General features: G+C 43.0%; 2 protein-coding genes across 2 annotated transcripts; both read right to left on the bottom strand.

The window, feature by feature from the left end:
* Positions 1–45,792: 45,792 nt before the first annotated feature.
* On the bottom strand, positions 45,793–103,467 carry LOC308240314 (inhibitor of growth protein 1-like; the record flags this gene model as incomplete). The annotated part of the gene is made up of 2 exons (XM_080653202.1): positions 45,793–46,546; positions 103,379–103,467. 2 exons carry the CDS (start codon positions 103,465–103,467, stop codon positions 45,793–45,795), a joined length of 843 nt encoding a protein of 280 aa, XP_080509328.1.
* Positions 103,468–116,782: 13,315 nt separating this feature from the next.
* Positions 116,783–118,783, bottom strand: LOC308240313 (PWWP domain-containing DNA repair factor 3B-like; the record flags this gene model as incomplete). The annotated part of the gene is made up of 1 exon (XM_080653201.1): positions 116,783–118,783. One exon carries the CDS (start codon positions 118,781–118,783, stop codon positions 116,783–116,785), a length of 2,001 nt encoding a protein of 666 aa, XP_080509327.1.
* Positions 118,784–144,179: the final 25,396 nt, after the last annotated feature.

Below are 144,179 nucleotides of genomic sequence, written 5' to 3'. Positions count from 1 at the left end.
TGTGAGAGAGACACATTGATCGGGTGCCTCCTGCAAGCACTCGGCCTAGGGCCAGATATCTAGCCTATGACCAAGATATGTGTCCTTGACCAGAATCAAACCCAGGACCAGAATCAAACCCGGGACCTTTCAGTCTACACACCGACGCTCTATCCTCTGAGCCAAATCTGCAAGGGAAACCACAGCTTTTCTCATCCACTTCTCTACTGATGGGCACTTTGGCTGCTTCCAAATCTTGGCTATTGTAAATAACGCTGCAATAAACATAGAGGTGGATATCGTCTTTTCAGTTAGCATTGCGGGTTTCTTCAGACATATTCCCAGAAGTGAAATGGCTGGGTCATAAGGCAATTCTATTTTTAATTTTTTGAAGAAACTCCATACTGTTTTCCCCAGTGGCTGCACCAATCTGCATCCTCACCAACACTTGTTGTTTGTTGATATATTAATGACAGCCATTCTGACAGGTGTGAGGTGATATCTTGTCGTTATATTTTGCATCTCTCTGATGATGAGTGACCTTGAGCAATTTTTCGTATGTTTATTGGGCATCCGTATATCTTCTTTGGGGATGTGCCTATTCAGGTCCTTTGCCCATATTTTTAAATCAAAACCACACTTGCAATATTTTTTAATTTCAAAAATAGAGTGATTTTTTTTCCTAAAGCCTATTTATATGTAAGGAACAATGGGCTCAATGTTATTTTTAATGAATGCGTTAAAATTAAAAGGTTATTTTTTATCATAACACTTGAGTATTATATTACAGTGAGCTAAAAAGTGTTATTTATAGAGTTGAAATTGTTCTGAATTGAAACACACATTGTAAAATTAAACACACATTGTAAAGTATTCCATTCAGTAGCATTAAGTAAACTCACAGTACTGTGAAACCATCACGTCTATCTTCCTACAAAACGCTTTGCCAAGTTCTGAAGGAAATCGTATAGCCAGTAGGAAGTCAGTCACTCCTCATTCCTCCTGCCCCCAGCCCCTGGCAACCACTAGACAACTTTTGGTCTTTATGGATTAGCTTATTCCGAACACTTGATATATATTGAGTCATACGATATGTGACGTTTGCTGTCTGGCTTCTTTTACTTAGAATAATGACTTCAAAGTTCATCCTCATTATAACACTCTTTTTATGGCTGCCTGACGTTCCATTGCATGGACAGTCCGTGTTATGTCTAAGCATTTGTCAGTCCGTGGGCATTTGGGTTGCTTCCATCTTTGGCTCTTTTGGTTTGTGCTACTATGAACATGCACATTCATGTATTTTTTAATGCTTGTTTTTATTTGGGGGGTATCTCTAGCAGTGGAATTACTGCATCATATACTTATTAAATATTTAAACTTGAGGACCGCCAAACCATTTTCATCAGTTATTGTACCATTTAAAAATCCCACCAACAATGTCTAACGTTTCTGATTTCTCTGCTTTCCCCACAATACTTGTTATTTTCCTTTTCCTCAGTTTTAGACATCCTAGTGGGTGTTACAGCTATTACTCTAGTTTTGATTTGCTTTTGCTAAGGAATGCTGATATGTCATCATGTGATTGTTGGCCATTTGTGTATCCTCTTTGGGAATTGCTCTTTCAGGTCATCTACTGATCTGTATGGTTGGTCTTTTGTCATTTGTTTGGAGTTGTTAAGCCTTTTCTCTCTTCTGGATACTATTCTATCACTAGAGGTATGATTTGCCAAAGTTCTCTCCCGTTATGGAGGATATCTTTTTCCTCTCTTGATAGTCTTTTAATGCAAACAAATGTTCATTTTGATGGAGACCATTTATCTATCATTTTCCTTTGTTGCTTTTGCTTTGGATCTAATATTTAAGAAATCAATGCCAAATTCAAGGTCATGAAAGTTTACTCATATGTTTTCATCCGAGGGTTGTATAACGTTAGCTCTTATATTTACATGGTGGGTCCATTATGAGTGAGTGACTTTTTGTTTATGGCATACCTTATGTGTCCAACTTTATTTTTTTGCATGTGGATACAGTTGCCCTAGGGCCATTTGTTGAAGAAAGTATTCGTACCCGCATTGACTGATCATCATCAGTTGTCCCTTACCCAATTCACTGCTGTGCTTCCAAGAGCCAGTTAAATGATAAGCATTATAAGGAAGAGAATTAGAAGTCAAATATAAGCTATTGACTTAGTGATAACGTTACTTAAGGATGTAGGCAGTATGAAAATGTGATCAGACTGAAAATAATAATGACGCTTTGCTTCCAAATCTTAGATGAAAGAAGTAAAATCTATAAACCAAAAAAAATTTACAGAGCTGGCCCAAAGATCAGGCAGGTACAAAAAAGTGAAATCCTATATAATAAAGAGGGAATATGCAAATTCACCATCACTCAGTCACAAATATGGCAGCGTCCACAGTGGAGGCGGGCGGTTTCTGTCAGAGAAGATGGCTGCGCCCACAGTGGAGGTGGGGTTTCCATAACATAAAATGGCTGCACCCACAGTGGAGGCGGAGGAAGCTGAGGCTGCGCTTCACCCCCCCAACCCCCGCCATGGAGCTTGACAGGGGACCTCAGGCCATGCCCCCCACCCCGGTACCAGTCCAGTGGACCTCAGGCTGCGCTCCCTGCCCTATCACCAGGCCGGGGGACTTCAGGCTGCACCCCACCCACAGTGCTTGACGGGGGACATCAGGCTATGCCCCCTGCCCCATTGCCAGGCCGGGGGACCTCAGGTCATGCCCCCGCCCTGGCACCAGGCCTGGGGACTTGAGGCTGTGCCCCCCCATACCAGGCCGGGTTTACCTCAGGCCGCGCCCCCCACCCTGGCACCAGGGGACCTGAGGCTGCAACCCCTGCCCAGCACTGGGCTGTGGAACCTGAGGCTGCACCCCCTGGCCAGAGGGGATTGACGGGGGACCTGAGGCTGCACCCCCCTTCCAGCACCAGGCCGGGGACCTGAGCTGCACCCCTTGCCTGGTGGTGCTTGATGGGGGCTCTCAGACCACACCCCATGCCCGATGGGGCTTGATGGGGGAATCTCAGGCCATGCCCCCCACCCTGGCGCCAGGCCAGAGGACCTCAGGCCATGCCCCCGCCCTGGCACCTGGCCAGGGGACCTGAGGCTGCGCTCCCCCACCCTGGCGCCAGGCTGGGGGGCCTGAGGCTGTGCCCCCTGTATCCTTTATGTGTTGTATTGTGTGTTCACACCCAAACTCATGTCTTCTTCCCTCATCATTTATCTGCCATTTACCCTCTTCTGCCTCCCCCACCCCACCCCTTTCCTTCTTGTAATCACTATACTGTTGACAGGGTATCTCAGACCGCACCCCATGCTCAGCGGGGCTTGATGGGGGATCTCAGGCCTCTGGGGCTTTATGGGGGACCTCAAGGCACGACCACCACCCAGCGGGGCTTGCCCAGGGACCTCAGGCCATGCCCCCTGCCACAGCGCCTGGCCAGGGGACTTCAGGCTGTGCCCCCCGCCCCAGCGCCAGGCCAGGGTACCTCAGGCTGGGCCCTCCGCTCAGTGGGGCTTGACAGGGGACCTCAGGCCACGCCCCGCACCCCGGGTCCAGGCCAGGGGACCTCAGGCCATGACACCCACCCAGTGCCAGGCCAGGGGACCTCAGGCTATGCCCCCCACCCCGGCACCAGGCTGGGGGACCTGAGGCTGTGCCCCCTGCCTGATGGTGCTTTACGGGGGATCTCAGACCATGCCCCATGCCCGGCAGGGCCTGATGGGGGATCTCAGGCCGCGCCCCCTGCACGGCGGAGCTTGATGGGGGACCTCAAGGTGCGCCTCCCGCCTGGCAGGTCTTGACAGGGGACCTCAGGCCACGCCCCCTGCGCTGGCACCAGGCCAGGGGACCTCAGGCTGCACCCCCTGCTCTGGGCCAGGAATCTCAGGCCATGCCCCCCACCCCAGCGCCAGGAGACCTGAGGCTGCGCATCCCGCCAGACACTGGGCCGGGGATGTGAGGCTGCCCCCCCACCCAGTGGGGCTTGATAGGGAACCCGAGGCTGTGCCCCCCTCCAGGCTGGGCTTGACGGGGACCTGAGGCTGCGGCCCCCCTCCTGGAGCCGGGCCGGGAGACCTGAGGCTGTGACCCTCACTCGATGGGGCTTGACAGGGGACCTCAGGCCATGCCCCCTGCCCTGGCACCAGGCCAGAGGACCTCAGGCTGCTCCCCCTGCTCTAGGCCGGGAACCTCAGGCCATGCCCCTCACCCCGGTGCCAGGGGACCTGAAGCTGTGCTCCCCGCCCGACCCTGGGCCGGGGGACGTGAGGCTGCCCCCCTGCCCAGCGGGGCTTTTTAGGGAACCTGATACTGCGCCCCCTCCTGGTGTTGGGCCAAGGGACCTGAGGCTGTGCCTCCGCCAGGTGGGGCTTGATGGGGGATCTCAGACCGTGCCCCCTGCCCGGCGAGGCTTGATGGGAGAATCTCAGGCCATGTCCCCTGCTTGGCGGGGCTTGAGGGGGACCTCAAGGCATGCCCCCACCCAGTGGGGCTTGACGGGGGACCTCAGGCCGCGCCCCCCACCCCGGCGCCTGGCCAGGGGACCTCAGGCCATACCCCCGCCCTGGTGCCGGGCCAGGAGACCTCAGGCCATGCTCTGCACCTGGCGTGGCTTGATGGGGGACCTCAGGCTGCACCCCTGACCAGAGCTGGGCCAGGGGACCTGAGGCTGTGCCTCCAGCCTGGCGGGGCTTGACAAGGGTGGGACCGGCTGGGTCTGGATCTATCCTAATGGGGTGGGGCCAGATGTGTCTGGGTCTTGCCAATTTCGAGGCGCACGTGGGTGGGTGGGGACTTGACTCTGGGTCCCATGGTGCTCCCTAGACTCTGACAGGAGGAAGATTTTCATATACATTTTACTAATTTTCTTTCATCTCTGACACTTGTATGATAGAGAAAGGGCAAATAGCAATATTAAAATATTTCCTCTAATTGATCCCCTTTTAATGTGCATGTATTTCATGCACCGGACCACTAGTATTTTATAAACAACAATGTAAGGGGAAGAGAGAGAGAGAGGGATGGTGAAAGTAAATAAGAAGTAAAATTCATAAACCAACAAAAATTTATGGAGCTGGCCCAAAGTTCAGGCAGGTACAAAAAAGTGAAAAATTTTATAAAAAACAATGTAGGGGGAAGAGAGAGAGAGGGAGGGTGAAAGTAAGTAAGATCCCCCCATAGCAACATTGTATAGCACGTCTAGCTAGTGGAATGAAGCATGAATTTCATTCCCTTCATAAATTTTATATTTTATTAAAAATTTACAGGGAATAGTTATTATTTTTATAAATAGAATAAAAACTTGAAAGTGGAATGTACGTTAATTAAGAGTGCTCCATATGAAATTGTTTTTGGAAAGTTGAGTGCTCTTTATTATGTAACTTCAGGAAAGATAACCTGGAAATAAATTAAAGTTTTCTTGGCACTACTGTAAGAAATGAGAACATGGTGTAATCCTCTACAGGTTGATGTGATTTGATACCTGTGTTTTCATGTAGTTGGATGAGAATTAAAAGGAATCCTTTTGATTTCCCCTTAAAAGTTCAATACAGACAAGTTTAATGTGGGTGTTGGAAAAGTCAAAAGGTGTTATAACTCAGTCTTGGTTACTCATGGAGCAAATACTCCATTAATGTCCTTTGTTCCTGTATCTTTCTTGTTTTGCAGATGTTGAATAGTTTCAGAACCAGCATGGTTCTGAAACTGCATTTGCAAAAGGAAGGCAAGGGTGTGAGAAAGCCACCAGATGGCGATGTTGAGCTGCCATCCTTAAGGTCAGCCAGGCCATCTTTGACACAGACAGTGGGGCTGGGACCAACCAGAAGGATTTATTGAAAATACAGATTCCAGGGTCCACTCAAGAATCATTTGGGTAGGCCTGGGATTGAGCCAAGGAACCTGGATTTTCACACTCCCTTCCTGTGATTCTGATGTAGACGGCCCCATGTCCTCCACACTTTGAGAAACTGACACAAATATTAATTGAAACCATAGGCCTATATGGGCGCATTTAGGGGCAGGGTATAAATTGAGGAAAGAACTGAGTAAACCGAGTCCTGAGGAGAACACCATCATGTGAGGGCTCACTTGAGGAGAAAGAGCTGGCAATGGCAATGAGAAGTTGTTAGAATGAAAGAGGACAGCAGGAGAGAACTCACAGCTATGAAAGCCCAAGGAAGGCGGAGGGAGTGGAAAGAGAAAAGGAGAGAGAGTGCTCAAACAGGCTTCACACAGTGTTTCCCTTTATTCAAATATCTGTCATCGTCTTTATTTTCTGGAGAAATATTGCCTCAAAGAATGAGAATGCCCTGTAACGTTTGACATAATCTAAATAACTCTTCTTTTGCAATAATTGTTATATTGTCCATCTAAAAGCCACACTTGTTAATAAATGTTATATTGAATCCTAATGATTAAAATATTAATTCTCTTTCCTTTGAAATATAATGTAGGTAATAGTTCGCATTCCATGTTTGATATTCAGGAAATTATATACCATTGGCTCAAAAAGTGGTCATAATAAAGGCAAGACCGAATTATTACAGTGTAATTATGGTTATCAACAATAATGCAGTTACACTATAATTAATATTTGAGTGCTTGTTTTATACTAGTGAACACCTATAAGAGATCTTATGCATTATTTCACTTAATTTCATCCAAATTTTATGAGACAAATGCTATTATTATTATGCCTTTAAGAGAGTAACAAAGTCACTGAGGTTTAGAAGAGTCATGAAGTTAGCTCAGCCCTAGCCAGTTTGGCTCAGTGGACAGAGCATCGGCCTGTAGACTGAAGGTTCCCAGGTTCGATTCTGATCAAGGGCACATGCCAGGGTTGCAGGTTCAGTCCCCAGTAGGGGGTGTGCAGGAGGCAGCCAATCAATGATTCTCATCACTGATGTTTCTATCTCTTTCTTCCTCTCAGAAATCAATAAAAAAATATATATGTATATTTTTTAAAAATTAGCTCAATGTCTCAGAGTTCATAAGGGGCAAAGCATCATCTCATTTTCGTGCTGGATTTTCAGTTCATGCTTAGAGCATTTTTGTGAGTTTCTCCTTAAAACAACCCAATATAGTCAAGTTTTTATTAATTTTAGAAAGGTGTAGATTGCAGGGGTTCATAGCTCTCCACCTAAAATTCTCCTTCTCTTCTTCTTCCTGGATCCTTAGCAAGGTCCCATTTCCCAGGCTCCCTAGCTGTTAGGTGTGACCATGGGACTGAGATCTGGGCAATGGGATGTCAGTGGAAATGATGTGTGCCCCTGCTAGGCCGAGCTCATAAGAACCTCGTTCTGGGTGCACCTCCCTGTGCTTGTTCTCTTTGAGCAAACTGCAAAGGAGGCCACCTACAGGACAATGGACAGGAGCCCCATGGTGAAGGTGGCAGAGTTCCCAACAGCCTGAGTCCCTTGTGCAAGTGCATGGATAAAGCCCACAGGAGGACCTTTTTGCTCTCCCAGGAATGTTCCAGGAGAAATAAGTGAACTACTTTTCAGTCATTATACAAGTTTGGGTTCAAATGTTACAAGAGGAAGTGTTTACCATAACTAAGGCAAGTTGGGTAAAATAAGTTATGCACTGCTCTATCATCATGAACTGCATGTGATTGCACTTTGAATAGTGGCTTAGATAAATGGGGGTTCCTTTATTCCAGGTGCCATGCAGGAAGAACAGACAGTTCAGGGCTGTTACTATAGCTCAAGGAATCAGGTTCTTCTCTCTCCTTCCCCTCCATCCTACAATATGGCTTCTGTCTCCAAGGTCACAAGCATCTGTATTCCTGGCATGATAAAGGGGAAAAGGCAAAGGGAGAAGCTAGCTGCGTCTGTCCAATTCAAGAATGCCTCCTGGAAATGCTGCCAGAGTCACCTGGGATATCACCTTTGTAAAGTCTCCAAACCCTTGTGAGAGGGAGCTTGTCACCCTGCTCCCCTGCCAGACTTAAAGAAGCAGACTGCTCCTGAAAATTCCCAGGCACATGACTTTCCCGTTGGTAAACTGCTGATCTATTCTCTATGGAGGGTGGCCTCTTTGTCTTTTCATCTGGCCTGGTCGGCATGAAGCTTCCATGGGTTTATTGTTTCACAACTATTAGGGACGCCCTAAAACGTCAAAGGCAGTACCTCTTTTGATTAATTTATTTTGAAATTTACAAGGAAAATAACAACTTTACAAAGGACCTCCAGGTCTACAGTCCACTCCACAGAGCATTTTCTGTATATTGGCAGATGCACACACTGCTAGGGACCATGTATCACAGCTGAAGACACAGCTTATTTCCAGAGGAACAAAGGTAGACAGAACAGTGACAGGTGAGGGTCTGCGGAGAGCAATGGATCAAAATACCAAAGGTCTGGTCCTAGCACTTCAGTGAAGCTCTGTGGACGTGGGTAACCAGTTGTTCTCTTTGATGCCCAGTCTCTTAAATTATAAAGTGGGGTTACATGAATTACTCTCCCAGAGGGTTATCAAGATAAGTGAATGAATCATGGGTTTGTATACTTTCAAGGGGCAAAAATGCTTACAGAAGTGTGCTTTTTATTTATTTACTAGTGGCCTGGTGCATGAAATTCATGCACATTAAAAGGGGATCAATTAGAGGAAATATTTTAATATTGCTATTTGTCCTTTCTCTATAATAGAAGTGTCAGAGATGAAAGAAAATTAGTAAAATGTATATGAAAATCTTACTCCTGTCAGAGTCTGGGGTGCACCATGGGACCCAGAGTCAAGTCCTCACCCACCCACGTGTGCCTCAAAATTGGCACAAGACCCAGATACAGCTGGCCCCACCCCACTGGGATAGATCCAGACCTAGCCGGTCCCACTCTTGTCAAGCCCCACCGGGCGGGAGGCATGGCCTCAGGTCCCCTGGCCCGGCACTGGGCTGTGGGTGCAGCCTGAGGTTCCTCATCAAGCCCCCCCAGGCAGGGAGCGTGGCCTGAGGTCCTCAGCCTGGTGCCAGGTTGGGGGACGCGACCTGAGGCCCCCTGGCCCGGCACCAGGGTGGGGGGCATGGCCTGAGGTCCCCTGGACAGGTGCCAGGGTGGGGGGGCGCCGCCTGAGGTCCCCCGTCAAGCCCTGCTGGGAGGGGGACGCGGCCTGAGATCCCCTGTCAAACCCTGCTGGGTGGGGGGCATGCCCTGAGGTCCCCCATCAAGCTCTGCTGGGCAGGGGGCACGGTCTGAGATCCCCCGTCAAGCTCCACTGGGCAGGGGGCACAGCCTCAGTCCCCCAGCCCGGCGCTGGGTGGGGTACGCAGCCTCAGGTCCCCTGGCGCTGGGGCGGGGGGCGTGGCCTCAGGTCCCTCAGCCCCACGCCAGGGCGGGGTGTACCACCTGAGGTCCCCTGGCCTGGCCCCGGGGCGGGGGGCATGGCTTGAGGTCCCTGTCAAGCCCTGCTGGGTGGGGGGGCATGGCCTTATGTCCCCCGTCAAGCCCTGCTGAGTGGAGGGTGCGGCCTGAGGTCCCCCAGCCTGGCGCCTGGGTGGTGGGCATGGCCTGATATCCCTGGCCCAGAGCAGGGGGAGCAGCCTGAGGTCCCCTGTCCCAGCACCAGGGTTGGGGGCATACCTTGAGGTCCCCCATCAAGCCACGCTGGGCGGGGAGCACAGCCTCAAGTCCCCCGGCCCGACACTGGGGCGGGGGGCACGACCTGATGTCCCCCAGCCTGGTGCCGGGGTAGGGGGTGCAGCCTGAGGTCCCCTGGCCAGGTGCCAGGGTGGGGGGCACGGCCTGAGGTCCCCTGTCAAGCCCTGCCAGGCAGGGGGGCACCCTGAGGTCCCCCATGAAGCCCCACTGGGGATGGGGTGCGGTCTGAGATCCCCCGTCAAGCACCACTGGGCAGGGGGCACAGCCTCAGGTCCCCCTTCAAGCCCTGCGGGTGGGGAGTGTGGCCTGAGGTCCCCTGTCAAGCCCCATGGGAGAGGGGGCATGCAGCCTCAGGTTCCTGCTGATTGCTCCTTAAGGCTCATTATGGGAACTTGGCCTCCACTGTGGGTGCAGCCATCTTGTGTTATGGAAACGCTGCCTGTGCTGTGGGCGCAGCTATCTTGTGTTACAGGAACCCCCCTTCACTGTGGGCGCTGCCATTTTTGTGATGGAGTGATGGTCAATTTGAATATTCCCTCTTTATTATATAGGATGGCTGAATGGTGATAAATTTGAATGATTCATTCTGAAGCTGCTTGGGAGAATTATTCAGATTATTCAGATTTCCAGCATGGTCAAAGCGAGGCAAAATACTAGTCTCATTAGCATGCAGAGCGATTGGGTGACATTGTAGTGAGAGAAGCAAGGTCGCAAAAGTCACAGTGGGAGGCAAAGGAAGAAGTGTCCACCAGGACTAAATAAGAAGTCAGCTGAGCTTGTCCAAATGCCCAGGGACACAAACAGCAATGCTCTGCATGTGCCAAAAGCTCAGGATGGAGAGGGTAAGAGGGGAGGGAAACAAGGTAAGAAGCTCAGGGTCCTCATAGTTAGTGCAGATCCGCTTGTGGAAGCTCTGAGCAATCACTGAAGGACCTTAGGCATCCTAGTGTAGGCTAATATTGGAGGATACACACGTAGACAGATCTGACTTGGATTCTTCATTCTATTACAAGCTGTCTTTTAGGCACAGGGTAAATAAACTGACTGATGCAACAAGGTAGAGAAGGAGAATCAGGGACATACAGACACCTGGCAGAACTGACAGTGGGGAAAGTGTACACCATTTGATAAATGAGGATGGTACAATGAGTTTTCCATGGGAAGAAAAAGGCAATGGCATCTCTACCTGATAGCAACCACACAAATCCGTTCTACGTGAACAGAGACTTAAAAATTCAAAATGACACCTTAAAACAGGGGAAAACTTTTATGGCCTGAGGGTTAAGGTGATTTTATTTTAAGGGGCCAAGGAGGCAAGAAATAAAAGATAGATAAGTTGGACTCCATCAAAGTAGAATACTTTGGGCATCAAAGACCATGATGAGCATAGAGAATAGGCAACACATGGAATGGAAAAAAGTAATTACAAATAATATATCTGATGAGAGATGAAAATCCTACACATATGAAGAGCTCTTACAACTCAACCCCTACCACTGCCACAACCACCACCAGTACCACCAACAACACTACAATCACAACAGCAGAAAATCCTGATTAAACATTGAATGGCCATTTCTCCAGAGAGAGTATGTGGAAGAACAATAAGCACATGAAAAGATGCTCAGGGAAATACACTTTAAAGCCACAGGGAGATGCCGCTTCACATTCATTGGTGCCTGTAATTGTTTAAAAACCAGGTACACAGGAGTTGACATGCGTGTGGAGAAGCTGTAAATTTGGTGCATTACCAGGGGATGGTTAATGCGGTGCCGTCGTTATGGTAGACAGCATGCAGTTACTCAAAAATTGAAAAAATAGTTAACCTATGACCCAGCAACTCCACTTTTGGCTATATACATAGAAGTGAAAGGAGAATCAAACAGATACTTATACACCTGTGTTATTAAAAACACATAGAAGGTAGAAGCAGCCTAAGTGTCCATCAACAAAGGAATGGGGGAAAAAGTGGCATATACCTACAATGAATTTTTTTCCATTACAGTTAAAATTCAACATTATTTTATATTAGTTTCAGGTGTATAGCATAGTGATTAGACGTTTATGTGACATACCAGGTGATCCTCCTCCCCATCATTCTAATACCCACCTGGCACCATACATAGCTATTACATAGCTATAGTTATGGACTATATTCCCTAGGCTGTGTTTTACATCCCCTTGATCATACTGCAATCACCAATTTGTACTTCTTGATCCCTTTTCACTCAGCTACCAACACCCTCCCATCTGGAAACCATCAGTTTGTTCTCTGTTATCTATGAGTCTGTTTCTGTTTTGTTTGTTCATTTTCTTTGTTCTGTAGATTCCACATATAAGTGAAATCTTATGGTATTTACCTTTCTCTGTCTGACATTTGTCACTTAGCATAATACCCTTATGGTCCATCCATGTAGTCACAAATGATAATATGTCATTCAGATGGATTATTTTTTGCCCTTAATATGGAACAAAATCCTGACACTTGCTACCAGATCGATGAATCCTGAAGACATTATGCTCAGTGAAATATGCTAGTCACAAAGGAGCAATAGTGTATATAGAAGGTACCCAGAGATGTCCAGTTCATAGAAACTGAGAGTGAAAATGTGGGTACTGCGGTTTGGGAGGAGGAAGGAATGGGAGAAAAGTGTTAAATGGGTATTGAGTTTTAGTTTGGAAAGATGAAAAATGACCAAAGGTGGATGGCAGTGATGGTTGTACAACAATGGGAAGGTACTCAATGCCACTGAATTGTATACCTAAAAATGGTTAAATTTCCCGTATTTATTAAACACACACACTGTTACAAGGATTGATATCTGGGATGAAGTGCTTCCACCAGACTGCAAGAATGTCATCCTTACCCAATGGAAAAATGTCATGACATCCTGGTAGATACGTAATGAAAAAGGAGATTAAAATGGCCAATTAGCATTTTTCAAAGGTCCCATCATATTCGTGATTGCAGGAGTGCAAAAGAAGACCCTAGACCAAATCTAAATCTGACTATCCCATGTATTGGTGGGTATATGGCCCAATCAGAAATAAAAAAAATGATGGGACCTTTGAAAAATGCTAATTGGCCATTTTAATCTCCTTTTTCATTACGTATCTACCATTGCCCCCCCCCCCCCGCCCCTCCGAGCAGGCTCAGCCCCTTCCCAAGCCTAAAGCCTCTGCCAGGAAGGGGCCCAGCCTGTGATCAGAGGTGTGTGTGTGTGGGGGGGGGGGCGGGGAACCCCTGCCCAAGCCTAAAGCCTCTGATCCAGGCTTTAGGCTTGGGAAGGGGCTGAGCCTGCGATTGGAGGGACGGGGGGGGGGGAACCCTTTCCCATGCCTAAAGCCTGGGGCGGAGGCTTTAGGCTTGGGCAGGGGTCGAGCCTGGGATCAGCGGGAAGGGGAAAAAATCAATGGAAACATATCCTCAGGTGAGGATAAAAAGAAAAATAAAGAAATGTCATATCCTAGGAAAGACACATCTTGAAAATGCTTAAAGAAAGTTGTCATTTTTTTATGGTGAAGGGACTGGAGTCCATGTTGATGAAAATACCTTGGGGGCTGTGGTGACTGGCAGTGGCTGCAGCAGCGGGGTGATGGGGCTGGCGCCTTCCCCTGATCAGCCTGGTCGCCTCCCGCAAAGGGAGGCCAGACTGCAGCTTAGGTCCGCTCCCAATGGGGAGCGGGCCTAAGCCATCAGTATGACATCCCCTGAGGGCTCCCAGTCTGTGAGAGGGGGCAGGCTGGGCTGAGGGACCCCTCCCCAGTGCATGAATTTCGTGCAGCGGGCCCCTAGTGACATATATAATACGATATAATTTATTGTAATAGACACATACAACAGTCAGCAACAATATTTAAGGACACATACACGTATTTTTTAAATTAATGAGTGTATTGTTGAAGGTATTACAAATAGTAGTACATATGTCTCCTTTTTTTCCCCCATCCCCCCCCCCGCCTCTCCTGCCATATTTTTTTTAAATGGGGAGGAGGGAGGAGGGAGGAGGGAGGAGGGAGGAGGGAGGAGGGAGCCGGCCCTTGGCCCCCCTGAGAAAGGGGCCCCATCCGCTGCCACCCACCCCCATTTCCCTGTCCCAGCCAGGGCCCAGAGGCCCCAGCGGGGTCTTGAGAGGAGGCGATGGTTGCTGTGCCCTGGCGCCAAAGGGAGGAAGGAACAGACTTCTCCTGGGCACTCAAACATGATTGGAAAGGCATTAGCTAACAGCTGCCTGCATATGACCTCTGCTTGTATTTGCAGGTGACAGAGGCCCGCCAATGCCTCCCTGGGCTCCGCGTGCGGGGGTTCCTCCCACCGCCCCCCGCCGTGGGCGTGGCTAGGCAGAGGCCCCACCTCCTACATGTGCACTGTGCAGCCAATTAGTGAAGCTCCCGCACAGGCAGCTTCTAGTGAGAAGCCCTCAGAGGACCTGGCTGAGGTCACAGCGTGGAAGTCAGAGGTCGAGGTGAACCCTGAGGGCTCAAACGTGAGCCGGGGACCCCGGGAATGGGTTGGATGGGTTGGGGGGCACCTCGGACGGGCTCTTAGGGAGGTGCGGCGTCGCGGCCTGGCCCTCAGATTCTCCTCAGACATGAGCGGAAGCCTGTGTGAAGGGCCGTGGGAGGGGCGGGGGTGGCCGTGGACTGGCCAGGGGTGACATTAGTGAGGTGCCCCTGAGGCCCCCACAGGGACAGAAGCAGGCCCTGTAGGGCAGGGCCACAGCGCGGGGAGTGGGGAGCGGGTGTGAAGGTCCCGCAAGTCCTGGGAGGATCCAAAGTGTGCAGGAGGGGAGCGAGGAGGCCAGGCGGGCGGGGGGTATGCCAATCTGTCCCTGTGGCCCAGCGGCCTGGCAGGGCAGCTCAGCCCTCTGAGGGGTCATGGGGTTCAGGCAGGGCGTTGGGACTCCCAGAGACCTGACTGCCCGGGCCTGAACAGAAAGCCTTATTCCCAGTCCACAGGGAAGGCCCTTACCTTAGTCAGGCCCAGGAGCGGGCCGCCCCTGGTGGGCGCCCCTTGGGACCGAGGGGCAGGCATGGCCTCCCTCCCAGCAGAGGGGCTGACACTCAGATGTCCCTGCGCAGGTGCCGCCCTCCATGGCCGCCCTGGGTGGGAGGCTCTGCTGCCCCGAACTGCTCTGTCCCCTCCTGGGGGGCAGGAGGCCAGGGCACAGGCACACTCTGGTGGTCAGCGTAGAGGGCCCTGGCCCCGCCTCCCTCCCTGCCCTTGTCCCTGCCCATTAACCTGCATTGGCGCTCACAGGCACAGGAGATCCGTGACCACCCAGGACACAGCACGAAGGCACAGCCTCAGAAGGAGGCCAGGAACAAAGAGTTGAAGGCCCAGTTGAAAGATCAGGCTAAGAAAAACGATGACTCTGGGGGCAAAGAAACACGTGAGGCCGAGGAACTTCCACCAGGTATCTTCTGTCTGACCCCTTTGCAGATCCAGTGCATGGACTGGGCTGTGTCCTTGATGTTTAAACAGTAAACTCCAGGTGCTGGCACACAGGTGTATGTCCTGGAGGGGGGCCCCCTGAAGCCTCAGACCCCCGGAGGGATGACAGGAGCTGGCCCAGCAGCTCCTTGGAAGTTGGCAGCCTGGCCACACCCTCTGATGTGTGTCCCAGGGTCGGCTCTCACCTTCCCCCTGAAAGGCCTGCAGCAGTGTCTTCACAGCACAGCCCTGGCTCCTGACCTCTTCCCATCTGCCTGCACCTCCACGGCTCCTCTCATAGGTCTGCCTGCAACACTTGTGGCGGCAGAAAGCTTAACACTCCCCAGTGAGGAGCTTTCTCCCTGGACAATTCCCCAAAATAAATTATTAAACTCATTTAGTAACTTTTCTATTTCCATTCCGATGCAGGACACAGTCCAGTAATCGATAACAATGGTGGAGACCGTCCTCCTTCAGACCTACATGACAGAGAAATGGGGTAATGTGTTTCCAGTCAGTTTTGCTTGCTCGATAGGAAACTAAAGGTCTGCTCAGGTAACAAGTACCACGTGTAAAACACTTGGCGTGGCATTTCCCTCCAAAGAAGCATGCATTTAAGATGCCCTTCACTAACACTGAATGCACTTTCTTTACAGGGAGGAATTACGGAAAATTGCGGAGAAATGTAAAGGTATGATTTAGGAGACAGTGTCATGGAAATAAATGGTTTCAAATCCTATCCCATGGACCATGGGGAATGCTCATCAGTGGCATGCATGGCTGTCCTTTACAGCCGTGTGAGGGCTTTTCTGTGGCAACTTTGAATCTCCCTCACTGAATGGAGCCAGCAGTTTCTCTATATGACTCATGCGTTTCCTTTAGCTCCCAGTGGGTCTGACGTCGCCTTCCCCACCGCAACCAGGTAGAAAGAAGTAATTGTACGCTGGCGCCCAGCCTCCGTTTTTCTGCAGACATGGACAGAGCATGACAGAATGCTAGATACATGATAGTCTGTGGCCCCTCAGTTCTATGTCATAGATAACTTGTGGGCCAAGCAACAATATGTGCCAAAGCAGGGTTCTCCTTGTGTGGGTGTTAGACATGGAGAGAAGGGCCTTTGCTTCTTCTAACTCACATTCACATCACAGCACCAGACTTCCCATAGTGCTGTCACACGACCCCTTATATAACCTACAGATGCCTTTACATAGGCAGGTGCATGACAGCGACCAGGACCATCACAGCACTCAGTGCTTACTAGGTGCCAGGCACTGTTTGAAACTTTATTTTGTGTTAATTCAGTGGTTCCCACTTTTTAGAAGCAAACGACTGTAAGGAATACATTTTACATAAGGACAGATGTATATACACCACGGATAGAACAGAAACAAAATCTTTGTAAAATGGTACTTGTCCTTTACTACATGCAAAACTGTATATGAGGGTAATTAAAAACAATAAAGCCTTGTTCTCAGATACAGTATTTGTGTGATTTGGTTTCATAGATTTCCTTAGTTTTTCTTTCTTGAGTGTGTGGAGAGAACGGTGCTACCAATGCTGATGTAAAAGTGATGCTTTTATCTTATACGCGGGTACACTGGATGGCTGTGCAATACTAGAAGAGTTTGCATGAAATGATCTCTATTCCACTTGGTGTGGCAGAGTGAATGACATACCCGGATTTTATCTCAGTTTTAAGTTTTCCCATTGCAGCTATTGTCTGTGACTTTCCCAGTTCTTTTCTTTGGTGCCAGAAGCTTACATTGAAGCCTGTAGAACAAGTCTTTATTGCCATCTTTACATAATCAGCTCTGCAGTGCAGAACTAGAGCCACGTGTGCTGGCTGCTGGGGATGTAGGGTCAGAACTATAAGCCTGAAAGTGTAAATTGTTCTGTCAGATATCAGTTACATCAGCTGGGTTACAGGGCAGGGTTGTTTCAGGGTCTGAGTCCATGTGTGAGTCCTTTATGTGGGTCATTCATGAAAGTAGGGGTTTTCTTAAACCTTTGTTCTATGTGGTGGTGACAAGGTGCTATCTGGTCAGTTGGTTATCACACGCGGTCAGCTAAGTGGATAAATATTTGTGTTATCGTGCAGCCCCTTTCAGATTACTGAACACAATCATTGATGGATCCATAGCATACAATCATGTGCTTATGAAAGCATGATTTCAAGGTTTAAAAGATGGTTACACAATGGAACACTTTTTCTTGAAAATTACATAAAATCTCCATGAAGGTGTTTAGAAAGTGTTCTTGAGTAACTTATTGATTTCCTCAAACCATGCATGGTCTTTCCCTTTAAGTCAAATATATTTAAAAGCTTCTCTGACTAATTTTTAAAAATAACTTTCTCATTTTCAAAATTATTTTTGATTTCTTTTGAAGACTTTTCAAATGAAGTATTTCTGTGTGTTTTATATAACAAGATCTAACAGTGTTCCTCTAATTGACTCCTTGGAGTTGGGGGATATGTTATAAATTTATCAGAAATTAGCCTGTATGACTTTTTCCTCCTGAGGAGGGAATAGACCAGGGGTGGGCAAACTTTTTGACTCGAGGGCCACAGTGGGTTCTTAAACTGGACCGGAGGGCCGGAACAAAAGCATGGATGGAGTGTTTGTGTGAACTAATATAAATTCAAAGTAAAGGAGCGGAGGGGAGAGCAAGAGAACCGGATAGAACAGCCGGATCCGGCCCGCGGGTCGTAGTTTGCCCAAGGCTGGAATAGACTGTCTTTGAGACCTTTCCTATATATTTTGGAAAATAGAAGCATTTTCCCCTTGGTTCTTTTGCACCTAGAAAAGTTGCCCAGTTACACAGTTAATGGTGGTGCGCGTAACTAGAAGTTTCCACAGCACAGAAAGGAACCCCTAATCTTGGTTGTTCAACTGATGCCTATTTTTAAAAAAATACTGTCTTTCTAGAAATGCTGAATGAGCATTGCTCATACTGTCTTCAACAAACAGGAAAAACTAACTTCACCATTACATGTTAATATGTATGTTTCATGTAGTTGACATGGAAAGGTCTCTTCTTGCAAAGAGAAGAAAACTTGTCAAGGAAGCCGTGCTCCGATGAAATCCATTCGCCAGAAGTTTGGAGATGGCTACAGGAAGCGGCAGGAGCAAAGGTAGGCTGCTGGTCTTCAGGGGCAGGACCTGTGCGTCACTTCTTAGTGTTTGTGGGGACACATCACTTAAGAGCATCACTATCATTTTGTGTCTGGTGAAGTCTCTATTGAAATGTGTATTTGGCTCGATTTTTTTTTTCAAAGCAAAAATCTCCATTATTTCTGTAAAATCACCTTAATTGAATGGAGAGGCATTATCTAGAGGTCAATAAAGATGAACCTTTCTGCCTTTCAAATGACAATTGTGATTTTTTACTATTAAAGAAAAACACGCCCGATGCACGAAATTTGTGCAAGAGCAGGCCTTCCTTCCCCAGACTGCCGGCACCAGCTTCCCTCTGGCACCTGGGACCCGGGCTTCCCTTGCAGCCCCAGCTTCGTCTGGAAGGACGTGTGGTCTAATTAGCATATTACACTTTTATTATTATAGATACATAACATGCTAACTGAACAAAAGATAAATGTAGCATACTATTTAGCTATATTCACTTATGTAGAGAAAGTTAATCTTAGATTGTAAATAACTTCTAAATTTCCTGAACTGGGTTTTATTCTTCATATGCATAAGATATCTGTTGTGCTAAAGTGAGTAAAAAGTAAACTGTTCCCGTTTAGAAATGTTATATGATAAATGGGTATGCTGTGTCCAATGATTCCATTTGTCTATAGCTCAAACTATAGGTTATTTTGTAAGAAAAAATTACCAAGACCTTTTGTAGATACAATGCAGTTTTCAGAAAAATTCATATTATAAATACATCTTCCTTAGTTTTCAAGAGCCGAGGCATGTGAGACAGCCTCCCTCTTAGCCAGTTAGGGAGAAACAATCTTGAATGAGAGTAACGCATTTCATTTTCCTGTTTCCCATCCAAAGACTTCAGTTCCTCTTATTTCCTTCTCTTCTTCCCTCTATGGTATGATTGTGTCCCATGAAGTTTGTCTTGAATGTGCTGACTTTTATCTTAGCGACAAGTGTGACATGCTCCTTATTATGTTTTACAGGGAGAAGCTTCATTGTGAATATGCTGAGCACGTTCACCCTTTGTTTGATGAGTGGGATGGAGCTGAGGAGAACACCGAGGTAGAACAGCCAGAACTGCATGTTGGTATCGGGCTTAGTTTCATGATCAGTTTGTTGTAAGCAAGTCTCCAGCAGGATAGAGAGCCTGTTAACGTCTTGGCCCCATAGACCAGAGCCAGGGTCCCATTCCCATTGCTGTCTATGTGGTTGGGCCCTGATCACAGAAAAGCAGAGCAGCACAGGCATCCACCAGACTCGGAAAAACCCTTTGTCTCTATTTCCTCTCGTGTTTGTGATTCTTGCAATTTGAAGGAACAGAAATTTGCCAACTTGCAAAAGAGGAATGTCTTGGTTTATCTAAGGAAGACCAGAGGGGTGCGCGGTTAGCTCCAGGTACAGATGCATGTGCCTGGGCTCAGGTTGCTCCATTGGTATCTTCTGGGCTCTGCCTCCCTGTCCTTTCAGGCTCTCTCCATGGGGTCCGAATCTAGGCTTCCCATCCTAGATTCCCCACCAGGTTGGGACCCCAGTGGATGGAGACAAACCTTCCCAGGAAACCATCTTTGTTGGGCACCTGAAGCAGAAAAGCCTCTGAAGGAGGAGGACTCATCCAGCCTGGATGCTTTGTTCATTGCTGGGCCAGTCACTGTGGTCAGGGCGTGGTCCACTCTTGATGGACTGACCTGATCACCCTGGGGAGGGAGGACAGTGGAGGGGGTGCTGCTTTCTCAGGGCAGAGGGCAGTGAGTGGAAACGTCTCCTGAGAGGGGGCCAGTGAATGGACTTGGGAAGGCTTGTTGCCAAGCCTCATTACGGGCCTGACTTAGGTTAGTGTCTTAGTGGTTATGAATCCATCCGGAGACTAGGATGCAATGCTAAGTAAGGCGGAGCAGCTGGAGGGCTGGATTTTTCAGGGTGGGCTTTGGGCACGCACATGGACAGAGTGAGTAGGGGACGAGGTAATATATACAAGGGTGTAGGTATTATGATGGACCGTGGAATTCATCCCGGAGGGAGGAAAGTGAAGACATAAGACGCTGGGATGTGTTTGGTGCAATGGTTGTTAAGTTTTGATAGAATACTTAGCCATCATACGAAAGGAGTGACATACAGACAGAGAAAGGTAGAGGGGGAATGTTGGGGAACATGGATAAACAGCCTATAGTATAGAGTGGTCACGACCCTGGGCTCTGGAACCATAATGTTTGGGATCCAGTTCTGATGGACTAATTAGTAGCCATGAGGCCATGGGCAGATTGTGTATCACTGTGTCTCAGGGTCCTCATCTATGAAGGGGACATAAGAAGAGCACCTTCATCATAGGTTTCTTTTGAGGATAAATGACATCCTATGTAAAATAAGTTCATTTAAAACTTTTCTGGACAAAACCTGGCATATAGTTCCTATATACGGCTGCTCTCCTTCATATTGTATACATGTTACAATTGTTGGGATGAGAGAATGTAGGGTACAAACCTGTCAGTAAATGGCTAAACTAGGGGAGAAGACAAAATTGTTTCTGGAGATTAGATCAAAGAACACAAAGGCCTACATTATTGGAAAGTGCATCTGTGTGGAAGCCGAATGACTAATAATTATTACATGTTTTGAATATTGTTAGGAAAGAGTTTTTCCTACTTAATCATCTATGTTTTGAATATGGATAAGAAAGGAAATATTTTTCTCAAAGACTGATGTATACCATTATTGTGGTTCTTGTATTTTACTGGTGAGTACAAATGTCTGCAATGCGTTATACAAGGGAACACAGAAACTGTTAAACATACTGACTTAAAAGAATCCTTTTAACTTAATGCAGAATTATGTTTTGCTAAATATTAAGTTAACCATGTTTTATCTCCGCTTTTTTTTCTTTGATACTTGTAGGCGTCGTTTCTCAAGCAACAAGAGCTTTATCAAAACATGAAAGCTGCACATGACCAGTTCATACAGGTATGTTGTATTTGGTAACACAGTGCATTCTTATAAAACATCATGTCTGTTTTGAAGTAGGAATTAAATTGTTTCATAATATATGGGGACAATATTTGGGTTCCACAAAAGTTCTTAGCTATTTTCCATTTGGACTTATAGACCTTGGTGTATCATAAATGCTAAATTTATTTTTATTTTTAGGCTTTCTTAAGAGTGTTGGGATATTAAACAAGAAATGATAAAAGGGGACTATTACCTAGAAATAGACACATTGTGATTGAAATTGATGCATTAATCGTAATTTTATATTCAACCATCAGTTTTCAGATGAGCAATGACTATATTATAGATCATAAAAAGCCTATGATGAGGTTCCAATGTCTTTGACTTCTGTTGTTTCACCAGTTTATGCAAACTAGGAAGTAGCAATTGTAATTATTGAATATCTCTGTTATTTTCAAATACATTCTATGAGTGTCTTATGGCCCATCTGCTGTTAGAATTATTACAGCGACTAAAAATGGCCCCGGATGCATGACAGTTTGGAAAAGCCATAGGAGAGCAAAAAGCTTATGAATTCAGAATCATGTACTGTCCCACTCTCACCCTAGCAGATGGTCCTCGTAACATTGGCCTCTGCTCCACACAGATATGTAGGAGGTGATAGAATCCTGGAAAAACCTCTTCTTCTGTAGATGGGATGTTCTTCTTATTAATCTTGTTCAAATACATGTTACTATGTCACTCTTCAAAACTAATCGAAATGGGTTAAGTAGTAAAAGAGTTTTAAAAATAAACATTCTTTAAAAACTTCAGAATCATACCTATGCAATAGCTGTTTTACAGTTGTTTCCAAGTAGACAACATGTTTACCCTAATGCTCTCTGGGAACCAGTTACTGATTGGTATGAAGATTTGATAAAGTGCTAAGGAAGATTTCTTCTGAAGTTTATTACTAAATGTCAGCACTGCGGGTAGGAACTGGAGTATTGTCTGTGACTCCTGCAGAGTCCCTCATCCTTCCCATCCAGTTATTAGGAAGCCCTGCCATTGTTACCTCTGCACTTGGACTTTAATTTCTGTCTTTGAATTCCCACTGCTGCTGCCCTAGTGCAGGACCCATCATTCCTAGTTGTACTAGTGAGTGCTTCCCTGATTTCTCTCTTCTCCAGTCCATCCTCGGCAGCTCTGCAGAATCACGGTCCAAACCTATTCCTTCCTCCTGAGAGCCTGCCATTAGCTCCCATTTTACATTCTTGGGGATTCAGCGTCTGCCCCATCACTAGCCTCCCTGTGTATCTCATGCTTCCATTCTTTCTTCCCTCCTGCCCTCCATATGAGTCACTTTCTCTGAAGGAATTCACCATTACTTCCTGCGCTCATATTCCTCCTCTGGAATACTTGCCATTCCTTCTCTTCTTTACCTAGTGAAATCTTATTCTTTTTCTCAACTAAATAATAATCAATCTTATTTGTCACTACATAGTCATGACAAGATGTGTTTCCTTAATTGTTGTATAAGACAATTTTAAGTTGTGCTGTTATTTTTATTGACATGTCTCCTTTGCTCACGAATATAGTGGAGAGAGAGTGTAATTCATTCCTAGGTCCCTCCACAGCAGTTAGCAGAGTCCATCTGATAGGATGCACTAGGTGACTGTTGAATGAAGAGGAAAGATTTAGACTCGCAGGCGTCCTCAAACTATGGCCCGCAGGCCACATGCGGCCTGCTGAGGACATTTATCCGGTGCCGCTGCCTGTCCTGCTTAGCAGCCGACTCGTCCCGGGCCCGCAGTGCGCATAGGAATTTGTTCATAGTTTTTTTTTTTAAACTATAGTCCGGCCCTCCAACGGTCTGAGGGACAGTGAACTGGCCCCCTGTTTAAAAAGTTTGAGGACCCCTGATTTAGAGCATATGTTTGTTTTTCATAACTTTCAGAGGTCCTATTACAGATCATTTTATTCCCTCCAATGGAATCGTGTTACATTGATTTTCAGTCACTTTAGAACATTGTTAACTGTTGTCTAGAAAGCTTGTTATAGAGTTTTTAAATTATGGTATTTCATAATATGGGACTTGTCAGGCTTTTTCTTGTTTCTTTCCTTTTCTTTTTCTGTTCCAGCTTGACTTTAACTGTTCATTAACCCATTGTGTTCAGTAAAGCGTTTTACTGTTGCACTTCTACAACGATAATATTTGACTCAACTATAACATTAAAAACATTCTTAAGTGAATATTTTGACTTTCATGCATTCATTATCGTATTTTTATTTGGAATAAATAATGAGCAACCTGTAAATATTAACAGTTGTTACTTTTGAAATTTAATTGCACATGTTTAGAATGTGGGATGAAAATTAGTGGTTTATAATTCAGCTATGCTCTTTGTTTTAGGATATGGCATGCATACAGAAGGATGAAGAACAGCATGTTGCCAATGAAACAAAAGAATTTAGATCTGAATTGGCCAAATTGTTCGTGAAGGATGCTGTAAGTAGTGTACACTTAATTTTAAGAACTAAGGAGGAAGTCAGCATTGGGGTATTTTGCTTCTCAAAATGTATATAACAATCGCCCAAATAATATTTCCTTTCCTGAAACAGCAAATGCAAGATCTGGACAATATTGAAAAATATTTTGACTGATTGCATAATGTCCTGCAATTTGAGGACTCTGAAGAAAAAACTTGAACTTAAGTTACATGATAAAAGTATACCATTAGCTATGTTACAGTGGTTTAAAATTTTCCAGTTGAAATCAGTACATGTTATTTGCCATCAGCTTGTTTGTTAAGTGCAAGAATCCTTGTCTGTTAAGCACCAAATGAATCTTAAACAGTTATGTGGGTAGCAGCAGTTCCACAGTTAGATGTATGAAGCTTTCAACCCTTTGGTAGCAATGGAAGTTTTTTTGTTCCTAACACTGTCAATTAACCTTCAGCAATAAGTTGACATAATGTTAGGTTTTGGCCTCAGCAAATCTGTATCAATCCCCAAAGGTAGAAAGAGGGAGTATGAAATGTTGCATTGTTCTTACTTAAGCAAAAATAAAAATAAAGCATACATCTGCTTTCTTTTCTTTTTTTAATGTGAAATATTTTAATCTTTTTAAAAAATTTAATAAATCTTTATTGTTCAGATTATTACAATTGTTGCTCTTTTTTCCCCCCATAGCTCCCCTCCACCTGGTTCCCACCCCAACCTCTGCCCTTACTTCCCCCCCACTTCCTCATCCATAGGTGTACGATTTTTTGTCCAGTCTCTTCCCGCACCCCCCACACCCCTTTCCCCCCAAGAATTGTCAGTGCACTCCTTTTCTATGCCCCGATTCTATTATATTCACCAGTTTATTCTGTTCATCAGATTTTTTATTCACTTGATTTTTATTTTTTTTTATTTTTTTTTAATATATTTTATTGATATTTTACAGAGAGGAAGGGAGAGGGATAGAGAGCTAGAAACATCGATGAGAGAGAAACATCGATCAGCTGCCTCCTGCACACCTCCCACTGGGGATGTGCCCGCAACTAAGGTACATGCCCTTGACTGGAATCGAACCCGGGACCCTTCAGTCCGCAAGCCGACGCTCTATCCACTGAGCCAAACCGGTTTCGGCTTCACTTGATTTTTAGATTCACTTGTTGATAGACATGTATTTGTTGTTCATAATTTTTATCTTTACCTTTTTCTTCTTCTTCCTCTTCTTAAAGAATACCTTTCAGCCCTGGCTGGTTTGGCTCAGTGGATAGAGCATCGGCCTGTGGACTGAGGGGTCCCAGGTTCGATTCCAGTCAAGGGCATGTACCTTGGTTGTGGGCACATCCCCGGTGGGGGGTGTGCAGGAGGCAGCTGATTGATGTTTCTCTCTCATCGATGTTTCTAACTCTCTATCGCTCTCCCTTCCTCTCTGTAAAAAATCTATAAAATATATCTTAAAAAAATATAAAAAAAAATAAATCTAGGCTCCTTTGACTTTGCAGTCACACTTAAAAAAAAAAAAAAGAATACCTTTCAGCATTTCATATAATACTGGTTTGGTGGTGATGAACTCCTTTAGCTTTTTCTTATCTGTGAAGCTCTTTATCTGACCTTCAATTCTGAATGATAGCTTTGCTGGGTAGAGTAATCTCGGTTGTAGGTTCTTGCTATTCATCACTTTGAATATTTCTTGCCACTCCTGTCTGGCCTGCATAGTTTCTGTTGAGAAATCAGCTGACAATCGTATGGGTGCTCCCTTGTAGGTAACTAACTGTTTTTCTCTTGCTGCTTTTAATATTCTCTCGTTGTCTTTTGCTCTTGGCATTTTATTTTTATTATTTTTTTTAAATTTCTTTATTGATTAAGGTATTACATATGTGTCCTCATCCCTCCATTAACCTCCCCACCCCACCCCCACTCATGCCTTCACCCCCCTGGTGTTCATGTCCATTGGTTAGACTTATATTCATGCATACAAGTCTTTTGGTTGATCTCTCCTCCTTTCCCCCACTCTCCCCTACCTTCCCTCTGAGGACTGGCAGTCTGATCAATGCTTCTCTGCCTCTGGATCTGTCCCTGTTCATCAGTTTATGTTGTTCATTATATTCCACAAATGAGTGAGATCATGTGGTATTTGTCTTTCTCTGACTGGCTTATTTCACTTAGCATAATGCTCTCCAGTTCCATCCATGCTGTTGCAAATGGTAGGAACTCCTTCTTTTTTACTGTAGCGTCGTATCCCATTGTGTAGATGTACCACAGTGTTTTAATCCACTCATCTGCTGATGGGCACTTAGGCTGTTTCCAAATCTTAGCTATGGTGAATTGTGCTGCTATGAACATAGGGGTGCATATATCCTTTCTGATTCGTGTTTCTAGTTTCTTGGGAAATATTCCTAGAAGTGGGATCACTGGGTCAAATGGGCGTTCCATTTTCAGTTTTTTGAGGAAACTCCATACTGGTCTCCACAGTGGCTGCACCAGTCTGCATTCCCACCAGCAGTGCACGAGGGTTCCTTTTTCTCCGCATCCTCGCCAGCACTTGTCGTTTGTTGATTTGTTGATGATAGCCATTCTGACAGGTGTGAGATGATACCGCATTGTTGTTTTGATTTGCATCTCTCGGATAATTAGTGACTTTGAGCATGTTTTCATATGTCTCCTGGCCTTCCTTCTGTCCCCCTTCAAAAAGTGTCTATTTAGGTCCGTTGCCCATTTTTAGTTTGGATTGTTTATCTTCCTTTTGTTAAGTTGTATGAGTTCCCTGTAAATGTTGAAGATTAAACCCTTATCAGTGATGACATTGGCAAATATGTTCTCCCATACAGTGGGCTTTCTTGTTGTTTTGTTGATGGTTTCTTTTGCTGTGAAAAAGCTTTTCATTTTGATGTAGTCCCATTTGTTTATTTTCTCTTTAGTTTCCATTGCCCTAGGAGCAGTATCAGTGAAGAAGTTCCTTCGGCATATGTCTGAGATTTTTCTGCCTGTGGATTCCTCTAGTATTTTTATGGTTTCCTGTCTTATGTTTAAGTCCTTTATCCATTTCGAGTTTATTTTTGTGTATGGTGTAAGTTGGTGGTCTAGTTTCATTTTTTTGCATGTATCTGTCCAATTTTCCCAACACCATTTGTTGAAGAGACTATCTTGACTCCATTTTATGTTCATGCCTTCTTTGTCAAATATTAATTGGGCATAGTGGTTTGGGTCAACTTCTGGGTTCTCTATTCTATTCCATTGATCTATATGTCTGTTCTTATGCCAGTACTAGGCTGTTTGGAGAACAGTGGCTTTGTAATACAGCTTGATATCTGGTATTGAGATCGCACCTACTTTGTTCTTCTTTCTCAGGATTGCTGTGGCTATTTGGGGTCTTTTTTTCATTCCAGATGAATTTTTGGAAAGTTCGTTGTAGGTCTGTGAAATATGCCATTGGTATTTTAATGGGGATTGCATTGAATCTGTAGATTGCTTTGGGTAGTATGGACTTTTTGATGATGTTGATTCTACCAATCCATGAACACGGTATGTTCTTCCATTTATTTATGTCTTCCTCTATCTCTTTTTTTCAGTGTACTGTAGTTTTTCGTATATAGGTCTTTTACCTCCTTAGTTAAGTTTATTCCTAGGTATCTTAATTTTTTTGGTGCGATGGTAAATGGGATTGCTTTTTAAATTTCTCTCTCTATAAGGTCACTATTGGTGTAAAGAAATGCCATAGATTTCTTGGCATTAATTTTGTATCCTGCTACATTGCCGAATTCATTTATTAAGTCTAATAATTTTTGATAGAGTCTTTAGGGTTTTCTATGTACAGTATTATGTCATCTGCAAGTAAGGACAGCTTTACTTTTCTTTTCCAATTTGGATGCCTTTTATTTCTTCTTCTTGTCTGATCGCAATGGCTAGTACTTCCAGTACTATGTTGAACAGGAGTGGTGAGAGTGGGCATCCCTGTCTTTTTCCTGTTCTTAGGGGAAATGGTTTTAGTTTTTGTCCATTGAGTATGATGTTGGCTGTGGGTTTTTCTTTTTTCAGATTTTAATTCTTTAATATATTTTTTCTTTTTTTTATTAAGGTATTATATGTGTACATATCCTTCCATTGCCCCCCACCCCACTCCCATAGATGCACTCAGCCCCCCCCCCAATGTTTTGCATCTGCTGGTTACTCTTATATGCATGCATATAAGTCCTTCAGTTGATCTCTTATTTCCCCCACCTCTCCCTTACCTTCCCGCTGTAATTTGACAGTCTGTTTGATGCTTTACTGCCTCTGTATCTATCTTTTTGTTCATCAGTTTATAATGTTTTTCATTATCCCCAAATGAGTGAGATTATGTGGTATTTTTCTTTCATTGACTGGCTTATTTCACTTAGCATAATGTTCTCTAATTCCATCCAGGTGCCTACAAATGGTAATAATTCCTTCTTTTTTATGGCAGCATAGTATTCCATTGTGTAGATGTACCATAGTTTTCTGATCCAGTCATCTGCTGACGGGCACCTAGGCTGTTTCCAAATCTTAGCTATTGTAAATTTTGCTGCTATGAAAATAGGGGTGCATATATCCTTTCTGATTCGTGTTTCTAGTTTCTTAGGATATATTCCTAGGAGTAGGATTACTGGGTCAAATGGGAGTTCCATTTTCAGTTTTTTGAGGAAACTCCATACTGTTCTCCACAGTGGCTGTATCAGTCTGCATTCCCACCAGCAGTGCACGAGGGTTCCTTTTTCTCCGCATCCTCGCCAACACTTGTCGTCTGTTGATTTGTTGATGATAGCCATTCTGACAGGTGTGAGATGATATCGCATTGTCGTTTTGATTTGCATCTCTCGGATAATTAGTGACTTTGAGCATGTTTTCATGTGTCTCTTGGCCTTTCTTCTGTCTTCTTTCAAAAAGATTCTATTTAGGTCCATTGCCCATTTTTTTATTGGATCATTTATCTTCCTTTTATTAAGTTGTATAAGCTGCCTGTAGATGTTGGAGATTAAACGTTTATCACTGATAACATTTGCAAATATGTTCTCCCATACAGTGGGCTTTCTTGTTGTTTTGTTGATGGTTTCTTTTGCTGTGAAAAAGCTTTTCATTTTGATGTAGTCCCATTTGTTTATTTTCTCTTTGCCTTCCGTTGCCCTAGGGGCAGTATCAGTGAAAAAGTTCTTTTGGCATATGTCTTAGATTTTGCTGTCTGTGGATTCCTCTAGTATTTTTATGGTTTCCTGTCTTATGTTTAAGTCCTTTATCCATTTTGAGTTTATTTTTGTGTATGGTGTAAGTTGGTGATCCAGTTTCATTTTTTTGCATGTATCTGTCCAATTTTCCCAACACCATTTATTGAAGAGACTGTCTTGACTCCATTGTATGTTCATGCCTCCTTTGTCAAATATTAATTGCACATAGTGGTTTGGGTCGATATCTGGATTCTCTATTCTATTCTATTGATCTATATGTCTGTTCTTGTGCCAGTACCAGGCTGTTTTGAGGACAGTGGCTTTGTAATACAGCTTGAAATCTGGTATTGAGATACCTCCTACTTTATTCTTCTTTCTCAGGATTGCTGTGGCTATTTGGGGTCTTTTTTTATTCCAGATGAATTTTTGGAGAGTTCTTTCTAGGTCTGTGAAATATGCGGTTGGTATTTTAATGGGGAGTGCATTGACTCTATAGATTGCTTTGGGTACTATGGACATTTTAATGATGTTGATTCTACCAATCCATGAACATGGTATGTTCTTCTATCTGTTTACATCCTCCTCTATCACTTTTTTCAGTGTCCTGTAGTTTTCCGCGTATAGGTCTTTTACCTTCTTGATTAGGTTTACTCCTAGTATCTTAATTTTTTTGGTGCAATTGTAAATGGGATTGCTTTTTTAGTCTCTCTTTCTATAAGTTCACTATTGGTGTATAGAGATGCCATAGATTTCTTGGCATTAATTTTGTATCCTGCTACATTGCCGAATTCATTTATTAAGTCAAATAGTTTTTTGATGGAGTCTTTCAGGTTTTTTATGTACAGTATCATGTCATCTGTAAATAAGGACAGCTTTACTTCTTCATTTCCAATTTGGATGCCTTTTATTTCTTCTTCTTGTCTGATCGCAATGGCTAGTACTTCCAGTACTATGTTGAACAGGAGTGGTGAGAGTGGGCATCCCTGTCTTGTTCCTGTTCTTAGGGGAAATGGTTTTAGTTTTTGTCCATTGAGTATGATGTTGGCTGTGGGTTTTTCATATATGGTTTTTATTATGTTGAGGTATGATCCTTCTATTCCCACCTTGCTGAGTGTTTTGATCAAGAAGGGGTGTTGGATTTTGTCAAAAGCTTTTTTCTGCATCAATTGATATGATTATGTGATTTTTATCTCTCAATTTGTTTATGTGATGTATCACGTTTATTGATTTGCAGATATTGTACCATCCTTGCATCCCTGGGATAAATCCTACTTGGTCATGGTGTATGATCTTTCTGATGTATTGCTGGATCCAATTTGCTAGAATTTTGTTGAGGATTTTGGCATCTATGTTCATGAGGGATATTGGCCTGTAATTCTCTTTCATTGTGTTGTCTTATCTGGTTTTGGTATTGGGGTGATGCTGGCTTCATAGAATGAGCTTGGAAGTGTTCCTTCCTCTTGAATTTTTTTGAATGGTCTGAGGAGGATAAGTTTTAGTTCTTCCTTGAATGGTATAACTCCCCTGTGAAGCCATCTGGCCCCGGGCTTTTGTTTGCTGGGAGCTTTTTGATGACTGCTTCAATTGCTTCCATAGTTATTGGCCTATTGAGATTATTAGAATCTTCCTGATTGAGTTTTGGAAGGTTGTATTTTTCTAGGAATATGTCCATTTCCTCCAGGTTGTCTAGTTTTTTGGAGTAGAGTTGTTCATAGTATTTTTTAACAATCCTTTGTATTTCTGTGGGGTCTCTTGTTATTTCGCCTCTCATTTCTGATTTTGTTTATTTGAGTCCTCTCACTTTGTTTCTTGGTGAGCCTGGCTAGAGGTTCATCAATCTTGTTTATCCATTCAGAGAACCAGCTAGCTCTTGGTTTCATTGATCTTTTGAATTGTTTTTTTTTTTTGTCTCTATGTCATTTATTTCTGCCCTTATCTTTATTATCTCCTTCCTTCTGCTCACTCTGGGCTTTTCTTTTTGCTCTCTTTCTAATTCTTTGAGTTGTTGAGTTAGATGATTTACTACCATTTTTTCTTTTTCTTTTTTTCTTTTTTTTTTTTTTTTTAGGTAAGCTTGTACAGCTATAAACTTCCCTCTCAGGACTGCTTTCATTGTGTCCCATAGCTTTTGGATTGTTGGGTTTTTGTTGCCATTAGTTTCCAGGATGCTTTTAATTTCTTCTTCGATCTCTTTGGTAACCCAGTCATTATTTAATAGCATGCTATTCAGCTTCCAAGTGTTTGAGATTTTTGGATTGTTTTTATTGTAGTTTATTTCTAATTTTATGGCATTGTGGTCTGAGAAGATGCTTGGTATGATTTCAATCTTCTTGAATTTGGGGAGACCTTGCTTGTGACCCAATATGTGGTCTATTTCTGAAAATGTCCCATGTGCACTTGACAAGAACGTATATTACATGGCTTTGAGGTAAAATGTTCTGAAGATGTCAGTTAAGCCCATCTGATCTAGTGAGTCATTTAGGATTCCTGTGTCTTTGCTGCTATTTTTGTCTAGAGGATTTATCCAGTGAGGTCAGTGGTGTATTAATGTCCCCTACTTTGATTGTATTGTTCTCGATCTCTCCTTTGATATCTTGCAGGAGTTTTGTTATGTATTTGGGTGCTCCTGCATTGGGTGCATATATGTTTATCAGGGTTATGTCCTCTTATTGTATTGGTCCCTTTAGTATTATGAAGTGGCCTCCCTTATCTCTTGTTATGGCATTTACTTTGAGGTCTATTTTGTCAGATATAAGTATTGCTACCCAGCTTTTTTTTTTTTTCATTTCCATTTGCCTGAAAGATATTTTTCCATCCCTTCACTTTCAGTCTGTGTGAGCACCTTATTCTGAGGTGGGTCTCTTGTAGACAGCATATATATGGGTCATGTTTTTTATCTATTCAGCCACTCGATATCTTTTGATTGGAGCATTTAGTCCATTTACGTTTAAAGTTATTATTGAAAGGTAGTTGTTTGTAGTCATTTCCTTTTTTGTGCTTGTGTTCCTTCTTACCTTTTTATTTCTTCTTTTTACAGTATTCCCTTTAGCATTTCTTGCATTGCTGGTTTGGTGGTTATAAACTCCCTTAGCCTTTTTTTGACTGCGAAGCTCCTGATTTCCCCTTCAATTTTGATTGATAGTCTTGCTGGATAGAGTATTGTATTCAGTCCTTTGCTTTGCAACACTTTGTATACCTCCTTTCATTCTCTTCTAGCTTGATGTGTTTCTGTTGATAAATCATTTCATAATCTGATGGGGGTTCCTTTGTAGGTAACTCTCTGTCTCTCTCTTGCCACCTTTAAGATTCTCTCTTTGTCATTGATATTTGCCATTGAAATTATGACGTGTCTTTGAGTGGGTCTTTTAGGGTTGATTCTGCTTGGGACTCTCTGTACTTGTGTAACTTTTTTCTTCCCCATATCTGGGAAGTTTTCTGTCATTATTTCTTCAAATAGATTTTCTAATCCTTGCTGCTCTTCTTTTCCTTCTGGCAGCCCTATTATACGTATGTTACTTAATTTTATGTTGTCCCAAAGCTCCCTTAGGCTTTCCTCCTGTTTTTTTTATTTTTTTTCTCCAATTGCTGTTCAGATTGAGCTTGTTTCTGTACCTGATCTTCTAACTCACTAATTCGGTCCTCTGCTTCTTCTAGTCTACTGTTGAAACTTTCCACGGTGTTTTTGATTGTAGCTATATCACTTTTCATTTCTTCCTGATTCTTGCATAGGTTGTTGATTTTCTCATCCAACTGATGTATAAATTCCACAACCATTACTCTGAACTCTTTTTCGGTCATGTTGCATGCTTCAATTTCACTAATTTCCTTTCTTGGTGACTCCTCATTTTCTTTCCTCTGGGGATTGTGTCATCTCCCCATTCTGACTATCACCAGAAGGTTCAAATTTCGAGTTGCGTGGACCTGGGCCATGTGTCGTGGGAACTTCGCACCACCCGAGTTTCACTGAAGTGCTCTGACACTAGGACGTGTGGCTGCCGTAGGTTGGTGGGAACCAGGCTTGCTCTGGGTCAATGTTCCCAGCATTCAGTGTGGTCTCATGTGCGCACTTAGAATCAGGGACCCTGTTTGCACCGCACTGTTGGCATGTGCCGAAAATGAGTCCCCTAGAGCATGCCAGGAGTCAGAGTTTCCCTGTGTCTGTACCAAGAATCGAGTATCAGAGTCTCTGTTGCCTCGTGTGGCTTCTCACTGAGAATCAGGGTCCCTGTGTGCGCATGCGCCAAGAATTGGCATCACTGGCTCTTAATTTGAATGCGCTGTGAGTCAGGGATCCCAGACGCACACAGTAAGAAACAGAGCCAAGTCAGTGGCACTCTGTGCTGCCTCTTGCCGGGAGAATTTGGGTGCAGGTCACCATGGGGGACTGGGTTGCACAATAGCTCTGTGGAGTGCCTGCGCTGTGGAAAACTGACTTCCGTGTGCACTTGCCCAGAATCAAAGTCAGGTGGCACTGCCACCCTGCGTGGGCTTCGGGTTTGTTCACCCGATTGCGTTGTGGGGAGAAGATTCCAGTCTCTCAAATTCCAGTAGCAGCGCTGCGCTCCGCGCGCACTCTCAAGCTCAAATTCCCCGTAGGGGAGCTCTACTCTTGGCATTTTAATTATGATGTGTCTTGGTGTGGTCCTCTTTGGATTCCTTTTGTATGGGGTTCTCTGTGCTTCCTGGACTTGTAAGTCTATTTCTTTCACCAGGTGGGGGAAGTTTTCGGTCATTATTTCTTCAAATAGGTTTTCAGTGTCTTGCTCTCTCTCTTCTTCTGGCACCCCCATAATTCGGATGTTGGCAAGCTTGAGGTTGTCCCAGAGGCTCCTTACGCTATCTTCAAGTTTTTGGATTCTTTTTTCTTTTTGCTTTTCCGGTTGAGTGTTTTTTGCTTCTTTATATTTCAAATCTTTGACTTGATTCTTGCGGTCCTCTAGTCTGCTGTTAGGTCTCTGTATAATATTTTTTATTTCATTCAGTGTATGTATAATTTCTAGTTGGTCCTTTTTCATATCCTTGAGGATCTCGCTAAATTTATCGGCCTTTTCTAGGAAATTCTTGAAAAACCTTATAACCATGGTTTTCAGGTTTATATCCAGTCATTTGCTTTCCTCCATTTCTTTCATTTGTGATCTGTTTCTTTGTCTCCACATTTTTGCTGCTTCCCTGAGTTGGTAGAGTAGCTTTGTGTGCTAGGTGTCCTATAGAGTCCAGTGGCTCAGCCTCCCCAGTTACCAGAGGTGGACATTTTTGGTGCACCCCTTTGTGGACTGTGTGCACAGCCTTGTTGTAGTTAAGTCTTGATTGCTATTGGTATCACTGGGAGGAATTGACCTCCAGGCCAATTGGCTGTGAGGATCAGCTGTGTCTATGCTGGGAGAACTTCTGTGCTGGAGACACCCTTATGAGACAAGACTTGCAAAATTGCAAAAGCCTCTGTGCTCAGCTTGGATGGGGCGGAGTCTCAGGGTGGAGCAGACAGCCTTGGCTTCCCGTCGGCCCTGCCCTATGAGGCCCCTGGGTTTCAGTGTCCCTCAGTAATTGCTGTAAGCACCTCTGAGAGAAAGCCACCCTCGAGTTTCGCCCACTGCCAGACCGTCCAGTTTCTCCCCAATTGAGTCTGAGTTCCCAGAAACTCACCCGGGACTGGAGTTCAGCACAGTCGGGAGCTTCCGTCTCCCTCCCACTTTAGAAAGCCAGCCAGGCACTCAGCTGCCCGTCCTCTCCACGCGTGTGTCTCCGTACCTCAGCCTTTTGCAGCTTCTCTGAGTCTCAGTGTGCTTTCCTCTTTCCTTCTAGTTGTAGAATTTCCACCCAGCCAGCTTTCATGTGGTTCTGGATGGTGTCCGTTTTGTCTTTTAGTTGTAGTTTTGATATTGTTGTGCGAGGCAGCAGTTTAGGTGTTTACCTATGCCGCCATCTTGGTTTCTCCCCAATGTGAATCCTCGAAATAGTTTAATCTTTAATTAGCAGCAAAGATATAAGTGAATGAATAATGTTATAACCAGAACCATTGAGTTTTCTTCAGAACATAAAAATTTTGTGTGCAGGAATAGATTCAAAAGGCAATAAATACATGTTCGATATGCTGACAAATGTATAATTATCTTTTATTACAAAATATCAATTCTAAAGCCTTTTTTAAAAAAATATATGCTATTTATGTAAACTCTAATTAATATAAACTTTTTTGAGATCTAGATTAGTTTTAAAAGCATAGAGAAGTGATTTTCCATCATTTTATACAATTCCTTTATGTTGAAATTAATCCCAGTGTAAAAGTTTCAGAAAGGCTCCAGGCTAGGGTAACTTGCACAGTGTACAAAAAGGTGGTACTACCACTGCTATGTGGCATTTCTATAGAATGCCATCATTCCCATGCACTTTCTCACACATAATCTCAAATGATTAAAAACTAAATTACCAGATTACCTCAAGGGATTCAATTTTTCTACTTTTTCCACAGTTAATACATACCATTTTCAAAAATCTTTTCACTGCACAGAATTATGGTGTTTCTTCCCCATTCACCAACACACACCCACAACCACACCAGCTTTTGAACATCTGCAACTCAGTCACTTGACAGGTGGTTGCAGAGAACTAGTTGGCAAGCCTGGATAGAGTACTGTGCTTTGATACACATTTATTTTCTACTTGTGGGTGTGTTTTTTTGTTTGTTTGTTTTTTTTTTTATTTATTTTTTATTTTTCCCCCACAGTGATGTCTTTTTATTTTTTTAAATTTTTAAAATAAATCTTTATTGTTCAGATTATTACAGATGTTCCTCTTTTAACCCCCCATAGCTCTCCTCCACCCAGTTCCCACCCCACCCCGTGCCCTTAGCTCCCCCAATGTCTTCGTCCATAGGTGTACGATTTTTGTCCAGGCTCTTCCGCACCCCCAACACCCCTTCCCCCCCCCGAGAATTGTCACTCCACTCCCTTTCTATGCTCCTGATTCTATTCTATTCACCAGTTTATTCCGTTTGTCATACTTTTTATTCACTTGATTTTTAGATTCACTTGTTGATAGATATGTATTTGTTGTCACTTTGTTGTTCATAATTTTTATCTTTACCTTTTTCTTCTTATTCCTCTTCTTAAAGAACTAGAGGCCCAGTGCATGAAAATACATGCACTGGAGGTGGGGTCCCTCAGCCCGGCCTGCCACCTCTCACAGTCGGGGAGCCCTCAGGGGCAGGAAGCGACCCAGCAATCGTGATGGCAATGCCCCATCACACCTCTGTGGCTGCCACTGCCGGCAGCACAAGCCTCAGCTGGCCCTGGTTACCTGAGCCTCGTGCGGCTCTGGGTGGCTAGGCAGCCACCATCTGAGGCTTGCCTGCGGCTCGGGCCAGCCCTGGGTGGCTGGGCAGCTGACATCCGAGGCTTGCCTGTGCCTCGGGCCGGCCCTGGGCAGCTGGGGGGCTGAGGGACTGGGGGACTCCAGAGTCAGGCGTGCGGAGTGGTCAGGCCCACCTGGGGGTAGGCCTGACTTTTTCGCGTACCTGCTGCCCCGGCGGGGCTAAGGGGACTGGGTGCCGCCATCTTGTGGCTGTGGCGTTGCCATCTTTGAGGGCGTGGCATTCAATTAGCATATTTCCTCCTTATTGGCTATGGGTGCCACCATCTTTGAGGGCGGGCAGTCAGTTAGCATATTCCCTCCTTATTGGCTGTGGGTGCCGCCATCTTTGCGATGGCGTGAGGGTCAATTAGCATATTCCCTCTTTATTAGATAGGATACCCTTCAGCATTTCATATAATACTGGTTTGGCAGTGATGGACTCCTTTAGTTTTTTCTTATCTGTGAAGCTCTTTATCTAACCTTCAATTTTAAATGATAGCTTTGCTGGGTAGAGTAATCTTGGTTGTAGGTTCTTGCTATTCATGACTTTGAATATTTCTTGCCACTCCCATCTGGCTTGCATAGTTTCTGTTGAGAAATCAGCTGACAGTCGTATGGGTACTCCCTTGTAGGTAACTAACTGTTTTTCTCTTGCTGCTTTTAAGATTCTCTCTTTGTCTTTTGTCCTTGGCATTTTAATTATGATGTGTTTTGGTGTGGTCCTCTTTGGATTCCTTTTGTTTGGGGTTCTGTGCACTTCCTGGACTTCTAAGTCTATTTCTTTCACCAGGTAGGGGAAGTTTTCTGTCATTATTTCTTCAAATAGATTTTCAATATCTTGCTCTCTCTCTTCTTCTGGCACCCCTATAATTCAGATGTTGGTATGCTTGAAGTTGTCCCAGAGGCTCCTTGCACTATTTTCATATTTTTGTATTCTTTTTTCCTTTTGCTTTTCCTGTTGTGTGTTTTTTGCTTCTTTGTATTTCAAATCTTTGACTTGATTCTTGGGATCCTCTAGTCTGCTGTTGGATCTCTGTATATTATTCTTTATTTCAGTCAGTGCATGCTTAATTTCTAATTGTTCCTTTTTCATATCCTCGAGGGTCTCACTATATTTCTTGGAGGTTTCTAGAAGATTCTTGAGTAACCTTATAACTGTGGTTTTGAACTCTATGTCCAGTAGTTTGCTTTCCTTCATTTCTTTCATTTGTGGACTTGTTTCTTTGTCTCCACATTTTGGCTGCTTCCCTGTGTTGATAAGAGTGGCTTTGTGTGATAGGTGTCCTATATGGCCCAGTGGCTCAGCCTCCCGAATTACCTGAGGTGGACACTCTTGGTGCACCCCTTTGTGGGCTGTGTGCACAGTCTTGTTGTAGTTAAGCCTTGATTGCTATTGGTATCACTGGGAGGAATTGACCTCCAGGCCAATTGGCTGTGAGGATCAACTGTGTCTATGCTGGGAGAACTTCTGTGCTGGAGACACCCTTATGGGGCAGGACTTGCTTCAGTGGGGACTTTGGTGCTCACTGAGTCTGCCCCCTGAGTGTGTCTCTTATGGATCTGAGGAGTTGTAATCTGGATTGTCTCACTCTGACCACTGGGTACACTGGCTCTTGGATCTCCAAGGAGGTGCAAAGTCAGCCACTGCCTGAGGCCAACCAGCAGGAGCTATGGAGAAATCTACAGATTCCTCCTCTGTTTGGGGTTTGGAGGTGCCCAGATGAGGCCCAGCTGTGAAGCAATGCAAGCTGCTATCCAGCCTTGGGCCTTCTTTTGGAGGCTCTGGGGCTCTCTGACCCAGCTGCAGTTTGACAGGTTTTTAGGCGGAGAAAGGCCAGGCCATTCGTATGCAAAAGCCTCTGCACATAGCTTGGGTGGGGTTGTAAACTGTGTGGGATGGGGTCTCAGGGAATCACCAAGGCAGAGCAAACAGCAATGGCTGACCATCAGTCCTGCCCCGAAGAGGCCCCCGGGTCTCTGTGTTCTGCAGCACCTTGCAGGAACAATGATCACTGCAAGCACCTCTGAGAGAAAGCCGCCCTCGCGTTCCGGCCCGATGCCAGACAGTCCAGTTTCTATCCGTATGAGTCTGGGTCCCCAGAGTCTCACCCGGAACTGGAATTCAGAGCAGTCAGGAGCTTGTATCTTCCTCCCGATTGAAAAAGACAACAGCGTACCCACCTGCCAACCCCTTTCGTGTGCACCTCTGTACCTCCGCACTTCACTTCCGCACCTCTGCACCTCCTACCAGACTCAGTGTGCTTTTCTCTTTCCTTCTAGTTGTAGAATTTCCACTCAGCCAGCCTTCCTGTGGTTCTGGATGATATTCATTTTGTCTTTTAGTTGTAGTTTTAATGTGGTTGTGCGTGGCAGCAAGTTCAGGTGTTTACCTATGCCGCCATCTTGGTTTCTCCTGTGGGTTTTTAATTCAAAGTTGATTCGCATACATTTAACCAGAGTTCAAGGTAAAAGTACAGCCACAAGGACAACTTTATGGACAAGAAAGTAAAATGGTCTCTTTACTTTTATCTGTTAAAATTTTGCAGTGTATGTGTGTGTGTATTTTTTTTCACAATTTTGTTCTTATATTCCTCAAGGGAGAATGACTCAAAAGCCCAATTCTTGCCCTAGATGGTTTGGTTCAGTGGATAGAGCACCAGCCTGGGGACTGCAGGGTCCTGGGTTCGATTCCAGTCAAGGGCACATGCCTGGGTTGTAGGCTCGATCCCCAGTAGGGGGCATGCAAGAGGCAGCCAATCAATGATTCTCTCTCATTGATGTTTCTTTCTCTCTCTCTCCTTCTCCCTTCTTCTCTGAACTCAATATAGATATATTTTTAAAAGTTTCTTAAAAAAAAAAAAAAAGCCTGATTCTTTCTTGGACTTTAACATTTTAGTATCTATTTGCTTTGTTCAAATTCATACTGATCCATCCAGTAAAAGACTATCTTGCTATGCTAATCATACTTTCTAATCTGGTTACAAGAAAAATTAAATGAATTACATTTCCAAATGTAGGGAATTTTGTTTCCTAGTTCATAGTTGTGACTGAAGTCTGAGTTACTGTGGCTTAATTCCAGGAAATCTTTGTGGTGTTTTTTTTTTTTTTTATCTTATTATTACAAAAAAAAAGGTTGAAATGATTCTCATAAGGAATTTTTAATCCTTTCCTCTTTGTCACCCAAATCACTGAAGCAATTTGAAGTAAGACACTCAAAATCTTGGAAAATATCACCCATTTAAACGAGATGGGTGGCATAATTGAGAATGGCTTCTATGGTTTATGAGACTATAAGTGGTAAAATTTTGTTTATCCTAGAAATTGATGCCATACAACTTTTATTTTTTTTCAAGAAAAACGATTTTAAACATAATGTTACATGCAATAAACCTTAATATCTCAAGAAAAATGATTTTAAATATGATAATGTTACATCTAATAAACACTAATTATTCAAACAATGATCTTACATATAATAATATTACATGCAATAAACATTAATATTTCAAGAATAAAAGAATTTTAAGTATAACATTATTACCAAACTGTACTTACATAGTATGATAACACAAAAATTGTAGGAAATATTAAAAATCTGCAAATAACAGTGTTACTTTTATTATATCCTAGAATATTTTTTCCCCTCTGACTCTATTTTTGTTCATCAGTTTATGTTGTTCATTGTATTCCACAAATGAGTGAGATCATGTGATATTTATCTTTCTCCAACTGGCTTATTTCACTTAGCATGATGTTCTCCAGGTCCATCCATGCTGTTGCAAATGGGAAGAGTTCCTTCTTTTTTACTGCAGCATAGTATTCCATTGTGTATTTGTATTATAGTTTTTAATCCACTCAGCTGCTGATGGGCACTTAGGCTGTTTGAAATCTTAGCTATTATAAATTGCGCTGCTATGAACATAGGGGTGCATATATCCTTTCTGATTGGTATTTCTAGTTTCTTGGATATATTCTTAGAAGTGGGATCATTGGGTCAAATGGGAGTCCCATTTTTAGTTTTTTGAGGAAACTCCATACTGTTTCCTACAGTGGTTGCACCAGTCTGCATTCCCACCAGCAGTGCAGGAGGGTTCCTTTTTCTCCGCATCCTCGCTAGCACTTGTCGTTGGTTGATTTGTTGATGATAGCCATTCTGACAGGTGTGAGATGATACCTCATTGTCGTTTTGATTTGCATCTCTCGGATAATTAGTGACTTTGAGCATGTTTTCATATGTCTCTTGGCCTTCCTTCTGTCTTTTTTCAGAAAGTGTCTATTTAGGACCTTTGCCCATTTTTTGATTGCATTGTTTATCTTCCTTTTGTTAAGTAGTATGAGTTTCCTGTAAATTTTGGAGACTAAACCCTTATTGGAGATAACATTGGCAAGTATGTTATCTGATGCAGTAGGATTTCTTGTTTTATTGATGGTTTCTTTTGGTGTGCAGAAGCTTTTTATTTTGATATAGTCCCATTTGTTTATTTTCTCTTTAGTTTCCACTGCCTTAGGACCTGTATCGGTAAAGATATTGCTATAACATATGTCTCCTGTTTTGCTGTCTATGGATTCTTCTAATATTTTTATGGTTTCCAGTCTTATGTTTAAGTCCTTTATCCATTTTGAGTTTATTTTTGTGTATGGTTTAAGTTGGTGGTCTAGTTTCATTTTTTTTTGCATGTATCTGTCCAATTTTCTCAACACCATTTATTGAAGAGACTATCTTGATCCCATTGTATGCTCTTGCCTCCTTTGTCAAATATTAATTGAGCATAATGGCTTGGGTCGATTTCTGGGTTCTCTGTTGGGTTCCATTGGTCTATATGTCTATTCTTGTGCCAGTACCAGGCAGTTTTGAGAACCGTGGCTTGCTAATATAGCTTGATATCTAGTATATTGAGACATCTGCTTTCTATGTGTACACTTTTGTGTTTTCTCATTAGGTTACAGAGCCAATTCCAATTAAAATAAACTTCAAAAGGAAATCTATTCTAATGCCTTATGAAAGTTACTAAAAACATTTTCACTCTGTATTCTTGAATGAATTAAACTGGTTAATATCATTAACACAACTGACTATCAGAGCTGAGACATGGGTTTGTGAATATGACATTTTCACAAAGACATCAAAATGTCATTTAAATGCTGTTGTTTTACTATTAAATGACACCTCTCCTAAGCACTGTATTAAAAATGTTTCATTACCATATACATACATTTAATTTCTTAGAGTTTAAATATTTCACACCTATCTTTATAGGTAAATTAACTGCAAAATTTTGGTTTTTAAGTTTGAGTTTCTGTGAGTATGTGGATATTTCATTGTGTGTGCATCCAAAAGCTTAATCAATCTTATACTTTTTTGTAGTGGGCATTTTTTATGTAAGTCAACATTCAAAATCATTTGGAAACGTGATTTAATGAATATGAAATTCTCTCAGAATATACTTGGAATAATTTATTCTCATTCTGTCAGTGTTTTATTTTAACTGCTTAGAGACCAAGCCATACACCAGCATTGTGTATGTCTAGTGATGATTAAAATAAAACACCACATTTGAAAATTGTGTGTGTGTGTGTGTGTGTGTGTGTGTGTGTGTGTGTGTGTGTATGGTTTTTTAATATGGGAAGGGAGGAGGGAGAAATTGGAAGAAGCAGATGTGTGAGCATGGATGGAGGTAGAGGGTTCTGTAAGATTGGGGTTCAGACCAGTAGGTGCACCATTAGTCCAACATTGGGGAAAAGGATGGTGCCAGGACTGAAGACTAAAGACAAACCTCCTCAACAATGTGCCAGGGTTTTTTGTGGGCACTTCTGTCTTCAAAGGAGCCCAGTAACATTTCAACCAAGTCCCAAGCTGGTATAAGAATTGTTTCCATCAGCTTTCCTTTGAGACCCTTCCATGAAACAAATTTAATAGAAAAAAATTGAAAGTAAGGTAAAACCCATTTATTGGGGAAAAGTTATTTTTACAACTGAAGAGAGGTAGCACATTTCAGATTCCCATATATTAGAGACATGGAAGTCATTTTTACAATATATTTACATCCTGTATTTTTTTATTGTCTAAAGTTTTACTTATGTCTCCTTTTTCCCCAATTGACCCCCCCCCCAGCCATTCCCACCCTGGGCAAGCCCCCACTTACATCCTGTATTTTTAAATGTCTTTTCACTATCAGCTTTATTCAAATCAGAATTCAAGAAAGATGTCCAGGCTGAGTTTCTTTGGTATGTTTTACATCTTTTAAAAAATCTACATCAGTTCTCCCTTTTCCTGTTCCTTTCATTTCTTGAAGAGACCAGGTCATTGTGTCACTGAATTTCAGAAATCCTGGATCTGGCAGATCGCACCCCTGCTCTTTCTTAACACATTCTTCTCACTAATGTTCACTGACCTGGTAGAGCTGGAGGCTTCATCAATTCAGCTTTGACTCTGGCAACAAATGTCTTAGATGGTGCTTTGTACTTCCTATCGCATCCACAGTCCATCAGGAGATATTTCATGTTTTTGTGTCATTTTTTATTGTGCTGCTCAGATTGAGCAGTTGTTTCAGATGTTACTTGCCTTCCACATTCATTACAAAGTTTCCTCTCACAAGGTTGATCATATATCATTCAAACGAAGGCGATTCTGAACAGGGGGTGCAAGAAGGTACAGTATTAGTAATGCTGATAACACAGCTAATGTAAACCAGGCCTTGTCCCAGGAAAAGCATGGTGTATGTTCATTGGCCATATCAACCTCCACATAATATACACTGAGTGGCCAGATTATTATGATCTCTGAACGCATAATAATCCGGCCACTCAGTGTATATCCTATATAATCCTTTATAATAAAAGGCTAATATGCAAATTGTCCCCTCGACCAGGAGTTTGACCAGCAGGCAGGCCAGCCAACCGCCCATGTCCCCTCCCCCTGGCCAGGCTGGCCAGATCCCGCCCATGCATGAATTCATGCACCAGGCCTCTAAAAAAAAATATGTACACACACACACACACACACACACACACACACACACACACACACTGAGTGGCCAAATTATTATGCATTCAGAGATCACAATAATTTATTATGCATTCAGAGATCACAATAATCTGGCCACTCAGTGTATTTAGTAGTCAGTGAGGGTTGTTGCCTAGATTCATTAATTCATTTGGTGTTGCAAATAATAATTTTTATACATTTATTGCTCAGAAGTCTTCCATAAAGAATAACTATGGCCCAGCTGGCATGGCTCAGTGGTTGAGCATTGACCTATGAACCAGGAGGTCACAGTTCCATTCCTGGTCAGGGTGCATGAAAGCAATAATAAAAATATATTTTAAAAAAGAATAACTATGGACTATTTGCTTTTCCTGAAGTATGGTTTGTACATGAAACTTAGAATTAATGCTTTATTCTTTCCCTTTCAGAGTGCTGGGTTTCTGATACATCTTCAATCACTTCAAGTCACCAAGGACTGTTGGGGATTTTTTACTATTTAATACACTCAAGGTATTAATGCATTTGTAATTCAAATCGTGGTGCTTATTATTCATTTAATACTCATTGTTCTACATTTGTGAGCCTTTTCACACTACCTCTTGAGTCCTTTTGACATAACCTCAACATATAGCCTAGCTTTGAGGTCCTGTAAGATATTCCAGACTCATCTTGTCTATATTCCACCCCAGATCTGGAACCAGCTATTTCTCCAAGGGGCTCTGGCTGGTTTTAGAGCCCATAATGTGGGCACCAAAGAAACTTATTGCAATTGATATGTTCATTGCTTCAAGGCCTTTTCAGTGGACAGAGCGGGAATACACTTTTTTAAGAATCATTACTAATACTTGAGTTCATACCGAATGAGTTCATGCTGCTATTTTTTAAAAATATATGTTTATTTTTAAAATAGATTTTTATTGATTTCAGAGAGAGAGAGAGAGAGAGAGAGAGAGAGAAACGTCAGTGATGAGAGAGAATCATTGATCGGCTGCCTCCTGCATGCCCCCTACTGGTGATCAAGCCCACACCCAGGCATGTGCCCTTCACCAGAATCAAACCTGGGATCCTTCAGCCTGCAGGCCAATGCTCTATCCACTGAGCAAAACCAGCTAAATCCACGCTGCTATTTCATGAAGTCCTGCTATTTCCATTCAGATTTAAGATCAATCAATTCATTATTATCAATTTTCTTTTTCACTAAACACTGTGATTTAAGATATTCACATATTTACTTATTCCCTGCTCTCATTATATTTACACTAGAGGCCCAGTGCATAAATTCATGCATTAATGGGGTCCCTCAGTGTGGCCTGAGAGGATCAGACCGAAACTGGCAGTCCATGCTGCCTGCCGCTCCCACTCATTTTGGCCCTGCTGCACCTGCCACGGGCTCGTGCTCAATCAGTCTGGATAGGGAGAGGCTGTGCCATCACAGTGGCGCTTGCCAGCCGTGAGCCCTGCCTCTGGTGCCCGTCAGTCAACTAAGTGGCCTGCTGAGTGGCGCTTCTGCTGTGGGAACGCACTGACCACCAGGGGGCAGCTCCTGCATTGAACATCTGCCCCCTGGTGGTCAGTGTGTGTCATAGTGACTGGTTGACTGGTCGTTTGGTCTCTTAGGCTTTTATATATATTATAAGATAAAATATGTAGTATTATTAGTGGCAATATGATTGCCTAATATTTGTTTCTTTATTGATTAAGGTATTACATATGTGTCCTTATCCCCCCCCCCACTCATGCCCTCACCCCCCCAGTGTCTGTGTCCATTGGTTATGCTTATATGCATGCATAGAAGTCCTTTGGTTGATCTCTCCCCCTTACCCCCACCCTCCCCTATCTTCCCTCTGAGGTTTGAGCATCTGATTGATGCTTCTATGTGTCTGGATCTGTTTTTGTTCATCAGTTTATGTTGTTCATTATATTCCACAAATAAGTGAGATCATGTGATATTTATCTTTCTCTGACTAATGTATTTTGCTTAGCATAATGCTCTCCAGGTCCATCCATGCTGTTGCAAATGGTAGGAGTTCCTTCCTTTTTACAGCAGCGTAGTATTCCATTGTGTAGATGTACCACAGTTTTTTTAATCTACTATCTTCTGATGGGCACTTATGTTTCTAAATCTTGACTATTGTAAATTGTGCTGCTATGAACATAGGGGTGCATGTATTCTTTCTGATTGGTGTTTCTAGTTTCTTGGGATATATTCCTGGAAATGGGATTACTGGGTCAATGGGAGTTCCATTTTTAGTTTTTTGAGGAAACTCCATACTGTTCTCCACAGTGGCTGCACCAGTCTGCGTCCCCACTGGCAGTGCACGAGGGTTCCTTTTTCTCCACATCCTCGCCAGCACTTGGCATATGTTGATTTGTTGGATGATAGCCATTCTGACAGGTATGAGATGGTACCTCATTGTCGTTTTGTGTTTGTTTGTTTTTTGAGTGTTTAATTCAAACCTATATTTGTAGTTTCTAAAATGTTGATCCACAGACCACTTTCTTGTTACACATGTGTACCAATGAAAACAAAAGGCAGAGAATCACTGCCATCCCTACAAAAGGAATGGCTCCTTTTCTAACATTCTTTAAAAATATACATTGTACAGTCTTTGCGCCTCACCAAAGGTGGCAATGTAATAAATACACTGGCTTAGTTCTCCTCCCTGTTCAGCAAGGTCCACCAACTACTTGTTATAAGCCCTCTCCTTTTTGGATTTCTCCAGGGCATTGCCCATTATTTTCTCGTTCTCCCCTCGGCATTTGGGACAGTACCACTTGCCCTTTGGTTTATGATTCAGTCCTACACAGGAGAAGTGGAACCACTCGATGGGGCACTCGTCATTGTCACAACCCATTATTTCTCCATAGGAGACCTGATTGCACAGACAGTACGTGGGCTCGTTCAGGTTGATGGGAAGGTCTGCAGGGGATGCTTCCCTCTCTGCTTTGGCCTTAGAGCGTTTCTTCTTCTTGGAGGCCTTTGCTTTCTTCTCCATAGGCGTTCCTGAGGTGATGTCATCATGGTCGTGATTATTGGCTGCATTCTTACGATTTTCATTCTTGTGCTGTCTCCGAAACCTCTTGTTATTGGGCTTTTCTGCCTGTGTGATTGTTTCATTCTTGGACTTATCCTGGCCAGCTTTGCCACTGTGGCCAGTGGTGTCATTGACCTCTTGGTGTATCTCAAAGGGTTCCACATGACTGTCCACCTGCCTGGTCCTGTTCTCCACCAACTCCACTATCTGACTCACAGTCTGGATCTTCTCGTCGCCCAGCTCCTGGCTCCAGATCAGGGCTCTCTGAATGCAGTGCAACACTCTCCTCTTCTGGTTGCTGTCCGTCTCCCCTTTAAACTTCTCATAATATTCATCTAGTTCCTTCAGGATTTGTTTCCCCTGTTCCTCGTGGCTGCTGGCCCGTCCTGCAGGTCCCTGGGGCCTGGGTGGGAGACATAAGCTTCGTCCTCGGTGGAGCCAGGAACGCAGCTAACAAGCCTTGCCCCTGGCTCCGGGGCACCGCCAGTGCTCCTTGGCCGGAAGTTCCCTCATTACCATTTTGATTTACATCTCTCGGATGATTAGTGACTTTGAGCATATTTTCATATGTCTCTTGGCCTTATGTCTTCTTTCGAAAAGTATCTATTTAGGTCTGTTGCCCATTTTTAAATTGGGTTGTTTATCTTCCTTTTGTTAAGTTGTATGAGTTCCCTGTAAATGTTGGAGATTAAACCCTTATTGGGGATAACCCTTATTGGGGATAAATATGTTCTCTGAAGCAGTGGGCTTTCTTGTTGTCTTGTGTATGGTTTCTTTTGCTGTGCAGAAGCTTTTTATTGGGATGTAGTCCCATTTGTTTATTTTCTCTTTAGTTTCCATTGCCCTAGGAGCAGTATCAGTGAAGAAATATCTTCGGCATATGTCTGAGATTTTGTTGCCTGTGGATTCCTCTAGTATTTTTATGGTTTCCCGTCTTACATTTAAGTCTTTTATCCATTTTGAGTTTATTTTTGTGTATGGTGTAAGTTGGTGGTCTAGTTTCATTTTTTTTTGCATGTGTCTGTCCAGTTTGCCCAGCACCATTTATTAAAGACATTGTCTTGATTCCATTGTATGCTTTTGCCTTCTTTGTCAAATATTAATTGAGCATAGTGGTTTAAGTCAATTTCTAGGTTCTCTATTCTATTCCATTGGTCTATATGTCTGTTCTTGTGCCAGTACCAGGCAGTTTTGAGAACAGTGGCTTTGTAATACAGCTTGATATCTGGTATTGAGATCCCTCCTACTTTGTTCTTCTTTCTCAGGATTGCTACAGCTATTCAGGGTCTTTTTTTTTTTATTCCAGTTGAATTTTTGGAGAGTTTGTATTAGGTCTGTGAAATATGCCATTGGTATTTTAATGGGGAATGCATTGAATCTATAGATTGCTTGGGGTAGTATGGACATTTTAATGATATTGATTCTATCATTTCATGAACACGGTATGTTCTTCCATCTGTTTATGTCTTCCTTTATCTCTTTTTTCAGTGCCCTGTAGTTTTCTGAGTACAGGTCTTTTACCTCCTTAGTTAAGTTTATTCCTAGGAATCTTAATTTTTTTTTGGTGCAATGGTAAATGGGATTTTTTTAAATCTCTATTTCTGTAAGTTAACTATTGGTATATAAAAATGCCATAGATTTCTTGCTGTTAATTTTGTATCCTGCTACATTGCTGAATTCATTTATTAAGTCTAATAATTTTTTGATGGAATCTTTAGGGTTTTCTATATACAGTATCATGTCATCTGCAAATATTGACCATTTTACGTCTTCTTTTCCAATTTGGATACCTTTTATTTCTTCTTTTTGTCTAATTGCTATGGCTAGCACTTCCAGAACTATGTCAAACATGAGTGGTGAAAGTGGGCATCCCTGTCTCGTTCCTGTTCTTTGGTGAAATGGTTTCAGTTTTTGCCCATTGAGTATGATGTTGGCTGTAGGTTTGTCATATATGACTTTTATTATGTTTAGGTATTATTCCTCTATTCCCACTTTGCTGAGGGTTTTTATCAAGAAAGGGTGTTAGGTTTTGTTAAATGCTTTTTCTGCATCAATTGACATGACTGTGTGATTTTTTATCTCTCAGTTTGTTTATGTGACGTATCACGTTTATTGACTTGTAGATATTGTACCATCCTTGCATCCCTGGGATAAATCCTACTTGGTCATGGTGTATGATCTTCCTGATGTAATGCTGGATCCGATTTGCTAGAATTTTATTGAGGATTTTGGCATCTATGTTCATGAGAGATATTGGCCTGTAATTCTCTTTCTTTGTGTTATCTTCATCTGGTTTTGGTATTAGGGTGATGCTGGCTTCACAGAATGAGCTTGGAAGTGTTGCTTCCTCTTGAATTTTTTGGAATAGTCTGAGGAGGATAGGTTTTAGTTCTTCTTTGAATGTTTTGTAAAACTCCCCTGTGAAGCCGTCTGGCCCGGGCTTTTGTTTGCTGGAAGCTTTTTAAAAAAATTATATTTTATTGATTTTTTTACAGAGAGGAAGGGAGAGGGATAGAGAGTTAGAAACATCGATGAGATCAGCTGCCTCCTGCACACTCCCTACTGGGGATGTGCCCCCAACCAAGGTACATGCCCTTGACCAGAATCGAACCTGGGACCCTTCAGTCCGCATGCCGACACTCTATGCACTGAGCTAAACCGGTTAGGGCTGTTTGCTGGGAGCTTTTTGATGACTGCTTCAATTTCTTCCATAGTTATTGGCCTATTGAGATTATTAGAATCTTCCCAATTGAGTTTTGGAAGGTTGTATTTTTCTAGGAATATGTCCATTTCCTTTAGGTTGTCTAGTTTGTAAGAATAGAGTTGTTCATAGTATTTTTTAAACAATCCTTTGTATTTCTGTGGAATCTGTTGTTATTTTGCCTCTTTCATTTCTGGTTTTGTTTGTTTGGGTCCTCTAACTTTGTTTCTTGGTGAGCCTGGATAGAAGTTCATCAATCTTGTTTATCCTTTCAAAGAACCAGCTCTTGGTTTCATTGATCTTTTATAATTTTTTTGTCTCTCATTTATTTCTGCCCTGATTTTTATTATCTCCTTCCTTCTGCTCACTCTGGGCTTTTCTTGTTGCTCTCTAATTCTTTAAGTTGTAGAGTTAGATGATTTATTACTATTTTTTATTGTTTTTTGAGGTAGGCCTGTAGATCTATAAACTTCCCTCTCAGGACTGTGTTCACTGTGTCCCATAGATTTTGGATTGTTGTGTTTTCATTGTCATTTGTTTCCAGGATGTTTTTAATTTTTTCTTTGATCTCTTTGGTAACCCAATCATTGTTTAATAGCATGCTGTTCAGCTTCCAAGTATTTGAATTTTTTTAATGTTTTTATTGTAGTTTATTTCTAATATTATGCCATTGTGGTCTAAGAAGATGCTTGATATGATTTCAATCTTCTTGAATCTGGAGAGACTTTGCCTGTGACCCAATATGTGGTATATCATTGAAAATTTCCCATGTGCACTTTAGAAGAACGTATATTCCGTGGCTTTTGGGTGAAATGTTCTGAAAATGTCAATTAAGTCCATCTGATCTAATAAGTCATTTAAGATTGCTGTTTCTTTGCTGATTTTTTGTCTAGACCATTTATCCAGTGATGGCAATGGGGTATTAAAGTCCCCTACTATGATTGTATTGTTGTCACTCTTTCCCTTGATATCTTCCAGGCGGTTTTGTGTGTGTGTGTGTGTGTTTTAATAAATTTGGGTGCTCCTGCATTGGGTGCATATATGTTTACCAGGGTTATATCCTCTTATATAGCTTATCTCTTGTAATGGCCTTCACTTTAAGGTCTATTTTGTCAGATATAAGTATTGCTACCCCAGCTTTTTTTTTTTTTTCATGTCCATTTGCCTGGAAGATATTTTTCCATCCCTTCACTTTCAATCTGTGTGAGTCCCTTGTTCTAAGGTGGGTCTTATAGACAGCATATATATGGGTCATTTTTTCTTATCCATTCAGCCACTCAATGTCTTTTGATTGTAGCATTTAGTCCGTTTACGTTTAAAGTTATTATTGATAGCTACTTGTTTGTAGCCATTTTTTATTTTTTGTGCCTGTGTTCCTTCTTCCCTTTTTATTTCTTCTTTTTATACCAGTTCCTTTAGCATTTTTTGCATTGCTGGTTTAGTGGTGATAAACTCCTTTAGCCTTTTTTTTTGTCTGTGAAGCTCCTTATTTCCCCTTCAATTGCAAGGCAGGTGGACCTCTACCCTGCCCCCTTGGGGGACTCAGGGAGGGGTGCCGGGTGCCTCCCACTTATTCTACACCTCTCATGTCTTTTCACTGTGCCAGACTAGAGTCAAGCTCAGCAGGGTCTTCTTTCCCCACTGATTCCACCAAGCCCATTCCCTTGGCTGTGGTTTCGCTGGATAGTAGGTAGGGGCAATGGGAATCTCATTTATCCATTCATGCACGTCACTAGATGATGAAGCATTTGGCTATCTTAAGAGAATCATAGTTACTCCCGCTGTTAACGCATGCTTCATTGAATTTCTTCACATTCAGAGCACTGGGCAGAAATCCACTCGTGTCACCACCCACTGTGGTTCTTTGCAAGGTTGCCTAATATTTAAGATGCATTGTGCTTCTTTTTATCCTTATATTTCCCATTTGGGGTATTGCAGTCAACTTACTATGTTTTGTTAAACTCACTTGAAGGAGTTTAGTTCTGCAGAATGAACCCTTCAGTTTGACCCAGGACCACAAACCCGTTTGTATCATTTTTATTTTGAATTTTTAAGGCTTGTCTTGTTAATTTTGTTTTACCATTCCATAATTATTTAATGATTCTACAACCAAAATCACAATATAGTTTCTTTAAGAAAAGTCTAGTTTCCATTCTGTACTCAGAAAGGTTGGGGGAATGGCCAGTTCCCCAGAGCCACACAATCCGCCACTCCCTGAGTCTGCTGGGACCTCTACACCCAGGTCCAAGCCACTGACTCCTTGGCACAGCTTGAGCTCTGCAGGGCAGAGAGACAGGGAGGGTCGGCCTATACCATTCCCTAGGCTAATGCCTATGAATGGAAGTGCTCAACCTATGAAAGATGATGTCTGGACAGGTTCCCTGGCCACTGTCCCTTCAGTTCTTTCAAAGGAGCCACACATCCCATTCTTTCCTCACTGTACTCTAGTGTACTCTGAGCCACCGTCCCTTTGCCAGAGCCCAGGGCGAGTGGCTGTGAACAAGATTCCATGTGCTGGTCCTTAAAGAGGGCACCTGGGTTTTTAGTAGACTCCCCTCTCTCACTGGGGAATCCCTGCTGATTTTCATAGCCAAATGTTATGTGGGTTCTTTGTGGCTCTGGTAATCTGGGCTTGGGAGCCCAGTGTGGAGTTGAAACCCCATGCTCCTAAGGGGGGACCTTTGCAGCTGAGATATCCTTCAGATTCTCAGCCCTGAATGGCCAGCCCTTTTTGCATCTCTTTCCTTCCTGTCAGTCTAGATGTGGCTTTTTCTGTAAATTTTTGGTTATAAGACTTCTCTGTTCAGCTAGTCTTCAGTTGGTTGTTCAGGCAAATCTTACCTAATAATAGACAAACATGTAAATTGACCATACCTCTGCTACGCCCACAGCCAATCAGAGTGAGTATGTAAATTAGAAGGCCAAAGATGGCAGCCACCCAGCTGCTCCAGGCACCGAATGGCCCAGCGGGGCAGGACGCCTGCTATGAGAGGGAGCGGGGTGCGAAGGGATCTACATGAGCGGAGTGCTGCAGCGAAGACAAGACTGCAGACTCCGGAGTCTGCAGCGAAGACGAAGATGGCAGACTCTGGCCTAAGTCTGCAGCAAAGACGGAGAAGGCAGACTCTGGCCGGAGTGAAGGCCTGGGTCCTGGGTGCTGGAGGAAAACCGGTGCTGGAAGCCAAGGGAAGGAAGGCCTATTGCACGAATCTCTTCATGCAACGGGCCTCTAGTTGTTCTATAATATACTTGTAATTTCAGTTTGGTTCTGGAAAGAGGTGAGTGTAACTTCCACCTACTCCGTACCATCTCGGATCTCTCTCAGATTACCTTTTTCTAACTGTAATAATTTACACAAAAAGAAGTGATTCTTGCACCATTATCCAACATTTTGTATTAATGGGACAGATTAATTTCTATATTTTGCATTTTGTGAAGGATCTTTCTTTAAAGCCAAAGCATATGTTGGTGTATAATTCTTAAGTACTACTGGAAAGTTTCAAGAAGTCCTTGAGAAGTTTGCCTATAGTTACAGAGGCAAAATAAGTACCCCAAAGGTTTTCATGAGAGTTCTAGTATTTATAATGATTACTCTAAATCATTTTATGTGAGTGTACACAGACAAGAATCAGAGCACAATCTACTCAGTGATCGAATGGTTATTTTCTTCCCTTACTACCGCAAATAGGTAAATGTGTACTTGAGGTAAATGGCTGACATACTAAATAATTTTTAAATATAATTTTATTGATTTCAGAGAGAAAAGAGAGAGAAACACCAATGATGAGAGAGAGAGTCATTGATTGGCTGCCTCCTGTACACTCCACACTGAGAATCGAACTATGTCGACACTTAACCACTGAGCCATGCCAGCTGGGCTAAATTTTTTTTTTTTTTACCATATTGTGAAATGACTAATTTTCTTACTTGTCAACTATGTTTTAGCTACTATTTTACTTAGCATAAACAGTAATTTTTAATGTCCACTTTTTTATAACTATAAATTTTTAATTCAGAATATCAAGGAACAAGTTCTCCTAAAGCAAATGTAAAGATTCGTTTTTCTCCCAAACTGGTCATATATATGTCATTACGAAGTACATATTATAGAAAATCCCATTTAGCCTATTGAAATTCTAATTGATATCCTATAGTTCATATTTTCTTTTGTACTATAATAAACACCTTTGAAAAATGACTAATGTCAAGAAAATCATTTCTTCTAATGTTGTTTGCCTCAACAATTGCAGAATTATAGACGATGCACTTTTGTAGTATCATGATCTCACATTTCTTTTTTTTTTTTAATTTTCACCCCAAGACATTTTTTCCATTAGTCTTTAGAGAGAAAGGAGGGAGGGGGGAGGGAGGGGAAGAGAGAAAGAGAGAGAGAGAGAGAGAGACAGACAGACAGACAGACATAGATGTGAGACACATCAACTGGTTGCCTCCCGCACGCACCCAACTGAGCCCGAGGATCGTAACTACAACCAAGGTACCTGCCTTTGACCAGGAATTTAACCCTCAAATGCTCAACCCTTGAGTCGGGGGTGGGGGAGAGCAATGCTCTAACCATTGACCCAAACTAGCCAGGGCTCACTTCAATTTGTAGCAATCAAAATAAGCATCACCCTAAATAGGGGTAAATCCCTCATGTCCTGAATGCTTTTTATCTAGTCCTTTAGCAATGAAACCCCAAAAGTCTGACAAGGATTTCTCAGAGGCACAGAGATTGCTCTTTTGACTACAGTGGCTTCCCTTTTTAATCTTCAGGTTTTACATTTATTTATTGGGCATGTTTCTAATTAATTTATTGTACTTTCACTCTGATCTTACCAGTTTACCTAAATGTTGATTACTGGGGGCTTTATAACTTAGGTAGACATAATAGAGTCTGCAAGACTTCTGTTTTACATTGAAATACGAGTTTATTTGATAGTATTGTGGTCTCCTGCCAAGGGGGAGTTCCCTCAGCCAAAGGCTCCCTTAACTGGTTCTCTTCTCTATGGGCTAGTCTTCAGTCATTAAGCTTGTGAACCTGATCAGGTGCTTGATTACATGATGTCTTGAAGACATGAAAATGAAGACATTGTCCCAAGTAGATCCTGGGAAAGGATGTGGGGTGTTTATCTAAGGCGTTCCTTTTGATAAACTTTAACCGCGCAGGAGTTGGGACATTCAAGTAGTTGCTAGCGAAAAGGCTAGGACCAAGGGCAGGCTTAGGACCAAAAAGACCAGAAGCTTTAATTTAAATTTTAAGCATCCAAAAAATAATTCAGTTAACTGCCAGAGAAATTACACCACATGAAACATATGCAGTTGCAAATCACACAGCACTTTATTACACAAGTTCCTAATGCTGTGGGTACAGGCTTAATTGGGGATCCCGGTGGTGCTGTCCTCTGGGGTCCGGCAGCTGGGCTGGTCTGGTCCAGATGCAGGGGTCCGGCGTTCCTCACCCAAGAGCTCGGTCGCATCTTGATCGGGACTTACTAGCCGTTCTTCTGTCATCTGGCACGAAGAGGAGCATGGAGCGCTTGCCGCACTGACAAAAGGACGTGCCTTTGTGGCTGTCTCCACAGGCGAGCACCGTTAGCTGGCCGGGATCTATTTTTAAAGCCTGAACCGTACCCACAACAGTTCAGGTGGCTATCAATGAATTACATCAGTGCACACATGTTAATCTCAAACAGGGTGAGGGGCTACATGTGGTTATCTAGGGAGAGTACATCACTCACACATATGGTTATCTTGACAAGTCACTCTGAGTCAGTAATTGAAGTTCAAATCCTTATCTCTGGGGTACACACGCTTCAGGGCAGTGGGGAATGTGTCCTTAATATCACACTTTGTTTCAAGGAAAGTTAACTCAAACATTTTAAAACCTTCCTAATGTTTTTAGACATTCTTTAAGTATTTTAAAACATTTCTATATTTTACTACAACATTCCATCCCCTGGTCCCTGTGATTCTTTGTGGGGAATCCGGGGGCCAATTATTTTCTTTTGCATACAGTTAATAAAATCGTAAGTCCTAATACAATTAAAATAAAAGTAAAAATAAGCAATACAATATCCTTAATAGAATAAAAAATCTGAGTGAGGGAATTTAGTCTCTTTTGTATATAGTATACAGGGTTAATCATATTCCAATTAGGGGTACAAGAAAGAGTTGAAAAAATGGATCCAAGTGTTTCAACAAAGTCATGCTGCTTATGGATCCTGTTAGCATTATATTTGGTAATAATGGCATTTGCATTAGGGATATATTTAAGGTCCTCTGCAACATTTATATAGTCCTTCATTTTTTTTTATAATGTCCTGAGTGTTGTTATGAAGAATCTGTAATTTTGGAAAGTCTCATTAAAGTCTATAGGAAGTTGCATATGTTGTGGTTGTAGTTAAGCAAAGGTGGTTGTTGGAAGATACTGCAATTGTCCATGCTTGGTGTAAGTTGAGTAGGTGGTCCTATTGTTGGCTGTGATGTTCATGGTGTGCTGGGTTAGTCTGCCTTCTTGTTCCGAAGAGTCAAGGATATCAGTTGTGTGGTCATAGTAAGATATGTTCTGTCCACATGGACGAAGGCAAAATTCCCTAGATTGAAAAGGGCTTTCCTCATGGGTGTTAATGCCATGGGTAGTGAAAAAAGATTAATTTCTAGTGGTTGGGTTGTTACATATGTGAATTTGGACCATTCTATTAGTTGATCTGATTGGAAAAAGTATGGGTCTGCATAAAATATTTTGCCTTTTGGTATAATTGTGTTCCTATTAGGCAAGGTATGTGGTATTGGAGCAACAGGGTATGCTAAGAGTATGTCTCCGCCCGAAAGGGTTTTTATAGAAAATTCACAATCATTTATAAGACAACCGGTAGATTGTGTTGGATCTAGTAAGGCAAGGTTTTGTGTCCATAAAGGAGAAAAACCTGTTCCTCTGACCATAATTTCCCTGATGTCCCTTAGGGCAGAGTCAAGCTGGTTTTGTGTATTTTGGCAAGCAGTAAGCAAAGCAAGGTTTCTTGTGTAGTCACCAAGATTTTTTTATATTTACATCTAAGTAGTTTTTGTGTGTGTGTGTTGCCTTTTCTAATATTTCTAATTGATGTTGTGTTTGCATAGAAAGGTCGAGGACGTTTTGAAAGTGGTGTGATATTAAGTCTAATATTTTAGATGTTTGTCTTGCTTGGTCTGTTTGGAATTTTTGAAATTTTTGAGTTAGTTCGTCCAATTTTATGACATTAGGAACTGAAATAGATAAGGCCATAGATGACATTGCTATTGCTGCTATTGTGGCGAACTGTAAAATTTTACGTCCTCTGTTTGTCTCAAATCTGCTAAGTAATGTTATTGTTTGTCTAGTGATTTTATCTTTGTGTTCCGCACACTGTGGTATGTGTGTGTATACCTCAAAGGTGTTGAGTTTGAAGGTGATCCTTCTTCGTGTTATGATCGGTTGGTATATTACCTTAATAGCCTATTCTGGAATAGTAACAAAAAAGTGGTGCTGGGATGGAAGTGGGTTTGGGATTAGTCATATTATATGAAAATAATAGATCAAAGTATAAAGTTCTTAAGCAATATGTGGAATTGTAACATCCTCTGTGGATAATGCATGGTGAAAAATCAGGTTTTACATGGCAGTCTTGTCTAGTGACTGTGGAAAGAAAAAGATCAGTTCTAGGAACAATTGAGAAATTATGTCTTGGTATGTGTTTGTGTATATATAATTTTGTCCAATGATCTTCTAATGTCATTAAAAGATACCATGAATATGATGTTGTGTGTGTTCCTAAGATTCTTTTAGCTTTGAGTGGATTAATTTTGGCATTAAATTTGTCATAAAATTTGAAGTTTTTACAATTGTATAAGGAATGGTAGTGTAAGTCTACTAGGTCTGCTGAAAATCCAAAACATAAAACATGTGTGTTTTCTTATGTTAGGGTTTTGAACAATGTCTGGAGCTTGCATTTCTATTGGGAAAGTATATATGTTAGTGTTATTTAGGGTTACTAGTATATATAGTGACATTTTGTAATTTGTGTATGTTAAAAGGTCCGTAAATATGTAGATTATAGGTTAATGATTCAAAGCCTTAGGAAAATGAAAGTATGAGTTGTTATTGGTAATTATATGTGGTGGGTGGAAAATGAGATGTGGTTTTAATGGGTATTGTGTTAGATTAAGTGAATGCGGTGTCTGAATGGGTGGAAATTTGAACGTTGTGTATTCTGTCTTTGCAGTAGTAGGATTAGTAGTGGTTTCAGCAGAAGTATTAGTAGAAGCAGGATTAGAAAGATATAATGTTATTTTAAATATAATGACTAATAAACGGACCATGGTTATTAGATTTGCCATGGCCAATATCTTGGAATGACTTTTAGCACAAATTCATAGGGTGGTGGATTTTGTTGAAATCCATCCCTAAAAATTCTGAATATTGGTCCCGTGGGGTCGCTATAATCGTCCTCTCCTATTAGATTTAGGAATTCGCTGGACAATCTTGGTCTGGGTGTAGTTAGAAGATGTTCTGCTGGTTTCCTATCAGTCCGGTAGGTGGCGTCCTTTGCTAGAAGTGTCTGCAGTAGGACTTCTATGGAATGTCTAGCTAGGTCCTCTGGTAGATATTCTACAAGAGTTTGAATTCCATCAAGTGTTGTTTGAATATGTTCTCTAACTGGGCCAGTGATTGCTTGACTCAGCCTTGGGGGTATATGTTCCTCATTGTTTCCCGTGAAATAAGTGTGCCAGGGTCTATTAATTATTTCAGGAGGATGTGTGTGGTCCAAAAATATTGGTCACACAGGCAAGGAGTAGTTTTAGGAAGTGATTGAGAGGGAGAAGAGGAGGTTGAAAAGATGGGTTTACTACTCCAATGGGATGTTGTGGGGGTGATGGAAGAAAGTAGTTGAGTTGTTGAGGGGATGGAGAAGGTGGTGGGGTAGGTGGGGTAGTCCCTGAGGATGGTATTGCACCTTTTTCTAAGACAAAAGCTAATTCAGTCCAATGGTCATCTGAAGTGGAGGGGGAGTTAATAGCAAGGCTATTTTCTAAGATTTCGAATTCTGAGAGTGTAATCTCGCCGTCAGAGCTTCGTGTAGCAAAGGAGAGATCCGTTGGTGGCGTCTCAAATGGATCAGAGCTGGGTGAGGAGTTACATTAGATTAAAAATCTTTTCAGCGGCACAGATTGTATGATTAGCTACTGTGCTGCATGGGAAAGAGCCTGATCCAAAAGAACTGCCTGTACTATTTCCTGTGCAGTTTCTCTTGAGACAAAGAGTGCCATGAAGAATGATGAGCATATGGCTAAGAATTACATACATTAAAATAATAAAGAGTATGGTTATGAGTTGGCACATAGTTAGGTATTGTGTTGTCTAATTTTATCTGTTGTAAATGCCCTCTTTGGTCTAATGTCCAGACAGTATTTCTCTCTGCATTGCAAATTATTTCCTGTTGGGATAGAGAGGAGTCCTTAGCTGATTTTACTATTATTTTGTATGGTATTCTTTTAGTGTATCCTAAATCTCCTATTTTAATGTCTGCCTCAGTTATGTGTGGAAGTATTAGCTCCTCAATAGGTGTGAGTCTATTAGTTCTAGGTCTATTGTTCAAAGCAAAGGTAGCTTCATTTAGAAGGGATTGTAAATCAGAATATTTGTTATCTATTAGCAAAGTATTGCATTTAGATTTGAGGAGGCCATTATATCTTTCAATTATTCCTGCTGCAGTGGGGTTATAAGTTAAATGAAAATTCCAATCTATATTATTTATGGTGCCAAAGGATTGTACCTTTATGCTAGTAAAGTGTGTGCCTTGATCTGAGTCAATAATTTTAGGTGTTCCATAGAACACCTTCCAGGTATTCAATGCCTTTAATGTGGTTTGTGCAGTAGGATTTGATGCAGCATGGGCATATATAATTTCTGTATGTACATCAACTAATGTGCATGCATATTTATGGGCAAAAGGATATTTTAAGGGCCCAATGAAATCTATTTGAATTTGGAAATTTGGTATTTGTGGTCTATCTAAACTTGGTGGATCTGTCCTTCTGAATTGATACATATTTTTACAGGCATTACATTCATTAATTCCCTTTTTTATGTCCTCTATTTTGGCTGCCAGATTTCTTTGTGTGAACCAATTTATCATTGCAGTTTGTCCTGGGTGTCCTAGTTGTTCATGGATCTTTTTGACAAATTCTGGCATGAACTGTAGTGGTTCATCCTCTACCTTAGTGAATATGTTCCTTCTCTTTTTAATTTTAACTTTGGAATTTGTGGTATTTGATATTGTCCTGTTTGTGGATTCCTTTCCAATTTTAGTTTTAGTCTATATGTCTTAGATGTGTTGGTTATTGTTATTTCCTCATCTACCTCAATACCCATTGCAAGTTTGTCAGCTATTTGATTTCCTAATGTTGTGTGAGAATTATCTTTAGCATGAGCTGAAATATGTGAAACATAGATTTTAATTAATTTAGTAAGTTTATCTATCTCTATCCAATATTCTTTGGACCAAAGGTCCCTTCCATTTATCTGGAAGTCATTTTCCTTCCATTTTCCTGACCATTCTGTAATTCCTTTAAATACTACCCAGGATTCTGTATAAATATATCATTTACGTTGTTTTTCTATTGCTAGATATGCTGCTATGAGTTCTGCATGTTGAGCCCATTTGGAAGTACCTTGTATCAGGGCTTCGTTTGTCGCTGGATTGAAAACTGCTGCTCTCCATTTTGTTAGGTCACCAGACACAGAGGCTGATCCCATCTGTAAACCAGGCATTTCATAATGAGGGCCTATATTTAGGTCCTACCCCCCCACCCAGATTCTCAAATACCCTTAGGCTTTTTATAATCTGTGTAGGTGGGTCTAGCTCCAATTTGGAGACCTCCTCGGTGAGGAGGGCTGGTTCTCCGGTGCCTGTTATTTCTCTGGAGTTTATGTACTATTTCCAGGCTAGTGCTTTTTCATTAATTTGGGTACCTGCCAATTCCTCAGCCAACATGCTTTCAGAGGCAAGGTTGATCTAATAGTGATCTTATTTTGTCCTGTAAGTGGCTCAGTATGTAGTAAAGCAGCATATACACTGAGTGGCCAGATTATTATGATCTCTGAACGCATAATAATCTGGCCTCTCAGTGTATATCCTATATAATAAAAGGCTAATATGCAAATTGTCCCCTCGACCAGTAGTTCAACCAGCAGGCAGGCTGTCCAACCGCCCATGTCCCCTCCCCCTGGCCAGGCTGGCCGGACCCCACTCATGCACAAATTCATGCAACGGGCCTCTAAAATACACACACACACACACACACACACACACACACACACACACACACACACACACACACAGAGTGGCCAGATTATTATGCGTTCAAAGATCATAGTAATCTGTCCACTCAGTATAAATTCCAAATTAATTTTTCAAATACTGAATATTTGTTAGGATGGTATGGAAATCTCTGTGACCAGAATCCCACAGGAATATTAACCTTGTCATCTGGTCCTTTTTTATATAATCCCCAACATCCATGTTTGCCTGTGTAGATTATGTCTAAAATAACCTTATCTCCTTGCTTAATTGATTGTAATTGCTGAAAATGTTGTACATAATCTTTACGTTGTTTTAAATAATCTTCCTGTTCCTGTCCCCATTGAAAATCTATAGCTTTCCCAGTAACTTTGTATATGGGTTCGGCTAAGACAAATAAATACGGTATGTGCTGTCTCCAGTACATGAATAAGCCTAATAGCTGTGCTCCTTTTTTATTCTTTAGGGCTGCTAGATGGAGTAATTTATCCACTATTTTTTGGGGGGGGTATTCTCCTTCCTTCAGAGTTCCATTATATTCCTAAAAATTTTATTTGTGTACCAGGTTGTTGTATTTTTTTCTGGGTTGATGGTCCATCCCTGGGACCGTAAATATTGTGTTAATCTATTTAGATCTCCTGCTAGGGTTGGTCCATCATCATGATATAGTAATATGTCATCTATATATGTTATAATTTTAGAGGAGTATTGTGTTGGATCTATTTGACTAGTTAGGAATGTATGGGCAATTGTAGGTGAATTTTTATTTTTTTCTCTTTGTTTTAAATTTTATTTTATTTTATTGTTTAAAGTATTACACATAGTAGTACATATATTTCCTTTGTTTCCCCCATTGACCTTCCCCCAGCCTCCCCTACACCCTGTGGCATGCCCTCATCCCCATCCCCCAGTGTCTTGTGTCCATTGGTTGTGCTTACATGCATTCATACAAGTCCTTCGGTTGATCTCTTCCCCCTCCCCACTCCCCAACACTCCCCAGCCTTCCCGCTGTAATTTGACAGTCTATTCGATGCTTTACTGCCTCTGTATCTATCTTTTTGTTCATCAGGATATAATGTTCTTTATTTTCCATAAATGAGTGAGATCATGTGGTATTTTTCTTTCATTGCCTGGCTTATTTCACTTAGCATAATGCTCTCCAGTTCCATCGATGCTGCTGAAAATGGTAAGAATTCCTTCTTTTTTATAGCAGCGTAGTATTCCATTGTGTAGATGTACCATAGTTTTCTAATCCACTCATGTGCTGACGGGCACTTAGGCTGTTTCCAAATCTTAGCTATGGTGAATTGTGCTGCTATGAACATAGGGGTGCATATATCCTTTCTAATTCGTGTTTATAGTTTCTTGGGATATTTTCCAAGAAGTGGGATTACTGGGTCAAATGGGAGTTCCATTTTTAGTTTATTGAGGAAACTCCATACTGGTCTCCACAGTGGCTGCACCAGTCTGCATTCCCACCAGCAGTGCATGAGGGTTCCTTTTTCTCCACATCCTCACCAGCACTTGTCGTTTGTTGATTTGTTGATGATAGCCATTCTGACAGGTGTAAGATGGTACCGCATTGTCGTTTTGATTGGCATCTTGGATAATTAGTAACTTTGAGCATGTTGTCATGTGTCTCTTGGCCTTCCTTCTGTCTTCTTTCGAAAATATTCTATTTAGGTCCGTTGCCCATTTTTTTATTGGATCATTTATCTTCCTTTTATTAAATTGTATAAGTTGCCTGTAGATGTTGGAGATTAAACCTTTATCAGTGATAACATTTGCAAATATGTTCTCCCATACAGTGGGCTTTCTTGTTGTTTTGTTGATGGTTTCTTTTGCTGTGAAAAAGCTTTTTATTTTGATGTAGTCCCATTTGTTTATTTTCTCTTTAGCTTCCATTGCCCTAGGAGCAGTATCAGTGAAGAAGTTCTTTTAGCATATGTCTGAGATTTTGCTGCCTGTGAATTCCTCTAGTATTTTTATGGTTTCCCGTCTTATGTTTAAGTCCTGTATCCATTTTGAGTTTATTTTTTGTGTATGGTGTGAGTTGGAGATCTAGTTTCATTTTTTTCATGTATCTGTCCAATTTTCCCAACACCATTTATTGAAGAGACTGTCTTGACTCCATTGTATGCTCATGCCTCCTTTGTCAAATATTAATTGAGCATAGTGGTTTGGGTTGATATCTGGATTTTCTATTCTATTCCATTGATCTATATGTCTGTTCTTGTGCCAGTACCAGGCTGTTTTGAGGACAGTGGCTTTGTAATACAGCTTGAAATCTGGTATTGAGATCCCTCCTACTTTATTCTTCTTTCTCAGGATTGCTGTGGCTATTTGGGGTCTTTTTTTATTCCAGATGAATTTTTGGAGAGTTCTTTCTAGGTCTGTGAAATATGCCATTGGTATTTTAATGGGGAGTGCATTGAATCTATAGATTGCTTTGGGTACTATGGACATTTTAATGATGTTGATTCTACCAATCCATGAACATGGTATATTCTTCCATCTGTTTACATCTTCCTCTATCTCTTTTTTTCAGTGTCCTGTAGTTTTCCACATATAGGTCTTTTACCTCCTTGGTTAAGTTTATTCCTAGGTATCTTAATTTTTTTGGTGTGATTGTAAATGGGTTTGCTTTTTTAGTCTCTCTTTCTGTAAGTTCACTATTGGTGTATAGAAATGCCATGGATTTCTTGGCATTAATTTTGTATCCTGCTACATTGCCGAATTCATTTATTAAGTCTAATAGTTTGTTGATGGAGTCTTTTGGGTTTTTTATGTACAATATCATGTCATCTGCAAATAAGGACAGCTTTACTTCTTCTTTTCCAATTTGGATGCCTTTTATTTCTTCTTCTTGTCTAATTGCAATGGCTAATACTTCCAGTACTATGTCAAACAGGAGTGGTGAGAGTGGGCATCCCTGTCTTGTTCCTGTTCTTAGGGGAAATAGGTTTTAGTTTTTGCCCATTGAGTATGATGTTAGCCGTGGGTTTATCATATATAGCTTTTATTATGTTGAGGTATGATCCTTCTATTCCAACCTTGTTGAGAGTTTTTATCCAGAAAGGGTGTTGGATTTTGTCAAATGCTTTTTCTGCATCAATTGATATGACTATGTGATTTTTATCTCTCAATTTGTTTATGTGATGTAACACGTTTATTGATTTGCGGATATTATACCATCCTTGCATTCCTGGGATAAGTCCTACTTGGTCATGGCGCATGATCATTCTGATGTACTGCTGGATCCTATTTGCTAGAATTTTGTTGAGGATTTTGGCATCTATGTTCATGAGGGATATTGGCCTGTAATTCTCCTTCATTGTGTTGTCTTTATCTGGTTTTGGTATTAGGGTGATGCTGGCTTCATAGAAGGAGCTTGGAAGTGTTCCTTTCTCTTGAATTTTTTGGAATAGTCTGAGGAGGATAGGTTTTAGTTCTTCCTTGAATGTTTGGTAAAACTCCCCTGTGAAGCTGTCTGGCCCTGGGCTTTTGTTTGCCGGAAGCTTTTTGATGACTGCTTCAAATTCTTCCATAGTTATTGGCCTATTGTGCTTTTTAGATTCTTCCTGATTGAGTTTTGGAAGGTTATATTTTTCTAGGAATATGTCCATTTCCTCCAGGTTGTCCAATTTGTTGGAATAGACTTGTTCATAGTATTTTTTAACAATCCTTTGTATTTCTGTGGCATCTGTTCTTATTTCAAGTCTTTCATTTCTGATTTTGTTTATTTGGATCCTCTCTCTTTGCTTCTTGGTAAGCCTGGATAGAGGTTCATCAATCTTGTTTATCCTTTCAAAGAACCAGCTCTTCGTTTTGTTGATCTTTTGTATTGTTTCTTTGGTCTCTATGTCATTTGTCTCCACTCTGATCTTTATTATTTCCTTCCTTCTGCTTACACTGGGCTCTTCTTGTTGCTCTCTTTCTAACTCTTCGAGTTGTAGGGTTAGGTAATTTATTACCATTGTTTCTTGTTTTTTTTTTGTGTTTTTTTTTTGCAGTATGCTTGTAGAGCTATGAACTTCCCTCTCAAGACTGCTTTCGCTGTGTCCCATAGATTTTGGATTGTTGTGTTTTCATTGTCATTTGTTGCCATGATGTTTTTTATTTCTTCCTTCATCTCTCTGGAAACCCAGTCATTATTTAATAGCATGCTGTTTAGTCTCCATGTGTTAGGTTTTTTTGGATTGTTTTTATTGTAGTTGATTTCCAGTTTTATGCCACTGTGATCTGAGAAGATACTTGGTATGATTTCTATCTTCTTGAATTTGAAGAGACTTTGCCTATGTCCCAGCATATGATCTATCTTTGAAAATGACCCATGTGCACTTGAGAAGAATGTATATTCTGTGGCTTTGGGGTGAAATGTTCTGAAGATGTCAATTAATTCCATCTGGTCTAATGAGTCATTTAAGATTAATGTTTCTTTGCTGGTTTTTTGTTTAGAGGATTTGTCCAATGGTGATAGTGGGGTATTAAAGTCTCCTACTATGATTGTATTGCTGTCAGTATCTACCTTGATATCCTCCAGGAGTTTTTTTTATGTATTTGGGTGCTCCTGTATTGGGTGCATATATGTTTACCAGAGTTATTTCTTCTTGATGGATTGCTCCCTTTCGTATTATGAAGTGGCCTTCCTTATCTCTTTTTAAGTCCTTCACTTTGAGATCTAATTTTTCAGATATAAGTATTGCTACCCAAGCTTATTTTTCATTTCCATTCACCTGGAAATCCTTTCTCCATCCCTTCACCCTCAGTCTGTGTGCATCTTTTTTTCTGAGGTGGATTTCTTGTAGACAGCAGATATATGGGTCTTGTTTCCTTATCCAATCCGTTACCCTGTGTCTTTTGATTGGGGCATTTAATCCATTTACATTTAAAGTTATTATTGATAGGTACTTATTTGTCGCCATTCTTATTCTTTACCCCTGTGTTCCTTCTTCGTTTCATATATATATATATATATATATATATATATATATATATATATATATATATATATATATATATATTTTATATCAGACCTTTTAGCATTTCTTGCATTGCTGCTTTGGTGTTGATAAATTCCCTTAGTCCTTTTTTGTCTGTGAAGCTCCTGATTTCTCCTTCAAGTTTGATTGATAGCCTTGCTGGATACAGTATTCTTGGATTCAGACCCTTCCTTTGCATGACATTGTATATTTAATTCCCTTCCCTTCTGGCCTGATGAGTTTCTGTTGAGAAATAAGTTGCTAGTCTGATGGGGGTTTTTTTGTATATAACTTTCTGTCTCTCTCTGACCACTTTTAAGATTCTTACTTTGTTGTTGGTGTTTGCCAATTTAATTTTAATTTGCCTTGGCATCAGTCTTTTGGGGTTCATTTTGCTTGGTTCTCTGTGAGATTCTTAGATTTGTGTGGATTTTTTCTTCCCTATATCAGGGAAGTTTTCTGTCATTATTTCTTCAAACAGGTTTTCTATTCCTTGCTCAGTTTCATCTCCTTCTGGAACCCCTATTATGCAGATGTTGTTTTGTTTCGTGTTGTCCCAAAGTTCCCTTAGGCTCTCCTCCTGCTTTTTAATTTTTTTTTTTGTAGAAGCTGCTCTAATTGGGTATTTTTTCCCACCTTGTCTTCTCGTTCACTGATACGGTCCTCTGCTTCTTCTGGTCTACTCTTGATGCTTTCTATTGAGTTCTTTACAGCAGCGATGTCATTTTTCATTTCTTCTTGGTTCTTCTTCATTTCCTCTTGGTTCTTGCTCATATTGTCAAATTTGTCTCCCATTCTTTTCAGCCACCTTATGACCATTTCTCTGAATTCTTTCTCTGACATGTTGCTAGCCTCTATTTCGTTTACTGCGTTTTCTGGTGATGCCTGCTTTTCTTTCATATGTGGGCTGTTTATTTGTCTCCCCATGGTCTCTCTTCTTTGGATGTCTGGTTATGCAGCTCTCTCTCTCCTGCGTTGATTTAAAGGCACAAAATACAACACAACCAGGTACAAAACACAAGGCACTGAACAGAAATGTATGCACGATATTAATAACCCCCAATAAATATGACCACCAGAGAAAGGCAACTTAGGGGATAGGAGAGAAAGAATAAAAGAAAAAATAATGGAGTGCCAAAATGTATTTGGGAAAATGAAAAAAAAAGTAAGAGAGAAATGAAAGAGGCTAAGAAAGAAAAGTGGAACAAACTATATATATGGGGAGAAAACTCCAAGAGAACAGCCACTAATCCCAGCAAATACCAGCAACAAGTACCTGGAGATTAATACAAACTACAAACAACAACTAATATCAAGTGAATTGAGGGAAAACAGAAGCAAAAAACAAAGCAAACAAAAAACAAACAAACAAAAGAATAAGCAAAACAATCTCACAAAAAAGCATAAAGAATCGATATAGTCAACATTCAAGCAACTAAGAGCATAAGGACAGAGAGAAAAACAATTTTTTGGATAGTTAAGACAGAGAAGAGAGAGGTGTGTATGGACTTGGAGCAGGGGATTGGAAATTAGATATATACATAGGGTGAAATTTTAACAGGGGGTAAACAGAAAGAATAGGGAAAATCTAAAGCAGGAAAAGGGTAAGAGAAACAGGTCACCAAAAGGGGAAAAGTTAGGAAGAGAGTGATGGCATAAAGGTAGAGTTGAGATAGAGTAAAACGATGCAAAAGGAAAGATGAAAATAGAATGTAGAACACTAATCCCAAAGTAAAATAAAGAGAAAATGACACTTTTTAAAAAAAGGTAAAATAATAGTAGTAATAATACTGATTGAAAATAAAAATGTAATAATTAAAAATGTAAAATCAAGTGAGGAAAAAAGAGAAAAAATTGGTTTCTTAAGTAAAAGATGAAGAAAATAAAAACAAAAAACAATGAAAAACAAAAAAGTAAAAAAATAAAATGTGCAGTAGTGAAGGTCATTCACTTCCTCTATTGTTCTGTTTGGTACACCTGTTTCCCAGTTAGGACAGTGTTGCAGATCCCTGTGTTCCACTGCTCCTTAGTGTTGTAAGCCAGTCCTGATTTTTAAGCAGGCGGTATCTTAATTTCTTGTATTCCTTTATTTTTGATTACACACGAGTCAATTTGTGATTCAGCCCCTGGGTGGCAGTGTTTCTGGATTGACTTCCGGGTCTATCTGTGGCCTCTCTAGGCAGTGTTAGAGCCTTCTTTCCCTGTGGCACTCACTACCGGTTTGTGGGAGTGGGCTGCCTCAGAGCTGGCTCTCCGACGGTCACTCCCCACTCTGACCCCCAGGTTCCAGAAAAACAACTTTCCCCTGCAGTCTCCCAGAGTGTCCCCAACTGGGTGAACCTATGTATTGGGCATAGTAATCAGAAGCAAGGATTTGAAGGGGAAATAGCCCAAGTGTGTGAACAACGGGGCTGCAGGCAAGTCTGCGCAGTCCTCCTTCCCCCTTGTGTCTAAGCAGCCGACACACTTTTAAGATTTTTAGGGTTTTCTTTTGCGTCAGAATAAAATGGGTTGCTTTTTAGATATCCCTTCTGTTAGCAGCTCTGAGGACCCCCTTCCACATTCACTGATCACGCCAGCCCCAACAGCCACGAATTTTTTTAGGCACAGACTTTCCCTGGTCCTCCAGCTCCCACAGTGCGCGCGTTTCTCTCTCCCGCTGGGACCAGAGACCTCACCTTATCCCAGGCGAAATCTGACCTTTCCATGGTGGAGAGTAGAGCTCCTCTGAATCCGCGTGTTTGCGCCAATTTGGGACCGGTATTCTGGGGTTCGCAGCTGTTCAGTGGTTGCCACAGTTGTAGCTTTTCAAGCTTCCTATAAGATCCACTTTCCCCTTCAAGATGGCGTGGTCTTCTCGTCCTAGCCAGTCACTCTGAGAGGGAACCCATTCACAGTGGGGGCTGCCCGGTCAGTGGAACCCCGTCCAGCAGTCCCCCACCTTCTCCTGGAGTTTAGCTGTCCCTTAACTCGCCAACAAATACTCCCCATGCGACCCTCAGTTGTTCTTTCTTTCTGTTCCAGGACAAGGCTCGGGACCCGTCTGTCTAGTCTGCCGCCATTTTTTTTTCCACACGTGTAAGTCTTTTGTTATGAGATTGGTCTCTTGTAGACCGCATATAGTTGGGTCATGTTTTTGTATCTATTCAGCTATCCTGTGTCTTTTTATTGGAGCATTTAGTCCATTTACATTTAAGGTTGTTATTGATAGGTACTATTTATTGCCATTTTAATTCTGTATGCCTAGGTTTCACTCGCTATTTTTTCTTCTCATAACAGTAGTCTCTTGAGCACTTCTTGTAATGCTGGCTTGGTCATGTTGAACTCCTTTAGCTTTTTTATTTTTGGTCTGGGAAGCTCTTTATTTGACTGTCTATTTTGAATGATAGCCTTGTTGGATATAGAAATCTTGGTTTCAGATCCTTGTTTCCCATTACCTTGAGTACTTCATGCCATTCCCTTCTGGCCTGTAGATTTTCTGAATAGGAATCAGCTGACAGCCTTTTGGGAGTTCCTTATCATTTTCTCTTTATGCCTTTAAGATTCTCTCTTTGTCTTCATTTTTTTCTTTTCTTTTTTTTCTCTCTCTTTGTCTTTACTTTTTGGAATTTTCATTATAATGTGTCTGGACATGGGCCTATTTGGGTTTTTCTGGCTTGGAACTCTCTGTGCCTCCTGAATTTGAGTGACTTTTTTCCTTCACCAGGTTAGGAACATTTTCTGCCATTATTTTTTCAAGCATGTTCTCTATCCCTTGCTCCCTTTTTTCCCCTTCTGGCACACCTATTATGCAAATATTGTTATGTTTCATGTTGTCCCACAGCTCCCTTAAGCTGTCCTCCTGTTTTTTAAATTATTTTTTCTCTTCTATTCTCTGATTGGGTGATTTTTTTCTACCCTGTCTTCTAATTCACAGATCCAATCGTCAGCTTCCCCTAATCTGCTGTGTATTCCTTCCAATGTGTTCTTTATTAGTGCTTTGTCATCCTTTATTTCTGACTGTTCTTTTTGCATAGTTACTATATCTTTTCTCATGCTGTTGAGTATATTATCATTATTCTGAACTCTATATCAGATACATTTCTTATCTCCATTTTATTTATCTCTTCTTCTGGAGAATTCTCTTGTTTTTTGTTTGTTTTTCATTTGGGGGTTGTTTCTTTGTCTCCTCATTTTGGCTGCTTATTTGGGTCTTTGACTATGTATTAGGTAGATCTGCTACACCTCCCAATCTCTGGTGCAGTACAGTGTCAAACACTGTTTGTGACTAATTAAATCAGGCAATGACTCAAAGCCGCCAGAGACCCACCTCTGCCTGCAGACATGCTTCAGTCTTGAGTAGCCCTCAGGCAATCATCCACAGGTGTGGCAAAAGGTTTCCAACAGGGTGGGGCAATTGCTTATGCCTGGAGGTTAATTGTAATTCTCAGCCTCTTACTGTGCCTCAGAAACTCTACACCTTGGTGCAAAGGGTTTTCCAATAGGGTGGGTCAATTTTCTTCCCCCTAGGAAAAAACCACCTGGGTAGCTGTAGGAAAATATGAAAGGAAGCAACATCCATTTAATAGGGGTACCAGAAGGAGAAGAGGCTGAACAAAGAAGAAAAAGCCTGTTTGAAGAAATAATGACAGAAGACTTCCTAGACTTGGGAAAGAAAAATGTCACACAAATCCAAGAACAGAGAGAACCAAGCAAGATGAACCAAAAAAAGACCCATACCAAGACATATCATAATTAAAATGGCAAATGTAAAAGACAAAGAGAGAATCTTAAAGGCTGCCAGAGAGAGATAGAAAGTTACCTACAAGGGATAACCCATTAAACTATCAGCTTATATCTCAACAGAAACACATCAGCCCAAAAGGGAATGGAATGAAGTATATAAAGTGATAAAAAGCAAGGGACTGAATACAAGAATATTCCATCCAGCAGTTTAAAATTGAAGGTGCAATCAGGAGCTTCACAGACGAAACAAAAACAAAAAACAATCACACAAACAAACAAATAAAAAATTACCAGAGTTTATTACCACCAAACCAACAATGCAAGAAATGCTAAAGGAAATGTTGTAAAAAGAAGTAGGAAGAGAGAGAGGAACAGAGGCATAAAGAATAAAAATGGCAACAAAAAAGTACCTATCCTATCTAATAAAAGAGTAATATGCAAATTGACCATCACTCCAACACACAAGATGGCCGCCCCCATGTGGTCAAAGATGGCTGGCCCCATGTGGACACAAGATAGCCACCACAAGTTGGCTGGCAGGGGAGGGCAGTTGTGGGTGATCAGGCCAGCAGGGGAGGGGAGTTGGGGGGGGATCAGGCCTGCAGGGGAGGGCAGTTGGGAGGGAACTAGCCTGCAGGGGTGGGAAGTTAGGGGTGACAGGGCCAGCAGGGGAGGACAATTCCAAGCAATCGTGCTGGGAGGGGAGCAGTTAGGCATTGATCAGGCTGGCAGGGGAGTGGTTAGGGGGTGATCAGGCGGGCAGGCAGAAGCGGATGTGGGCAATCAGGCAGGCAAGTGGTTGGGAGCCAGCATCCTGGATTGTGAGAGGGATGTCCGACTGCCCGTTTAGGCCTGATCCTGACTGGATCAGATGGCATCGGGATCGGGCCTAAACAGGCAGTCGGACATCCCTCGAGGGGTCTCAGATTGGAGAGGGTGCAGGCTGGGCTGAGGGACACATACACCCCCAACTCCCATGCATGAATTTCATGCACGGGGCCTCTAGTCTACACTAATAAAAGAGAAACATACAAATTGACCATCACTCTGCTACGCCCACCAGCCAATCAGAGCAAGTATGCAAATTAACCCAACTAAGATGGTGGCCGTCACAGAGCTGGAGTGAGCAGGAGGCTTGGGTTGTCCCCCTAGATGGAGGAAGCCAAGCTTCCCACCCGGACCTGGCCTCCGCTCAAGACTACAATGTTTCTATTATAGAAGATAAATAAATCCCAGATACCTGCTTCCAGCCGGCCCTGGTCTATGCTTGGGTCACTGGGGGGAGTGGCTGGCCTGCAAACCACCACAGGCCCCTTGCCCAGGACGCCCCATGCCCCAAGGGAACCCCAACCCTGATCTGGGACACCCTTCAGTGCAAACCAGCCAGCCCCCACCCGTGCACCAGGCCTCTATCCTATCTAATAAGAGTAATATGCAGATTGACCATCACTCCAACACACAAGATGGCTGCCCCCATGTGGTTAAATATGGCTGCCCACACGTGACACAAGATGGATGCCACAAGATGGCCAGCAGGAGAGGGCAGTTGGGAGGGACCAGGCCTGCCAGGGAGGGCAGTTGGGGGCGATCAAGCCTGCAGGGGAGAGCAGTTAGGGGTGACCAGGCCGGCAGGGTAGGGAGTTGGGCGTGACCAGGACTGCAGGGAAGGGCAGTTGGGGGGGACCCAGGCCTGCAGGGGAGAACAGTTGGGGGCGACCAGGCATGCAGGGGAGGGCAGTTTGGGGAGACCCAGGCCTGTAGGGGAGAACAGTTGGGGGCGACCATGCCTGCAGGAGATGGCAGTTAGGGGTGACCAGGCTGGCAGGGTAGGGAAGTTAGGGGTGACCAGGCCAGCAGGGGAGGGCATTTAGGGGCAATCGGGCTGGCAAGGGAGTGGTTAGGGGCTTATCAGGCTGGCAGGCAGAAGCGGTAAGGGATAAACAGGAAGGCAGGCAGGTGAGCAGTTGGGAGCCAGCAATCCTGGATAGTGAGAAGGATGTCCGACTGCCCGTTTAGGACCGATCCTACTGGAATCAGGCCTATATGGGCAGTCAGACATCCCTCGAGGGGTCCCAGATTTGAGAGGGTGCAGGCTGGGCTGAGGGTCACCCCCTGCCCCCAGCCCCATGCACAAATTTCATGCACCGGGCCTCTAGTATTTGAATAAAGGGAAACACTGTGTGAAGCCTGTTTGAGCACTCTCTCTCCTTTTCTCTTTCCACTCCCTCCACCTTCCTTGGGCTTTCATAACTGCGAGTTCTCTTCTGCTGTCCTCTTTCATTCTAACAACTTCTCATTGCCATTGCCAGCTCTTTCTCCTCAAGTGAGCCCTCACATGATGGTGTTCTCCTCAGGACTCGGTTTACTCAGTTCTTTCCTCAATTTATACCCTGTCCCTAAACGCGCCCATATAGGCCTATGGTTTCAATTAATATTTGTGTCAGTTTCTCAAAGTGTGGAGGACATGGGGCCGTCTACATCAGAATCACAGGAAGGGAGTGTGAAAATCCAGGTTCCTTGGCTCAATCCCAGGCCTACCCAAATGATTCTTGGGTGGACCCTGGAATCTGTATTTTCAATAAATCCTTCTGGTTGGTCCCAGCCCCACTGTCTGTGTCAAGGATGGCCTGGCTGACCTTAAGGATGGCAGCTCAACATCGCCATCTGGTGGCTTTCTCACACCCTTGCCTTTGTTTTGCAAATGCAGTTTCAGAACCATGCTGGTTCTGAAACTATTCAACATCTGCAAAACAAGAAAGATATAGGAACAAAGGACATTAATGGAGTATTTGCTCCATGAGTAACCAAGACTGAGTTATAACACCTTTTGACTTTTCCAACACCCACATTAAACTTGTCTGTATTGAACTTTTAAGGGGAAATCAAAAGGATTCCTTTTAATTCTTATCCAACTACATGAAAACACAGGTATCAAATCACATCAACCTGTAGAGGATTACACCATGCTCTCATTTCTTACAGTAGTGCCAAGAAAACTTTAATTTATTTCCAGGTTATCTTTCCTGAAGTTACATAATAAAGAACACTCAACTTTCCAAAAACAATTTAATATGGAGCACTCTTAATTAACGTACATTCCACTTTCAAGTTTTTATTCTATTTATAAAAATAATAACTATTCCCTGTAAATTTTTAATAAAATATAAAATTTATGAAGGGAATGAAATTCATGCTTCATTCCACTAGCTAGATGTGCTATACAATGTTGCTGTGGGGGGACCTTATTTACTTTCACCCTCCCTCTCTGTCTCTTTCCCCTATATTGCTTTTTATAAAATATTTCACTTTTTTGTACTTGCCTGAACTTTGGGCCAGCTCTATAAATTTTTTATTTTTTTAATGGATTTTACTTCTTTCATCTAAGATTTGGAAGCAAAGCGTCATTATTATTTTCAGTCTGATCACATTTTCTTACTGCCTACATCCTCAAGTAACTTTAAGGCTAAGCCAATCGCTTATATTTGACTTCTAATTCTCTTCCTTATAATGCTTATCATTTAACTGGCTCTTGGAAGCACAGCAGTGAATTGGGTAAGGGACAACTGATGATCAGTCAATCGGGTACGAATAGTCTCTTCAACAAATGGCCCTAGGGCAACTGTATCCACATGCAAAAAAATAAAGTTGCACACATAAGGTATGCCATAAACAAAAAATCACTCACTCATAATGGAGCCCTCATGTAAATATAAGAGCTAACATTATACAACCCTCGGATGAAAACATATGAGTAAACATTCATGTCCTTGAATTTGGCATTGATTTCTTAAATATTAGATCCAAAGCAAAAGCAACAAAGGAAAACAATAGATAAATGGTCTTCATCAAAATGAACATCTGTTTGCATTAAAAGACTATCAAGAGAGAAGAAAGATATTTTCCATAACAGGAGAGAACTTTGGCAAATAATACCTCTAGTAATAGTCTAGTATCCAGAAGAGAGAAAAGCCTTACCAACTCCAAACAAATGACAAAAGACCAACCATACAGATCAGTAGATGACCTGAAAGAGCAATTCCCAAAGAGGATACACAAATGGCCAACAATCACATGATGACATATCAGCATTCCTTAGCAAAAGCAAATCAAAACTAGAGTAATAGCTGTAACACCCACTAGGATGTCTAAAACTGAGGAAAAGGAAAATAACAAGTATTGTGGGGAAAGCAGAGAAATCAGAAACGTTAGATATTGTTGGTGGGATTTTTAAATGGTACAATAACTGATGAAAATGGTTTGGCGGTCCTCAAGTTTAAATATTTAATAAGTATATGATGCAGTAATTCCACTCCTAGAGATACCCCCCAAATAAAAACAAGCATTAAAAAATACATGAAGGTGCATTTTCATAGTAGCACAAACCAAAACAGCCAAAGATGGAAGCAACCCAAATGCCCATGGACTGACAAATGCTTAGACATAACACGGACTGTCCATGCAATGGAATGTCAGGCAGCCATAAAGAGTGTTATAATGAGGATGAACTTTGAAGTCATTATTCTAAGTAAAGCCAGACAGCAAACGTCACATAACGTATGACTCAATATATATCAAGTGTTCGGAATAAGCTAATCCATAAAGACCAAAAGTTGTCTAGTGGTTGCCAGGGGCTGGGGGCAGGAGGAATGAGGAGAGACTGACTTCCTACTGGTTATAAGATTGCCTTCAGAACTTGGCAAAGCGTTTTGTAGGAAGATAGACGTGATGGTTTCACAGTACTGTGAATTTACTTAATTCCACTGAATGGAATACTTTACAATGTGTGTTTAATTTTACAATGTGTGTTTCAATTCAGAACAATTTCAACTCTATAAATAACACTTTTTAGCTCACTGTAATATAATACTCAAGTGTTAGGATAAAAAATAACCTTTTAATTTTAACGCATTCATTAAAAATAACATTGAGCCCATTGTTCCTTACATATAAATAGGCTTTAGGAAAAAAAATCACTCTATTTTTGAAATTAAAAAATATTGCAAGTGTGGTTTTGATTTTAAAATATGGGCAAAGGACCTGAATAGACACATCCCCAAAGAAGATATACGGATGCCCAATAAACATACGAAAAATTGCTCAAGGTCACTCATCATCAGAGAGATGCAAAATATAACGACGAGATATCACCTCACACCTGTCAGTATGGCTGTCATTAATATATCAACAAACAACAAGTGTTGGTGAGGATGCAGATTGGTGCAGCCACTGGGGAAAACAGTATGGAGTTTCTTCAAAAAATTAAAAATAGAATTGCCTTATGACCCAGCCATTTCACTTCTGGGAATATGTCTGAAGAAACCCGCAACGCTAACTGAAAAGACGATATCCACCTCTATGTTTATTGCAGCGTTATTTACAATAGCCAATATTTGGAAGCAACCCAAGTGCCCATCAGTAGAGAAGTGGATAAGAAAAGCTGTGGTTGCCCTAGCAGATTTGGCTCAGAGGATAGAGCGTCGGTGTGTAGACTGAAAGGTCCCGGGTTTGATTCTGGTCAAGGACACATATCTTGGTCATAGGCTAGATATCTGGCCCTAGGCCGGGCGCTTGCAGGAGGCACCCGATCAATGTGTCTCTCTCACATCAATGCTTCTCCCTGTGTGTCTCTCCCCCTCCCTTCCACTCTCTCTCAAAATCAATAGAAAAATATCCTCGGGTGAGGGTTAATAAAAAAAGTGGTTGTACATTTACACAATGGTATACTTCTCAGCTGTAAGAAAGAAGGAAATCTTAACTTTTACGACAACATTTTTGGACCTAGAGGTATCATGCTAAGTGAAATAAGCCAGTCAGAAAAAGACAACTACCATATGATTTCACTTATAGGTGGAATCTAATTAACAAAATGAAGTAACAAACAACATAGAAACAGACACATAGATGCAGAGAACAGACTGACAGCTGTCAGAGGGGAGGGGGTTTAGGGGGCTGGGTGAAAGGGGGAAGGGATTAAGCAAAAAAAAAAAATCCAACCAATCTCACATGCACAGACAACAGTATAGTGATTACAAGAGGGGAAGGGATTAAGGAAAAAAAACAACCAACCTCATATACACAGACAACAGTATAGTGATTACAAGAGGGAAAGGGGTGGGGTGGGCGAGGCAGAAGAGGGTAAATGACAGATAAAGATGAGGGAAGGAGACATGAGTTTGGGTGTGAACACACAATACAACACATAAAGGATGTATTATAGAACTGTATACTTGAAATCTACATCATTTCATTAACCAAAATCACCCCAATAAATTCAATGAACATTTTCTAATTGTCAAAAGTGTGGCTTGGTTTTTACATTTGTGCAAATCTATTTAATATCTGCTTGCATACGAAAGGTCTGGATGTTCTCACCTGCTTCTTCCTCCCACCTCCTACAACCTGTTGTTTCCATGGAAGGCAACCGAGCAGTTCTGATTCTCTGATGCAGAGCAGGGAAAGGAAGATCTCACGGGTCCCCAACATGTTCTTCTGGACCACTCCCCAGAGTTCCCAGAATGACCACTGGGCACTGCTGAGGTTTCATGTCCTTTGATGACATTTAAGTAGCCCTCTCAGAGCAGAAAGGCTGTTAAGTGATTTGCCAAAAGCACAGACTACTGCAAAGGACTATGGGAGAGGAAGTGTGTGCCCTCTGCCCTGACGTTAGGAGCCTGTGTTGCAGCATCCAGTCCTTTGGCAGTGTGGTTACAGCACAGACTGCAAAGGGCAGAGGTTCCTCCCCAAGTCCCTATCGTCCTAGGTCAAAGGCTCCTTGGGGAGGCGTCTCTCTTCTCAGGAACCATGGTGTCCTGGCACCGCTGACAGTATCTATCTGTGTGAGGGTACACCCAGGGTACCTTGGTCCTGCCACAGCCTGAGCTCCTGATTTGCCTTCCTCTGACTTCCAGGCGCTTCGCCTCTCATGTTTTCCCCTCCCCGGGTCATTTTAAATTGATCAAGATTCCTTGGGTCTCACCTGCACAAACGTACAGAGCCTCCCGTGTCCTGGCAGGTAGAAAGGAAGTCCTTAACAGGACCTGCGACCTAATTGCGTGCAAGCGGGCACGTGCGTGCATGTGTGCGTGCGTCTGTACGTACATGCATGCCAGTGCTGTGGGGTAGTGTATGTGTGATTTTGTGTGTGTGTGTGTGTGTGTGTGTGTGTGTGTGTTTGCGTGTCAAGGGAGGCCAGAAGCTTTTATCCTTTTATTTTATTTTCTCCAGTACCCATTGGTGTAAACACCCATGGCCCTAAAGATTATTCCATGAGAACATCAGGTATTGTCTCTATTTTAATTTATTAATTAATTTATTGATTGCCTTTTTCATTCCTTCGTTGGATTAGTTGGGGTGTAATTGACTGAGAGCAAGATCAAAGCTAGGCATCTGAGGATGTATTAGTAGTTCCTGGTTTCCACAGAAAGCCAACATCGGGAAAACGGTTATGAGCACATTCTGGTTTCCATGGCAACTGGGGTAAGCCATTCTTTTCTCGCGGCAGAACCGTTTAATGAGGATAATTTACAGACTGGAGAGATGGAGTAACTGTAGAAACATCGATATATGTTGGTGTCTGCAATCAATGTGAGTTGTGTGTGTGTGTGTGCGCCCGTGTGTGTCTGTGTTGCCAGTGTATGGTCTTTAGTGGGACATTAAGTGCTCTAATCCCGCCTGTTTTGTACGGGAGAATGGCAGCCCTCTTGTTGTGGGCTAAGGTGATTGAATAACCTGTCATACCTCCTTCCCCTTCAGTGTCCTAGGTGACACCTGATGCCTGAGGGTATTGTCACCTGAGTTCTTGAAAGCAGAGATCCCCAAGTATTTCTCATTTTACCCCTCTGCGTGCAATGATTGTCACATGAACCCTTAAAGATGTAAGCTTTTTCATTTATACCTACTTATAGTAAAAAGCTATTATCCTATCTAATAAAAGAGTAATATGCAAATTGACCATCACTCCAACATACAAGATGGCCGCCACAAGATGGCCAGCAGGGGAGGGCAGTTGGGAGGGCCTAGGCCTGCAATGGAGTCCAGTTGGGGGTGATCAAGCCTGCAGGCGATGGCAGTTAGGGTGACCAGGCCGGCAGAGGAGGGAAATTGGGGGTAACCGGGCCTGCAGAGAAGGGCAGTTGGGGAGGGACCCAGGCCTGCTGGGGAGTGAAGTTGGAGGGGACCCAGGCCTGCAGGGGAAGGGCAGTTAGGGGTGACCAGACCTGTAGGGGAGGGCAGTTAGGGGTGTCCAGGCCTGCAGGGAGGGCAGTTAGGGGCAAACAGGCTGGCAAGAGAGCAGTTAGGTATGAATCAGACTGGCAGGGGAGTGGTTAGGGGGTTGATCAGACTGGCAGGCAGAAGCAGTTAGGGGCAATCAGGAAGGCAGGCAGGCGAGCAGTTGGGAGCCAGCAGTCCTGGATTGTGAGAGGAATGTCCAACTGCCCGTTTAGGCCCGATCCTACCTGGATCGGGCCTAAACGGGCAGTTGGACATCCCTCGAGGGGTCCCAGATTTGAGAGGGTGCAGGCTGGGCTGAGGGACACCCCCCCCCCCACCCCCGTGCACGAATTTCATGCACCGGGCCTCTACTGTGAATGATATGAGGGAGAAGAGCTGAAGTCTGCAAATGAGACAGGTGGGTAGGATTGAAAGATCTGAATAAGTTTGTGTAACTGGGGATGATACTGTACTCGCCCTCAGTCACTCACACACACACACTGAGAAACATGTTCTCTGTAAGTCAAATTTCCTGTTATCACACCATTAACTGCAGTTAGGTAAATAGAATTCAAGTCTGGAAATGGCTCATTTATTATATAAGCATAAATACACGTTCCTTCTTGAAGGCTCTGGGTTTTTTGGCTGTGTGTTTGAAAGTGAATGACGCTGATATAACAGTTTGTATACGTTTATTTGTGATTCTAAAGAAAAGCACAGCATTGGTAGGACGTGCCATTGTATTCCTTGTCGGGGATGTGCCTTAAGAAGAAGCAGGTTGTAGGTTAAGGATGTCTCTGTCTTCCAGCTCAGTCTTATTTGCTGCTGTATGGTGCTGAAACCCAGCTGTGCCAATTCCATTTCCCCTCTACCTTCTGACTGCCTGTGAGGTTTGACCAGTGGGGTCTCCAGAGGGCCACAGGGGGTCTTGATGTGACACAACTGGCTGTACCTACCTGCTCCTCTCAGGGACACCCCAATAATGACCCTTCATATGACAGGCCAGGGGCATTTGATTTCAGTAGGGACCAGCACCAGCAGACTGGTGAACGCTCTCCTAAGACTTCGGGGTCCCAGGTCGAGGGTGAGGGTGGCCCCTCTCAGATCCTGGTGCTGTGGCTGGAGCTCGTCACTTTTCCACATCATCACCGGGATGGGGCTGGGGTTTCCTGCATCCCTCCCCTGACCTCCTTGAGAAACTGCTTAGAGTGGGGCAGCACTCTTATCTTAGAGGCCCCAGCCAAAGCTCTGGGGTCCCCTCCTCCCAGGTCATGAGTTCTCAGAACCACCCCCTCTTCCCCTGGCTTTTCCAGAGCTACAAGTGCCCACTCCACCCGCCAAGGCACACTTCTCAGTGTCTCATTGCCCCCTCCTCGCTTCTTCTGGGCTCCAAATCATCCTCTCAAGCTTTCTCTAATGAAAATAGTAAGAAGACCCTGCCTAATATCATGTAATATCATGTTAGTTTTTCTTTCTTTGCTTTTAAGGTCTTGAATTTCACTTTGGTTTATACAAGTTTTGCTATGAAGAGCCTATGTGTGTTTGTATGTGTGCTTGCATAACTGTGTGTAAGTATCTCTCTCTCTCTCTCTTTCTCTCTCTCTCTGTGAGTGTGCGCGTGCTAATGATTTAAGCTTGTGGTGCAGAACATGAAATTTACCACGTGAAGTATTTCTTTATCTTGGGAAGTTGTTTGCTATTATTTCTTGGCACATTCTGCAACCCTCCCCTCTCTGATTGTACTGCTATAGTTGAATATCTCCCGTGTGGAGAGGTATGTACATTTTAATTATGAATATTTCTTTTGAGCATATAAAATATACTTCAAAACATTTCAAATATATTTGATTGCATTTTATACAATCGCACGTATGTTGCCATTTTGCTAAACTTGCTTTCTTGTAAACTATCCTTCCTGGAATATTCTGGAACCCGATTTGAAAAATAACATCTACCTTTAGCACCCACTTCCATCCTCATTCCTCTTCTCTTTTGGATGGAACCACATCGTGACATTTCTATTTTCCATTTGAGACTCTTTTTTTTTTTTGTATTTGCATGTCTATCATTCTCTAAGAGAAAGGGGACAGCATCTCTCCCATGTGAGCTGCAATTTATGTAAAGCTTATAATTTGTACTGAATTGGTCTGTAGTCAGAGTTTGGTCTTAACTTTTTCAATGTCAGTACATTAAGGTCTTCATTAGTCTTTGTGCTGAATACATAGCATACACTTGTTGACTAGACTAGACTTGGTAGTCTTTCTCCGTGGGGAGCAAGCTCCTGGCCTATGTTCAATGTTGTTGTGATGAGTACAATGCAATGACTTATCCTGTGAACAAGAGCACTTCTTTCTCCTTATGCACAACACAGGGAAATCATTAGGTTCTGAATACACACCTCATTCACTTTCAGGATGTTTGTAATTATGGAGGTCTCACCTGTGATAAAGAAAGGCTACCCTGACTTCTTTACCCTAACGCTGTGTGTGAGTTCACTAGTTATAGAGGATATGGGAGGTCTCCCCATGGCAGGTATAGGGGCTGAAGGGATAACAGCGTCTTTGAAAGTAAGTTGGTCCACTGGATGGGAGGAGCCACCAGAGTTTGCCAAAGGAATGGGAGAGAATTCACTCCAGTGTTACAATAAGTTGCTGATGGGAAACTGACTTTGTGTAGTTCTTTGCTCAAGTGCTCATGCTTCTCTTTCTCTGAGTAGATGGCTCTAGAGGTGAGTTCCTGCATGTTTGTTAAGGAAAGATTGGGAGGCAGAGCTTGGTAATTGGGAGGAGTATGTGTATTTAGAGTAAGAGCTGATCATTTGCAGGTGAGAAAGGAGTCTAATTTTTGTTATTCCTTTGAGAAAACTGAGGACAGTTCATGATTTTTTCAGTTTGTAATATTTGCTATTTAAATATGTAGGCACTCCAGGTAGGAGTGCCTCCTAGGCATTTATGAAACTAGTGAACCACATATGCAAAACCAGTTAAAATACATAAATTTTCACCAACCAGTCTATGGAGAGCCTGAGGGAGGGCCAGTGAAGGATGAAGAAAAAGACAGACAAAGAGAGTAAGCTGGGTCTAGGTGGATTTTCTGTGCCTTGCTGAGGCCACAGAACAGATCCAGACTGCAAAGCTGATGCTTTATTTATAGTCAGGTGCAAACAAAGTAATTTACAATGTTCTTGCAAGTTTCACTTGTTTTGGCAGCACTTGCTGCCCCTCCCACAGCCCATTAGCTACCCAGGAAAGATCTAGGGAGCAGTCACAAGATCAAGCTTAATTATGCTTAGAGGACTGTGCCCTCCAAGCTGGGACTTGTTTGCGACTTTGCCAGCAGGTCAGTCCGAGGCTTAACCCTATAACCGCTCCCTACATCTTGCCCTTCTTTTAATTTTAAGCTACTAATAATGGAAGTAAAACTTAAACATCAAGAACAAAGTTCTGACTATTAAAACATTAACAAAACAATGCCAATGCAAAACCCAATAACAAAACAATGCCAATTCAAAACCCAGACATGGCTATTAATAAAACAATGCCAATGCAACACAACAATAATAGAGAAATCAAACTACAGTAACATTTTCCTACTAAATGAAAGTTTCTTTTGCTGATTTACTCAAGAGTCCTCGGACTTGGCTGTGCAAGAGTTTGCAGAAGACTGGCAGCTAACCAATGCTAGCATGGCCAGAAACATGATTGAGGGAGTAGCTTACACTTATTGCTTTTCTGCCATCTGCTGGGCCTCAGTTGTTAACTTCTTCAGCTGACCCCATGTTGGCACCTCGGTCTCTTGCATAGCCCTCGTCATCTTCCTTTTCCGCTTTGCTGTCATCGGGGCAACTCTCAGTCTTTTGAACGATGGGACAAGGAGCTTCTCTGGGTCCATTGTGGTGACACACGTAACGCTCTGGCACCCAAATTGGCTGTGCTGCTCCTTCTGGAAAGATACAAACACAACCTCTTCCCCACATCATTACTGGATCTGGTCCAAACCATTGCCAGTTTGTGCATCCTTCCATCGGGCTAACCCCGCGGAGGCTATTGTACAGGAGGCCTGATACCTTTTGGCTGCTGTATGACCCTCTGTATTGCAATTCAAAAAAATTTGAAGTATAAAGAACATGACTGAGTTTGTTTTGAGGTGACACATAACATCCGTCTCCCCCTTTCTGTTTTAGTAATTGCATTTTAAGAGTATGATTTGCTCTTTCCACTATTGCTTTACCTTGAGGTTTGTAAGGGATATCAGTTTTATGACAAATTTGATATTGCTGACAAAAATGTTGAAAAGCAGAACTAGTGTATGAGGGTCCATTGTCTGTCTTTAGCTCTAAGGGAGGACCTAGTACCGTAAAGGCAGCTAGGCAATGATTAATTACATGCTCGGCACTCTCTCCCGTTTGGGGAGTCGCAAAGATAAAGCGGGAGCAGGTATCTACATTAACATGTACCCATCTATGCTTACCAAGTTCCGGTATGTGGGTGACATCTATTTGCCAAATTTGATTAGGTTTAAGACCCCTAGGATTAACCCCCAATGATTGTACAGAGCAATGAATTACACAATGAGAGCACTGCTTAATACCTTAGTTGGAGAATGAGCCAAATATAGCCATTCAACAACTCCAGGAGCTTGCCAAATGACCCCAGTGGGTGTATGTGTAAAAGGGAAGGGAAGTTGTGCTGAACTTAAGGCATCCTCAACTTTATGTAAGGCTGTCTTGGCTTCCTCTGTCAAGCAGCGTGGAGATACGGAGATGAATCACCCCTTAGTATATGAAATAAAGGGCTTAAGTCAGCAGTGGTTAATTTTAAAGCAGGTCGAACCCAGTTAATATCTCCTAATAATTTTTGGAAGTCATTTAATGTAAGTAAAGTGTCAGTCCGAATTTGAATTTTCTGAGGTTTTATTGTTTTTCCCTCAATAATGCTGCCAAGATAAGAAAAAGAAAATGTCTTTTGAACTTTTTCAGGTGCCATGCATAATCCAGCACAATGCAGAGAATCCTGCATTGTAAGAGATATTTAGTTACTTCATTTTGCCCTTCTTAGAGGTCAAAATAGTCATAACATTTAAAATATATTTATTAATTTTTATTTGATAAGGCTTTCCATGCAATTTCAAGTATATTAGATCTGTTAAATTTAAAAAGATTTCCTTTAAGAAAAGAATAAATTTCTTGTATTACTCTGGGCCCTTGGAGCTTTCCAAGAATCATCTCTGTTAAATCCTTGAAATTTTAAATTGGAAAAAAACCCCCATCAAATATATATATATATCCATATATGATTTAAAGATTGTAAGGCTTTTTTATAATTATCTTAAGATATCAATTAGATTTTAAACTAGATTTTGCATAGAAAAATGTTGGTTGGGATCACAGAATTAATCCTTTTTTTTAATTAGACCAATAATAAGCAACTTATTTTGAATTTCTAATTATTAGAGAAAACACAACATTTTATTTTCTCAAAAACAAGTTCTTATACTTTAGGCATTTAATTACCATAACTATATAATTTCTCCCAATTTAATTTGCACTTTGAACTTTTAAAGCTGGCAGATCAAATATATTTAGCATTTCCTAGATTAATAACACTTTACATTTTTTAAAAAAATACAAGACATAATCAATTAATAGTTTCAATTCTGTCCTCTAGGATTTTTATGAAGCAAATTTAAAATTTAATTTTTATTTGCCAGTGGCTCTGGAAAACCAGGTTTGGTTTATTCGAATGTAAATTACCACATTTTTCAAAGATGGTTCCTGGCAGGAAACTAGATTACCTGTATGCTGGGGGAAGGGTGTCTACCCCTTCCTCCATTAATCAAAGGGCGTAGCCAGTTACCTGGGCTATTTAGATCTTTATAATTAATATATCTTTATCTATATTTCAACAATTTTTTTGAGATTCAAATCCAATTCCAATTATTTTAAGGCATTTACTTTGGATAAATTCTATAACACAGACAAATTTACTTATTTTCTTGAAGGCCTTAAAAGTTAACTTTTTTAACAAGGTTCATTAGCATTTTGAAAACTACTCTTTATTATGGAAATGTAAATCCTGTTGCTGGAATTAGCTTGAATTTCTTTTGAGAAGACTTTTTTGCCATTTTTCTTAGGAAAAAGAACCAGTTCTGGGTTTCTCATTTTCTATAGCTTTTGCAGAGAGATTCCAGCTGAAGACAATCTAAATGTCCGAAATCGGACCATGCGTGCATTCCATCTTACAGCTAGGTACTCTCCCCACGAGCACAGAAATTCCAGATACATTTCTAATTTTTTTTATTTTATTAATTTTTTTTATTAAGGTATTATATGTGTACATATCTTACCATTGCCCCCTCACCCCCCAATGTTTTGCATCTGTTGGTTACTCTTATATGCATGCATATAAGTCCTTCGGTTGATCTCTTATTTCCCCCACCTCTCTCTAACCTTCCCGCTGTGATTTGACAGTCTGTTCGATGCTTTACTGCCTCTGTATCTATCTTTTTGTTCATCAGTTTATAATGTTTTTTATTATCCCCAAATGAGTGAGATCATGTGGTATTTTTCTTTCATTGACTGGCTTATTTCACTTAGCATAATGTTCTCCAATTCCATCCAGGTTGCTACAAATGGTAAGAATTCCTTCTTTTTTATGGCAGCCTAGTATTCCATTGTGCAGATGTACCACAGTGTTTTAATCCACTCATCTGCTGATGGGCACCAAGGCTGTTTCCAAATCTTAGCTATTGTAAATTGTGCTGCTATGAACATAGGGGTGCATATATCCTTTCTGATTGGTGTTTTTAGTTTCTTAGGATATATTCCTAGGGGTGGGATTACTGGGTCAAATGGGAGTTCCATTTTCAGTTTTTTGAGGAAACTCCATACTGGTCTCCACAGTGGCTGCACCAGTATAAATTCCCACCAGCAGTGCACGAGGGTTCCTTTTTCTCCACATCCTCGCCAACACTTGTCGTTTGTTGATTTGTTGATGGTAGCTACTCTGACAGGTGTGAGATGGTACCGCATTGTCGTTTTGATTTGCATCTCTCGGATAATTAGTGACTTTGAGCATGTTTTCATGTTTCTCTTGGCCTTCCTTCTGTCTTCTTTCAAAAAGATTCTATTTAGGTCCGTTGCCCATTTTTTTATTGGATCATTTATCTTCCTTTTATTGAGTTGTATAAGATGCCTGTAGATGTTGGAGATTAAACCTTTATCAGTGATAACATTTGCAAATATGTTCTCCCATGCAGTGGGCTTTCTTGTTGTTTTGTTGATGGTTTCTTTTGCTGTAAAAAAGCTTTTTATTTTGATGTAGTCCCATTTGTTTATTTTCTCTTTGGCTTCTGTTGCCCTAGCGGCAGTATCAGTGAAGAAGTTCTTTTGGCATATGTCTGTGATTTTGCTGCCTGTGGATTCCTCTAGTATTTTTATGGTTTCCCGACTTATATTTAAGTCCTGTATCCATTTTGAGTTTATTTTTGTGTATGGTGTAAGTTGGTGATCTAGTTTCATTTTTTTGCATGTATCTGTCCAATTTTCCCAACACCATTTATTGAAGAGACTGTCTTGACTCCATTGTATGTTCATGCCTCCTTTGTCAAATATTAATTGCGCATAGTGGTTTGGGTCGATATCTGGATTCTCTATTCTATTCCATTGATCTATATGTCTGTTCTTGTGCCAGTACCAGGCTGTTTTGAGGACAGTGGCTATGTAATACAGCTTGAAATCTGGTATTGATATCACTCCTACTTTATTCTTCTTTCTCAGGATTGCTGTGGCTATTCGGTGTCTTTTTTTATTCCCAATGAATTTTTGAAGCATTCTTTCTAGGTCTGTGAAATATGCCATTGGTATTTTAATGGGGAGTGCATTGAATCTATAGATTGCTTTGGGTAGTATGGACATTTTAATGATGTTGATTCTACCAATCCATGAACATGGTATGTTCTTCCATCTGTTTACATCTTCCTCTGTCTCTTTTTTTCAGTGTCCTGTAGTTTTCCACGTATAGGTCTTTTACCTCCTTGGTTAGGTTTACTCCTAGTATCTTTTTTTTTTTTTTAAATATATTTTATTGATATTTCGCAGAGAGGAAGGGAGAGGGATAGAAAGCTAGAAACATCGATGAGAGAGAGACATCAATCAGCTGCCTCCTGCACACCTCCCACTGGGGATGTGCCCGCAACCAAGGTACATGCCCTTGACCAGAATCGAACCCGGGACATTTCAGTCCGCAGGCCAACGCTCTATCCACTGAGCCAAACCGGTTTCGGCAGGTTTACTCCTTAATTTTTTTGGTGCGATGGTAAATGGGATTGCTTTTTTTGTCTCTCTTTCTGTAAGTTCACTATTGGTGTATAGAAATTCCATGGATTTCTTGGCGTTAATTTTGTATCCTGCTACATTGCCGAATTCATTTATTAAGTCTAATAGTTTGTTGATGGAGTCTTTTGGGTTTTTTATGTACAATATCATGTCATCTGCAAATAAGGACAGCTTTACTTCTTCTTTTCCAATTTGGATGCCTTTTATTTCTTCTTCTTGTCTAATTGCAATGGCTAATAATTCCAGTACTATGTCAAACAGGAGTGGTGAGAGTGGGCATCCCTGTCTTGTTCCTGTTTTTAGGGGAAATGGTTTTAGTTTTTGCCCATTGAGTATGATGTTAGCCATGGGTTTATCATATATAGCTTTTATTATGTTGAGGTATGATCCTTCTATTCCCACCTTGCTGAGAGTTTTTATCCAGAAAAGGTATTGGATTTTGTGAAATGCTTTTTCTGCATCAATTGATATGACTATGTGATTTTTATCTCTCAATTTGTTTATGTGATGTATCACATTTATTGATTCGTGGATATTGTACCATCCTTGCATTCCTGGAATAAATCCTACTTGGTCATGGTGTATGATCTTTCTGATGTACTGCTGGATCCGATTTGCTAGAATTTTGTTGAGGATTTTGGCATCTATGTTCATGAGGGATATTGGCCTGTAATTCTCCTTCATTGTGTTATCTTTATCTGGTTTTGGTATTAGGGTGATGCTGGCTTCATAGAAGGATCTTGGAAGTGTTCCTTTCTCTTGAATTTTTTGGAATAGTCTGAGGAGGATAGGTTTTAGTTCTCCCTTGAATGTTTGGTAAAACTCTCCTGTGAAACCGTCTGGCCACGGGCTTTTGTTTGCCAGAAGCTTTTTGATGACTGCTTCAAATTCTTCCATAGTTATTGGCCTATTGTGCTGTTTAGATTCTTCCTGATTGAGTTTTGGAAGGTTATATTTTTCTAGGAATATGTCCATTTCCTCCAGGTTGTCCAATTTGTTGGAATAGACTTGTTCATAGTATTTTTTAACAATCCTTTGTATTTCTGTGGCATCTGTTCTTATTTCAAGTCTTTCATTTCAGATTTTGTTTATTTGGGTTCTCTCTCTTTGCTTCTTGGTGAGCCTGGCTAGAGGTTCATCAATCTTGTTTATCCTTTCAAAGAACCAGCTCTTGGTTTTGTTGATCTTTTGTATTGTTTCTTTGGTCTCTATGTCATTTGTCTCCACTCTGATCTTTATTATTTCCTTCCTTCTGCTTACACTGGGCTTTTCTTGTTGCTCTTTTTCTAACTCTTTGAGTTGTAGGGTTAGGTAATTTACTATTGTTTCTTGTTTTTTGCAGTAGGCTTGTAGAGCTATGAACTTCCCTCTCAAAACTGCTTGCGCTGTGTCCCATAGATTTTGGATTGTAGTGTTTTCATTGTCATTTGTTGCCATGATGTTTTTTATTTCTTCCTTGATCTCTCTGGTAACCCAGTCATTATTTAATAGCATGCTGTTTAGTCTCCATGTGTTAGGTTTTTTTTGGATTGTTTTTATTGTAGTTGATTTCCAGTTTTATGCCACCGTGGTCTGAGAAGATGCTTGATATGATTTCTATCTTCTTGTATTTGAAGAGACTTTGCCTATGTCCCAACATATGGTCTATCTTTGAAAATGACCCATGTGCACTTGAGAAGAATGTATATTCTGTGGCTTTGGGGTGAAATGTTCTGAAGATGTCAATTAATTCCATCTGGTCTAGTGAGTCATTTAGGATTGATGTTTCTTTGCTGGTTTTTTGTTTAGACGATTTGTCCAATGGTGATAGTGGGGTATTAAAGTCTCCTACTATGATTGTATTGCTGTCAATATCTACCTTGATATCCTCCAGGAGTTTTTTTTATGTATTTGGGTGCTCCTGTATTGGGTGCATATATGTTTACCAGAGTTATTTCTTCTTGATGGATTGCTCCCTTTCGTATTATGAAGTGGCCTTCCTTATCTCTTGTTAAGTCCTTCACTTTGAGATCTAATTTGTCAGATATAAGTATTGCTACCCCAGCTTTTTTTTCAGTTCCATTTGCCTGGAAAACCTTTTTCCATCCCTTCACCCTCAGTGTGTGTGCGCCTTTTTTTCTGAGGTGGGTTTCTTGTAGACAGCAGATATATGGGTCTTGTTTTCTTATCCAATCTGTTACCCTATGTCTTTTGATTGGGGCATTTAATCCATTTACATTTAAAGTTAGTATTGATAGGTACTTATTTGTCACCATTTTTATTCTTTACCCCTGTGTTCCTTCTTTGCTTCCTATTTCTTTTTTTTACAGCAGAACCTTTAGCATTTCTTGCATTGCTGGTTTGGTGGTAATAAATTCCCTTAGTCCTTTTTTGTCTGTGAAGCTCCTGATTTCACCTTAAATTTTGATTGATAGACTTGCTGGGTACAGTATTCTTGGATTCAGACCCTTCCTTTGCATGACTTTGTATTTTTCATTCCATTCCCTTCTGGCCTGATGAGTTTCTGTTGAGAAATCAGTTGCTAGTCTGATGGGGGTTCCTTTGTAGGTAACTTTCTGTCTCTCTCTTGCCACTTTTAAGATTCTTACTTTGTCGTTGGTGTTTGCCAATTTAATTATAATGTGCCTTGGCGTCGGTCTTTTGGGGTTCATTTGCTTGGGACTCTGTGAGCTTCTTGGATTTGTGTGGGTTTTTTCTTTCCTATATCAGGGAAGTTTTCTGTCATTATTTCTTCAAACAGGTTTTATATTCCTTGCTCAGCTTCCTTTCCTTCTGGAACCCCTATTATGCGGATGTTGTTTTGTTTCGTGTTGTCCCAAAGTTCCCTTAGGCTCTCCTCCTACTTTTTAATTTTTTTCTCTAGAAGCTGCTGTAGGGTATTTTTTTCCCATCCTGTCTTCTAACTCACTGATGCGGTCCTCTGCTTCTTCTAGTCTACTCTTGATGCTTCTATTGAGTTCTTTACAGCAGCGATGTCATTTTTCATTTCTTGGTTCTTCTTCATTTCCTCTTGGTTCTTGCTCATATTGTCAAATTTGTCTCCCATTCTTTTCAGCCACCTTATGACCATTTCTCTGAATTCTTTCTCTGGAAGGTTGCTTGCCTCCATTTCATTTACTTCCTCTGGTGATGCCTGCTTTTCTTTCATATGTGGGCTGTTTATTTGTCTCCCCATGGTCTCTCTTCTCTGGATGTCTGGTTATGTAATTCTCTCTCTCCTGCGTTGATTTAAAGGCACAAAATATAGCACAACCAGGTACAACACACAAGGCACTGAACAGAAATGTATTCACGATATTAATAACCTCCAATAAAGGTGACCACCAGGGAAAGGCAAATTAGGCGATAGGAGAGAAAGAAGAAAAGGAAAAAGAAAGAAAGAAAAAAAAGGAGTGTCAAAATGAAATTGGGAAAAGGAAAAAAATAAAGTAATAGAGACAAGAAAGAGACTAAGAGAGAAAGGTGAAAAAACTATATATATGGGGATAAAACTGCAATAGAACAGCCACTAATCCCAGCAAATGCCAGCAACAAGTACCTGGGGATTAATACAAACTACAACACCAACTAATATTGAGTGAGGCAAGGGAAAACAGAAGCACTAAACAAACAAAAAAATAAACAAAAGAAGAATAAGCAAAACAATCTCACAAAAAAGCATAAAAATTCGATATAATCTACATTCAAGCAAACAACAACAAAAGGACAAAGAAAAACAATTTTTTGGATAGTTAAGACCGCAAAGAGAGAGGTGTGTATGGACTTGGAGCAGGGGATTGGAGGTGAGATATATAAGTAGGGTGAAATTTTAACAGGGGGCAAACAGAAAGAATAGGGAAAATCTAAAGCAGGAAAGGGGTAAGATAAACAGGACACCGAAAAGGGAAAGGTTAGGAAGAGAGTGATGGCATAAAGGTAGAGTTGAGATAGAGTAAAACGATGCTAAAGGAAAGATGAAACTAGAATGTGTAACACTAATCCCAAAGTAAAATAAAGAGAAAATAAAATGACACTTTAAAAAAAAGATAAAATAGCAGTAGTAATAATACGGATTGAAAATAAAAATGTAATAATTAAAAAGGTAAAATCAAGTGAGGAAAAAAAATAGTTTCTTGAGTAAAAGATGCAAAAAATGAAAATAAAAAATAAAAATAAAAATAAAATGTGGAGTAGTGAAGGTCATTCACTTCCTCTGTTGTTCTGTTTGGCACGCCTGTTTCTCAGTCCGGACAGTATTGCAGTTCCCTGCATTCCACTGCTCTTCAGTGTTGTAAGCCAGTCCTGATTTTAAGCAGGTGGTGTGTCTTAATTTCTCGTATTCCTTTATTTTTGATTACACAAGAGTCAATTTGTGATTCAGCCCCTGGGTGGCAGTGTTTCTGGATTGACTTCTGGATCTATCTGTGGCCTCTCTAGGCAGTGTTAGAGCCTTCTTTCCCTGTGGCACTCACTACTGGTTTGTGGGAGTGGGCTGCCTCAGAGCTGGCTCTCCGATGGTCACTCCCTGCTCCGATCCCCAGGTTCCAGAAAAACAACTTTCCCTGCAATCTCCCAGGGTATCCCCAACTGGGTGATCCTATGTATTGGGCTTAGTAATCAGAAGCAAGGATTTGAAGAGGAAAAAGCCCAAGTGTGCGAACAATGGGTCTGCGCTCAAGTCTAAGCAGCCGGCACACCTTTGAAATTCTTAGGCTGTCCCTGCACGTCAGATCAAAATGGGTTGCTTTTTAGAGATCCCTTCTGTTAGCAGCTCTGAGGACCCCCTTCCACATTCACTGATCACGCCAGCCCCAACTGCCACAGATTTTTCTAGGCACAGACTTCCCTGGTCCTCCAGCTCCCGAAAAACATGCGTTCCTCTCTCCCGCCGGGACCAGAGACCTCGCCTTATCCCAGGTGAAATCTGACCTTTCCGTGGTGGAGTGTAGAGCTCCTCTGAATCCGCGTGTTTGCGCCAATTGGGGACCAGTGTTCTGGGGCTCCCAGCTGTTTGGTGGGTGCCGCAGTTGTGGATTCTCAGGCTTCTGATAAGCTCCACTTTCCCTTTCAAGATCCATTTCTAAATTTTTAAGACTTTTTCATGGCAAGAAAGGAAACTTTAAATTAGCATACCGGGAGAGTGGGCTTCCATATTGGCTCGCCATGTGTTTTCCTTCCCCCACATCCTGCTTACTTCAGGGGAAGTTTCAGCAACAGATCTGGCCAAAATTCTTTTCATGCTTAATAGATAAAGACAGATCTTAATTTTTTTCTTTCTTTTTTGCTTTCCAAAGTAATAACTAACACCCAATTTGGCCAAAATTTGCATTTCCCTGCCACATTCCTCCACTCCCCTTCTGGAGTGGGCTCTAGGCAGTCCTGAATCAGGGACCACAGACTGAAAGTAGAGGCAGGCATTTCATCTGGACCTTCAGCTATATAATGATCGTGAAGTTGTTTTCCTACCTTCTTCCATGCCTCTATATTTACCTTTTCTTCCTCAGAAAACCATGGGCAGGTGTTACTCATAAAATCCAAAAAATTGAAAAGCTGTTCATACCTCACAGAACAGCCGCTTGCTTGGAGCATAGCCTTAAGCATGGATACGCATACATTCTTTCCCTGCGATCCTGAATTTCCCATGTTTTACACCTAGATAGTACTACACCCTTTCCTTACTTACTGCATGCGCATGCCTTGGAGCCTCCTTTCACCTGACAATTGCAGTTCCTTCACACTCAGGTCCGCATTGAGTGCCACTTGGGCTAAACTCAGCACTGCGTTGGGCACCACTTGTGCCGTGCCAGCACAGCCAAGGGTTCGGCGAGCCTGAGGGAGGGCCAGTGAAGGATGAAGAAAAAGACAAAGAGAGTAAGCTGGGTCTAGGTTGATCTTCTGTGCCTTGCTGAGGCTACAGAACAGATCCAGACTGCAAAGCTGATGTTTTATAGTCAGGGGCAAACAAGGTAATTTACAATGTTCTTTTAAGTTTCACTTGTTTTGGCAGCACTTGCTGCCCCTCCCACAGCCCATTAGCTACCCAGGAAAGATCTAGGGAGCAGTCACAAGATCAAGCTTAATTATGCTTAGAGGACTGTGCCCTCCAAGCTGGGACTTGTTTGCGACTTTGCCAGCAGGTCAGTCCGAGGCTTAACCCTATAACCGCTCCCTACAAGTCTACAAATGGAATTCAAGCCCCAATGAAATCTTTTTTATTATTATTATTATTACTGTTATAATGATTTCTTACAGCCAACTGTGAATCTTATTTATCTCAAAATAAAATTTTAATTAATAGTATATATAAACGATGGTTAAAGAAGTCAAACAGTGCAGCTTAATGAGTCCTTGGAAATTTAAATATGACTTCAGACTCTTAACCCCTTTTTTCTGCTTTGTCATACCCCAGTTTCCTATGACAGTATCTGTATGATGACTGCAAGCCCCATGAAATCTTAAAAGCTTAAAGGAAATATGTGTGAAAGTTTATGCCCATTCATCTGGCAATGGAGAGGTGCAAAAAAGGCAAGAATGTATTTTCTTCATAACATATTTTATAAAGTGTGCCTTTAAAATAAGTAAGGGAACTTCCAGCTCATCCTTTTATGGAAATACATGTTTTTGGGACAATTAGAATCACAAACCCTACAGCTTCAAAGCAGCTCCACTAAATAGCTAATAACCGTGGGGAGGGGGCGTTGGGGTGAAGATGAGACAATTTCTGCCTGAGGTGTGGTGCTGGGCTCAGATCAAGAAAAGTGCCCTCATTTGGACACAACAACTGCAAAGCACTGTTTTCTTTCCCTTTTTCCCGTCACAAGGGATTGAAATCCTCACTGGGGAAGGGAATGAAAGACTAGACATTCCAGGTAATTCTCCCGAAAATCATGGCTGCTGATTTGGGGAGATGATAGCTCTATGTCATCTGCTTCTTTGATTGATCAATCAAAGAGCAGATAAAATGGAACAACAATTATACTGGGACCTGAAAAATGGAAGCTCGTCCATTTTATAACTTTATTTCCTGATGGTCTGAAATTCACTATGAAATCGGAGATTGTGGAGTTGCTATTTATCCTGCCCCCCTTATGTTTTCTTCTGTGCATTCTCTCTCTGCAGGCAAGTTTGATTTGATTGTGAACTAAAACTTTGCAAGCATTTTCTTATCCAAGCCCTCTGAGACTTTGGGGTTATTTGAAATGTTAGTTTGGTGTTGTTCAATGTTCTCGGTTTAACACACTGTGCCTGTTGTGCAAAAGAAGGTGTTTGCATAGTATTCTATCTATCATCTATCTACTTATCATCTATCTGTCTATCCATCCAGTCATCCATCATGTATCTATCCACCTGCCTGTACACATCTTTAAAAGGAGAGGAGATAGTTGTACTCCTCTTAGTATAAAATATGAAAAGAAATCATTTGCAAGAGTATGCACAAAACCTTTAGGGAAGATGTTTGGACCATGGACCAGCGGACAGGAGGACTACTTACTGTTTTCATTCAGCATCCTTCCTTTCATTGGTCTCTTATAAGGATGTATTGCTTTAGTAATTGGAAAAATAACTGTAGTTGATATTTTGGTTATCTCTTGAAAGTGGTCCATTAAAGTCATAGTTGAAGAGATGTGCAAAAATGTGAATGGAAGAAAGTATTGAAAGTGTACAATTTAATAGCTTTTTATATGATATAGAATATGTGTATAAACAGAAAAAATATTCTTCAGTCTGTGCAGTATATATTTGCAGTAAGCATTCCTAGGTATTTGATTACTGATGCTTCGTATTTTTCATGGGGAAAAATCTATAACAGTGTCAACAATGAAAAATAAACATCATTTTAGGATTTCTACGTGCGTTTTAAAATAAGGAACTAAGAGGAGCTGAAAATAGCATCCAGAACTACAAGCAGAACCATTTGCATGTGCATGTGTGGAGGCAAAGAGCGTGGATTACATGCATCAGTATCAGGCATCTGTGTATAATGTCACTCCAAGTGTGTGTGTGTGTGTGTGTGTGTGTGTGTGTGTGTGTGTGTGTACTAGTACATGCGTCTTGGGATGTCGGTTGCTCTGTGGTGGGGCTGAGGGGACGCAGACACCCTGTGTTGTGTGACGGGCTGGCAGGTCTTGCTGCAGGGACACTGCAGTGACTGAGTCACCTGTTTTTCCTTCCCTGTTCTGTCTCCATGTGACACCTGTGCTCTGAGAGCAGGTGCACCAAATCCGCCTGCAGGATGGCTCTCCCTGGTCCAAGACAAAGGCTGCACAGGTTATGTCCAGGTTATGTACATTTAGTCCTGGTGCAGTTCGTGTTCTCTCTATGAGTGTGTGTGAGCAAAGCTGAACACGCAGCACGTATCGCAGAAATAGCATTTTCTCTTATGAAGCACATTAGTTGAGGCTGATAAGTGATGAGCTGAAATGTATAAGTGAATTATAATGCACATCTGTACCATGTATACAGAAAAGTAGAACCTATGAACCAGGTATTTCTCTCTCACACCCATGTTTCTCTCTCTCCCTCCCTCCCTTCCTCTCTCTCTAAAAATCAATAAAAACATATCCTTGGGTGAAGAATAAAATATATATACATATAATATGTTGTCTTCTGCATATATTACTCATACATTTTATATTCTCCAAAAGCCCATTTAATGTTTCTTTAAATACACAAAACAACACACACACTAACATTACAGCACCCATGTTTGTATCTCTCTCTCTCTCTCTCTCTTTCTCTCTCTCTCTCTCTCTCTCTGACACACACACACACGCTCACGCTACTACTTTGAAATAATCCATGTGTCCAAGACAGTCAAACATAATTATGAAAGTAATAATTTGCCCTGTTGTGAAAAAAGGAGGGATTAGCATAAACTAAGTAGTTTAAGGTGTAAATATTTTGAAATGGAAAGGAAGGATGAAAAGAAACATGACATCTATGTTATACATGAGATGTAACTAACATTTCTCTTTAAGAATAGCATGCATTCCAGAGTTGGGGAAGGGAATGTGATGAGTCAATCCCCATTCCCTTGGCTTAACTGCCTATCTCTCTTGCATTTTCTAGGTTGACATAGAGGCGTGCTGGTCCTGGGTATCGGCATTTGGTGCCATTTGATCCCTGGAAGGGCAGTGCCCTTCAGAAGCCCAGCAGTTGGAGTTTGCAGATCAACAGATCCTGCTCACAGAACCACACCTGCCACGGAGATTGGTAAGACTTTCTCAATTTACTACACATTTCATTGCAATCATTGATTTCATGTTGACATTAGAGGTGTGGTTTATGTTGCTCCTCCCTCTATAGTCACTAATTCACACTGATTTGGTGCTGGGGTGGTGGGGGTGGGGGAGCCATTTGCAGCACCATAGAGAAATGAAGAGGTGCAGGTCCCAGCCAAGGGTTCGAGACTGCGGCAATCCTTATGAAGGGGAACACCTCTAACCACCATATGAGCTTCATGAACCTCTGGATTCTAAGCTCACGCTCTTGAACATGATATTGTGCTGACACCCAGTGTCTGTGCGTCCGAGGTCATATCTGGCTCCCTTGGGTGCACAGGGGGGCACTAACACCAGAAAAGAAACACTGACTTCTGGGTTCCAGGGTCAACGCTCAACCGCTGAGTCACACCAGCTGGGCCCTCCTTGGACCCTTGCCCTCTTAATTATTGTCTTCTCTCCCTTCCTCAATTTCATCTCTTCCTCCTGAAGCCATGCCTGCTCTGCCTCCCACCAGAATCAGAACGTCATGCTCATTCCTGTTTCTTCTTCCACATAATGTGAAGTGTGTCTCCTGAATTTGAGTGATTCCTCCAGTGTGAATGCAGCATGTTACCTGCCACCCCTGAAGGAGGACCCTCACCCTTGTTCTCTGATGCCTCTCGGCCACGTGGGACAGAGCAGATTTTCTTCAAAACTCTCATTTTGTCAGATCGCACTGTACTCCCTGTAATTTTGCCTACTTCTGGGCCTCTTCCAAGTGTTGCTTTCCCTTCATTGGCTGCCACACAGCTGCTACTCATTTGGTTTACTTTAGAAGACACACAGGCCTCTTAGTGATTGCCTTATAACAATCGGAGGCGGTCATCAGTGGGACAGCTCACACAGCAAATATCGGGAGCTGTGGCCCTCAGACTTGTACAGCAGGTGGAGGAGTTCCTACTCCTTGCTGAAGTTGAGCTTCCTCTACAAAATACGCTACAAAGCTGAACTCTGTTCATTGAAGCAAGTTGGAACTTTGGCAGTAGCATGATGCAGGTTATCTTCCCAACAAACTTGATATTTAAAAATTGTTTTTTCTATATTTCTGCCCATGGTTCACATTTCTACCAGTGCTACAAGATAGAATTCTAGACCAGAGATTTTCAACCAGGGTGTCACAAGAATTTTTAAAACATGCAGTACCTGACTATTTAGTCAGGGGCACTGACCTCTTTTCCCTTAGATTGTCAAATGAAAAAATGACAACAGCCAACACAAGAGCCGTCCGATGCGAATGAATCAAAAAGATACCTATTTTTGTCAGGTTAGCAAAAAAATATAATGTATTTTTTGGTGTGCGGCAGAATTTTAGTAATTAGTTTGTGTGCCATGAGATGAGAAAGGTTGAAAATCACTGACATAGACTGTAACCAAGTCACCTTGGTATCCAAGAAATGAGGGGATCAAAAGGAGACCAATGTGGGCCCAGCTGGTGTGGCTCAGTGGTTGAGTGTCAACCCACAAACCAGGAGGTCAAGGTTCAATTCCCAGTTAGAACACATGCCCCGGTTATGGGCTCGATCCCCAGTGTGAGGCATGCAGGAGGCAGCCAATCAATGATTCTCTCTCATCCTTGATGTTTCTATCTCTCTCCCTCTCCCTTCCTGTCTCTGAAATCAAGAAAAGTATATTTTTTTGAAAAAGGAGACTAAAGTGGGACACACAGATATCTACCATATAAATAAAGGAAACAGCGGTCATCACAATGTAAGGATGATTAAAAGATGGTACCAGAACATTTAGCTATTGAGAGGGGGAAAATCACTGTAAAACCTGAACACATACCATACTCTGAAATACATATCAAAAGGATTGAAGGTGAACGTAAATAAATATTAGCCTAAAATATCAGGTAATACTTACATCCTCTGTGGATAGGAAACAACATTCTGTCCCAGCTGGGGTGGCTCAGTGGTTGAGCATAGACCTGTGAACCAGGAGGTCATAGTTGGAGTCCTGGTCAGGACACATACCTGGGTTGTGGGCTTGAAACCCAGTGGGGCACATACAGGAGGCAACCGATCAGTGATTCTCTCTCATCATTGATGTTTCTATCTCTCTCTCCCTCTCCCTTCTTCTCTAAAATCAATAATAAAAAAAAGAACATTCTGAGCTTGAAAGCAATAAAATAAATTACAGAGAAAAATCTTAATATAAAAAATTTTAAATATTTACATCAAGCATCATAAACACAACTAAAATGTAAGCGATGCATAGAGCAAAAATGTACAACAAATATAATGGACAGAAGGCTAATATATGGATTGGTCTTAAAATTTGAGGATAAAAATACTGAGTCTCCAGCAGCTAAGTGGGTAATTAATAGATACAGGCAATTCACCAAAGGAAAAATACAAACAGCCATTAAGTATTAAGTAATACTGTAATTAGTTGTCAAAGAAATGCAAATAAGGAGAGGATAAGTTTGCCATTTGTAAGAGAGTAATTAAAAATGATCATTTGAGTGAAAACAAATGGGTATTTTCATTTGCTGGCATTAAGAAAGCAAATTGGTGTTTCTTGCCAAAAGGCCTGCTAGGAAAGATCTGTCTACAGTCTCAAAGATGTTCATATTCTTCAATCCTCCAGTGATATTTCTAAGAGATAATGTGAAATGCAAATAAATATTCATGAAAAAGATACTAAACCAGAACATTATAAAGGCATTAAATTGAGCTAGATTATAGCATGTGACAGAATATGCCAATCATGCAAAAATAGTTAAGGAACAGGTGTGCATAGTTAATATTATGCTAAAGAAAAAAACAACACATGACCTTAATTATGAAAAAACAGTTACAAGTAACATGGATATTATTATGTGCCAGGCAGTGGGCTGAGCAACTGGGCCTGCATCTTTCCCCAAGAATCCTCAGAGGAGCCCTAGCTGGTTTGGCTCAGTGGATAGAGCATCGGCCTGTGGACTGAACGGTCCCAGGTTCAATTCCCAAGTCAGGGCACATGCTCGGGTTTCAGGTCTATCCCCAGTGTTGGGCGTGCAGAAGGCAGCTGATCAATGATTCTCTCTCATCATTGATGTTTCTATCTCTCTATCCCTCTCCCTTCCTCTCTGAAATCAAATATATACACTGAGTGGCCAGATTATAATGATCTCTCAACGAATAATAATCTGGCCACTCAGTGTATATCCTATATAATAAAAGGCTAATATGCAAATTTTCCCCTCGACCAGTAATTCGACTAGCAGGCAGGCTGGCCAACTGACCATGTCCCCTCCCCCTGGCCAGGCTGGCTGGACCCCACCCATGCACGAATTCATGCACCAGGCCTCTAAAATATATATATATATATATATATATATATATATATATATATATATATATGTATATATATATATACACACACACACACACACACACACACACACACACACTGAGTGGCCAGAATATTATGATCTCTGAACGCATAATAATCTGGCCACTAAGTGTATATCCTGTATAATAAAGAGCTAATATGCAAATGGCCATCATGCTCTCATGCCATCATGCCCTCACGCCATCCTATCTAATAAAGAGGGAGTATGCTAATTAACCATCACTCTGTCACAAAGATGGCTGCACCCACAGCTGAGGCCAAGTTCCCATAAGGTGCCTTAACAAGCAATTAGCAGGGACCTGAGGCTACACCCTCCCCCGCCCCTGTGGAGCTTGACAGGGGACCTCAGGCAGGCAGGGCTTGACAGGGGATCTCAGGCCATCTTCCACACCTGGCAGGGCTTGATAGGGGACCTCAAGGTATGCTTTCCGTCCTGGTGCTGGGCTAGGGGACCTCAGGCAGCTCCCCTGGCCCCAGCTCCAGGCTGGGGGACCTCAGGCCATGCCCCCCACCAAGTGGGGCTTGACAGGGGACTTAAGGCCGCGCCCCCCACCCTGGCACCAGGCCAGGGGACCTCAGGCTGCATCCCCCGCCCCAGCACCGAGCCAGGGGACCTGAGGCTGTGCCCCTCTGCCGATGGGGCTTGATAGGGGACCTGAGGCTGTTCCCCCATCCCGGTGCCGGGCTGGGGGACCTGAGGCTGCGCCCCCCCAACCTGGCATGGCTTGACGGGGGACCTCAGGCCATGTCCCACACCTGGCGGGGCTTGACGGGGGACCTCAGGCCATGTCCCACACCTGGCGGGGCTTGACAGGGGACCTCAAGGCACGCCCCACCACCCCGGTCTGGGCTGGGGGACCTCAGGCCATGCCCCCCATCCTAGTGCCGGGCCAGGGGACCTGAGGCTCCGTTCCCTGCCCGGTGGGGCTTGACAAGGGTGGGACTAGCCAGGTCTGGGTCTATCCCAATGGGGGGGGGCAGCCGGGTTGGGTATCATGCGATTTTGAGGTGCATGTGGGTGGGCAGGGACTTGACTCTGGGTCCCGTGATGTGCCCCAGACTCTGACAGGAGGAAGGTTTTCATATACATTTTACTAATATTCTTTCATCTCTGACACTTCTATTAAAGAGAAAGGGCAAATAGCAATATTAAATTATTTCCTCTAATTAATCCCATTTTAATGTGCACGAATTTCGTGCACTGGGCCACTAGTCATGCCATAATAGATCAGACACTCAACACTGGGGAAGGAGGAATAGGGACCAGCCAGGCACAAATAAGCTCGCAAGAGAGGAATTGGGACCAGCCAGGCACGAATGAGCTTGCAGGAGAGGAATGGGGACAAGCCAGGCTACAGCCTGGGAGAGGGACAAGCCACCTGCCCTTCAGTCCCAGACACAGAGCCTGTGGCTGCAGCTTGGGCGAAGCCGCCCACCCACAGTCCCCATGGCTGTGGCTGGCCCGGTCAAAGCTGGCACAGGTCCTTGGTGCCTGCAGCCGGCCAACGGGAGGGAAGCCCAGGTCCTGGGTGTCTGCGACCCGCCAGAGGAGGGAATCCTAGGTCCTGGGTGTGGGGCAAGGCAGAGGCGGTTAGGGGCGATCAGGCAGGCAAGCAGGTGAGCCGTTAGGAGCCAGCAGTCCCGAATTGGGAGAGGCAGTCTGACATTGCCTGAGGGGTCCTGGATTGGAGAGGGTGCAGGCCGGGCTGAGGGACCCCCTCCCGTGCAAGAATTTCATGCACCAGGCCTCTAGTGTGTGTGTGTGTGTGTGTGTGTGTATGTATATATATATGGAGAATTTTAAAAAGAAAAGAGTCCTCAGAGGAGCCCTGGGGGGAGGTGGATGCTGTTATGACTCCTCTGCTGCAGATGAGGACCCCGGGCACAGGAAGGCTCAGGGACTTGCCCGAAGCCCCGCAGCACCTCAGTGGAGGTGCTGGGATTCCAGGTCAGGTGGGTGGACCTCACAGCCTGGGCCCTGGAAACACGGCTGAAGGACACTGGAGGTGTGTGGTTAAAAGTGACAGCCCCAGAAACTCAGCTGAGGGACACAGGCAGATTTTTAACCATGACAGCACTGGGAAACATGGCCGATGGAAGGGCCCACAGTGCGTGGGCCATGGAGATTGGCACTCTCCCAGATGTTAATTTGTGTTGCTTCTGCCATTGGGACAAGAAACTCACCCAATGCATGTCTTTTTGAAACCTCCAAGAAAGAGACTGGACAGACATGTGCCACAGGATCATAGTGACTGCCCGTGCTCAGGGACTCAATGGCCATGAGTCCTCAGCTTCTCTTTCCTCTTCTGCAGTCTTGAATCATCTGTGGAGCCAGAGATCCTAGAGGTGGTGGCAGAAGGCCCCGGGGTGGGCCTGGTCTTTGGCTCCCACCTGCTCCCAGGCATGGCCCTAAGGCCACAAAGAAGTGAACTGGGCCCAGGGGCTTCCACCAGGCAGCCCCTACCACTCATAGGAAGGGCCCCCACCTTCCCCCTGTGAACTTGGCTTTCTCTTACTTCCCTTATTCCCCTCCAGCCCCTTTGTGCTCACTGCTTCCCCTAGGACTCTTGCTCTGCATGCAGGACCCAGTCCTCTCCGTTTTCTCGAGTGTGGTACTCAGCCGGGTGATGGCGCGTTAGCAGTGAGGCCAGGTGAGGGGGCCACTCCAGAGGGAAGGCAAAGGACTTGGCAGTGGGGCAAAGAAATGATCATTTCATTTCTACATACCCTCCCCCCCAGCCATACACACGGAGGCAAGGGGATCTGCCCCTGGTGAGTACTGATATCAAGCACTTTCTACCCTGTTACTGATATCACCGCCCCCCTTCATTCTGAGCCATTTCTGGAAGGCCTCATCTGGACCAGGCCTTGCACCACATGCTTGGGATTCTGTGGCAAATGCCATAGAGAGGCCTGCTCCAGTGGGCCTTACAGTGTACATGTGGAGCAGACAATAACTCAAGGAAGGAAAAAACTGATACAAGTATAAATCATGGCTTCAGAGAGGAAGGGCAAGGGAGAGAGAGAGATAGAAACATCAATGATGAGAGAGAATCATTGATCGGCTACCTCCTGCACACCCCATACTGAGGATCGAGCCCGCAACCTGGGCATGTGCCCTGACCCAGAATCAACCGTGACCTCCTGGTTCATAGGTTGACACTCAACCACTGAGCTACACCGGCCGGCCTCCAGGTCCACTGTTAATATGCTGATGCATCAAAATGAGCGTATAGGGGAGTTTTGGATTATTCTTTGGTCTGTTTCATTGTTTTACTTTTATCTTAGGTCTGCCTGGCATCAATGGGGTTTTTGTTATTTGTTTCCGACTTCATCTGTCCTTGGGTTTAGCCAGCACAGATGGCATTAATTGGGTCTTTGTTCTCTATTTTCCCAGGCCAGGGTGATTTAAGCTATGTATTCTCCGGTTCGGGAGGAGAGGTATAAACCATTTGCTCTCAAGTGTCCTTGGGTAGGGGAGATAAGGTCTTGCAATTCACAAACTGGCTGCAAGCTGCCCAAACTGTTCGGCATTGTTTAATTTTCTTGTCTCAGTTTCACCATTCTACTTGCCCAGGAATTTTCCTAGCTTCTTACTAACTCTGTGGCTGGCATACCGCAGCTCGTGAGCCACATACGGCTCTTTGGCCCCTTGAGTGTGGCTCTTCCACAAAATACCACGGCCTGGGCGAGTCTATTTTAAAAAGTGGCGTTATAAGTTTAAGTTTAAAATATTTGGCTCTCAAAAGAAATTTCAATTGTTGTACTGTTGATATTTGGCTCTGTTGACTAATGAGTTTGCCGACCACTGTACTAACGCATTACACTAGTAGGTGCTCTTCCCCTATTGAGACAGGGTCTTCAGGGGGCAAGCCTTGTGGCACCCCTAGGGAATTTCTTTTCACATTAGAAGAGGGATGTAGTGAAAGTTTCCTCACTTAAAAGATGAAATAGTATTAAAGATCATGTTCAATTAATTGAAAACCACCCTTAATCACACCACATTACACCAAAATGATTTGGTGTTTGTTTTTTACTTTGTATTGAGTTATTGGAGACTAGAGGCCCGGTACACGAATTCCTGCATGGGTGTGGTCCCTCAAGGAGGCCTGCGGAGATTGGGACCCAGCTTGAGCCCTCAGCCTGGCTGCAGCCCTGCAGCCACACAGCCCTGCCTGGCACCCTGCCTTGGCCTGGCATAGCTCCCTCACCTTCTCCACCATCCCACCTGGGGGGCCATCATTCGGGGCTACCCCCCTCCAGCTCCCTCAGTGACTGGGAGCCGGGCAGCCACACCCAGAAGCCAGTCACTGTTTGTGGGGCGTCCAGCAGGGCGATCAGGCCGCCCCGCATGCACCCGCCTTGGCCTGGCACCGCCCACTCACCTGCTCCACCATCCTGCCGCAGTCCCATTGGGGACAGCAGGGCCTCCAATGCCACCCTCTGCCAGTGCTGCATTGCCAATGCATGCCATGTTCTGCGCCACCCCCTGGTGGTCAGCACACGTCGTAGCAAGCAGTTGAACTTCTGGTCTCCTAGTAGAACTCCCCATTGAACAACAGCCCAAGGGAATAATTTGCATATTAAGCTTTTATTATATAGGATATTTATGAGTTATCTTGTTTAAATTGAGATTAAAAATCACATACCAGATTGGCCGGTGTGGCATGGTGTTTGAGCATCGACCTATGTATGAACCAGGAGATCATGGTGAGATTCCCAGTCAGGGCACATGCCCGGTTTGCGGGCTCAATCCCCAGTGGGGGATGTGCAGGAGGCAGCTGATCAATGATTCCCTGTCATCATTGATGTTTCTATCTCTCACTCTCGCTTCCTCTCTGAAATCAATAAAAAATTTTAAATATCACATACCATAAAATCCATGCTTTTAAAGTGTTCAGTTTAGTGTTTTTTAGTACATCCCCCAAGTGAATATTAAGCTCTTTTAAGTTCATTCTTGACCAGCCTAAGGCAAGTTCACCTCCAGGGCAGATGAGTGTCTGAGGAAGTGCAGCAAGCTCTCCAGAGGCAGTTCAGTATAGTGTGACGCTTTTTGTCATTATCAACAGTGACAATGGGTACCACTGGGGAGAGGAATACAGTGTGTGGGTCTGCAAGAGGGCCATGGTGTACTTTTAGGTTTTACTCCCTATAAATCTGGCTAGAATTCTTTGCCTATAATATTTCATGTTATTACTTGAGGAACTAAAACCATAAGGACCACAGAAGAAAGTTTAATAATTGAAGGCAGCCTGGGATATTTGAGAACTAGGAAAATGAACATGATTCATATGCTGCATATGCGATGCCATCACTGTGAGGCATTTGGCAAGTCCATTCTCTCTTCAGTCTCAGCTCCCCCTGCGGGATCTGAACAACGAGGGATTGTCACTGCATCCTGGCCACTCCAAAGGCCTGGGACTTTGTAAGCCTAAGGCTCTCTTCACGCGGCCCATGGCCTCCTTAGTTCTTAGTGCGTCTTCATCCTCTCCACCACTCTCAAGCGTTGCAATGTGTAGTGAGGGGAGGAGGAAGAGCACAATGGTGCAAGTGACTTTACTAAAGAGTTTTGCTGAGAACAGGCACACAGATCAAGGGCTGTCACTAGAGGGAAATGTGGAGACAAAAGAGCCTTCTGATGATGTGAGATAATGGCATGCGTGTTTGCTGATGGGATAGATTTAATTAAAGGAGAGGTGATGGTGCAGAGAAAGGAAGGGGGCAAGGGTATGAGCTGGGAAGTGGAAAGGGATGGGAGCTGGTCTTAGATAGGGGCTGAGGCCCTTCATCCACGGTCACCAGGCCAAGGCAAGAATAGGGACACAGACATGGGCAGTGGGTAGGGTTAATGGTAGTGGATGACATGATTCTTAGGTCATTGCACCTGTCTTCTCAGTGAAGTATGGGACAAGGTCATCAGCTGGAAGGTTGGAAGTTTGAGGAGAGGAGGTGTGAAAGAGTCGTTTAGGGAGAGAGACTAGGAGTATAGTACCCGGGAAGTTGTCATCATGTTTAAGCCTGTCGGCAGCCTGACAACATTCAACTGTTCAAGTGCAGCTGGGAAGTAGGATTTTCCTGGGGTTCAGGGAGGCATGGGACTTTAGACAAGCAAGGGCCCCAGAGGGAGAGAGGGACAAAGAAACTAAAGGTGTCAGCATGGGAGCAGTTATAGGGCTGGAGCACAGCATCTAACTGGTTAACAGGGAAATGAGGGCATGGAATGTGTATGTGAGAGCAGGTGAATGTGGACGTGTGTGTGTGTGTGTGTGTGTGTGTGTGTGTGTGTGTGTGGAATCAATCGATTAGCGGGCCCTTGGGGCTAAAGGATTGTTGGACAGACAATACCAGTGCTAGCAAGCTAAAAGACAGGAAGCAGTGATCATAGAAGGGAATGCTTGAAACTGAAGATTTGAAGGCACTGCAGTTACTGGTAATAATGAGGTGATGATAAGGTCTTGGGAGTGAGTGGCTGAGGTGGGCTTAAGGGGAAGATAGTTGGACTGAGATGGTCAGGGCACTGAGAGGCCAGGTGGGGAATAGGAATTCACGTGGACATTGCAATTGCCAAAGTAACAACAGACAGAGGTGGGGAAAAATACAGGAAGCCAGGGCATATAACCTTCTATGAATGGGAGGGGGTGTGACAGGGGCAGGTGCTGGAAAATGATTGCTACAGAGAGGGAAAGTGGGTGAAGAGTCTGATGTACTTTCAAGGACTTGGGAGTTTTTCAGGATACACAAGAAGTGGTTGGGAAACAGCTGGCCATGAAGAGTAACTCAGCCAGTGAGCTTCCTCTGCCAGAAGGTGGTCACAGAGGGGCTTCTGATAACAGTGAGAAGGTGAGAGCCCACAGCGCAGATCTTCAAGACCTGTAACCCAAGGGGGTGTGGGCTCTGGGGATGAGAATACTTTGTCTGCTGCCCTAGCCAGTTTGGCTCAGTGGATAGAGCATTGGCCTGCAGACCAAAGGGTCCTGGGTTCGATTCCAGTCAAGTGCACGTATCTCGTTGCAGGCTCCTCTCCGGCCTGGGCCCTGGTCGGGGGCCCGTGCAGAAGGTCACCAATCAATGTGTTTCTCTCACATTGATGTTTCTCTCTGTGTTTCCCTCTCCCACTCTCTCTAAAAATCAATGGAAAAATATCCTCGGGTGAAGATTAAAAAATAATAATACTTTGTCTGCTAAGGGTTTTCCCGGCCAGTCTAACTTGCTGAACCCATTGAGGTGTGTCCTAAGGAATCTTATGCAAGGTGTGGCAAAAGTAGATTTACAGTTGTGATTACACAAAACTGAGTTTATTCTTGTATTATTATTTATTAAATGTATTATTTTCCACCTGAACAACTGTAAACCTACTTTTGCTCCACCTGTATTTTTTCCAAACACTTATTGACCACCTTCTGGGTGATAGCTCTATCAAGAGCAACTATACACTTTATTCTCCAAACCAGGATATTTTGGAGAGTGCTGGAAGGCTAAACCAGCTGGGACCCCAGGACAAGCAGAGTGAACCAGGATTAAACCAGGCAAACTATGATGTGTGCTGACCACCGAATGACTAATGTGAGACTTTTTTCAAGGCAGAAATCATGTGAGATTAGTATGATCACTCCCTCCCCTTTTCATGAGGGGTGGGATAAATCCAAAGAAAATACAATTTTAAGTTTAGTCAACATTGTGAATGAAAAATGATGAATTCCAGAAATGTACCATTCCACTAGTTACATACATTTCTTTATTTCTATTAGCTAAAACAGCTTCTGAACATTCTTCAAAACCTTTCTTTTGAAATAATTTTAGAGTCACAGAGTTCATTGCAGAGCTGGTACAGGGAGTTCCCATATATTCTTTTTTTATTTCATTGAATTTTATGTTTTCCATCACCATTTATTTCCTCTGTGCCCTCTTCCATCTCCACCCATCTCCCTCCATCCCATATATTCTTCACTCAGCTTCCCCTAAGCTTGTTCAATTTTAATTTTAAATTATACAATTCTCAACAGAACAACAGACAGGGCAAATTTTCATCGAACACCCATACATCATACACTACCCATACCTTCCAGTTTGTTCTTTTCTTTCTACTGGTTTGACACTCTCCGTTCCCTATTGGCTGGTAAGCAGTCAAAATACTACACTTACACTGCATTACTAGATAAATACAATACTCATGCTACTTTACTAGTTACCTGGTCTCTCTAATTTACTTTTTCTTCTTTATTATACTACAGAGCAACCAGCCTTTGCTAAGTGCTGTCTGTCATCTAGAAAGATCTATTCTAAGGGAGTTCCACAGGTTGGTATCAGTCCACAAACTGCTAGTTATCATCCACAGTGAGATGAATACAGAAATAGAGAGTAAGCATTAGACACTTTTATGGCCATCTGACATTGCTGCAGCAGCTTTACAGGCATATCTCGGAGGTATTGCGGGTTCAGTTCCAGACCACCGCAATAAAGCGAGGATCATAATAAAGTGAGTCACAAATGTTTGGTTTCCCAGTCACAAATGTTTGGTTTCCCATACATGTAGAAGTTATGTTTACACTATACTATAGTCTATTAAGTGTGCAATAGTAGGCCCTAGCCCAGGGGTGGGCAAACTTTTTTATTCGAGGGCCACAATGGGTTCTTAAACTGGACCGGAGGGCCGGAACAAAAGCATGGATGGAGTGTTTGTGTGAACTAATATAAATTCAAAGTAAAGGAGCGGAGGGGAGAGCAAGAGAACGCTCCACTCTTTCGGCTCCGTGGGCCGGATGGAACAGCCGAACGGGCCGAATCCGGCCGGTGGGCTGTAGTTTGCCCACGGCTGCCCTAGCCAGTTTGGCTCAGTGGGTAGAGCATTGGCCTGTAGACTGAAGAGTCCCAGGTTTGATTCTGGTCAAGAGCACATGCCTAGGTTGTGAGCTCGATCCCCAGTAGGGGGTGTGCAGGAGGCAGCCAATCAAATGAATCTCTCTCATCATTGATGTTTCTCTCTCTCTCTCTCTCCATCTCTGAAATAAATAAAATATATTAAATGTGCAATAATAGTATGTCTAAAAAACTATATGTACCTTAGTCAACACATGCTTTATTGCTAAAAAATGCTAAACGTTATCTGAGCCTTCACTGGGCCCTAATCTTTTTGCTGGTGGGGAGGGTATTGCCTCGATGTTGGTGAAAACGGAGTATCTGTAAAGTGTAACAAAACGAAGCACAATGAAACGAGGCATGCCTGTATTGTGTTTTAGAAAAGTTCCCCAGACGGGAAATCAAAAGCCTCAGAGGCTTGATGTCCAGAGGAGAGTGGAAGCAGGGAAGCCAATTAAGTAGGCCATTTTCCAGTAGTGAAAAATGAGCAGTGCCTGACCTGTGGTCATGGGACTTCAGAGCAGGGGATGGGGTGAGACTGGTGCTCAGTTGGTGATGACAGATAAAGAGAAGAAGGAATTAAAGATACCATTAGCAATCACCCCCACGCCTGGCTCTGTCCTCTCTCAGGCTGCCTGTTTGAAATTCCTCTTATGCTCTGCCCCAAACCAACACATGCACACACGTAAGCATACACATACACACTCAAGCACAAGTCACATTCTCTCACGTACACTCCACATACATTCTCACACCATTCTCTTTCACACATGTTCACATACACATTCTCTCATATTTTCACATACATGCTTACAAAATCACACATTCTCATGTGTATATATATATGCCTGCCCATATACACACCCATATGCACTCACACACATATTCACTCACACACTCATACATCACACCATACACCATGTACATGTTCTCTTACACACTCACACTCTTATACACACACACACATATATGCCCCCCAAATATTGATTCTCTCTAATGCACATATGTCTTCACATATATGCACCCACATACACTCTCATACACATTCTGTCACACACAACTTTTTATTTGCAGAGTTATGCATGCATTCACACACATGTTCTCACACATACGTACATACGCAAGCACACATATCCTCACACACACATATTCTCTCAAAAAGTTCTCATAATCGCAAACACCTCTTTCACATACACTCATACTCATTCTTTCACATGCACATTTTCTCACACACATATATATATTTTCACACATACACTTACACATACCCCATCCATCCATCTAAACCCAATTCAAATGTCACTTCCTCTGTGAAATGTTCTCTGACCCATTAATCTTTCCCTTAATAGATTCACCCTCTCAGGTTTTTAAGACTTATCTCAGCCCCATATTATAATCACTTGGCTATATATTCTTATTCTCTCTCTCTCTCTCTCTCTCTCTCTCTCTCTCTCTCTCTCTCTCTCTCACACACACACACACACACACACACACACACACACACACGATGGAGCAGGGCTATTTATTTCTCATTTTTGTTTGTCCTGGGTCAGGTATACACGAGGCAGCCAGTACAGTTTTAGGACTCAATTGAATGGAATATGACACGGTAGTGGATGCTTGTTACATATTTGTTGGATTAAATTAAATTTGAAATCATGTCAGCAGTGGAGATGTACAATTGCAAGGCATGCAGAGAGGAGGAGGTGGAATTAGGGTTTTACTTTTTTGGAAGGAATTTCAAGGGCAGTGAAGGAAATGTTTAATGTTTGATTTTGGACACACTGAAAATGAGATGACCATGGAATTTCCAGTAGTCCTAGAAATTTGAATGTAAAGCTTGAGAGAAAGGTAGAGGCTAGAGGTAGAGACTTGGAAGACATTAGAGGTCATAGTTGAATCCAGGATGAGATTATTCCAAGAGAGTATAGAGTGAACACAGGACAGAGAAGAGAATCCTGGGAACAGTAACACTTCAGGTCCAGGGGAGGAAGAGGAACTGAGAGGAAAGAGAAACAGCAGGTAGAGGGAGGAAAGAACTAACCCTCATCATGGATTGAAGAGGAGTGTGAACATTCATCCAGGAGCAACAGTCTGCAAGGAAAGGGGGACTGACCTGGAGTCAGTCAGTGATTGTAGTACGTAAGGGTAGAGGCTAGCAGAGTATGACAGGTTAGTCAAAATTTGAGGATTTTAGGGAGGAGGGGAGGAGAATGATCTGCATGTGACAATGAGTATCAGGTCCAGAAGGACATTTGCCTCACATCCTGTTCAAGTGTACAAGATACATGTTTTAACTCTCACATCCTGTTCAAGTGTACAAGATACATGTTTTAACTCTTAAACTTCATGAACCCAGATTCTAGTATCATACTCATTATTCAGGTAATGTTAGGAGGCCGGTGAGTGAAACTCTAAATGGAGAAGCTAGGACAGAAGCCCAGGCAGTTGGGTGCCAGAGTTTGGACTATGCATATTGCCTCTCAAGAGAAGAAAAGAAAGCCATCCTGAACTAAAAAATAATTTGTGTTGTCTATTAACCATAGAAATGATGTCATCTATAGATATTTAAAGCTGTAATGAACTAGGAATCACTAGTCCCATGAGACCAGATCACAACAATACAGACTATGGGGATTGGTCAGGGTAGGACAGGCTATGCTGAAGAACTGACAGCCTCCAATCCCAGTGTCCTATAAAAAAATCTTACTCTTGATTGGAAGATGGTGACTGGCCAGAAGGTAGGGAGGAAGAGAGTGTGAGAGAGTGAGGGAGTGATAGACGACTGTGTGGACGTGTGGGGTGTGTGAGTGTGTGTGTGTGTGTGTGTGTGTGTGTGTGTGTGTGTGTGTGTGTGTGTGTGTGTGAGCTAGGGACAGTTAGATTCTGCAGGTCTTCCAAGGGGCTGCCAAACTGGGCAGTCTTAGACGGCGGAGCCCCGCTCCCAACGTGGACACTCTGGGGCGGCCAGCACTGGTACAGAGACCATGCCATCTAGAGAAATAGAGCTTCTTGAAACTAGCACCACCCAGTCTGGTCTCATACGCAAACCAGGACCCTGCAGCCACTGGGGACAGAGACCTGTGACCACAGCTGTAGACCCACAGACACCAAGAATCCAGACATCCCGGCCGCAGATTTCTGTGAGTCACAGAGCCTATCCCCCTCCCCGCAGGCTCTCAGGAAGCACCATAGTAACGGATAGACCCGCCTCTTGCATGGGCTGCAGCACTGCTACAGGAATTTGAGCCTGGGAGCTCATGAACACTGGGAATCCGTTCCCTGGAATGCAATCAGGCGACCAAACCCGAAGCCCATGCAGTTCGGCAGTGCCACCTGACTTCAATTCTGGGCAAGTGCACACAGAAGTCTGTTTTCCCAAGCGCAGGAGTGGACCTCCTGCCAACACAGTGCTACTGTGCAACTCAGTACCCCAAAGCTGACCAGGACCCGGATTCTCTGGGCGGGAGGCAGCACTGAGCACCAGTGACTTGACTGTCTTTCTTATCGTGTGCGCCTGGGATCCCTGAGTCCCAGTGCATTCACACTAAAAGCCAGTGACTCCAATTCTTGGTGCATGTGCACACAGGGACCCTAATTCTCAACGCGAGGCCGCAAGAAGCAACAGAGACTCTGATACTAGATTCTTGGTGCAGGCACAGCGGAACTCTGACTCCTAGCACGTGCTATGGGACTCTTGATTTTCAGCACACGCCAGCGGGGTCTCAGTTTCAGTGTGGTGCAGGCAGGGTCCCTGATTCTAGGTGTTCACACGAGGCCACAGTGAGCACTGGTAACACTGACCCTGGGCAAGCCTGGTTCCCACCAACCCACGGCAGCCACACATCTTGGTGTTGGAGCTCTTCAGTGACACTTGGGTGGTGCAAAGCTCGCAATGCACAGGGCCCAGGCCCATGCAACTCAACATTTGAACCTTCTGGTGATAGTCATAATGGGAAGACAACACAATCCCCAGAGGAAAGAAAATGAGGAGTCGCCAAGAAAGGAAATTAGTGAAATTGAAGAATGCAACATGACCGAAAAAGAGTTCAGAGTAATGGTTGTACAATTCATACACCGGATGGATGAGAAAATCAACAACCTATGCAAGAATCATGAAGAAATCAAAAGTGATATAGCTATAATCAAAAACACCATGGAAGGTTTCAACAGTAGACTAGAAGAAGCAGAGGACCGAATTAGTGAGCTAGAAGATAAGGTACAGAAACAAGCTCAATCTGAACAGCAACCGGAGAAAACAAAAGCAGGAGGAGAGCCTAAGGGAGCTTTGGGACAACACAAAAGGAAGTAATATACATATAATAGGGCTGCCATAAGGACAAGAAGAGCAGCAAGGATTAGAAAATCTATTTGAAGAAATAATGACAGAAAACTTCCCTGATATGGGGAAGAAAAAAGTTACACAAGTACAGAGAGCCTCAGGTAAGATGAATCCCAAAAGACCCACACCAAGAAATGTCATAATTACAATGGCAAATGTTCATGACAAAGAGAGAATCTTAAAGGCTACGAGAGAGACAGAAAGAGTTACCTACAAAGGATACCCCCAACAGAAACACATCAAGCTAGAAGGGAATGGAAGGAGGTATACAAAGTGTTGCAAAGTAAAGTACTGAATCCAAGTTTAGAGGTTCCTCAAAAAATTACAGATAATTACCATATAACCCATCAATCCCTCTTCTGGGTATCTACCCTAAAAATTTGAAAACATTTAATTACAAAAATATATGCACCCCTGTGTTCATTGCAGCTTTATTCATGGTGGCCAACACATGGAAACAACTAGTTTCAATGGGTGATGGATAAAGAAGACATGGTAATATGTACAATGGAATACTACTCAGCCATAAGAAAAGATGAAATACTGCCATTTGCAAGAACATGGATGGACCTTGAGAATATCATGCTAAATGAAATAAGTCAGTCATGAAAAGCTAAGAACCATATGATTTCACTCATATGTGGGATATAAAACTGAAACTCGTAGACATAGACAATAGTATGGTGGTTACCCAGAGGGAAAGGGTGTGGGGGATACTAAAGGGTAAAGGGAGCCAAATATTTGGTGATAATTTGACTTTGGGTGGTGGGCACAAAATGCAATATGCAGATCAAGTATCATAGAAATGTATACTTGAAACCTATATAATCTTATTAACCAATGCCACCCCAATACATTTAACTAAAAATAAAATGTAAAATAACCACAATTGTTGGAATTCTTTATCAGGAATTCATAGATCTTCAATTTGGGGGGCTTGGTAAAATTATTGTGTTCCTTTCTGCATGTGCTAAGTAGCCATTTGCAAAGGCTTTCATTTGCTGTCCATAGATGTGCACTCCAGAAGCTGGCCCCTGTGGGCGGTGAGGTATGTGGGGCATTGAGGGTGCCTGTGGACCAATTGGTGGGGGGTCTGCAGGTGAGGTATCCCCATCATTTCATGGACGAGTTTCATTCTGGATTCCATTAACTGCTCAGTAGAATGAACCAAGAAGTGGCTAGTAGGGTTCCTTTGTTGGGTTTCAAGCTCTGATTGTTGTTCTCACACCCTCTTCCCAATTCCTCACCCATGCAGATCACCTCACTATTCTGTGTGGGGTAAGAAAGAAATACAAATTGGCAGTTAAAAAACAGTCACAGGGATGTAAAGTACAGCATAGGGAATATAGTCAATAATATTGTAATAACTATGTATGGTGCTAAGTGGGTACTAGAATAATTAGATCATTTTGTAAATTATAGCATTGTCTAAACACTATGCTGTACACATGAAAGTAATATAAAATAATATTGAATGTCAACTGCAGTTAAGAAATAAATTTAATAAAGAACTGGGCATCTTGGACAGCATCTTACACAGCTATGGAAGTTGGGTCTGATTTCTCAATGTTCTCACTTTTCCCTGTGGAAGAAAGCATGGGATGAGAGAGTCTGTCTTGGTACTGAGCTGTGCCGCCTTGGGGAAGGAGTGACACAGGTAAAGTGAAATTGTCCTCCTTACCCATTTCAATCTGTTTATTCTCAGATTTTTTACTCCAACACCATGTAGGAACTTCTCTGCTGGACTCCTGAACTCTCACAAAGAGTGTCATGTGTGGGCGATCATCAAAATCGATGTTCTGTGTGTGTGGGGGGGGTGTGGATTATGAAAGAAACTCTTATTCTGACATTTCCTGACATCAAGTGGCTATTCTAGTTATTTATAGTTATCCCACATTAACAATTTACCTAGGTAACATTAATCACCTATAGTATCAATCTCCCATTTCAATAAGAAATACAAATTTAGAGTTGAGAAAAGCATGATTTTCAGCCCCAAGTCTTTATTTATGCTAATTATATTTAGTAATTTCCATTTAGCTAGTTATCTAGAAATACATAGCTGTGTAAAACTAACAAATTAATTTAAAAAGAAAAAATATATTTGAGAAGAGTATGTTTCCAATTCCTGGCTTCCAACTACTCCCCTAGATACCATAACTTGCCTATAATTCTAATTCATTATTCCAACAATAGATAAGAATTTAGTGTTCAAAAGTGATTTGTAGAATCTTGCTTTCCACTAGTTACTCTAGTTATTTTTAGTCATTTCTAGTTAAATAATTTCCCAGGTTCCTTTAGGTATATCAACTAACACATTCAAAACTAAAAAATAATTATATTTTAGGAAAATCTAATATTTCAGCCTTTGCACTTCATCTCCATAGTCTAACCATCTCCAGTTTTCTCTAGTTAAATACTTACCTAGGCCTCACAAGATATTTAGATAATTAACTCAAGATTCCAACTAGAAATCAAGATTTTCATTTCAGAATGTGTTTTCTGTTTCCTTTCCTTGTATATATATATAGTACGTTATAGTTATTACTCAGGAATTATCTTAGGAAAGAATTCAGTCATTTATATGAATATATCACAAAAAGGATGAGCAAGCCCTGGAATGTTTCTGTAAATACATCTCAGATTTTAAAAAGTGTGGCTTAATACCTGCTACCAGGGCTCTTTTATGTAATGCAAGAGGCTGTGTCTTATATTAAAACTAGTGACCCAGTGCACGAAATTCGTCCACATTAAAAGGGGATTAATTAGAGGAAATAATTTAATATTGCTATTTGCCCTTTCTCTATAATAGAAGTGTCAGAGATGAAAGAAAATTAGTAAAACGTATATGAAAACCTTCCTCCTGTCAGAGTCTGGGGCACACTACGGGACCCAGAGTCAAGTCCCCGCCCACCTACATGTGCCTCAAAATCGCATGAGACCCAGACCCAGCCAGCCCCCGCCCCCATTGGGCTAGATCCAGACCTGGCCAGTCCCACCCTTGTCAAGCCCCGCCAGGCAGGAGATGTAGCCTCAGGTCCCCTGGCCCAGTGCCAGGACGGGGGGCGTGGCCTGAGGTCTCCCAGCCCAGACTGGGGTAGGGGGCGTGCCTTGAGGTCCCCTGTCAAGCCCTGCCAGGTGTGGGACATGGCCTGAGATCCCCTGTCAAGCCCTGCTGGTGGGGGACATGGCCTGAGGTCCCATCAAGCCCTGCCAGGTGGGGGGGGGGGGGCATAGGCTCAGGTCCCCCGTAAAGCCCTGCTGGGCAGGGGGTATGGCCTGAGGTCCCCCGTCAAGGTCTGCTGGGCAGGGGGTGTGGTCTGAGGTTCCCCAGCCTGGTGCTGGGGTGGGGGGTGCAGCCTGAGTTCTCAACACCCAGCACTGGGGGTGCACCTTGAGGTCCTCTGTCAAGCCCTGCTGGGTGGGGAGCATGGCCTGTGGTCTCCTGTCAGGCCCAGCCAGGCAAGGGGGGCGCAGCCTCAGGTCCCCTGGCCTGATGCTGGGGTTGGGGGCGCGGCCTGAGTTTCGTTGTCAAGCCCCACTGGGCAGGGGGTGCAGTCTGAGATCCCCCAGCCTGGTGCCAGGATGGGGGGTGTGGCCTGAAGTCCCCTATCAAGCCCCACTTGGTGGGGGGTGTGGCCTGAGGTCCCCCAGCCTGGCATTGGGGTGGGGGGAGCAGCCCGAGGTCCCCTAGCCCAGCACCAGGACAGGAAGCACACCTTGAGTTCCCCTGTCAAGCCCCACCAGGCAGGGGGCATGGCCTCAGGTCCCCTGGCCTGGCACCAGGGTGGGGGGCATGGCCTGAGGTCCCCCAGCCTGACACCAGGGCAGGGGGCACAGCCTGAGGTACCCTGTCAAGCCCTGCTGGGTGGGGAATGCAGCCTGAGGTCCCCTGTCAAGCCCTACGGGGGCGGGGGAGGGCGTAGCCTCAGGTTCCTGCTGATTGCCCATTAAGGCTCCTTATGGGAACTTGGCTTCAGCCATCTTTGTGATGGAGTGATGGTCAATTAGCATATTCCCTCTTTATTAGATAGGACTAGAGGCCTGGTGCACAGATTCGTGCACCAGTGGGGTCCCTCAGCCTGGCCTGTGGGGATCAGGCTGAAACCAGATCTCCGACATCCCCCAAGGGGTCCTGGATTGCGAGAGGGCGTTTCTCAAGTGATGCACCCCGGAATTGGGCTTCCTTCCTCATCACCCGAGAACTACAGCTGCCAAGTCAGGGCAGCTCTGCAGCTCCTGTGTTGAGCGTCTGCTCCCTGGTGGTCAGTGCACATCATAGCTACTGGCGTAACAGTCGAACCATGGGATGGTCGCTTAGGCCTTATATATATATATATATGAGAGAGACAGAGATGAACTATATATGGTGAAAAGTTGTTTTATTAAAAAATGTGGACAGTTACACATCTGAGCAAGCAGAGAGAGGTACAATATTGGCAATATTTTAACAAATTCAGCACATTACTGAGTTTCCAGAATGACTTTATATGCTATAGAGAATGGAGGGATCATACGTTTTGTGCATCCAGGGTTTCTAACTAATGATACAAATGAGAGTCTCTGTGGAGGTGCGGGAGCCAGGGGAGAGCTATCTAGCCCTGCCCCTGATTGCCAGTCTCCTGCTTATTTTCTTCAAGATATTTTCATCAAAGAGTTCTTTTTCCCGGTAACGCACAGGGGGCCCTCGCAGGTACTTTTCTTCTGCCTTCTTGTAATCTACCCCATCAAGTGCAGCGATGGAACAGATGATGGCTTCTGGCAGAAGGACTTCCAGGACAAAACTCACTTTGTCGTCTCTGGTCAGAGTCAACTTCTTGTCTATGTGCTTGTAGATCTCCTTTAGATGATCCATCACGATATCCAACTGGTCTTCATCCTCCAGGTAGGTCTCAACGCAGATCACATACCTGCTTGAATTGAGAAAGGACACCAGCCACCTGGACTGCTTCCTGCCTTTGACGATGTCCAGAAGGTGGTCGTCGGCCCCCTTCCTTTTCACGATGAAGTCCACGAGCCTCTGGTTGTCTCGGTCCCGAGCGGCCTTCATGCGGTCGGGGAGGATCTTCTTGCAGGGCCTCTTTCCCCCCGGGGAGCTCTCCTCCTCAGAATCTTCCAGGTCTGCGTAATTCACCTTCGGGAAGGCAATGTACAGCTCCCCCTCTTGGACGGCTCTCCTCATTGGGTAGCTGATGTCAGCAGCATAGTAGTCCAGGAAAGAGCCCGCGAAAGATCCCTGAGCAAGCCCTTCTCTGTAGTGGGAAATCAGGGAGAAGCACCAGTCCACGCTCTGCTGGTACACCTTCCTGGCTCTCTGCAGCAGCTTCTCCTTCACTTTGCATTCCAGGTGCTTTAGTCTCCGAAGAGGCACTCGAAGGCCGCTCTGGTCATGGTGCATGTCTGCCTCAATCGGAAGCACCCTGGCCGTCCGCTCTGTGTGGTTCACACTCTTGACCACTGCTGGCCAAAACGGGTGATTTTGAAAGTTAAACCAGACCATCATTCCTGTTTCAATGGGACACGGCTCCTGTGGGAAGGCCATGCTTGTGGGTTGTCCCACTCCCGTGGCGACCTTTTTCTTAACAGCAGTGGTTGGGTGAAGAGCCTTTGAGTCAACTGAAGTCTGACGTTTTTTCCGTTCTTTCTTAAACACAGGCCCCCACTGCCTCCTTACTTTGCAGGCCAAACGGGGTGAAGAACGCGGACTGGGGTTAGGGTTGCTGGAGGATGCTGCTGCCCCTTCTGAGCCTGGCATCTGGGCACTTTCTGCAGGATCTTCAATGTTCCCGGAGAAGGGAGAGCCCTCAGAGGAGACAGCCAGGGTCTTCGGGCGTGGTGCCTTTCTTTTCCAGGCCTTGGACACAGTGACGCTGAAACCGGGTGGCTGAGATGGAAGGCTGCCTCCGTCTTTAGCACCTGCAACATCCTGCTTGGCTGAGAGATGCCGGGAAGGAACTCTTGAGGTGCCTGTCTTTGCCTGGCCCTCTGTCTCACGCTCATCTTCTGAACGTGATGGGAGGTTGGAGCACATGCTGCGGCTCTGTCGGGGCCTTCCTCGCCTTCTCCTTGGAGCAGGAGCGAGGGGAGTGTGCACCTGGGATTTGTCACCTTTGGGGGCATCCTCACCCTCTGAACCTACCAACAATGACTTGGGGTTTTTACTATTCCTAAGACTTCTCGGTGAGTTCCCTTTGGGCTTCGGAAACTTTTTACGAGATCGCTTCTGGGGTCCCTTTTGAGACATTGTAGGGGTCTCTGGATCATCGGATGCCCTGGCTGCACCCAAGTTTTCTGTCTCCCTCAGAATATCCAGTGCCATAGTGAGAGCGCTTTTATAGGCCTCTCCCTCCCCTGGTGGGACTCTGGCTGTGGACTGGGCCCCTAGCGAGGAGGTAATAGATTCAATTTGAGACTCATCAAGCATCTTTATGTCTCTGTTTTTCACTTTCATTTTTTTACCCACTGAGAGTATTTGAACTTCTAGAGAATATGTATTTTTCCCCTTATTTTTTGGTGACATTTCAGATCTGGACAAAACCCTTGCTGGCCAAAACCGGCCTTTCCAATTGCATAAGATGTACTCAGAGTCCATTATGATGGGGCGTGGGTGCTGAGAGGTAGCTAGCAGAGGTAGAGGGGCCCGGCTGTATACGCACAGCTACAGCAGGTGTCCCCTAAGACAGTGTTCTTCACCACAGCTTTCTGCCTAGGACGACGGAGGGTTTTCCGCTTGTGTGGCCTGTGCTGCACCTGAATCTGCCAGGAATGCTGGAACTTGTGTTTTGACAGACTACACCGGAAAATACTGGAATATGGAAAAGGAAAAGGAGTATCAGAAAACACTTTTATGGAGGTAGAAGAAGTTGTTCATTGAGAACTAATAAGAGATAAATATAAGAAAGATGTAATAGACTGGATTTGCGGGGGGGTGGGGGGGCAGGATACAAGCCCACTATCGTAGGGAAAATATACAGAAGATACCAGGACAGTTTTATAGTCTTCTGAATCCAACTCTGTGCCCTCTTTGTTGCTACTGCATATTAAAGGGCATGTGTGTGGGGAGGTGGGTGTCATGTCCTGGATTTAATTTGTGTTATTGGACATCCTGGGCCTTTTGTGCTCCTTGGGGCTCATGCTAGGGGAATGCTTCAGTGTTTCTTTTCTGGTGTGTTAGTGCCCCCCTGTGCACCCAAGGGAGCCAGATGTGACCTCTGACACACTGACACTGGGTGTCAGCACAATATCATGTTCAAGAGCGTGAGCTTAGAATCCAGAGGTTCATGAAGCTCATATGGTGGTTAGAGGTGTTCCCCTTCATAAGGATTGCCGCAGTCTCGAACCCTTGGCTGGGACCTGCACCTCTTCATTTCTCTATGGTGCTGCAAATGGCTCCCCCACCCCCACCACCCCAGCACCAAATCAGTGTGAAGTAGTGACTGTAGAGGGAGGAGCAACATAAACCACACCTCTAATGTCAACATGAAATCAATGATTGCAATGAAATGTGTAGTAAATTGAGAAAGTCTTACCAATCTCCGTGGCAGGTGTGGTTCTGTGAGCAGGATCCGTTGATCTGCAAAATCCAGCTGCTGGGCTTCAGAAGGGCACTGCCCTTCCAGGGATCAAATGGCACCAAATGCCGATACCCAAGACCAGCACGCCTCTATGTCAACCTAGAAAATGCAAGAGAGATAGGCAGTTAAGCCAAGGGAATGGGGATTGACTCATCACATTCCCTTCCCCAACTCTGGAATGCATGCTATTCTTAAAGAGAAATGTTAGTTACATCTCATGTATAATATAGATGTCATGTTTCTTTTCATCCTTCTTTTCCATTTCAAAATATTTACACCTTAAACTACTTAGTTTATGCTAATCCCTCCTTTTTCACAACAGGGCAAATTATTACTTTCATAATAGTGTTCGACTGTCTTGGACACATGGATTATTTCAAAGTAGTAGCATGAGCGTGTGTGTGTGTGTCAGAGAGAGAGAGAGAGAGATACAAACATGGGTGCTGTAATGTTAGTGTGTGTGTTGTTTTGTGTATCTAAAGAAACATTAAATGGGCTTTTGGAGAATATAAAATGTATGAGTAATATATGCAGAAGACAACATATTATATGTATATATATTTTATTCTTCACCCAAGGATATGTTTTTATTGATTTTTAGAGAGAGAGGAAGGGAGGGAGGGAGAGAGAGAAACATGGGAGTGAGAGAGAAATACCTGGTTCATAGGTTCTACTTTTCTGTATACATGGTACAGATGTGCATTATAATTCACTTATACATTTCAGCTCATCACTTATCAGCCTCAACTAATGTGCTTCATAAGAGAAAATGCTATTTCTGCGATACGTGCTGCGTGTTCAGCTTTGCTCACACACACTCATAGAACATGAACTGCACCAGGACTAAATGTACATAACCTGGACATAACCTGTGCAGCCTTTGTCTTGGGCCAGGGAGAGCCATCCTGCAGGTGGATTTGGAGCACCTGCTCTCAGAGCACAGGTGTCGCATGGAGACAGAACAGGGAAGGAGAAACAGGTGACTCAGTCACTGCAGTGTCCCTGCAGCAAGACCTGCCAGCCGTCACACAACACAGGGTGCCTGCGTCACCTCAGCCCCACCACAGAGCAACCGACATCCCAAGACGCATGTACTAGTACACACACACACACACACAGAGAGAGAAAGAGAGAGAGAGAGAGAGAGAGAGAGAGAGAAAGAGAGAGAGATACTTGCACACAGCTGTGCAAGCACACATACAAACACACAAGGTCTTCATAGCAAAACTTGTATAAACCAAAGTGAAATTCAAGACCTTAAAACAAAGAGAGAAAAACTAACATGATATTACATGATATTAGGCAGAGTCTTCTTACTATTTTCATTAGGGAGAACTTGAGAGGATGATTTGGAGCCCAGAAAAAGCAAAGAGGGGGCAATGAGACACTGAGAAGTGTGCCTTGGCGGGTGGAGTGAGCACTTGTAGCTCTGGAAAAGCCAGGGGAAGAGGGGGTGGTTCTGAGAACTCATGACCTGGGAGGAGGGGACCCCAGAGCTTTGGCTCGGGCCTCTAAGAAAAGAGTGCTGCCCCGCTCGAAGTGGTTTCTCAAGGAGGTCAGGGGAGGGATGCAGGAAACCCCAGCCCCATCCCGGTGATGATGTGGAAAATTGACGAGCTCCAGCCACAGCACCAGGATCTGAGAGGGGCCACCCTCGCCCTCGACCTGGGACCCCGATGTCTTAGGAGAGCGTTCACCAGTCTGCTGGTGCTGGTCCCTACTGAAATCAAATGCCCCTGGCCTGTCATATGAAGGGTCATTATTGGGGTGTCCCTGAGAGGAGCAGGTAGGTACAGCCAATTGTGTCACATCCAGACCCCCTGTGGCCCTCTGGAGACCCACTGGTCAAACCTCACAGGCAGTCAGAAGGTAGAGGGGAAATGGAATTGGCACAGCTGGGTTTCAGCACCATACAGCAGCAAATAAGTCTGAGCTGGAAGACAGAGACATCCTTAACCTACAACCTGCTTCTTCTTAAGGCACATCCCCGACAAGGAATACAGTGGCACATCCTACCAATGCTGTTCTTTTCTTTAGAATCACAAATAAACGTATACAAACTGTTATATCAGCATCATTCACTTTCAAACACACAGCCAAAAAACCCAGAGCCTTCAAGAAGGAACTTGCATTTATGCTTATATAATAAATGAGCCATTTACAGACTTGAATTCTATTTACCCAACTGCAGTTAATGGTGAGATAACAGGAAATTTGACTTATAGAGAACATGTTTCTCAGTGTGTGTGTGTGAGTGACTGAGGGCGAGTACAGTATCATCCCCAGTTACACAAAGTTATTCAGATCTTCCAATCCTACCCACTTGTCTCATTTGCAGACTTCAGCTCTTCTCCCTCCTATCATTCACATAATAGCTTTTTACTATGAGTAGGTGTAAATGAAAAAGCTTACATCTTTAAGGTTCATGTGACAATCATTGCACGCAGAGGGGTAAAATGAGAAATACTTGGGGATCTCTGCTTACAAGAAGTCAGGTGACAATACCCTCAGGCATCAGGTGTCACCTAGGACACTGAAGGGGAAGGAGGTATGACAAGTTATTCAATCACCTTAGCCCACAACAAGAGGGCTGCCATTCTCCCGTACAAAGCAGGCGGGATTAGAGCGCTTAATGTCCCACTAAAGACCATACACTGGCAACACACACACACACACACACACAACTCACATTGATTGCAGACACCGACTTAGCTCGATGTTTCTACAGTTACTCCATCTCTCCAGTCTGTAAACATCTTCGTTAAATGTTTCTGCCGCGAGAAAAGAATGGCTTACCCCAGTTGCCATGGAAACCAGAATGTGCTCATAACGGTTTTCCCGATGTTGGCTTTCTGTGGAAACCAGGAACTACTAATACATCCTCAGATGCCTAGCTTTGATCTTGCTCTCAGTCAATTACACCCCAACCAATCCAACGAAGGAATGAAAAAGGCAATAAATAAATTAATTAATAAATTAAAATAGAAACAATACCTGATGTTCTCATGGAATAAGCTTTAGGGAACACGGGTGTTTTCACCAATGCGTACTGGAGAAAATAAAATAAAAGGATAAAAGCTTCTGGCCTCCCTTGACACACAAACACACAAGACACACACACGGACTCACGCACTCACACACACACACACACACACACACACACACACACAAAATCACACATACACTACCCCACGCACAGGCACGCACGTACGTACAGACGCATGCACGCACGCATGCACGCAGGTGCCCGCTTGCACGCAATTAGGTCGCAGGTCCTGTTAAGGACTTCCTTTCTACCTGCCAGGACACGGGAGGCTCTGTACGTTTGTGCAGGTGAGACCCAAGGAATCTTGATCAATTTAAAATGACCCGGGGAGGGGAAAACATGAGAGGCGAAGCGCCTGGAAGTCAGAGGAAGGCAAATCAGGATCTCAGGCTGTGGCAGGACCAAGGTACCCTGGGTGTACCCTCACACAGATAGATACTGTCAGCGGTGCCAGGACACCATGGTTCCTGAGAAGAGAGACGCCTCCCCAAGGAGCCTTTGACCTAGGACGATAGGGACTTGGGGAGGAACCTCTGCCCTTTGCAGTCTGTGCTGTAACCACACTGCCAAAGGACTGGATGCTGCAACACAGGCTCCTAACGTCAGGGCAGAGGGCACACACTTCCTCTCCCATAGTCCTTTGCAGTAGTCTGTGCTTTTGGCAAATCACTTAACAGCCTTTCTGCTCTGAGAGGGCTACTTAAATGTCATCAAAGGACATGAAACCTCAGCAGTGCCCAGTGGTCATTCTGGGAACTCTGGGGAGTGGTCCAGAAGAACATGTTGGGGACCCGTGAGATCTTCCTTTCCCTGCTCTGCATCAGAGAATGAGAACTGCTCGGTTGCCTTCCATGGAAACAACAGGTTGTAGGAGGTGGGAGGAAGAAGCAGGTGAGAACATCCAGACCTTTCCTATGCAAGCAGATATTAAATAGATTTGCACAAACGTAAAAACCAAGCCACACTTTTGACAATTAAAAAGTGTTTATTGAATTTACTGGGGTGATTTTGGTTGATGAAATGATATAGATTTCAAGTATACAGTTCTATAATACATCCTTTATGTGTTGTATTGTGTGTTCACACCCAAACTCATGTCTCCTTCCCTCATCATTTATCTGCCATTTACCCTCTTCTGCCTCCCCCACCCCACCCCTTTCCCTCTTGTAATCACTATACTGTTGTCTGTGCATATGAGGTTAGTTGGGTTTTTTTTTTCTTAATCCCTTCCCCCCTTTCACCCAGCCCCCTAAACCCCCTCCCCTCTGACAGCTGTCAGTCTGTTCTCTGCATCTATGTGTCTGTTTCTAGGTTGTTTGTTACTTCATTTTGTTAATTAGATTCCACCTATAAGTGAAATCATATGGTAGTTGTCTTTTTCTGACTGGCTTATTTCATTTAGCATGATACCTCTAGGTCCAAAAATGTTGTCGTAAAAGGTAAGATTTCCTTCTTTGTTAGAGCTGAGTAGTATACCATTGTGTAAATGTACAACCACTTTTTTTATTAACCCTCACCCAAGGATATTTTTCTATTGATTTTGAGAGAGAGTGGAAGGGAGGGGGAGAGACACACAGGGAGAAGCATTGATGTGAGAGAGACACATTGATCGGGTGCCTCCTGCAAGCACTCGGCCTAGGGCCAGATATCTAGCCTATGACCAAGATATGTGTCCTTGACCAGAATCAAACCCGGGACCAGAATCAAACCCGGGACCTTTCAGTCTACACACCGACGCTCTATCCTCTGAGCCAAATCTGCAAGGGAAACCACAGCTTTTCTCATCTACTTCTCTACTGATGGGCACTTGGGTTGCTTCCAAATATTGGCTATTGTAAATAACGCTGCAATAAACATAGAGGTGCATATACTCTTTTCAGTTAGCATTGCGGGTTTCTTCAGACATATTCCCAGAAGTGAAATGGCTGGGTAATAAGGCAATTCTATTTTTAATTTTTTGAAGAAACTCCATACTGTTTTCCCCAGTGGCTGCACCAATCTGCATCCTCACCAACACTTGTTGTTTGTTGATATATTAATGACAGCCATTCTGATAGGTGTGAGGTGATATCTTGTCGTTATATTTTGCATCTCTCTGATGATGAGTGACCTTGAGCAATTTTTCGTATGTTTATTGGGCATCCGTATATCTTCTTTGGGGATGTGCCTATTCAGGTCCTTTGCCCATATTTTAAAATCAAAACCACACTTGCAATATTTTTTAATTTCAAAAATAGAGTGATTTTTTTTCCTAAAGCTTATTTATATGTAAGGAACAATGGGCTTAATGTTATTTTTAATGAATGCGTTAAAATTAAAAGGTTATTTTTTATCCTAACACTTGAGTATTATATTACAGTGAGCTAAAAAGTGTTATTTATAGAGTTGAAATTGTTCTGAATTGAAACACACATTTTAAAATTAAACACACATTGTAAAGTATTCCATTCAGTGGCATTAAGTAAATTCACAGTACTGTGAAACCATCACGTCTATCTTCCTACAAAACACTTTGCCAAGTTCTGAAGGAAATCGTATAGCCAGTAGGAAGTCAGTCAGTCCTCATTCCTCCTGCCCCCAGCCCCTGGCAACCACTAGACAACTTTCGGTCTTTATGGATTATCTTATTCCGAACACTTGATATATATTGAGTCATAAGTTATGTGACGTTTGTTGTCTGGCTTCTTTTACTTAGAATAATGACTTCAAAGTTCATCCTCATTATAACACTCTTTTTATGGCTGCCTGACATTCCATTGCATGGACAGTCCGTGTTATGTCTAAGCATTTGTCAGTCCGTGGGCATTTGGGTTGCTTCTATCTTTGGCTGTTTTGGTTTGTGCTACTATGAACATGCACGTTCATGTATTTTTTTAATGCTTGTTTTTATTTGGGGGGTATCTCTAGGAGTGGAATTACTGCATCATATACTTACTATATATTTAAACTTGAGGACCGCCAAACCATTTTCATCAGTTATTGTACCATTTAAAAATCCCACCAACAATGTCTAACGTTTCTGATTTCTCTGCTTTCCCCACAATACTTGTTATTTTCCTTTTCCTCAGTTTTAGACATCCTACTGGGTGTTACAGCTATTACTCTAGTTTTGATTTGCTTTTGCTAAGGAATGCTGATATGTCATCATGTGATTGTTGGCCATTTGTGTATCCTCTTTGGGAATTGCTCTTTCAGGTCATCTACTGATCTGTATGGTTGGTCTTTTGTCATTTGTTTGGAGTTGTTAAGGCTTTTCTCTCTTCTGGATACTAGACTATCACTAGAGGTATGATTTGCCAAAGTTCTCTCCCGTTATGGAGGATATCTTTTTCCTCTCTTGATAGTCTTTTAATGCAAACAGATGTTCATTTTGATGGAGACCATTTATCTATCGTTTTCCTTTGTTGCTTTTCCTTTGGATTTAATTTTTAAGAAATCAATGCCAAATTCAAGGTCATGAATGTGTACTCATATGTTTTCATCCAAGGGTTGTATAACATTAGCTCTTATATTTACATGGTGGGTCCATTATGAGTGAGTGACTTTTTGTTTATGGCATACCTTATGTGTCCAACTTTATTTATTTGCATGTGGATACAGTTGCCCTAGGGCCATTTGTTGAAGAGACTATTCGTACCCGATTGACTGATCATCAGTTGTCCCTTACCCAATTCACTGCTGTGCTTCCAAGAGCCAGTTAAATGATAAGCAGTATAAGGAAGAGAATTAGAAGTCAAATATAAGCTATTGGCTTAGCCGTAACATTACTCGAGGATGTAGGCAGTATGAAATGTGATCAGACTGAAAAAAATAATGACACTTTGCTTCCAAATCTTAGATGAAAGAAGTAAAATCCATTAACCAAAAAAAAAAAAAAATTATGGAGCTGGCCCAAGGTTCAGGCATGTACAAAAAGTGAAATATTTTATAAAAAGCAATATAGGGGAAAGAGACAGAGAGGGAGGGTGAAAGAAAATAAGTTCCCCCCACAGCAACATTGTATAGCACGTCTAGCTAGTGGAATGAAGCATGAATTTCATTCCCTTCATAAATTTTATATTTTATTAAAAATTTACAGGGAATAGTTATTATTTTTATAAATAGAATAAAAACTTGAAAGTGGATGTACGTTAATTAAGAGTGCTCCATATAAAATTATTTTTGGAAAGTTGAGTGCTCTTTATTATGTAACTTCCGTAAAGATAACCTGGAAATTAATTAAAGTTTTCTTGGCACTACTGTAAGAAATGAGAACATGGTGTAATCCTCTACAGGTTGATGTGATTTGATACCTGTGTTTTCATGTAGTTGGATGAGAATTAAAAGGAATCCTTTTGATTTCCCCTTAAAAGTTCAATACAGACAAGTTTAATGTGGGTGTTGGAAAAGTCAAAAGGTGTTATAACTCAGTCTTGGTTACTCATGGAGCAAATACTCCATTAATTTCCTTTGTTCCTATATCTTTCTTGTTTTGCAGATGTTGAATAGTTTCAGAACCAGCATGGTTCTGAAACTGCATTTGCAAAACAAAGGCAAGGGTGTGAGAAAGCCACCAGATGGCGATGTTGAGCTGCCATCCTTAAGGTCAGCCAGGCCATCCTTGACACAGACAGTGGGGCTGGGACCAACCAGAAGGATTTATTGAAAATACAGATTCCAGGGTCCACTCAAGAATCATTTGGGTAGGCCTGGGATTGAGCCAAGGAACCTGGATTTTCACACTCCCTTCCTGTGATTCTGATGTAGACGGCCCCATGTCCTCCACACTTTGAGAAACTGACACAAATATTAATTGAAACCATAGGCCTATATGGGAGCGTTTAGGGACAGGGTATAAATTGAGGAAAGAACTGAGTAAACCGAGTCCTGAGGAGAACACCATCATGTGAGGGCTCACTTGAGGAGAAAGAGCTGGCAATGGCAATGAGAAGTTGTTAGAATGAAAGAAGACAGCAGAAGAGAACTCGCAGTTATGAAAGCCCAAGGAAGGTGGAGGGAGTGGAAAGAGAAAAGGAGAGAGAGTGCTCAAACAGGCTTCACACAGTGTTTCCGTTTATTCAAATACTAGAGGCCCGGTGCATCAAATTCGTGCATGGGGCGGGGGGGGGTGTCCCTTAGCCCAGCCTGCACCCTCTCAAATCTGGGACCCCTCGAGGGATGTCTGACTGCCCATATAGGCCTGATTCCAGTAGGATCGGTCCTAAACGGGCAGTCGGACATCCCTCTCACTATCCAGGACTGCTGGCTCCCAACTGCTCACCTGCCTGCCTTCCTGATTGTCCCTAACCGCTTCTGCCTGCCAGCCTGATCAGCCCCTAACCACTCCCCTTCCAGCCCAATTGCCCCTAAATGCCCTCCCCTGCTGGCCTGGTCACCCCTAACTGCCCTCCCCTGCCAGCCTCATCCCCCCCAACTGCCGTCCCCTGCAGGCCTGGTCCCCCCCAACTGCCCCTCATTGTAGGCCTGGTCCCCCCCAATTGCCCTCCCCTGCAGTCCTGGTCGCCCCCAACTATTCTCCCCTGCAGGCCTGGGTCCCCTCCAACTTCCCTTCCCTGCAGGCCTGGTCACGCCCAACTCCCTCCCCTGCTGGCCTGGTCACCCCTAACTGCACTCCCCTGCAGGCTTGATTGCCCCCAACCGCCCTCCCTGGCAGGCCTGGTCCCTCCCAACTGCCCTCTCCTGCTGACCAACTTGTGGCAGCCATCTTGTGTCCACGTGTGGGCAGCCATATTTAACCACATGGGGGCAGCCATCTTGTGTGTTGGAGTGATGGTCAATCTGCATATTACTCTTATTAGATAGGATAGAGGTCTGGTGCATGGGTGGGGGATGGCTGGTTTGCCCTGAAGGGTGTCCTTGGATCAGGGTTGGGGTTCCCTTGGGGCATGGGGTGTCCTGGGCAAGGGGCCTGTGGTGGTTTGCAAGCCAGCCACTTTCCCCAGTGACCCAAGCATAGGCCAGGGCCAGCTGGAAGCAGGTATCTGGGATTTATTTATCTTCTATAATTGATAATTTGTAGTCTTGAGCGGAGGCCAGGGCCGGGTGGGAAGCTTGGCTTCCTCCATCTAGGGGGACAATCCAAGCCTCCTGCTCACTCCAGCTCTGTGACGGCCGCCATCTTAGTTGGGTTAATTTGCATACTCGCTCTGATTGGCTGGTGGGTGTAGCGAAGTGATGGTCAATTTGCATGTTTCTCTTTTTTTAGTGTAGACTAGAGGCCCAGTGCATGAAATTCATGCATGGGAGTTGGGGGTGTATGTGTCCCTCAGCCCAGCCTGCACCCTCTCCATTCTGGGACGCCTCGAGGGATGTCTGACTGCCTCTTTAGGCCCGATCCCGATGCGATCTGATCCAGTCAGGATCGGACCTAAATGGGCAGTCAGACATCCCTCTCACTATCCAGGATGCTGGCTCCCAACCACTCGCCTGCCTGATTACCCCCATCAGCTTCTGTCTGACAGCCTGATCACCCCCTAACCACTCCCCTGCCAGCCTGATCAATGCCTAACTGCTCCCCTCCCGGCACGATTGCTCCGAATTGTCCTCCCCTGCTGGCCCTGTCACTCCTAACTGCCCACCCCTGCAGGCCTGTTCCCTCCCAACTGCCCTCCCCTGCAGGCCTGGTCCCCCCCAACTGCCCTCCCCTGCATGCCTGGTCACCCCCAACTGCCCTCCCCTGCAGGCCTGGTCTCCCCCCAACTGCCCTCTCCTGCAGGCCTGGTCCCCCCAACTACCCTCCCCTGCAGGCCTGGTGCCCCACAACTGCCCTCCTCTGCAGGCCTGGTCCCCCCCAACTTCCCTCCACTGCAGGCCTGGTTTCCCCCAACTGCCCTCCCCTGCAGGCCTGGATCCCCCACAGCTGTCCTCCCCTGCAGGCCTGATCCCCCCCCAACTCCCCTCCCCTGCTGGCCTGATCACCCACAACTGCCTTCCCCTGCCAGCCAACTTGTGGTGGCTATCTTGTGTTTACATGGGGCCAGCCATCTTTGACCACATGGGGGCGGCCATCTTGTGTGTTGGAGTGATGGTCAATTTGCATATTACACATTTATTAGATAGGATAGGTACTTTTTTGTTGCCATTTTTATTCTTTATGCCTCTGTTCCTCTCTCTCTTCCTACTTCTTTTTACAACATTTCCTTTAGCATTTCTTGCATTGTTGGTTTGGTGGTAATTAACTCTGGTAATTTTTTATTTGTTTGTTTGTGTGATTGTTTTTTGTTTTTGTTTCGTCTGTGAAGCTCCTGATTGCACCTTCAATTTTAAACTGCTGGATAGAATATTCTTGTATTCAGTCCCTTGCTTTTCATCACTTTATATACTTCATTCCATTCCCTTTTGGGCTGATGTGTTTCTGTTGAGATATAAGCTGATAGTCTAATGGGAGATCCCATGTAGGTAACTTTCTGTCTCTCTCTGGCAAGCTTTAAGATTCTTTCTTTGTCTTTTACATTTGCCATTTTAATTATGATATGTCTTGGTATGGGTCTTTTTTTGGTTCATCTTGCTTGGTTCTCTCTGTTCTTCTTGGATTTGTGTGACATTTTTCTTCCCCAAGTCTAGGAAGTCTTCTGTCATTATTTCTTCAAACAGGCTTTTTCTTCTTTGTCCAGCCTCTTCTCCTTCTGGTACCCCTATTAAATGGATGTTGCTTCCTTTCATGTTCTCCTACAGCTCCCTTCAGCTCTCCTCCTGATTTTTAATTTTTTTCCCAGTTGCTGCTCTGATTGGGAATTTTTTCTACCTTGTCTTCTAACTCACTGATTAGGTCCTCAGCCTCTTCTAGTCTACTGTTTAAACCTTCCATTTGTTCTTTATTGCAGCTATCTCATTCTTCATTTCCTCTTGATTCTTACTCATGTTGGTGAATTTCTCATTCAGTTCCTTATAATTATGGAGTTGCTTGTAATTCTGTCAGATTTTGAGCATCCTTATAACCATTACTTTCAATTCTTTATCTGACACTTCACTTGCCTCCATTTCATTTGTTTCTTTTTCTGGCGATTCCTCCTTTTCTTGCATTTGGGGATTGTTTTTTTTTTTTTTCTTCCCATTTTTGCTGTCTTTGTATTTGTTTCTATGTCTGAGATCAAACCTCTGTGCCATCCAGGTTTTGAGGGGAAGGTCCTATGTCTTTGGTGTTTTGGGGACCCATGGTGCAGTCTCTCAGATCTCTTGAGTTGAGTGTTCGAGGAAAGCCCTCTCCTTGAGTTATTTGTGTTATCCTAATGTATTTGAGTCTTGAATATTATTGTTCCAGTTGTGGATGGAGTCTCCTCACAGGTTGCCTGACCATGTGACTCTTCCCCAACCTCATTGTGCAAACTGTTGTGGATGTGTTCAGGTCACAGCTTACGTGGCAAGGGTCACCTGCAAGGTCCCTCTGGTGTGGGACTCCCTGCACAGTCCCGGATCCTGCAGCAGGTGTGGTGTTCGACTCAGTGAGTGCATCCCCTTCCAGTTCCCACTGGTGAAAGGTTGATTGCGTGGGTCTGAAGTGGTGTCCAACGCCAGTCTTGGTGGTGGTGAGGCTGGGCTCCTAGCTGCTTCTGCTCTCCCTTTCAAAATGGCATGGTTTCTGAGCTAGAGCCATGTCCTCTGGGGAGTGCCTGTGGTGGTAGCAGAGGTTCTTTGTTCAGGAGAGCCTGATTCACCAGTTCCCAAGACTCCTGTGAGATCTAACTGTCCCTATCACAAACACACACACTCCCTTCTCACTCCCTTACACTTTCTCCCTCACTCCCATCCTGCTGCCTGCCATGTTGGGCTTCCCTCCAAGACTGAAAAAGGTTATCTTTTTATTTATTTCTAGCAGCTTACAATAATTTTAAAAATTAAAATCCTTTCTAGTTATATTGTCTATGTTTGTTCTTTAAAATATTTAAGTAAAGTGAATATATTTATATAAAAAAAAAGAAACTTCAAGTCCTTAAGGGGTTGGCATTCATACACATGGTCATGGGATCCCTTTTCAGAAGAAGAAAAAGGTTTCATGTTGGACAAGTCAAACTCCAGTTATGAATGCCTTGGAATTTCACAACTGTGGGAGCAGTTAGTAAAACCTAGTATAGGGGCCTTTTCACTTAGGTTGTAATTGTTTACTGGGAGAACCTTCCTTCCAGGTTGTGGGAAGGACTATGTCACATGGGCTAATTTGAGCAGGAATGGGCCTTTTTTGGGCATAGGCAGAATTTGGTTGCCGTATTCAGTTAGGGCTTTTGTACGTGTCATAAATTAGTTAAGTATTTGACAAGTTCATGAATCTCAGTATCTAATAGGAAGTCAAAAGTCATATAGGAACTGAGACAAAGACTGGTTTGGGAGGTACCCTTAACCTGAGAAGGGAAATAGGTAAGAGTTTTCCCAGGTATCAGAAGTCTCCTGACACAGATAGGCTGGAATTCTTTAGAGAGTCTGATTTGCTCTTTCAATTTTTCCTGAAGATTGGGGTCTCACGCTAGTGTGGAGATGATATGGTATGCCAAATGCAGAGGACATTTGTTGAGTAATTATAGGAAAAAAAGAAAGGCCATTATCACTTTGTCAAGACTTAGGAAGTCCACATTTGGGAGCGATTTGTTTTCATAAAAATTTAGCAACTTATTGGGCTTCTACAGTTCTAGTTGAATAGGCTTCTGCCTATACCCTGAAGGTATTATTAAAGACTAGCAAGTATTTATTTTCATGGGAAGAGTGGCATTTGAGTAAAATCTATTTGCCAATCAGAGAGGAAGGGAGAGGAGAGAGAGATAGAAACATCAATGATGAGAAAGAATCCTTGATCGGCTGCCTCCTGCACTCCCCACACTGGGGATCAAGCCCACAGCCTGGGCATGTGCCTTTGACCAGAATTGAACCTGGGACCCTTCAGTCCACAGGCCGATGCTCTATCCACTGAGTCAAACTAGCTAGGGCGAGACATTTTTAATTTTTAATTTTATTTTGGGACCTACTCTGCTCTCCCTCTCAAAGAAATGTTTAGCTGATTGATGAAAGGAAACAGTTCTCTGGGGATTTGATGGACTCCAAAATGAACAGGTGTGCACATGCTCTACTAGTACTGAGAGATACTAACTCTAAACACAGTCACCACATTCCTTTATTCACAGGCTTCATTGTCTCTCTGACAGAGAGAAAGGATCTCCTGGCTCTGAAAAATAGTCTTCCCCTCTTCAGCAGGAAGCAGCTACAAAAAAAGACCTTGGGCCTCTTTTCCCTGAAAGAATTCAGAGCCAAGATAGTTGAGAGGGGGATGTGGTAGGAAGTTGGACAGACAAAATTGGAGTAAGGAAATAGGCCAGGTACAGTAGGTCACCAGGAAGGAAATCATTTGGTGTGTAGCAATGGATAAAACTGAAAAAGGACCTCATTCCCAATGTGACATTTTTTCCCTAGCATGTTGCTTGGTGATGCTATTCAGACACCCCCCACCTCCAAACTTTACTCCTTAGAGATAATGTTTAAGCCTCAGTAGTACTTCAGCTTCAGGATCAGAAAAGCAGCAAAACTGGCCAGGTGATTCCAGGACCAGCTGCATTAACTGATGAATCCTGTAATGGCACTAATTAATCAATAGAGATAATGGCTCTGAAAGGACATACTGGTAAATCTACTGAATTTTCTATGGAGATTTTCTCCTGAATTTCCACCCTTAAATGGCCTTAGCACAGAGGACCCAGCATAATTTTCCTCCCTGGTGCTCCTCTTGATATTTTAAGACCAATTAATAATAATCAGCTTAATTAATAATAATTACCCACAGGAGCCCAAAGTAAAATTAACAGTGGAGAACCAATTGATTGATTGGTTGATTAGTTGCCACTGAAGCCACTTACTTGGTTTTGATACAGAAATGCCTAGAATAAGTCAGGAAACTGTCTAGGTAGCAGAAGTTACTGGACAGATGCAACAAAAGCCTTTCTACAATCCCTAGAGCTTCAATGACAAGATTTTAAATTGTCACACAAGGATGCCCAATATCCTTGCTGGGATAAGATTTTTTATGCAAGCTGAATGCTCAGCTAACTTGCTCACCAGGAAAACAACATCTCTACTATCAGGTTATACTATAGCATGCATTAAAGTTCAAGATGTTACAGAAGAAAAATTATACCCACTGGAATTATACAAAAGTCCAGTTTTTTTTTATCTAAGGATCCTCTCCACCGGTCCCAACCTGGGGACAAAGTACTTTTGAAGACCTGGACAACTGGGGACTTGAATACCAGTTGGCTAAAAAGTGAACAGGTCAATGTGATGTACAGCTGACAAAGGCTTGCAGGAGAAGAGCCCTGGACCCACCACACAGGAGTGAAAAGTGCCTTGCCTAAAGAGGAAGAGGAACAAACTCAAATAACATACCTGGCTATTAAAGTCTGCCATGGCCATAAAAGCACTAGCCATGTTAGGCAGTGTACCCCTGAAGGTTACATGTGCATATGTGGATTACAGGGCCTGCACTGGGACAAATATGATACTGAATAATGTCTTCTAGGATTATTCTTACTCTTCTATCACAACATCCATAAATGAGACCCACCCTGGACTAGCTCACTCAAGCTATTCACACGAGTAGCTTCACATTTTCTGAGTCGCTTCTCCAATGGTGTCAGGTATTTCTTTGGTTATGTCTTCTTGCCATGGTGGGAAGTGGTGGCACATTGGTATGTTTACATAGCATATCTAAGACTTTAATCACATTAGCCCATGAAAATGCCATCTCACTTGTTGATATAAAAAAATCTTTAGATTCTCTATATAAGTTGTCTCAGATAATTGAATGGACTTAACCACGTTGGTAGAGCAAGATGTGTATTTATGACTATAACTCTTCTTGCTATATGTACATCAACACCTCAGCTCAGGTAGAGACAAGCCTCACTAAGATCAGACAACAAACTACCTGGCTTTAGCAAACCTCAGACCATCACACACCGCTCTTCGAAGAAACAAAGGATTGGTTTGTGAGTTTGCTCTCATCAATGCCTCAAGGATTCAGGTCCATACTAGGATGAATTCTTAAATTGGGTTTAACTATTTTTTGTTTATCATTTCCCCTTTACTACTTGTCTTTTTACCCTAAATGTTTTCATGGATTGCCTTTCCTACATCAGAAAATTTATAACTGGTGGGCATATGCCTTTAAGAGATAAACCTGTGTTTAGCCTACCAGATTTGGCTTTGTAACAGGCTCAAGCTTCTCATTTCCTCAGAAGACTCAGGAGATGCTACTAGCACTATAGGTATGAAGAAAGAATTGACAGTGGGGAATAGTAAGAGGGAATACAACCTTTGTCAAATTTCAGGCACCTGTACTTCCAGTTCCTACTAGTAAAATAAAGGCTTTGACAAAAAGACTTTGGCTGATGTAGATTGCTCAAACAAAAAATTTGGCTGATGCAGTCTAGTTTTAGTATGCTGACATGAAAGATTCATATCAGGACTGGCAAAGACACTGCCTGCACATCCACAGCCTCTCCCCTTGAACTCTTTGTTATGCTTCCCTTCTCTCTCAAATTCTCTTCCTATACTCAGATACTGACATAGACTTTGGGATAAGAGTCCCCATCCTTTCAGGCAACTGACATATATTTAGCTTTTCAAATAAGAAAATTCTTCTATTTGCATCAACATGGATGCCAATTGAGGCCATTATGCTAAATGTAATAAGTCAGACAGTTTTAGAAATCACTGTGTTACATGTGGACTCTAAATAAAAATCAAACATATGGATATCTGGTATTGTGATTCCTCTAACAATGGTGGATGTTTTGGGGAAATGAAAAAATATTTATTAAAAATATTAGTTCAGTTATAAAATGCATAATTCCTGGAGAGATATTCAGTGTGGTGACTGCAGTTAACAACACTGTGTTATATACTTAAAAGTTGGTAAGAGAGTAGATCTTAAGTGTTCTCACCACACACACATAAATTGTAATTATGTGAGAGCCGAACCAAGATGGTGGCATAGGTAAACACCTAAACTGCTGCCTTGCACAACAATTTCAAAACTACAACTAAAAGACAAAACGTCTATCACCCAGAACCACGGGAAAGCTGGCTGAGTGGAAGTTCTACAACTAGAAGGAAAGAGAAAAGAGCATTGAGATGTGCACAAGTGTTAAAAAGCTGAGGTACAGAGGCACGTGAATTGGGCTGGTGGCGGGCGACTGGGTATGCTGCTTTTTTCAACCTGAAGGGAGACAAGCTCCCGATTACTCTGCACTCCAGTTTCTGGGGAGACGCTGGGGACCCAAACTCCTATGCAGAGAAGTCTACCATCAGGTCAGAAAGTGAGGGTGGCTTTCTTGCAGAGGTATGCGTAGCAATCATTGATTACTGTGCTGGGGCACGGGGCACGGGGACTTGGAAACACAGAAACACAGAGACGGCTGACTGGCAGCCATCAGTGTTTGCCACACCCTAGCCTAGTGACTCCCTGAGACCCCACCCCGCACAATCTACAAACCCACCCAAGCTCCATTTTCATATAAATGGTCTGCCCTATCTCAGCTTAACCTAACAAACTGCAGCTCTGGTCAGACAGCTCCAAAACCTCCAAACCCCAAGCAAAGAGGAGAAAACTGTAGTTCTTGCTGTAGCTCCTGCTGGGTGGCTTCAGACAGTAGCTGACCTGCACCCCATTGGAGATCCAGAAGCTAGAGTATCTAGTGGTCAGTGTGAGACGACACCAGATTTCAACTACTCACATCCATAAGTGACACACTCAAGAGGCAGACTCAGTGAGCAACAAAGCCCCACTGAAGCAAGTCCTGCACCATAAGCGTGTCTCCAGCACAGCAGTTCTTCCATTATAGACACAGCGGGTCCTCACAGCCAATTGGCCTGGAGGTCAATTTCTCCAGTGTACCAACAGCAATCAAGGCTTAACTACACCAAGACTTTGCACTCAGCCCACAAAGGGGTGCACCAAGAGTGTCCACCTCAGGTGATAGGCTGAACCACTGGTCACCTACTACAAAAAACCACTCCATCAGCACAGGGAAGCAGCAACATGCAGAGACAAAGAAACATGTCACGAATGAAAGAAATGGAGGAAAGCAAACTACTGGACATAGAGTTCAAAACCACATTTATAAGGTTACTCAAGAATCTTCTAAAAACTGCCGAGAAACTTGATGAGACCTCCGAGGAGCTTAGTGAGACCTTCAAGGACCTTAATGAGAATGCCAAAAAAATGGAAAAGGACCAGTCAGAAATTAAGCATACACTGTCTGAAATAAAGGATATACAGAAATTCAACTGTAGATCAAAGGACCCCAAGAATCAAACCAAAGATCTGAAATATGAGGAAACAAAAAACACCCAACCAGAAAAACAAAAAGAAGAAAGAATCCAAAAATATGAAGATAGTGTAAGGAGCCTCTGGGGCAACTTTAAGCATACCAACATCTGAATTATTGGGGTGCCAGAAGAAGAGAGAGAGCAAAATATTGAAAACCTATTAGAAGAAAGAATGACAGAAAACTTACCCTACCTGGTGAAAGAAATAGACTTACAAGTCCAGGAAGCCCACAGAACCCCAAACAAGAGGAATCCAAAGAGGACCACACCAAGACACATCATAATTAAAATGCCAAGGGCAAAAGACAAAGAGAGAATCTTGAAAGCAGCAAGAGAAAAACAGTTACCTACAAGGGAGTTCCCATACGACTGTCAGCTGATTTCTCAACAGAAACTATGCAGGCCAGACGGGAGTGGCAAGAAATATTCAATGTGATGAATAGCAAGAACCTACAACCAAGATTACTCTACCCAGCAAAGCTATCATTCAGAATTGAAGGTCAGATAAAGAGCTTCACAGATAAGAAAAAGCTAAAGGAGTTCATGACCACCAAACCAGGATTATATGAAATGCTGAAGGGTATTCTTTAAGAAGAGGAAGAAGAAGAAAAAGGTAAAGATAAAAATTATGAACAACAAAATGACAACAAATACATACCTACCAACAAGTGAATCTAAAAATCAATAGAATAAAAAATCTGATGAACATAATGGACTGCTGAATATAATAGAATCAAGGACATAGAAAGGGAGTGGACTGACAATTCTCAGGGGGAAGGGGGTGTGAGGGGTGCGGGAAGAGATTGGACAAAAATCTTACACCTATGGATGAAGACAGTTGCAGGGGGTAAGGGCATGGGGTGGGGTGGGGAATCAGGTGGAGGGGAGCTATGGGGGAAAAAAGAGGAACACTTGTAATAATCTGAACAATAAAGATGTATTTTAAAAAAAGAAAATTAGAATTCTGTTAAGAAAAAAAAAATTTGTAATTATGTGAGGTGATAAATGTGTTAATTAACCATACGCTGGTAATCATTTCACAATGTATATTATCAGATATCATGTTGTGTACCTCAAACTTACACTGTCCTATATAATAAAACCCTATTGTGTAAATCGACCAAACAGCGGAATGACCGGTCGCTATGATGCACCCTGACCACCAGGGGGCAGACGCTCAATGCAGGAGCTGCCCCCTGGTGGTCAGTGCACTCCCACAGCGGGAGCACCGCTAAGCCAGAAGCCGGACTCATGGCTGGCAAGTGCAGCGGCAGTGGCGGGAGCCTCTCCTGCCCCCGTGGAAGCGCTAAGGAGCAGCGAGCTGGCGAGCAGTAAGGAGCGAGGGGTCCCGGACTGTGAGAGGGATCCTGGACTGCAAGAGGGCACACGCTGGGCTGAGGGGACCCCCCCACTCCAGTGCATGAATTTCATGCACTGGGCCTCTAATGTTATATGTTATTGCATTTTCATAAAGCTGAAAGTAAGTAAATAAAAACGAAGTAAATGTCTCCATTTTTCTTTGGTAAAGATTTACTGGAAGAAAGTATATCATTACTGAATATTGAAATCATTAATCTTTAGATTTCTTGATCACAAACGACTATTCCTTTTTCAGGAATAAAGAAAGCAATGTAGACAATATAAAAATATATATAGTTTTCTACTCTCTTATATATATTACTAGAGGCCCCATGCATGAAATTCATGAACGGGTAGGGTTTCTAGGCCTGGCTGGCGATCAGGGATGAACTGGGCATTCCAGCTGCCAGCCAGGGCCTACCTTCCCTGGCTGCTGACTGCTGGCTGCAGGTCAGGGCCTTCCTTGGTTCTGCGCCACCCCTGGTGGTCAGCACATGTCATAGCAAGCGATCAAACTCCCGGGCTCCAGGTGGAGCTACTGAGGGGAAACTTTTCATACTAGCCTTTTATATAGACAGATGGCAATTCCATTGTTGTTGTTGTTTTTTTTTTACAAAACTCACCATTTTATTATATATATATATATATATATATATATATATATATATATATATATATCTCCTATTTAATAAAAGAGTAATATGCAAATTAACCATCACTCTGCTACACCCACAAGCCACGCCCACAAGCCACGTCCACAAGCCAATCAGGAGCAAATATGCAAATAAACCCAACAAAGATGGCTATGGCCACAGAGAGCAGGAGGGAGGCTTGGGTTTTTCTGGCAATGGAGGAAGCCAAGCTTTCCACCTGCCCTTGCCGGCCTAGGCCTCCACTCAAGGCTACAAAGTTTCAATTATAGAAGTTACATAAATCCCCCCTAAAATGGCTGCCACCATGGAGCAAGCAGAAGGCTTGGCTCTGCTCCAGGCTACAAAGTTTCAATTGTAGAAGATAAATAAACCCCAGATACCAGGGCCTCCGCTTGGGTCACCAGGGGCATGGCCGGCCTGCAAACCACCACAGGCCCCTTGCCCAGGCTGCCTCATGCCCCAGGGGAACCCCCACCCTGATTTGGGACACCCTTCAGGGCAAACCAGCTGGCCCCCACCCATGCACCAGGCCTCTAGCCTATCTAATAAAAGAGTAATATGCAGATTGACCATCACTCCAACACACAAGATGGCTGCCCCCATGTGGTCAAAGATCCTGCCCCCATGTGGACACAAGATGGCCACCACAAGATGGCCAGCAGGGGAGGGCAGTTGGGAGGGACCAGGCCTGCAAGGGAGGGCAGTTGTGGGCTATCAGGCCAGCAGGGGAGGGCAGTTGGGAGGGACCAGGCCTGCAAGGGAGGGCACTTGGGGGCGATCAAGCCTGCAGGGGAGGGCAGTTAGGGGTGACCAAGCTGGCAGAGGAGGGAAGTTGGGGGCGACCAGGCCTGGAGGGAAAGGCAGTTGGGAGGGACCCAGGCCTGCAGGGGAGAGCAGTTGGGGGGGACCAGGCCTGCAGGGGAAGGCAGTTAGGGGTGACCAGGCCTGCAGGGGAGGGCAGTTGGGGGGGACCCAGGCCTGCAAAGGAGGGCAGTTAGGAGTGACCAGGCCTGCAGGGGAGGGGAGTTATTGGTGACCAGGCCTGCAGGGGAGGGCAGTTAGGGGCAAACAGGCTGGCAGGGGAGCAGTTAGGCATCAATCAGGCTGGCAGGGGAGTTGTTAGGGGGTGATTAGGCTGGCAGGCAGAAGTGGTTAGGGGCAATCAGGAAGGCAGGCAGGCGAGCAGTTGGGAGCCAGCAGTCCTGGATTGTGAGAGGGATGTCCGACTGCCCGTTTAAGCCCGATCCCGGTGGGATCGGGCCTAAACGGGCAGTCGGACATCCCTCGAGGGGTCCCAGATTGGAGAGGGTGCAGGCTTGGCTGAGGGACACCCCCCTCCCCCATGCATGAATTTCGTGCACCGGGCCTCTAGTGTGTGTGTGTGTGTGTGTGTGTGTGTGTGTGTGTGTGTGTGTGTATATATGTATGTATATAGTATTGATTAAGGTATTACATATGTGCACTTATACCCCCATTGCCTCACCACACCTCCACTCATGCCCTCACCCCCCTGGTGTCCGTGTCCATTGGTGAGGCTTATATGCATGCATACAAGTTCTTTGGTTGATCTCTATCCCTTACATTCCCTCTGAGGTTTGACGATCTGATCAATGCTTCTGCCTCTGGATCGGTTTTTGTTCATCAGTTTATATTGTTCATTATATTCCATAAATGAGTGAGATCATGTGATATTTATCTTTCTCTGGCTGGCTTATTTTGCTTAGCATAATGCTCTCCAGTTCCATCCATGCTGTTGCCAATGGTAAGAATTCCATCTTTTTTACTCCAGCTTAGTATTCCATTTTGTAGATGTACCAAAGTTTTTTTAATCCACTCATCTGCTGATGGGCACTTAGGCTGTTTCCAAATCTTAGCTATGGTAACTTGTGCCTCTGTGAACATAAGGGTGCATATATCCTTTCTGGTTAGTGTTTGTAGTTTCTGGTGATATATTCCTAGAAGTGGGATCACTGGGACAAATGGGAGTTCTATTTTCAGTTTTTTTAGGAAACTCCATACTGTTTTCCACAGTGGTTGCACCAGTCTACATTCCCATCAGCAGTGCACGAGGGTTCCTTTTTCTCTGCACCTTTGCCAGCACTTGTCATTTGTTGATTTGTTGATTTGTTAATTTGTTGATGATAACCATTCTGACAGGTGTGAGATGGTACTGCATTGTTTTGATTTGCATCTCTTGGATAATCAGTGACTTTGAGCATGTTTTCATATGTTTCTTGGCCTTCCTTCTGACTTCTTTCCAAAAGTATCTATTTAGGTCCGTTGCCAATTTTTTGAATGGGTTGTTTATCTTCCTTTTGTTAAGTTGTATGAGTTCCCTGAAAATGTTGGAGATTAAACCCTTATAGGTGATAACATTGGCAAATATGTTCTCCCATGCAGTGGGCTTTCTTGTTGTTTTGTTGATGGTTTCTTTTGCTCTGTAAAAGCTTTTTATTTTGATGTAGTCCCGTATGTTTCTTTTCTCTTTAACTTCCATTGCCCTAGGAGCTGTATTGGTGAAGAAATTCCTTCGGCATATGTCTGAGATTTTGCTGCCTGTGGATTCCTCTAGTATTTTTATGGTTTCCTGTCTTATGTTTAACTCCTACTTCCATTTCAAATTTATTTTTGTGTATGGTGGTCTAGTTTCATTTTTTGCATGTATCTGTCCAATTTTCCAAACACCATTTATTGAAGAGACTGTCTTGACTCAATTGTATGTTCATGCCTCCTTTGTCAAATATTAATTGAGCATAGTGGTTTGGGTCGGTTTCTGGGTTCTCTATTCTATTCCATTGATCTATATGTCTTGTGCTAGTATCAGGCAGTTTGGGGAACAGTGGCTTTGAAATACAGCTTGAAATCTGGTATTGAGATCCCACGTACTTTGTTCTCCTTTCTCAGGATTGCTGTGGCTATTTGGGGTCTTTTTTTATTGCAGATGAATTTTTGGACAGTTCGTTCTAGGTCTGTGAAATATGCCATTGGTATTTTAATGGGGAGTGCATTGAATCTATATATTGCTTTGAGTACTGTGGACATTGTAATGATGTTGATTCTACCAATCCATGAACATGGTATATTCTTCCATCTGTTTACATCTTCCTCTATCTCTTTTTTTCAGTGTCCTGTAGTTTTCCGCATATAGGTCTTTTTCCTCCTTGGTTAGGTTTATTCCTAGGTATCTTAATTTTTTGGGTGCGATGTAAATGGGATTGCTTTTTTAGTCTCTCTTTCTGTAAGTTCACTATTGGTGTATAGAAATGCCATAGATTTCTTGGCGTTAATTTTGTATCCTGCTACATTGCCGAATTCATTTACTAAGTGTAATAATTTTTTATGGAATCTTAGGGTTTTCTATGTACAGTATCATGTCATCTGTGAATAATGATAATTTTACATCTTCTTTTCCAATTTGAATACCTTCTATTTCATCTTCTTGTCTCATTGCTATGGCTGGCACTTCCAGAACAATGTGAAACAAGAGTGGTGAAAGTGGGCATCCCTGTCTCATTCCAGTTCTTATCTGAAATGAGTTTAGTTTCTGCCCATTGAGTATGATGTTGGCTGTAGGTTTGTCATATAAGGCTTTTATTATGTTGAGGCATGATCCCTCTATTCCCATTTTGCTGAGAGTTTTTATCAAGAAAGGGTGTTGGATTTTGTCAAATGCTTTTTCTGTGTCAATTGATATGACTATGTGATTTTTATCTCTCAATTTGTTTATATGATGTATCACGTTTTTTTATTTGTGGATATTGTAACATCCTTGTATCCCGGGGAAAATCCTACTTGGTCATGGTGTATGATCTTTCTGATGTACTGCTGGATCCGATTTGCTAGAATTTTGTTGAGGATTTTGGCATCTATGTTAATGAGGGATATTAATTCTTCCTTTAATGTTTGGTAAAACTCCCTTATGAAACCGTCTGGCCCCGGGCTTTTTTTTTTTTTGCTGGAAGCTTTTTTATGCCTTCTTCAATTTCTTTCGTAGTTATTGGCCCATTGAGATTTTTAGATTCTTCCTGATTGAGTTTTGGAAGGTTGTATTTTTCTAGGTATATGTTCATTTCCTCCAGGTTGTCTAGTTTGTTGGAATAGAGTTGTTCATAGTATTTTTTTAAACAATCATTTGTATTTCTGTGGGATCTGTTGTTATTTCGCCTCTTTCATTTCTGATTTTGTTTATTTGGGTCCTCTCTCTTTGCTTCTTGGTGAGCCTGGATAGAGGTTCATCAATCTTGTTTTTTCTTTTAAAGAACCAGATTGTGGTTTCATTGATCTTTTGTATTGATTTTTTGGTCTCTATGTCATTCATGTCTGCTCTGATCTTTATTATCTCCTTCCTTCTGTTCATTCTGGACTTTTCTTGTTGCTTTCTTTCTAATTCTTTGAGTTGTAGAATTATATGATTTACTACCATTTTTTCTTGTTTTTTTTGAGGTATACCTGTAGAGCTATAAACTTCCCTCTCAGGACTGATTTCATTGTGTCCCATAGATTTTGGATTGTTGTGTTTTTATTGTCATTTGTTTCCAGGACACTTTTAAGTTCTTCTTTGATATCTTTGGTAACCCAGTCATTGTTAAATAGCATGCTATTCAGCTTCCAAGTGTTTGAATTTTTTATTGTAGTTTATTTGTAATATTATGCCATTGTGGTGTGAGAAGATGCTTGATATGATTTCAGTTTTCTTGAATTTGGAGGGACTTTGCCTGTGACCCAATATGTGGTCTATCTTTGAAAATGTCCCATGTGCACTTGAGAAGAACATATATTCCGTGGCTTTGGCGTGAAATTTTCTGTAGGTGTCAGTTAAGTCCATCTGATCTTGTGAGTCATTTAGGATTTCTCTTTTTTGCTGATTTTTTGTCTAGAGGATTTATCCAGTGATGTGGGGTATTAAAGTCTCCTATTATGATTGTATTGTTGGCAATCTTTCCCTTGACATCTTCCTTGAGTTTTTTTTTTTTTTTTTATGTATTTGGGTGCTCCTGCATTGGGTGCATATATGTTTGTCAGGGTTATATCCTCTTGTTGTATCGATTC

This window comes from Plecotus auritus, assembly GCF_963455305.1.
Source record: "Plecotus auritus genome assembly, chromosome: X".
Taxonomy (NCBI): domain Eukaryota; kingdom Metazoa; phylum Chordata; class Mammalia; order Chiroptera; family Vespertilionidae; genus Plecotus; species Plecotus auritus.
The sequence above is the reverse complement of the archived record's forward strand: the minus strand, read 5'-3'. Positions and strand labels throughout refer to the sequence as shown.